General features: G+C 42.3%; 8 protein-coding genes and 1 pseudogene across 10 annotated transcripts; 7 read left to right on the top strand and 2 right to left on the bottom strand.

The window, feature by feature from the left end:
- Window positions 1–16,221: 16,221 nt before the first annotated feature.
- LOC133893381 (probable glycosyltransferase At5g03795) lies at window positions 16,222–20,068 on the top strand. The gene is made up of 4 exons (XM_062334386.1): window positions 16,222–16,749; window positions 18,493–18,692; window positions 18,821–19,169; window positions 19,326–20,068. The coding sequence occupies exons 1-4, from the start codon at window positions 16,294–16,296 to the stop codon at window positions 19,998–20,000; spliced, it is 1,680 nt and encodes a 559-aa protein (XP_062190370.1). The 5' UTR covers window positions 16,222–16,293; the 3' UTR covers window positions 20,001–20,068.
- Window positions 20,069–32,041: 11,973 nt separating this feature from the next.
- On the top strand, window positions 32,042–33,717 carry LOC133892246 (uncharacterized; annotated as a pseudogene).
- Window positions 33,718–34,131: 414 nt separating this feature from the next.
- LOC133892625 (methylmalonate-semialdehyde dehydrogenase [acylating], mitochondrial-like) lies at window positions 34,132–47,674 on the top strand. 2 transcript variants are annotated; one of them, XM_062333512.1, is made up of 19 exons: window positions 34,137–34,411; window positions 34,504–34,598; window positions 34,712–34,786; window positions 34,890–35,051; window positions 35,124–35,202; window positions 35,684–35,838; window positions 36,073–36,136; window positions 37,104–37,183; window positions 37,441–37,506; window positions 37,926–37,976; window positions 38,081–38,232; window positions 38,329–38,419; window positions 39,536–39,616; window positions 39,707–39,784; window positions 40,378–40,413; window positions 40,497–40,540; window positions 40,620–40,698; window positions 45,889–45,979; window positions 46,102–46,509. In XM_062333512.1, exons 1-19 carry the CDS (start codon window positions 34,384–34,386, stop codon window positions 46,206–46,208), a joined length of 1,614 nt encoding a protein of 537 aa, XP_062189496.1. In that variant the 5' UTR covers window positions 34,137–34,383; the 3' UTR covers window positions 46,209–46,509. The 2 variants fall into 2 exon arrangements, with proteins under 2 accessions (XP_062189497.1, XP_062189496.1); XM_062333513.1 differs by lacking the exons at window positions 45,889–45,979; window positions 46,102–46,509 and adding an exon at window positions 47,364–47,674 and having other exon boundaries at window positions 34,132–34,411.
- A 3,068-nt stretch (window positions 47,675–50,742) lies between these two features.
- Window positions 50,743–55,019, bottom strand: LOC133892717 (uncharacterized). Of its 2 annotated transcripts, none has more exons than XM_062333653.1 (6): window positions 54,816–55,019; window positions 53,697–53,968; window positions 52,873–53,524; window positions 52,582–52,781; window positions 52,263–52,519; window positions 50,743–52,083 (listed from the first exon to the last, which is right to left on the bottom strand). In XM_062333653.1, the coding sequence occupies exons 2-6, from the start codon at window positions 53,966–53,968 to the stop codon at window positions 51,044–51,046; spliced, it is 2,421 nt and encodes an 806-aa protein (XP_062189637.1). In that variant the 5' UTR covers window positions 54,816–55,019; the 3' UTR covers window positions 50,743–51,043. The 2 variants fall into 2 exon arrangements, with proteins under 2 accessions (XP_062189637.1, XP_062189638.1); XM_062333654.1 differs by having other exon boundaries at window positions 52,263–52,507.
- Window positions 55,020–58,782: 3,763 nt separating this feature from the next.
- Window positions 58,783–67,920, top strand: LOC133892245 (uncharacterized protein At4g14100-like). The gene is made up of 5 exons (XM_062332938.1): window positions 58,783–58,800; window positions 60,161–60,343; window positions 66,121–66,706; window positions 67,288–67,541; window positions 67,630–67,920. Exons 1-4 carry the CDS (start codon window positions 58,783–58,785, stop codon window positions 67,500–67,502), a joined length of 1,002 nt encoding a protein of 333 aa, XP_062188922.1. The 3' UTR covers window positions 67,503–67,541; window positions 67,630–67,920.
- Window positions 67,921–86,400: 18,480 nt separating this feature from the next.
- Window positions 86,401–88,490, top strand: LOC133892244 (serine/threonine-protein phosphatase 7 long form homolog). Its single transcript, XM_062332937.1, has 3 exons — window positions 86,401–86,624; window positions 86,701–87,156; window positions 88,445–88,490. The coding sequence occupies exons 1-3, from the start codon at window positions 86,401–86,403 to the stop codon at window positions 88,488–88,490; spliced, it is 726 nt and encodes a 241-aa protein (XP_062188921.1).
- Window positions 88,491–90,127: 1,637 nt separating this feature from the next.
- On the bottom strand, window positions 90,128–92,234 carry LOC133892243 (uncharacterized). The gene is made up of 3 exons (XM_062332936.1): window positions 90,954–92,234; window positions 90,766–90,871; window positions 90,128–90,202 (listed from the first exon to the last, which is right to left on the bottom strand). The coding sequence occupies exons 1-3, from the start codon at window positions 91,823–91,825 to the stop codon at window positions 90,128–90,130; spliced, it is 1,053 nt and encodes a 350-aa protein (XP_062188920.1). The 5' UTR covers window positions 91,826–92,234.
- A 2,021-nt stretch (window positions 92,235–94,255) lies between these two features.
- LOC133893362 (uncharacterized protein At4g14100-like) lies at window positions 94,256–95,782 on the top strand. The gene is made up of 2 exons (XM_062334365.1): window positions 94,256–94,843; window positions 95,361–95,782. Exons 1-2 carry the CDS (start codon window positions 94,315–94,317, stop codon window positions 95,573–95,575), a joined length of 744 nt encoding a protein of 247 aa, XP_062190349.1. The 5' UTR covers window positions 94,256–94,314; the 3' UTR covers window positions 95,576–95,782.
- Window positions 95,783–111,656: 15,874 nt separating this feature from the next.
- On the top strand, window positions 111,657–113,702 carry LOC133893361 (eisosome protein SEG2-like). Its single transcript, XM_062334364.1, has 2 exons — window positions 111,657–111,759; window positions 113,114–113,702. Exons 1-2 carry the CDS (start codon window positions 111,658–111,660, stop codon window positions 113,321–113,323), a joined length of 312 nt encoding a protein of 103 aa, XP_062190348.1. The 5' UTR covers window position 111,657; the 3' UTR covers window positions 113,324–113,702.
- The last annotated feature ends 30,477 nt before the right edge of the window (window positions 113,703–144,179 follow it).

Raw genomic sequence — 144,179 nt, 5'->3', positions numbered from 1 at the left:
AGCACGTTGTAGGTTCGAGTTTTGAGCCCCTTCAGTATCTCCACATTGGCGCGCTAGACCTGCTCATTTCTCCGAGGATGAGTGACAGAGGTGAAGCAGAGCTTGATGCTGAGGTCCTCGCAGTAGTCCTCGAACAGGGCACTTGTGAACTGAGTGCCGTTGTCAGTGATGATCCGGTTCGGGATGCCGAAGCGACTGGTGATACTGCAGATGAACTAAAGCACCGTGTTCTTGGTCACCTTAACATCTGGAACCACCTCCGGCCACTTGGTAAACTTGTCGATGGCGACATAGAGGTACTCGTAGCCCTCGATTGCTCGGGGGAATGGACCCAGAATGTCCAGCCCCCAGACCACGAAGGGCCATGACAGGGGGATGGTTTGAAGAGCCTGAGCTGGCTCGTGAATCTGCTTTGTGTGGAACTGGCACGCCCTGCAGCACCGAACCAACTCGGAAGCATCCTGGAGAGCTGTAGGCCAGTAGAAACCTTACCGGAAGGCCTTCCCGACCAACGTGCGGAACAATGCATGGCCACCGCACTCGCCCTCATGGATCTCAGCGAGAAGTTCGCCGCCTTCTGCCCGGGTGATGCATTTCAGGCGGCGCCGGTAGAGATCCCCATCTACTATGGCATAGCATTTGGACTGTCGAGCAATTCTTTCAGCAGGGGCATCATCCCCGGGGAGGAATTTTTCTTTCAAGTACCCTCAGATCTCGTCCATCCACGAGGCATCTTGAGGACAGCTAGCAAGCGCAGCGCACTCGCCGGGCGGTGGCACCCTGTCTGGGCTCCCCACTGAGGGCACCGTCGGGTCCCCTGAACTGGGCTGGAGATTTCCCCTTCGTCCTTTTCGGCAGGCAGGACGGAAGGCCGTGTAAGCCTTTCTTCAAAGACTCCGGCAGGGATGCACGCACGGGAAGAGGCCTGGCGAGAAAGGTCATCGGCCAGAGCGTTGTTGCGGCGAGAGATGTACCGCAGCTCTAGGCCGTCGAAGTGCCTCTCCAGCTTCCTGACTTCCGCCACGTATGCCGCCATTTGAGGATCCGCGCACTGGTATTCTTTTGACACCTGCTTGACCACCAGCTGGGAGTCTCCCTTGACCAGGAGGCGACGAATCCCGAGGCCTACCATGGCCTGGAGGCCAGCGATGAGGCCTTCATATTCCGCCATGTTGTTGGTTGCTCGGAACTGCAGCTGCATGACATACCGGAGTTCTTCACCCGTTGGGGAGGTGAGAACCACTCCAGCCCCCGTGCCTTTCAGCGTGAGGGAACCGTCGAAGTGCATAATCCAGTACCCAGGCGCATCGTGCCCGGGATATGCGGAAATCTCTTCTTGGTCGATCTCGGGAACGAGCGTCCACTCTGCCACGAAGTCAGAGAGCGGCTGGCTTTTGATCACCTGGCGGCTGACAAAGTGCAGGTCAAACTCCGCCAGCTCCACCGCCCACTTGACGATGCGCCCGGTGCCTTCTCGGTTCCGGAGGATGGGCCCCAGTGGGTACGTGATAACCACCTAGACCTTGTGCGCTTGGAAGTAGTGGCGCAGCTTCCGGGAAGCAACGAGCACGGTGTAGAGCAGCTTCTGGGCTTGGGGATATCTTGTCTTGGCATCCCGGAGGACTTCACTGACGAAGTACACCAGTCGCTGTATACGGCGGGCCCGGACTGCGGCTTCACCCGAGGGCCTGTCACAACCCCCGAGCTCGGTGGCGTGGTCGGGGCTGGCCGGGTGCTCGGGCTCGACTCCCTGGTCGGGAGGAGCCAAGTGCTCCGGCTCGACTCCCTGGTCGGGAGGAGCCAAGTGCTCAGACTCGACTCCCTGGTCGGGAGGAGCCGCAAAGACTGGGGAGTCCCCAGGGGTGGCCGGGAGCTGGGACCCAGCACCTTGCCCTGAGCACTCATCATGCTCCACCACCAGTACCATGCTCACGACCTGAGGAGTGGCCGAGACGTAGAGTAGTAGTGGTTCGCCCTTGGAGGGAGCCACCAGTACGGGCGGCGAGGTGAGATATTTCTTCAAATTGTGGAAGGCCTGCTCGGCCTCCGGCGTCCAGTCGAAGTGACCGGTCTTCTTTAGCAGCTTGAAGAGGGGGAGTCCTCGCTCCTCGAGTTTGGAGATGAAGCGTCCGAGGGCCGCCATGCAGTCGGCGAGACGCTAAACTTCCTTGAGTCGAGCCGGGGGTCGCATCTGCTCAATGGCCTGGATCTTCTCTGGGTTGGCCTCGATCCCTCGGCTGGAGACCAAGAAACCGAGGAGCTTGCCTGCAGGTACCCCGAAGACGCACTTCTCGGGATTGAGCTTCAAGCGGGTGGTGCGGAGACTGTTGAAAGTCTCGGCAAGATCTTCAAATAGGGTGGCACGGTCTCAGGATTTGACCATGAGATCGTTGATGTAAGCCTCAACGTTACGGCCAACCTACGAGTCAAGGGTAATGCGCACAGCGTGCTGGAAAGATGACCCAGCGTTGCGCAAACCAAATGGCATCGATACATAGCAATAAGTCCCCACCGGAGTGGTAAAAGAAGTTTTTTCTTCATCCTCTATGGCCATGCAAATTTGGTGATAACCAGAGTTTGCATCTAGAAAACATAAAAGATCACATCCCGCGGTTGCATCTACAATTTGGTCTATGCAGGGTAAAGGAAAATGATCTTTTGGGCAAGCCTTGTTTAGGTCGGTGTAGTCCACGCACATGCGCAGCTTGCCGTTGGCCTTCGGGACGATGACTGGGTTCGCCAGCCACTCGGGGTGGAGGACTTCTCAGATGAATCCGGCATCAAGGAGCTTACTGACTTGCTCTCGGATGAACTCCTGGCGCTCGGGCGCCTGCCGCCGGACTTTCTGCTTCACTGGCTGTGTTTCCGGGCGCACAGCCAGGTGGTGCTCAATCACCTCCATAAGGATCCCGGGTATATCGGATGGTTGCCATGCAAACACGTCGACGTTAGCCCGAAGGAAGGCAACGAGCGCGCTTTCCTATTTGCTGTCCAGGTCACCGCCGATTCGGACAACTTGGGAAGCGTCTTCGCCCACCACGACCTCCTTCGTAGGGACGGAGGCGTCGACAGTGAGTCGGGGTTTGGATGAAGAGGGTCTCGGGCCCCCTGGATGATCTTCGACCTCGGCCCGAGCTGAGACCCAGGCCGAGTATAACTGCTCGGCGCAGGAGACGGCGCTGCTAGTCTCGGCGGACACGGAGATGGGGCCCGCAGTGCCCGGCATCTTAACCGTGAGGTACGCGTAGTGAGTGGCCACCATGAACCGAGTGAGCGCCGAGCGCCCGAGGATGGCGTTGTAGGGGAGGGGAAGCTCCACGACGTCGAAGATGACGTTCTCTGTCCGGAAGTTATCCTGGCTCCCGAATGTGACGGATAGCTCGACCTGCCCGAGGGGCAGGGAGTGCCTGGGTGTCACCCCGTAAAAGGGGAGCGACGGCTTTAGGTGCCTGGAGGGCACCTGCAGCTTCTCAAAAGCCTCCCTGGAGAGGAGGTTCAGGCCTGCGCCCCCGTCGATCAGCACACTGCTGACCTTCACATTGCAGATGGTGGGGGACACTACCAGGGGTAGTCGCCCCACGCCTGCAGTACTGGCGGGATGGTCGGCCAGGCTGAACGTGATTGGGGCGTCCGACCACTTCAGGGGCCTTGCGACCACTGTTCTCCTCCCCGGGCACTCTCTCCCGAAAATGCCCTCTCTTGGTCCTCGGGGAACCGAGTGCTCGGGGGTCACTGTTCACCTCCCCGAGCACTCTCTCCCGGATTTGACTGTTCGGGTCCTCGAGGAACTGAGTGCTCGGGGGCCACTGTTTACCTCCCCGAGCACTCTCTTCCCGGTACTCGGCTTTCCTGGTCGTCGAGGGACTCAGGTGCTCGGGGGTCACTGTTCACCTCCCCGAGCACCCGCTTCCTGGTTACTTGGTCCTCGCAGATTCATCGGGGAACCTGGGTACTCGGGGACCACTGTTTGTGGCCTCGAGCGCCCTCTCTCAGAACTTAGTCCTTTTTACCTTGCGGAGATGACCCCCGCGGGAGGGCGCCACGTGGCGGATTGCTGGCCTGGCCTCGGGATTCGGGGACCCCTGGCTCCTGATTCACCGATAGTTGCATATCGTGCTTTCACTGCTACAATTGAAGGCAAGCAATGGGTGGTTTGATACAAGCTTCATAGATTTTTTATTGTTCTTGAAAAAATTGCTTCCAAAGGGAAATGTGCTAACATAAAACACGTACCAGGCCAAACAGGTTGTGTGCCCATTGGGGTTGGAAGCACAAAAAATATATGCATGTCCAAACGATTGCATGTTGTATCGTAAAGAGCATGCAAACTTGGAAGTGTGTCTGGTTTGTGGTGCAGCATGGTACAAGCGTGATAGTGATGATACGATGGTGAAGGAAACAAGAAAATGCCCCCTGTCAAGGTGATGTGGTATTTTCCTATAGCCCCCCATTTGAAGCATTTATTCATCAACAAAAGGCATGTCGAATTGATGCGATGGCATGCTGAAGAGCGCAAGGATGATAAAATGCTGAGACACCCTGTTGATTCTATGCAATGGAGAAACATATATAGGAAATATAAGAAGCCCTTTACAGAAGATGTGATAAATATAATATTTGGGTTGAGTACAGATGGGATGAATCCATTCGGCAATATGAGCAGTAGTCATAGCACTTGGTCTGTGACTCTATGCATCTACAACCTTTCTCCTTGGTTGTGTATGAAGCAGAAGTACGTTATGATGCCGATGCTGATATAAGTGCCAAGGCAACCTGACAATGATATCGATGTCTACCTTAAACCATTAATGAAAGATCTTGTAACATTGTGGAACTATGGAGCGTGGGTATGAGATGAATACAAATGAGAGACTTAACCCTACGCACAATACTATTCATAACAATCCAAGATTGGTCAGCCCTTGGTAACCCATCGAGCCAGACTGTCAAAGGCTACTATGCATGCATGCATTGCTTAGATAAAATAGAGAGCTTATGGCTGAAGAACTGCCGAAAAATGGTGTACCTAGGTCATCATAAATTTCTTCGCAAGGATCACCTGTACTGCAACAACATGAGAGCTTTTGATGGGAAAGTTGAAACTTGATCACCTCCCAAGCATCACATTGGGAGAAAGATGTATGAGATGGCAAAGGGACTGAGGGTTATCCTTGGAAAGGGACGCGGGAGTACACCGGTTCCAAAATCTAATCTTAAAGCTCCTATGTTCGAAAAAAAAATTATTTTTTATGACTTAGCTTATTGGTCGTATTTTGTGGTTCCACATGCATTCGATGTCATGCACATTGAAAAGAAAGTGTGTGATAGCTTGATTGGTATGTTACTAGACATACCTAGCCAAACAAAGGATACACTCCAAGCACGAGAGGACTTTAAATGTTTGAAACTCAAACAAGATCTACATCCCGAAGATATGGAAGAAGACAACAAATATCTTGCTCTCGCTAGCTACAGTTTGAGCAAGACAGAGAAAATTGCAATGTGCACGTGCTTGTATAGAATTAAAGTTCCATCCGGTTACTCCGCTAATATAAAGAGACTAGTAAACATGAAAGATTTGAAATTAACTGGTAGGAAATCTCATGATTCTGATTTGATGATGACATAAATGCTTCCAATTGCAATTAGAGGTATTCTGCCGTCGAAGGTCCAAAACCCAATTATAAAGTTGTGTTCATTCTTCAACAAGATATCACAGAAGGCCATCGATCCAATCAAGCTAGATAAGCTACATGAAGACATGGTCGATACTATCCCAGATTAAGGTGTGTTTCCCTCTATTATTTTTTGATATCATGGTGCATCTCATTGTTCATATTGTGAAAGAGATACGGATTTTTAGCCACGTATTTCTACATCAAATGTACCCTTTCGAGAGGTTCATGGGAGTTCTGAAGAAATATGTTTATAACCAAAATCGGCCAGAAGGCTCCATGGCCGAGGGCTAGCGAACCGTGGAGGTCATTGATTTCTGTGTCGACTACATGAATCTCAAATTGATTGGTGTGCATGTATCTCGCCATGAGGGGAGACTACAGGGGACAGGGGAAAGGGACGATAGGTGCAAACTCATTCCACACTAACGACCTCGTTTCATTCACGTAAGCACATTTCGCAGTTCTGCAACAATCAGGTGTAGTGGCCCCGTATGTCGATGAACACCATAAGATGATATGCACCAAAAACCCAGGGAAGTCTAATGTTTGGATCACGCGAGAGCACCGAGATCATTTTGGTGCCTAGTTACGTAAACATGTGATGGATAAGTAGATAGAGTGTGATCAGTTGAATGTGTTGGCTCACGGACCGTCAACTACAATCCTCACATTTCAAGGATATGACATCAATAGCTTTATATTTTATACGAGAGAACAAGATAACAAGAGTGTCAACCAAAATAGCGGTGTTCGTATAGATACCTACGACTATAATGGCAATAGGAAGACCTACTATGGATTTATAGAGGAGATATGGGAGCTCGACTATGGAGTGTTAAATGTTCCTCTTTTTTAGTGCCAATGAGTCAGACTCCTCGGGAGCGTGAAGATCGACAAGTACGGTATGACTACAATGGACCAAAAACTTGTCAGATACAGAGAAGAATCATTCGTACTTGCGAAAGATGCTATGTAAGTCTTCTATGTAAAGGACCCGGACCCGGCTAATAAGGAGGAGTACCATGTGGTTCTTCAAGCAAAAACAAGGATCGTTGAAGTGGAGAATGTCATCGACGAGGAAAACTACAACCAATTCAATGTGCTGCCTCCTTTCAGAGGGGAAATCAACCTATGTCTCATGGAAGACACCGATGAACCTCCCTATGTACGTCGCGATCATATTGAAGAGCGTATCGTTAAACTAGATTAAGTAGCTTTATTTGTATTTTAATGAAGGACATGGATTACTGTGTATTAATGAAGGACTAATTCAATTTGTTTCCCTAATGAAATGAATTAATATGTATGAATTTGTTTTCCATTTTTGGTATGAGCATATTTATTTTCCATTTTTAATGAATTAAAAAATTTATCCATGAAATTTAGGTATATAGCAAACTTTAGGAATGGTATTTTGGTATATAGCAAAAAATTGGTTAAGATACTTCATAGCGCAGTGAAGATCCCCTTCACTATCGGCCTAAGTCACAAACTAGCAATAAAAGGGGTTTCACTACCGGCATAAGTCATGAGCCGACAGTGAAGATCCCCTTTCACTATCGATGCATAACTTAGGCCGACAGTGAAAGGAGGTCTTCACTACTGGCTCATTACTTAAGCCGGCAGTGAAACACCTTTCATTGTCGGCCCTAGAGATATACCAACAGTGAAGGACCTCCCCTATAAAAACAAATGCCGCCCATTACTTAGAGGTACACTTGGAATTTTTCCCCTCCCCTGCATGTGCCCTTCTCCGAATCGCCTCCCGCTTGCGCCAACATCACCGTTGGCCCCGGGGAGGAGGAAGAGGAGGACCAGGAGCTTGTCGCGCATGTTTCCGCCTTCCCCGAGGAAGAGGAGGAGGTGACCCGAGCCGCTATCGCCCCCACCAATGAGGAGGAGGACCAGGAGCACCCTGCCGCTGCCACCGAGAAGGAGGACGAGGAGGCCACCCACACAGCTGTCAACCCCACCGACGAGGTCCAAGAGCCCGCTGCCCGTGCCACCGCCACCACCAAGGAGGAGGAGGAGGTCGCCTGTGCCACCGTTGACCCCACGGAGGAGGACCAGCAGGTGGGCGAGTGCTAAAATCGTTCGTTGTTAGTTCTTCAAATTATTTTGTTTAGGTTGGAGCTAATTTGAGTCTAAGCCAATGCTGGTCTAGGGTACATAGGAGCAATTCAAGCTCTATGTTTCCTCAAGAACTAACAACAAACTATAAAACATGTTCTTGCTTTCCAAATGATGTTTTTTTTTTATTTTTACTGCAATAATTTCATAAATACATATGTTATATATAATTAGTGCTTGAATATGGAATTCTTTGAATTGTTAATGCCATGACTGGGTGTTGTTGTATCTGTGTTGTTGGCTGGCTGGTGGTGCTTCCTGCTGCCCTATAGTCAAGTGGGGATGATGGTTCTTGGTTATCTTTTGATGATAGTGGTAGGGAGATGTATTCGTCTAACTAATTCCATATTCAACCACTTGGAAAACTTCCTCGATGATAAGAAATGCGGGTTATGGGACATCAAGACCACTATTACCAGAAATTTTTATATCACAATTAATTCAGATTTTTTAGTTGTACATCTTGTTTTAACAGTTAGATGTCCCATAACCAGCTAACACATGCATGTATAACATGCAATAGGACACAAATGCATGGAGAAAAGCAAAAGTACTAAAAGGTCAATTTCTTATATTTGAAACTAACTGCTCTATGTTAACTGATAATACTTGACTTCTAACCACACTCGTAACAAATTTAAGGATACAGCAAGTAGTGATTCAAATCAAAATAATCTTGGTATGCAATTCAAGGATGATGCATATTCAAGGAAGAAAGATCTAGAAGATCTTACAATATCAGTTGTATGCAATATCTGTAGGTTTCATTGAAGTATCAGAAGGCTAAAATGGTTAAATGATGTTGAGACTAGGGTTACCAATTTTTCCCTAAGTTTTAATATATTGATTGATTCCCCGCCTTTGTCCAAAGGCAAGAGAACTATTTTATGATCCTGTTGAGACTAGGGTTAAATGAAGTGCACCGATCCTGTTGTATTTTAGGATGATCACATGTATCTTTGATGTAAATGGGGATATTATTAAACTTGTGTGTTAACTGGAGTGACATGAGACACTTTTCATGGTCGCAATGAAAATCAATTTGGTCATGTATGTGATTCCTTCCCCTTAGAAGTTAGATGAGTAAATAATGAAACGAGATAAATATTTACCATATATATAATTGTAAAGTTCATCTGGGATGGTTATTACACATGCACCTTGCACGTCTTTTCACTATCCTAGTTGAGCTTGCAGTTCTATATAATTATATCCATAATCTGATACAGTATAGTCTTAGTGAATATCTTATTCAAGTCAGAATATCTTATTCAAGTCATTCAAGTATTGTATTTTGGCATTCTGAGGTATAGTCTTAGTGAAAATCTTATTTTATCTCAACATGAACTGTCCATTTTATTTCTCAAGTATTGTATTTTGGCATTTTGAGGTATTGCTTATATTTGCAATATAAGCTTAGCTTGGTCTAATTTATAGGTTAGCTGTGCTGGTGCCCATTTTTATCTTGCTACATGATAGTAGAAGGTCCTCTCTCTATTGTGGTCAATGATTACTACTTTTAAATTATTTTTGCATATTTTCTGAAATTTAGGACTCCTATGACATTGTATGTTGTCTATCGTGGTTGGTAAAGTGGAGTATTCTTCAATTGGGAGGCATGCCACTCACAAGCTAATGGATTCAAAAGAGTATGTTACAAAGGATACAAGTCCAAATATGAAGCTATTGCGGCATACAGTAGTCAAGTCATCCAAGTCGAGCTAAAATTGGCTAACTTTGAAAATAAGGAAAAGAAGTGTGATTTCATGTGTAAAGATGTTGTAATCCTAGTTCTGGTTGTAATCAACATTATTTTGCTATGTAAGATGATGTGACTTGTAAGATCAATGTGTCACTTGTCAGTAGCTTTGTGCCTATTTGTGCCTCTCTCTTTTTTTGCTATGTAAGATGTGATTTTTTTGTTAAATGTGATCATAAAATGTACTCAATTACAATATTGTATATGTATGCGTTCTATCTTTCAACAGCCCCCCTCCCTCCCTTGTCGACTTTCCCTCTATCTCCCTCCTTCCTCAGCTCCCTATTTGTAGAATACTCAACCGCACATCATCATTGTATGCAGAACTCTCAGAAAGGGATGGCACCATCAACCGCCAATTTAGCCCAGGTGCTAGAATGAGATGTATCGCCGTCAAACATCGAAGAAGGTAGCCTGAGCAACTACCTCAATCTGGACCAAACAGATGCGTATGGAGGCAATGAGGTAATTCAAAAGTACATAAATGCATATGTTGTACATATTATCATATAGATCTTCAAAACTTTTTTCACTTATGTGTATATGTCTGATGCTTCGGAGGGCCACCACAATGAGCAATCTCAGGTGCAGCATCATGTCTGACGTCCCTCGAAGATGCCTACATGATGATTTGTCATCACGGAGGTCTCACTAGCAGGGGAGCCAACTGCACCAGAGAAAGTTCTAGGGTTGTACAAGTCAGATTGTAGAATAGCTATTAAGGATCACGTGCCCATCAGCTACAGATTGTGGACTGACGAACGAGGTGATACGCACATACTTCCTGATTCAATCAAGAATGATATCTTGTGGCCTATCATATTACAGAAGTTCAAGTTCCCTGAAGAGACATATATGGAAGTAATTAATTGTAAGGCGCTAATGATCATAGTCCTTTCATTTAAGAATTGGAAGGGCACACTGAATAGAACCTATGTGTAGAAAGGTACAATGCTAGATTTCAGGAAATGGTCACAACTGAAAGATCATTAGCAAGCTTTTGCAGAGTACAAGTTATCAGAAGAAGCACAGAAGTTGAGTGAGGTGAACAAAGCTAACTCAAAGAAGAACCTTTACCCCCGCAAAGTCGGCAATCGTGGGTACATGAAGAAAGAATAGCAGTGGCAACAGCAGCTAGATGAACTGTGAGAGAGAGAGGTGTCATGCCTGAGATAGAGGGCTGGAGAGAACGATCGACGTGCTTCCTTCGTGGGAGGGGTGCTTCTTACTTGGCTGATGGAAACTTATGCTTTACAACCTTCAAAGACTAGGAAGTGACACAAACTTTTGTAAAAAGGTTTGCGGATGCCCATGCATAGTATACACAAGGCTTTTTCAAGCCAGATAGGGACGAGCACTCCTTGGCCCTAGGAAACAAGGAGTATGGTGGTCGTGTGTGAGATGTTGGTGTGATAGGTTGGAAATATGGATTTACAGGCGTCATCGATAGCTACAAGAGTTGAAAGAGATCCTAAGCAGAGCAAGATGTAGAACGAGAGGTAGAACAAGCTACGATGATGAACATGCTTGAACTTGCATTACTACGTGAGCGGGAACAGACAGACGAAAAAATAAGACAAACAGTACAGGAAGCCATCAAGCGTGAACTGGACGCCATTGAGAGCGAACAGGAACAGCCGACAACGTCTTCTAATGTTATGCGCTCCAGTCTCGATGGCGTCAGAGTAACTGTGCTTCCACGGGTGTTCTGGGTGCTGACTCCATCACTTATCCCATGAACCATATCACAACATGGACATCGTGTGAACTACACATTGGAGCTAAGAACATTATCATCAAGGTGGCTTCCAGCATAGCTTATCCCCGTGATGCCTATAAACTTTTGCCTGGATGTCCGATACCGGAGGGCTACGTCGTGGTCGAAGTAGATGAGGCAGTTGACCATTATCGTCATGTTTAGGTGGACTACCCCCACAGAAAAGGGACGAACACTATAGGAGAGAACGATCACACATTCATTGTGTGAGAGAAGACCTACATAGTGTTTACACCAGCGACAGCTCCCGAGAACCTCTACTCTCGACTATACCTCGGGCCATTGTCGTCTCGTAGATCACCCTCTCCTCAGCCATCTTCTAGAAGAAGTCCACCTCCTCAGCCATCGCCTCAAAGAAGTCCACCGCTCAAGAAGCCAACCAGCACCATCAAGAAGCCAACCATCATCTCGGAAAACATGATCAGGTTCCGCAGCATCCAAGAATACTACGTCATCTAAGAAGTCAGTACCATCTAAGAAGTTGGCGAAACCCAAATATGTATAATCACTTAATCTTAAGGAAATCAACAAAATTGTGGACGCCAGTGTAACAGCTGATTTCCATCCTCCAGCACCTCCACCGAAGCCTATTGTGCCTGAAGATAGCAAGAATTTTTTCATGAATATAACCAAAGTTAAATAGATGGGTGGGTTTAAGTAAGCCACCCACTGACTACAAAAATATCAGCACGAAGTAGGCCAAGAGCAAATCAGATCCAATCATTAAGGATGCACCGAGCATTGGGGACTTCCTAGCTACTTCTAGATTAACAGCAGAGGAACTAGCACAGCTTGATGCAAGAGCGGAAATCCCAAAGTTGGATGTTACATGGCCATTTGAGTTGGTCAAACCAGATACAGAAAGAAACATCACAACTCAAATGCGTCGATTACATCTGTCGTACTTGGAGCAGTCTAGGCATGGTTTTGAGGCGTTCCCTGTAAGATACAGAGATGAATATTTTCTCAACAGGGACGATTACTTCTAGGTGAAATTTGAGTGCTTGTATGAAATATACAAGGAAGATGCCCTTGACGTGGTCATAGTCAGAGCATGGACTCTGTAAGTGACTTATGTATATAATTCATATTATATGATCTTATACCTTCAAATCGACTGACTAACTTCTCTCTTTCGTAAAATGGAGATCCACACATGCATAAAAGAATTAGATAATAAAATAGGATTAATCGATCCTGGGCTTGTCAACGAGAAATTTGTAAGGGAGAGTCTAGACTTCACTAAGTGTCTGCTTCACCACCAACACAAGACATTCGTACTCTTACCCTACAACTTTGAGTACATATTTGTGTGCTAGGGCGTTCTCCTTTTATGGGCAACTTGATTCTAGTACTAATTTACTATGGTGACATATTCCTATAGTTTGTATTGGATCCTCCATGTTATCTACCCAGACTTGAGCAAGATCATTATTTTGGACTGACAAAAGAGATATAAGAATACTTACCAAGACCTCATAAACATGATAAATAGGTAAATTTGATCATTTAATCTTCTCATCGATTGCATCTAAGTTTAATTAGTATTCATATTAACGTATAGGGCGTATACAAGATACTGCAAAAAGAATGTTGCCTACCATCTATACAAGAAGTAGTATGATGTAAAAACTGACTTTCTGGAATTCAGTGAATATTTATGTCTTGTATTTCCTACTAAATAAAAAGCTTCAATTCATTCCACTAATGAATCATTTTCTCTTGAAGTGTATGAGGCAGTCACCCGACAACAATCTCTGCCTGTTCTATGTTCTTACTTTCATACATTCAATGGAGATAGAGATGGTATCATGTTTAATGATGTTGAGGTATGAAATTACATATCGATGCCTTCTTTTTAATTTCTATTCATGTTCGAGGACTAATTCTTTCGATTATTTAAACGCGGTGCTTCAAATAATGCACAAGTGTGATACTCCCTGCGAAAATACATGACATTCAAAAACAGATCATCGGGTTTTTCATCGAACATATTATCAACCCAAATGGCGAGTTTTATGCACCGATTGTGCCATCGACACGCAATAGACCTTCATATGACATCATAACTTCTAGTACAAAGTATGCGACAAGAGGAAAGTCTACCAATAGGCTTGACATCGTATATATCGTTAAGCTAGATTAAGTAGCTTTATTTACAAATTAATGAAGGATATTAATTACTATGTATTAATGAAGGACATGAATTACTATGTATTTATGAATGTATCTTTATTATTAATTTATATTAAATATGTCTCATTGTATGTATGTATTGAGAGGGAGAGAGACGGAGAGAGGAGATGACATAGGCGAGAGAGAGGAGAGGACAAAGAGGAGAGAGATATAAGAGAGTGGAGATGCAAAATACTGCCGACTCAAGGATTCAACGGGTAGTGAATTCACGACTATCACTATCGGTTAAAACCACCAGTCGGTAGTGATACCAGAGCATCACTATCTATAGCCTCTTTTACCATTTTTTTTTAATATCGGGTATGCAGCTCATGTGGCCAAATTTTATTTATGTTAGAGCTGACTTACTCCAGCTACCTATAAACAAACATTACTAGCTGCCGAACATGATGAAAAATGATTTTTTTCAATAGCTTGCTAGTACAGATTGAGGATCAAATGGTATATAAGTACAGCTATGAGGATATAATAAAGGATTTGCTATCAGTCTAAGATCATGGCTAGTTATAATTTTGATGTATATATATAGTACTATTTTTTTAAGGGATAAATGCAAAAACCCCCCCAAAAGTCACTTGGATTTTGACTTCCCCCCCCCCAAAAGTTGTTTTGTTGCAAAAAACCCCTCAAAGGTTTGATTTTGTTGCAAAAACACCCCCAAAAATTCAAAAAAATTTAAAACAAATCACAAAAAATTCTAAAAAAAAACTAGAGACAATTATAAGACCTTTTGTGAAATTTGTTTTCAAAAATAATATCCTTTGCATCATATTTCATTGAGAGTAAGTTTGAAAAAAAAGAAAAACGTGCAACTCATTTATTAATTCGAGTTAAATGCATAGTTAATTATTTACTAATCCAAAAATCATGAAACAAAATTTTTTAGTCTTCTTACATGATCCTCTATCTTGTAAAAATACATGAAATCTTGAAATAGTTATCGTAACGTGCAGGATTCAGTAAATGGGTTGCAGATAGATTAATTCATAACTAATCCATAACACCCCCAAAATTAGTGAAACCACTTTTATTAGTTTACTTAAACAATTATTTGTGTAGGAAAAATAATGGTAGACATAAAAAAGTTAAAATAACATGAGTTAATAAATGAGCTGCACATTTTTCTTTTTTTTCCAAACTTCCTCTCCATGAAATATGATGCAAAGGATATTATTTTTTAAAACAAATTTCACAGAAGGTCTTAGAATTGTCTCTAGTTTGTTTAGAATTTTTTTAATGATTTTTTTATTTTTTTGAATTTTTAGGGGGTTTTTTGCAACAAAGTCAAACTTTTGGGGGGCTTTTTGCAACAAAACAACTTTTGGGGGGGAAAGTCAAAATCCAAGTGACTTTTGGGGGGGGGGGGTTTGCAGTTTTCCCTTTTTTTAAAGTTGTTTCTATGTATTATAATCTATTAATATCACTCGAATATATATTTTGAACCAATTATGAAAAATGATGGCTATAAATTGTGCCATATATTAGTTTAATGATTTATCACTCAAATATTTTCGAATTTGTTTTGTCTTTTAGCACCTTGAAATTTTAGTGAAGCTCCGTCTGACTCAAATAGCGAAAGATTGGCATATTACTTTGCGTTTGATGCATAAAACAGCTATTGCGCAGCTATTTAGAACCTTGGCTCTGTCACAAGCAAAAATGCAAAAGCGCAGATGGAAACAATCGTCGACTTCCTGGACGCGCGCCACGCCAGCTTCGTCAGTTTCTCAGCATCGCCGCGTGTTCGTCTCTGCGGCGGCGAAGCATGCATGCATGTCGTGCATTGAACTCGTATACTCGGAGCCGAGTTGGGCACGCATGGAGGACGAGCGCGGGCCGCGCATGTGTCAACCCCGCCGCGCGCCGCCGCTCCACGTGTCTCCTCCCCCGCCTGTCGCCGCCGGACACCGCGGCGCCCTTCGCCGAGGCCATATCGCCTCGCGCGCGCCCCGGTGCTCTCTTTCCACGGGGGCAGGGGAGCACGAGCCCAAGATCTCGCCTCAGGATTGATGCATCATGGCGACCCGGCACCTTTCACCCCCCCCCCCCCCCGACATCGAAAATATTAATAATATATCCTTATGAGATTGCTTCCCCTTCCGGTGGGAGTTGGAGCAAACAAAATAAATAAATAAAAGACAATCAGCATTTCATCATTTTGTTTGCACGAATTATTGTACTAAGCATTGAACACCAATTCCGTCGGAAAATAAGAAGTAAAGAAAATTGAGCGTTTATTAGTTTTAGTTAAAGAAAATTCTTTATTTCAACGTGTCCTCTCTTGATAGTCCAAAAAATTATTTATTTCGTCGAATTACCTAAAATCAACACCCTCCTCGCTGCCACGGTGGAAAATACCCAATCTCTCTCGAGTCTTGATGCTCCAAGGACTAGCACGTAAATTTGAGAAGCCTAGGGACCTAACTGAAATACCCTCATTGACCGAACTGGCCCCATAATATTGTGTTCATAGATCCTGTGGGTCCCACCCCTCTTCTAGTATTTCCACTCCTCCTTCCTTTTCCTCCATCACCATCAGCAAATGCAACTCACGCACACATGCTTTTCTTCCCCGCCATGGCAAGCACCACAGCGTCACCCCCACAAAGAGCGTAGCTCGCATCCAGATACGAACATGTCCTAAGCTTGCTGCTGTTGCATGCAACCGCACCTCACGCGGCAAAGCTCTGGTCCAGCTAGCGTGTGATGGGTGTGCATCCTTTGCCTTGACACCGTACCTACGGCCACCAGCCATGAGAGCCACCGGCGCCACCTCCGCCTCTGCGGCTCCTTGCTCAACCATGCCGTGCTTGCACGGACAAGGCCATGCTGGCAGGGCTGCCGCCTACGCGGTGGCGGCGTGTCTTGCGCTTGTGACCTTTTTGATGGTGGTGTCCTTGGACCCCGGAACGCAAGCAGCTTCCTGGTTCCTGTCTTCTTCTTCCTCCTCTCCGTCCTCCTCCTCTTTGCAGCCAAGTGGAGGTGGCGGTGGCGGTGGGCACCTCCTAGCCACCTCCAGCTCTTACTCCGACGGCGGCGACGGCGGTAGGAACAGCACGGGCAAGGAAGTGAACGAGGAGGTGCTGTTTCAGCAGCAAGGTGGTGATGACTTGCTGTCGTTGATCAACTCTAGCTCCGGCCATGGCACGCCTGACCTCTCCGTCACACCGCCGCCCGCCGCACCGGCACCGGCTCCAGAACCGGCTAAGGTATATGTGCAGAATAAGCCCGACTAAAAACTAATGGTGTTTCTTAATTATTTGCTTTTGTTTCTTTTTTTGCTTTCTGATTAGTTCATTGGAGATTATCTCTTTGATTAACGTTGGCATCCACATCATTGGATTCTAGTGTTTGTCAAACAAAAAAATGATTTGATTGCCCAATTTGGGACACGTCCTGTTTCCATGGACATTAGCCAGTTTGTTTAGTTGACTAATTGCACAACTAATGGGGAACTGTAGCAATACAAGTAGCTACAATATTTGTCGGCTATAGATCAGCTGTAACATGTTTTCCTACTTTAATGTGGTGGACATGTAAGGTAATAAATTCTACGAGCAGTCTTGTTTATAGACTGACTACCCGTTACTAACTATCTCTTATCATAAATATAAGCCCATTTAGAATTGTCTAAATCAAATATTTTTATTTTTAACAATCAATTTAAAGAACATATAGATTGACAATATAAGATTTATGTTACTAGATTTGTTATATTAAATAATTTAATAATATATAATTATTTATATTTAAAATAATATTTCTCTATAGATATTGCTAGTCAAAGTGTCGATATTGTAGATGTCTCGATATTGAGATCAGAGGATAGCTAGCTTTTCTTTTATCTTTATTCATTCTCAACTCTACATAGAAAAAAAAAAAGTGAGGACACACTTATAGCTAGTTGATATGGATTATGGGAGACAACCTTAGTGTGAATTTTCTGTTTGTGCCCATTTTTCGCTGCATCTGCGTGTATGCTACTGCTCCCTAACATGCTGTTCATCGATCCACTGGTAATTTACACGTGAAATTTTGGACATATCTAGTGCCATCTCATCATGCCACCTTTTGTACAGAGCATCAGATGACCGTTAGATTGACGCACGAGATTTTCTGACACCAATGCTACGATGTTACAACTGTGGGTGTCTAGCAACCGTTCATCTTTGACCCAATGGAGGAGATCACGCTCCAACAAGAGATCTACACTGATGATCAAATCCATGTATCAGATGTGCCAAAGTCAAAAAATAAAACAACTCTCCCTTAATCCGTGATACTGATACGCAGTTCTGATGCGTGTCCTAGAAAGAAATATTATCTCTTTTATGGAGAAGGTAGATGTCCTTGGCTTGTTGGCGAGAAGTTTAAGGAGCACGGAAAGACACATTATATATCCCCTTCGTTGAATTGACGCGTGTGTAGAAAGTCTTGGATCTTCCTGCATTTTCAAAATCAAATTTGTACTACCTGTTACTTGTGCACTTGAAATTGTTCATGAATTGGGCTGAGCAGCCTCCGGGGGGCTGCATCCGGTCATTCTAATGCCATAATTGGCATCAGGATTTGCAAAATGACTTTATTGCCAGTTCCTGGAAAAGGAAGTTGGCTTTTCATGTTTTTGTCAAAAGTTGCCACAAATGCTGCATACGTGCACCTGAAATTGCATTTTGTGACGCCGGTAGAAAACATTCTGTATTGCTGAATGCTGATTGAATCAGGTGCATCATGTAACCTCTGCAAAATTTACAGAATGTGGACAAAATGTTTCCTGTTTATGCGTAAAAAGATTTCTATCTTCAGAAACATTTCACATTTTGTTTTTTTAAATATGGATACATATCGAATATTTGTTGCGCAGAATAGACTAGTCTATCAACGTTATGTTGGAGTTTTGGATTGAGCATCCCTGTAAGGATGAGTCACTTAGACCTAATTTTTTGTTACAGGAAAGCTCAAACGATGCAACTCATGTCATGCCACAAGTGCGAAGGAGGGACGTGAAATTGGAGCGACTCGAACTCGGTCTCGCGAAAGCTCGGTCAGCTATAATGGAAGCTATCCGAAACAAGGACAACCGGCCTCCCTTGATCGACAAGGATTACGTGCCAGTCGGGCCAGTGTACCGGAATGCCTATGCATTTCACAGGTAGATAATAACCCCTGCTGAAACATATTTGCATTGACAAGATACAACATCTACTCTTTTCTTCACGGAGGTAACATTTGCAGTGCCACTGATTCTGAATTTCTGAAGTTCCTTTGCTTATCGCGCAGGAGCTACCGGGAAATGGAGAACCTGTTCAAGATCTACGTCTACGAGGAAGGCGAGCCGCCGGTGTTCCACGACGGGCCGTGCCGCAGCATATACTCAACGGAGGGCAGGTTCATATACTCCATGGAGATGGAGAGCCGGATGTGTACCAGAGACCCGGGCCTTGCCCATGTCTTCTTCCTGCCGTTCAGCGTTGTCAAGATGGTCAAGATGATCTACGAGCCGAGCTCGCACGACATGGGCCCGCTCCGGCGAACCATCTCGGACTACGTCGGCGTGCTGTCGACCAAGTACCCCTACTGGAACCGGAGCCTCGGCGCGGATCACTTCATGCTGTCCTGCCATGACTGGGTGAGCAGCTAGCACCAGCTCTTCTCTAAGTTTGTAACTCTTCAGAGGATATTGAAATGGTTTCTGTTTTGTAAATTGCACGTCATTGAATTATCATTTGAAGAATATTACCATGTACAAATTTGAGCTGACACGAGTGGCTTAATTTTGTGTCAGGGGCCGTACGTGTCGTCGGCGAACGGGCACCTCTTCGCCAACTCCATCCGCGTGCTGTGCAACGCCAACACGTCGGAGGGCTTCAACCCTTCCAAGGACGTGTCGCTGCCGGAGATCAACCTCCGGAGCGACGTCGTGGACAAACAGGTCGGCGGCCCCTCGGCGTCGCACCGGCCGATCCTGGCATTCTTCGCCGGCGGCAACCACGGGCCGGTCCGTCCGCTGCTGCTGGAGCACTGGAAGGGCAAGGACCCCGACGTGCAGGTGAGCGAGTACCTGCCCCGCGGCGTGTCGTACACGGACATGATGCGGCGCAGCCGGTTCTGCCTGTGCCCCGGCGGGTACGAGGTGGCGAGCCCGCGGCTGGCGGAGGCCATCTACCTGGAGTGCGTGCCCGTGGTGGTCGACGACGGCGACTACGCGCTGCCGTTCGGGGACGTGCTCAACTGGGCCGCGTTCTCGGTGCGGGTCCGCGTGGCCGACATCCCGCGGCTGAAGGAGATTCTCGCCGCCGTGTCGCCGCGGCAGTACATCCGGATGCAGCGGCGGGTACGGACGGTGCGCCGGCACTTCTTGGTGCACGGCGGCGCGCCGCGGCGGTACGACGTGTTCCACATGATCCTGCACTCGGTCTGGCTCCGGAGGCTCAACGTCAGGGTCATCGCGCAGGGCTGAAGGATTCTTGGAGCAGAGCAGGTTGGTTCGTTGCGTCTTTTGTAGATTTTGACAGGGGTTGGAGAGATCTCGAAACTGCAGTTTGGAAAGGACATGGGTGGTTGTGCTGTTTGTTCCAGTGCATGCAGCCTGTATACATACAACCAGGAGATGGTGCACTGTATTATATACAACCATGCGTCATAATCCGATGTATAATTGTTTGTTTCGGTGCACCGGTTCATACAATCTGGGGATTACTGGGTGTGAATCTAATACCTTTTTCTAACATGTTTCTGAGTCCATCATGTGGTTGCTCCTCAAGTGTTCGCTTTTCTCTTTTTGGCGAAGGATGCTCCTGGCTCCAGCGACCTTGGTCTGCACAAATCACTTGAAAGCCGCTGTCGTTCCGTTCATACGGCTCTGCAAAACCTGCGCCAACTTTGGCGAAATCCGCTCCTGTTGTACTTGATTATTGGCACTCTAGGAGAGATATAGCCGCAAAATTTTCGATGAAATTCAAATGCAAATGCAAAGTTTCTGGTGACATTCACCCCTCCACTGCTACGTTTTATGGTGAAACTTCCGCACTATTTTGTACATACATCTTTTTGTTGCAGTTCATAGATGTATGATCTTCAAGTTCTTATGTGATTTCATGCTCCATGGATTTGTGCCAAAAAAAAAAACCAACTAAATTGAACATTGATCCGATGCTTGGAACACACTCATAACCTACATCTAACACAAACAGTACATTACATCATTCAAATAATTTTATACAGGGGTACCATGGTTTGCTCTTTGTGAACCAAAATGAGTTTTGCAAATTTTCGATGCTTTGTATTGTAGTTCCATAGTCCACGTCAGCTGAACTGTTTGCACAAGGTAATCTACATATACTGATATACTGAATCTTTAGTCTTTCCTTTTTTTTATGCGAAGTGGTTTATGCAATAGGTGATTGGGGGTGAATAAGAGCTCATTAAATTCTTGGATGACATATCTAATCTTTTCATCCAACGCACATCAAGTCAACACGTAAAAGTAACAAGATCGAAAGAAATAAAATACAATAAAAATCTATAAAAAAAAGCATGGCTTTCATAGATGAATATGAACTCTAGGTTTCATAAAAATCAATTCTAAGAGTGATAGCCATAAAAAGCTTACTACTTGATTCATTTAATCACCTAACACAAAGGCTAAGCTCTCATATTCCTCTCCTCTAAAACTCTAACACACAATCTCAAATGGCTGACTCAAGAGGCTAACACAACCCCTCCCTCTGTTTATAGGCCTTAGGGGCTTCCTTAACCTCTAAGTTTCTTTATTCCTTTCTTGCCTCCTTCTTCCAATATACTCCTACTTATCACTGAGGACATTTTTGTTCAACTCTTTCTTTGTTCATCAAACCATGTGACTCCTCCATGACTTAGCTTTGTATCGATGCAAGCTTCGTGATGATGCCACGCACACTCCTCCTTCCCACGGTTTTGAGGCTAAACCACGAAACCACCTCGCACGTTTCTCAAAGCGTGACTCATCACCACTTCCTTACACTTTAAGCAAACCTCACGATGTTGACACATGTACTTCATCTTGCGATCTCGACCGTCGGCAAGTCTCTCCCGCTCCTGATCCCTCGGACCGCCTTGTCACTTGCATCGGCATCCCTTTCACTTGACTTTGTCAACACGCCATCTTCATCCACCTTTTCACGCTTTGCTTAATCTCCATGAGCATAGCTAAGATCACCCTTGACTTCGTCCAGCCTCCTTGATCGTCTGGCACCAAACACCATGTTTAGTCCCGATCATCCTGATTCGACTGTCAAGTTGCATCCATCACCTGCGCATCAAAAGACAAGCACACATGTTCCTCCAATTCCATCTCCAATTAGTCAAACTCACAAATCTCTGTTGAAATGCTCATCACACAGAAATTATGAACACCGGATGATTCAATGTATTCAACCTCTGATCACCGGACCATCCGATGTGTACAAGTCATGTCTTCTCTGCAATCCTTCAGGAAAAAGCTCCGGTGAAGCCTCTGGTGTTCACACCATCAATCATCAGACCATCCGATATGTACAACTACACCAGACAAGGCATTTTTGAACCTCTCTTTGAAAACACTCTGACGATGCCTCCGGTGTGCACATTATCAAGCACCAGACCATTCGGTGTGCATACATCTCCACCCTTCTGAAAACTTTCTAGAAAACAGTTCGGCGAACCCTTCGGTGTTCATCACAGACCATCCGGTGAGTTCAAACTCATTTTTCTGAAGATTGCACTTCTCCTGAAAAATAGTTCGGTGTACACTCATTTGAACACTGGACCATCCGGTGAATACATCAATTTTTGCCTTTGAATTGAAATACTCCGACGTGAACTCCATTTGAACATCGGACCATCTGGTGAGATCAACTTTTCTCACACCGGACCATCCGGTGAGTGCATTTTTCCTATCATAGAGATAGAAAACTCTAATTCCATTTTTCTCTCAAAATTTGGTTAGTCTTAAACATAGACAGGCACAACCAAGCTTATGCAATACCAAAAATTATCAAACCAAAACAACAATCTTGTCAATCACTCATCACATATAAACCAAGACTCATTTCAACTTGGTCTCTCAATCTCCCCCTTGATGAGTGTATTGACGATTCTCAAAGTACAAAGATTTTGTATTGAAGAAATTACAACAAAAAACTCATCCAAGTGACAAAAACTAAGTAAAGAACAACAAGATATCACTTGGCATAAGAAAGATTGCGAGCTCAACCCCCCCCCCCCCCCTTGACGAATGCATCGACAGAAATTGTCTCCTCTTTTCATTATGCAATATTGCTCTTTGAGGTTTACTGAATTTTCTCCTCCTTTGGCAATACAAACATCAAGGACAAAACACCATTAAATACATAACTGTGCAATCCTAACGAGCTTTCACAAGTATACTACAAAGCATTTGTAACTGTTAGAAACATCAAAGGGGTATAGAAAGTAGAAGGTGGAGCTCACAATCACCCAAAGTCTCAAAAAGAGACAGTGACACAAGAACATGAAGGTACACAAGCTAAACCTAATGAATTGATGGCGCATTTAAGTTCACATAGCCGAATGATGGTAAAGGTGATCACCACATAAGTGTATCTACTCGTGCTGAGACAATACAAGCATTAAGAACTATCAAACTTTGATCTCGAACTAGAAAAAAAAGCATTCATTACAGTAGGCTTTGCAAACGCTCACATATGAAACCAATACTTAGTTAGATCAAGTGATTAAAAGAAAAATTGAACATTTAGAGGCATTTCTTTGTAATTTATTTTATTCCCAAGTTGTCTCTTATCCAAGTGAAGTATTGCACGACTGGATACGGTAAATATTTCGATGCATCAAGACAACCGTATTGGATCACATCTTAGCATAAGAAACTTGATTGCTCAAAATTATTCAAATTTCACAAATTATCAAGTTTTCACCAGATCAAGTCAAGTAGTGCCTTTGCGACACAAGGAATACAAGTTCCCTAGTAGTAAAATGTTCCCTAATTCACTATCTTGAACCAAGTAGCATAGAGCAAGATATTCATCAAACTAGCTTTAACACAAATATTGACTAAGCCAAAGCAATTATGAATGTGGCGATCAAGAATGTAGCATTGCATAGTCTACATGATTCATAAAATTGTCAAATATCATCTTTAGGAAAGCTAGCTTGTTTTAAATAGTTCATGTTAAAGCATCAAGAGGAGCCTAAGTTTAAAAGATTGCTCCATACAACTACTCAACTCAGTCCAAATTCAAAACTAGCAATTGAAAATGCTAAAGACATACAAGTCAAAATTCGACTAATATGATTATCTTACAGAATGCTATGCAATACAAATGCAACAAAAATAAGATAGAGTATGTACAATGACAACTCACTCTCACACAATGCCATAAGGATGACACATTCCAAGCTCTCCTCTAAAAAAGCAAATTTGGTTGTATCTAGAGGTTTTGTAAATATATCGAAAAACTGATGTTGGGTATATATATATACACACATATACATACACACACACACACACACACACACACACACACACACACACACACACACACACACACACACACACACACACATATATATATATATATATATATATATATATATATATATATATCGCAAGTTAATGTCTCCCTTCTCATTGTGGTCTCGTAAGAAGTGGAATCTCACGTCTATGTGTTTGGTTCTAGAGTGCTGGACTGGGTTATTGGCTAAGCTTACATCACTGGTGTTGTCACATAAAAGTGGTGCACTCTTGAAGTCTAATCCAAAATCTCTCAAAGTAGCAACTATCCACAAAATCTGAGAACAACAGCTAGCAGCAGCAACATATTTAGCTTCAACAGTTGACTATATAACACTAGACTACTTGCGAGAAGACCAACAAACAAGAGAAGTAAACAAGAAATGATAAGATCATAAGGTACTCTTTCTCTCAATCCTACAGCCAGCAAAGTTGGCATCTGAAAAACCTTGAAGAGAAAACAAAGAGGATGAAGAAAACCAAAGATCGTACTTAAGGGTGTATTTGAGATACCTCAAGATACGCTTCACCGCTTGGCGGTAAGATGTTCTTTGCTTGGAAGTGGACACACAAGCAAATGACGAAGTGGATGTCAGGTCTTTTCATCGTCAGGTACAGTAGGGAGCCAATCATGCTTTTGTACTCCCGCTGGTCTACCGACTCACCATCTTTATCTGAATCAAGCACGATCGAGGTAGCTTATGTCAAACTTCTTCAGCAAATTCATGGTGTACCTCATCTAGTGGACGAATGTACCTTGCTTGCATTGCTTGATTTGAAACACAAGGAAGAAGTTGAGCTCGTCTATCATCGACATCTTGAATTCTTTGCTTATAGTTTCTCCAAAGTTGGCCACAAGAGCATGAGAAGAGTCATAAAAAATGATATTATCCACGTATATCTGAACAAGTAGGAAATCATTTTCATGATTTAAGGTAAACAAAGTTTTATCTACCGACCCCATCTCATATCGATGCTCTAACAAGAAGGACTTAAGCCTATCATACTAAGCTCCGGGCGCCTATTTAAATCCATACAAGCCTTTTGAAACTTGTATACTCTATGTGAGTATTTGTGGTGCTCAAAACCAAGGGGTTGCTTGATATAGATCTCTTCCTCTATAAACCCATTTAGGAAAGTACTTTTGACATCCATTTGATATAACTTGAAACCCTTGGATGTCGAACATGCAAGGAGAATCCTAATGGCTTCTAATCTAGCGATCGGTGCAAAGGTCTTTTCAAAATCTATCCCCTCTATTTGAGTAAAACATTGGGCCACAAATCTAGCTTAGTTTCTAACTACAAATCCATTCTCCTCCTGCTTGTTCTTGAAAACCATTTGGTGCCTATGGTATGAATATTTGGGGTGGTTCTACAAGGACTCAAACTTGTTTTCTCTTAAAGTTATCAACCTCTTCATGCATGGTATTGACCCAATTTAAATCAGAAAGCGCATGTCCAAGATTATGGGGCTCAAAAGAAGCAATAAAATGCAGAATCTGTAAAATGAGCATGTTGAGCAGATTTAGATCTTGTTACCCTTTCACTAATATCACCGATAATCTGTTGTGGGGGATGTATCCACTAAATGTGTTGAGGAGCTTCGCGCGGTGAGATGATCTTTCCCTCAAATACGGTTGAAGTAGACTCGAAAGCAACTGAAATGGATGTAGAGGTTGTAGGACCCTCTATCGGTGTTGAAGAGGCAGGAGCCAGATCAAAAGCAGGCATGATGGCAGGAAGTAATGAATCGTCCTCATCATCACCGAGGGATGGAAGCTCACCATCTCCAAAGATGCACTTGCTCATCTTTTGATCACCTGTCCACTTAAGAATAAGGCTAGCACAAGGGGTTGATTCATCAATCCCTTGATGATGTTAGTGTCAAGATTATAAACTCTGGAAGAATGGCCATAAAACGAATAACCTAAGAGAATCCCATAAGAAGAACGTGACTTGAACTTATCAAGATTATCACGCTTTTAGGATGAAGCAACGACAACAAAAAAACTCTCAAGTAAGAAAATTTTGGCTTCCTCCCAAAGTGTAACTCATAAGAAGTCACATTTAAAATCGAGCGCAAGAAAATCCGATTTGAGATAGAACAAATGTGCTAATAGCCTCTTCCCAAAACTTTTTAGGAGTCTTATGCTCATCAAGCATCATCCTAGCCATCTCAACCAAGGTTCTATTCTTCCTTTCAACCACATCATTCTGCTGAGGAATATGTGAGGTAGAATATTGATGCGTAATGCTATGTTCAAGATAGAAAGTATCAAAGAGATAGTTCTTGAATTACTGTTAATGCACTAGAGAGTTCCTTGAACAGTTTCAAAGCTAAGCTCTGAAAGTATGAGAACACTTTATCCTTACTTACAAAAAAGAATACCTAAGAATAGCGAGAGTAGTCATCAATAATGATAAGTACATACTACTTTCCACCCGTCGGACGAACTCAAGAAGGACTAACATTATCCATATAGAGAAGTTCTTTGGTCATTCAGTTATCACCAGATTAACTGGTGGGTGAGAGGTGGCAACTATCTTACCATACCGACAAAGGGCACAAACAAGGTTCTTCTCAAACTTGAGCTTGGGCAAACCTCAAATCAAGCCAATGGCACTCAAACGTGAGAGAAAATTGAAACTCATGTGCCGCAGATTCCTATACTACATCCAAAGCTTAGAGGAAAGTTGTGCAATTAAACACCGAGAAGAACTATAAAACTCAGAAAAAATCGGCTCTAAAAACTCTCCCAACTCGCAAAATCAGACAAACCAAAGCACCTGAGGAATCAAGAACTTGAGAAGCATCACGCTTGAAGCACAATTCTAAGTCCTCATCCAACAACTGAGATACATAAAAGCAAATTGTATCTCGGATGCTCCACCAAAGCTATATCTTTGAGAGTAAAACTCTTATTTATCTTTACCATACATTTGGCCTTCACTCTTCCTTTTCTGTCATCCTCGAATGTGATGTACTCATGCCGCTTCGTCAGAGTGAGGTTGGAGAACCATGATGCATCTCCGATCATATGGCGTGAACAACCAGAGTCAATGAGCCAATTGTTCTTCAGGCCTCCGCCTGCCACCTACACAAAGTAAGAAGAGCTCGAGTACTCAGTGTTGGGGTAAATAAGAAACTTCTTAGGAATCCAACACCGAGTCGCTCGATGAGAAAAGGTAAAAGTAGGTGTGTGTAAATTAGCCCTAGCACGCTGGGGTGAGGACCACGAAGAGGACAATGTGGGCCGCCAAAGTGCTGGGACTCAATGCCTCTGACACATGAACCAAAACCATAAGTCATGGTATGATTTATGCTGGGCACCGCTTCTAGAAGAGAACTGAAAAGTGTCAAAAACTCATAAGCGAGAGTGAGAAAAATGATCATATACACCAAAAGAGGGGTGGTAAATGTACCGAGTGCTCCACTCCCACTCACGTTGCTCATCTCTGCTACAGCGAGAACAGAACTCAACTATATGACCCTCTCTCTGACAGTAGATGCACATATAGCGTCTCTCAGGAACTGACATGTTGATCACTCTAGGTTCTGTCATAGGAGTTTTCATCCTGCAGCAACGTCATGCCCTCACCCTTCCTTCTCCACCTACCGTGGTGCTCAGCTTCATCGGCACAACGTATGAGTCAGGGTACGTACATGCTGCATGTTCATGCCTGCTAATGCTCAATTCCCAGTACGTACCAATATAGGAGAGCCTCATTGATGGCTCGAATGCACCTAGATGGTTGATTTGTGTTACTAATGCAATCACGTTGCCTACATGTAGATCCATCTGCTCAGCTGTGGATTCTCATTTGATTTTCGTAGTCATGCTAGGAGCAATAGACCTATTTGATAGAATACTTCTTAGGAAATATTACGGGTATATTTAGGTTTTGTTTTGCCTTCTCCATTCATTAAAGTCACACACCAACCTGCTTCGCTCTTCTGTTGATGGTTTAGACTCCCTTCTTGCATTTGCCTTAGTGCTTTCCTCCGATCCGGCTGCAGGCGAATGCGAGCGTGCGATAGCAGGCCAGCATCTCTGCGCCTGTGCGACTCGGCGGTGCCAGGCAGGTAGGCCTTATAGCTCAAGAATGCGCCAGAGTATACATGCTATTGTCCTCTCTGATTATGATGTATTGTTATGCAAGTTGCTTGATTTTTCACATTCTTGAAGAATTTCCATTACATGATGTCCCTTCTATGCCGTCATTTTGGATGCTGTGAACTTATAGCTCTATTGACTGCTCCCTTTCTTCTTCATATGATTCCTGACCCTCAAATACTTTTGGGAATCCAATTTGCAGGTGATCAATGAAGTTACTCCAAGCTCCAGCACAACCAATTTCAAGGCTTTGCCACTGTGTTAGGAATAATTGTTTTCTTTATAGCATTCGGAGATAAGGTGCTGTGGGCATTGTGGGAGCCAGCAATTATTAAACAAGCAATGCTCATTGCTGCATCAATCGACAAGGTTCTAATTTTTTTTAATGCAAGATCCAACATCAGCTAATGCACATGAGTTGTTTAAACCCCTGAATAATTTTAATGCAAAACCAGTTGTGATGATACGAGGAGGATATCTGACTATTTTAATCATATGAAGTTGCTGCCATGCTTTCTTACACGTGGACTCTGCCAAATGCTCAAAAGAATGCCTTAATGCAAGGTAAATATTTTGAGTCTTGAGATTTTCAGAATTACAACACAATATTGTTTGCAATCTACAAATGTTTGTGCAGGAATTTTCGGTACTGATTGCACTTATTATTGTACCACACATTGATTATTACCCAGAAAAAGTAAAGCCCCCCTTCTGCTATGATCATAACTGATTCCTCATTTCTTAGAGTATACATCCTTTTCCAGTAGAGGCAAGCATGACTTCTTTGGCCCCCTCTTTCCAATCGTGCCAAAAAAATTTAGGGAATAGGCATGAGTGTGTGCCATTGCATTCGAGTTGTCATGGTTCAAGTTACAGGTCTAAGCCATTGTGGTCACATTGCAAAATAATTTTACTTATCTATGCTCAAATATATATCCAAGTTAACTGCAAACAAAATGAAAAGATTTGGCATCTCTAATAGTTTTTATGTGTCTGTCCTTGCAGGATTGCATGGATCGAAACACTAAGACAATGTGTGGATAACTACCCAGTGGTAATGAATTCATTTTATATACGTACTAATTATAATTGTACATGCTTCTTCTTTTCTGGAGTAACAATATCAGATTGTACTAGGCACATACTATGGCAATTTGAAATTCGTTTAAGATGTTGCAATTCAAAGCTGTACAGTGGCCTGCTGCTTAAGAACATTTGATTACATTGATATGACATATGTTGTCATCATTGCAGTTTCTATAAGTATATATTCAAACCTCAACTGTTTATATTGTGTATCCTTCTCTTTTCCCTTTTCCTTATTATGAAGCTATGTGTACATAGCATCCGAACATGCATCACGCAGCAAAGCGCGGGGCATCAGCTAGTGTGTGTATATATACACATGATCATATATGTTTATAGTAACTGGCCTATCTTGTGAATCGTAACTATACTGTTTTTTTATCGAGACTGTAAGGTGATGTAACAGTGAACTACAGTACGTCTAGGCACATAATAGATATATACAATACGTCTAGGTACATAATAGATATACAGTATACGTATATAGTGCAGCTTGGTACTGTTCATCATGTACGGTAGCGGAAGTACGGCAGATCGACCATGTAGAGCGCTGTAGATGTGTACCATAGCATGAACAGTGGGACAGTAGATGACATACAGAAACTATAGATATAGTAGATTCCGAAACTATAGATATAGTTCTTTTTATGGATCACAATTTAAATCAGGTCAAAAATATGAAGCTATTGTTATGCGCTTTTGAGCAGCTTTCAGGCTTAAAAATAAATTTCTGTAAAAGTGAACTTTTTTGTTTTGGCAGAGACAAGGATTGTGAGGTCGAATATTCACAAATTTTTGGTTGTAGATCAGGATCCTACCCTTTCAAATATTTAGGCATTCCGATGAGCTATTAAAAAACTTTTGAATATGGACTGGAAAGAAATTGAAGAGAGGTTTCAGAGAAAATTAAATTGTTGGAAAGGAAAGCTTCTATCTTATAGGGGTCATCTTGTTCTTATAAATTCTGTTTTAAGTAGCTTGCCTATGTTTATGTTTTCTTTCTTTCAAGTGCCTAAAGAGATTCTAAAGAAACTTGATTACTTTCATTCTCGTTTCTTTTGGCAATGTGATGGGCATAAGAAAAAATATAGACTTGCGAAATGGAGTATTCTTTGCACACCTAAGGATCAAAGAGGATTGTGTATCCTCAACTTAGAGCTGCAAAATAAATGTTTGCTCAGTAAATGGCTCTTTAAACTGATAAATGAAGAAGGGGTGTGGCAAGACCTATTGCGTAAAAAGTATCTAAGAACCAAGACAATTGCTCAAGTGAACCATAGGCCTGGTGATTCTCAGTTTTGGACTGGCCTTATGGCAGTCAAATATGAGTTTCTCAGGTTGGGCTCTTTTAAGTTGAACAATGGTTCTCAGATAAGTTTTTGGAAGGATGTGTGGCTTGGACAAACACCTCTGAAGCAACAATACCCTTCCTTATTTCAAATTGCATATAGGAAGCATGCCATGGTTGCAGATGTGTTTCGGACACGACCCCTAAATATTGCTTTTAGAAGAACACTGATTCGAAATAACTTGGCTGCTTGGAATGATTTGATTCTTAAGTTGGCATCTGTACAGCTTAATGTTAGTCATGACACATTTCATTGGTCTCTACATCAATATGGAAGATTTACGGTCCGATCGATGTATAGATCCTTGATTAGTCAGTTTGTCATTCCAAAAAACCATCATCTTTGGAAGCTTAAACTTCCGCTCAAGATTAAAGTGTTCTTATGGTTTCTTTTTAATAGAAAGACTCTAACTAAAGATAATTTAGCAAAACGGTGTTGGGAAGGTAGTATCACTTGTTATTATTGTCACCATGAGGAAACAATACAACATCTATTTTTTGAATGTCGGTCTGCTAAATTTATTTGGCATGTGGTTGAAGTTACGTTTGGCTTAAGCCCACCAACAAGTGTCTCTAATTTGTTTGGAAGCTGGTTTAATGGGATGAGTCAAAATCTTAAAAACCTCGTTTTGGTTGGGGCTAGTGCACTTTGTTGGGCTGTTTGGTTAAGTCGTAATGATGTTGTTTTTGACAGGGCAAAAGTTCATTCTTTCATGCAGGTTCTTTTTCGGGGCACGCATTGGATTCGGCACTGGTCTTTGTTGCATAAGACAAACGATCAGCCTCTTATAAAGGATGCATGTCGAAGATTGGAAACAACCGTGATGGAGATTTTTGCTCGTTTTGGTTGACGGTTTAGTAATAGACTACAAACAGGAATTGGACCGACCAATGTTCAGAATGCTTTTGTTTTTCCATAACTTATCTGGTTTACCAGGTGTTATATCAAACTTTGTAATAATGAGCGGCTATGTATATTTTACTATGCAGAGACCGGAATAATGTTATTCCTTCGTCTAAACAAAAGTAGATTCCGAAAGAACATGCTAAGAACTGGCAAAATGCGTCTTGCCTATTTCCATTACTCCAGAGGTTTATATACCCACCTCAGGAAAGATGTTTAGTTTACTAATCATCCATTACAGCATAGCTTAAGTAATTGCGTGAGCGGTAACAGCTAACCCGCCAAATTAACGAAAACAACGTGATTATCAACAGTATTAGCCAAGCGGTAAAAGAGGTTTAACGGGAGCGTTGCGGTCCTCCTCTGCGTTAGCTCAGATTAAGTTGAAATGTCGATGCCCGGCTTCGCTCCGTTCTTCAGACTCTGAACTTTACTGAATGTTCTTCATACTCTGAACTTCTGAACTTGTCCGGCTTGACATCCGTCTCCAGCAGCGGCGCCATACAAAGTCGCGCGCGATGGAGGTTGACGACGTCGGCGCAGACGAATCGGCGGCGGTCCCTGTCACCGTCCGCGGCAATAAGAGGCTGCCTTCCCCGAAAACTCCTCCGACCGACGACGGGGAGGGAACGACGAGGAACAAGACGAGGAGGAGATCAAGGTACAGCTCCCGACTCGTTCGTAACTTTCTTTTTGATCGGATAGTTAGGCTTACTGAAATGAATGTACTTCTCTCTTTGCTTTGCTTTGATTTGTTCACGCTTGTTTTGGGCTGGCTTGATCCATACTGAAACGCAGACAAAAAATGTTCTCATCTATTTAGTTAATCCTTTAATTAGTACGCGATTTTACAAATTGGTGAACCTAAGATACCCACCGGGACCCGTTTTAGTTCAATCAATAACACCACTTTTCTCAAATTGAATGAATTTTCAGAAAACTAGTGTAATTAATTAAACTAAAAAGGGTCTGTAGACTGTAGGTACTTTAAGTTCACTAATTTGCATCCCTAATTTTAGGACTAGCTGAAGAAACCCGTCGGTGCTCCTTGATTGGGTGACACTGCTAGGAACAACACCAAGAACAAAATATTCTGGGAGTACTAAAGAACATCTTGCTGGAATTAGTTCTCACCTGATCATACATGTTATGAACCTCTGGTTTGCGTTCAGCATGTTGGTCGGTATGAATAATAGTTTTGTCGGAAAATAAAATAAAAAGCATGTGTAATCTTTCATGCATGTCCAGTATACCGCCTTGTTGAATGCTGACTTCCATTGGTTTCCATTGCTACATTTTTTTTTCTGTCACCATTTAAACATCTAATGTTAGCTTCTGTATTAATGAGAGAGAGAGAGTGCTGGAATTTAACTCCAGAGCCTGGAAAACTTTTCAGTTGATTCGATTATTTCGATGATTTTGGAAGTAGGGACGTGCTGCTCTTTTACAGTTGACGATTTTCCAAGGCTTTAGCAGTGACCATTTTGTGCAGACTGATACGATATATGAAATGCAAGATATTCATCGTCGAGGCCCTCTACCACTCAGTCTTTTCCGTGCATTCAATGATCCTGTGATCATCAAAAAAGGGCAGGCATTGGTTTGGTTCACAATATCGACTCTACGATGAATCTGAAAGTACGTGTGTTTTTTAGTTAATTCCTTCTGTGGTGCTGCCAGTTATCGCATCATCATCTATTACTTAATTGTAGTAAATCTCCATATATTTCTCATGCTTTATTGATTGCAATGCTGGGACCGTTGATTGCTCAAATAATTGTCGTTGCAATCCTATGGACATGCTGCAGTTCATTGATCTGAAAATCGCTGGCTATCGCCATGCCCAGTAGACGTAGAGATTCTCCGCGGCCTTGATCTGAAGCTGTGTGCCAAGACCAGTGGCTTCAGCGACGTGATCCGCCACTTCCGAGGCGTCGCGGACGCCGGTCGCCGGAGGTTGAGAGCTGGGTTGTCGCGGTGGTGAGGCGTAGCCACCTTGATCTTTGTGTAGAAGGGTCGTCGGCAGTGGATGATGGTCTCTCAGAAGCTGCTGCCCTGTGAGAAGCGAGGGTGCAGGTTCGATGCCTGTTATCATGGAACGGTGGATCAAGTGGTGAAGCTTGGTGATTTCGCCATGGTTTCAGTGAAGGTCGCCTGGAAAGCTGTGGACAGGCGACGACACTCGAAAGGCTAGTGGAACTTCTACTTACTGTAAAGTTTTTCTTAAGAAACAACTGTGCAAGTCGCAAACGCATCACGGAGACGTAGAGCTTTAAGACGGAAATTTTGATTTGGTGGGGAAAAAAGCAAAACATAATATTTGATTCTTAATAGGTAGAAAATATAACCACATCAGCTAACCATCTAAGCCAGATTCTATATTTATTTTAAAGTTGTGAAAGCGGGAATATGTTATCTATGTGGTAGCTTATATAAGATTTATTATTTTTATTTTTTGAACAATGAGTTTTCTTGATTTTTCATTGCCCAAATGTCATGGGTAAACGATGCACTTGGAGGAAAATATGTACAGGAGCCTGTCGACCACGTCAGCTCGCCCTAGGACTGCCAGACTGATTCCGATAGGCACGACACGACACGACACGACACGACCGACGCATCACAGCAGCCGCCGTCACGCGCGCCCTGCGAACCCCGAGCCCCCGGCTTCTCTGCCCGGTGGGCCCTGCACCGCCGCCGCCGCCCGGTACAAAATTACACATACGACACCCATCAGCCACCCACCTACCGCGCCACACACCACACCACTCCACAGTCCACACCATCTCGCCCGCACCTCTTCCTCCGGCGCGCGGTCCAATCCGAAGCCCGACTGCCGGCGGCGCCGATCGACCCGCCAATGCTTCGCGCCGCCCTCTTCCGCGCAGGTACGCAGCCGCCACCCGCGGCCTCGCACCCTCCCTCCCACCCCCGTCGCGCGTTCCCTGACTGACCCCTCTCTGCCTCCCTGTGCACGCAGCCTCCGGCCTCCGCCGGTCGCCGATGGCCTCCGCGCGGTATTCCACCGCCGCCACCTCCGCCGCGTGGCTCTCCGACGGCGCCAGCTCCTCCCCGGTACGCACCCGCGGCTCCCCGTCCCAAGTCCCTTCCTATCCGTCTGTGATTGCGCGCGGTTGGTCTCTTCGCCTCGTCCGTACGGCTGACGGTGTCGCCTGCTCCGCCCGCAGCCTAGGGTTCGGCTCCTCATCGGCGGAGAGTTCGTCGAGTCGCGCGCCGACGAGCATGTCGACGTCACCAACCCCGTAAGCCCCTCCCTCTCTCGCTCTCAGCATCGATTTCGAATTGAGGTCGCTCGATTTGGAGTGGTGGACGTGACGCGCGCATTTGGGCGTCTGGGTGTCACAGGCGACGCAGGAGGTGGTGTCACGGATCCCGCTCACCACCGCCAACGAGTTCAGGTCCGCCGTGGACGCCGCCAGGACTGCCTTCCCCGGGTGGCGGAGCACGCCTGTCACCGCGCGGCAGCGCGTCATGTTCAAGTTCCAGGAGCTCATCCGGGCCAACATGGTGAATTCGAGGCTCAACATCATGCTGTCGTTGGTCTGTCATAGTAACTGTGTGGCTGCTTGCTGATTGTAGGACAAGCTTGCGGAGAACATTACGACCGAGCAGGGGAAGACACTAAAAGATGCTTGGGGCGATGTGTTTCGTGGTCTAGGTTAGTTCTCAGATCATTGGAAGGCACACACTTGGTTTTGTTATGCTTAGACAGTAATTATCTTAAAATTTCTGTTATGTCATAATCCAAAGGTCTTGTCCAAAAATATAAAGTAAAATAAAAATCTAAATGTCCCCTTAATCCACGACCTTCAGTTATGATTGTAATAGGTATATAACACAATAGAATACAGTAGAATACTTTTCAACCCAAATCAAAGCAAAATGTGTCCTGACTCCTGAAAATCTTGCTTATAGATGGTTGCCATTATTTGTGCAGTATGGAATGTGGTTTCATATTTCCTACATCCTTCAGATTGCATGACGAGTCAACATTCCTGCTGATTTGTTTATTATAGTCCAAATCACTCCTCTCCTATGCTTGGATTAGTGACTTTTCAGAAGAAAGAACTCTTCTTTTATGTTGACCATTTAATGCACTGGTTGTATGATGTCGATTTTTTGAACTCCTAATCTTGTAGAGGTGGTGGAACATGCTTGTGGAATGGGGACGCTGCAAATGGGCGAATATGTATCTAATGTTTCTCATGGGATTGACACCTTTAGCATTAGAGAGCCGCTTGGTGTTTGTGCTGGGATATGCCCATTTAATTTTCCTGCTATGATTCCCTTATGGGTATGTATAACTTCACCTTTTCCTCGGCATCTAATTTTGTTCTTATTAGAACACTGATACTAATACATGTTACATTCTTACTTTAATCTACAGAAAATGGACTTTACTGTTTTCATGACCATATTTTTTCAGCTACTTCGTCATTACTGTCAGATGTTGTTCTCCAATGATATAATTCAACTCAACAGAATAGATTTGGTCATTTCAAAGGTTTATTCTGTCTAATGGCTGCAGATGTTTCCGATAGCTGTTACTTGTGGCAACACTTTTGTTCTCAAGCCATCAGAAAAGGATCCAGGTGATTTACTTCTTCATATTATTTTTTTACCCAATTTATTGACCAAAATTTTTACTGTCATGATGTTTGTAAACTAAAACTAGAAAAACACAAGGTTGTCTGCTTGCTTAGCTACCACTGCAGATTAATAACTAAGCTGTGCACTCTCTTCGCAGGTATTAGGACAAATCTACTCATGATGCACATATTCTTTTCATGTTATGAGGGATATGAATATGAGCACTAACTATAACTGTCATGGGTCAAGATCCGGCCCATGGCCCAATAAGACCGGCCAACCCAAAAGCCCACTCGTGGGGTACTGTTCACCGACGTGAACAGTGCCAGGTCCATGTGGTTTCTTGGCCGTTAAGTAGATTAGGGTTTTTCAGAATTTTTCAAATTGTAATAGATTACTTAGGGGCTAAATTAGCCTCTCTATATAAAGAGAGACAAATCATCAATAAAGAGATAAGCACAAATTAGAAGGGAAACCCTTCTTCTTACCGTCCAGACGCTTGGCACCTGGCCGACCCTTGCCTTCTCTCTCACGCCGCCACCTCCTTGCGCCCAAACTCTAGCTGCCGGCGACCTCCATGGTCGCCATCCCCCTCCTCTCCTCCCTCCAATAAACAACCACCATTACAATAACACTTTGTGCAAATATGTTGCATCCAAATTCAAAATTTGCACTGGTGTTATAAGATACCACAATGATTTTTCGGAGGTGGTAGTAGAGAGCTGCTTACCACTCCACTACCATATAAAAGTGTTAAAATGTAGACGACAGGTTGCATTGAAATCTTTCTGTACAGTGAAAACTGGCATTAATGTTACTTCTAAAACATGAATATGATATGGTACAAAGTAACAAATACCATACAGAGTCCCCCGAAATGCTTTTAAATTTAGCCTACTTCCACAGAAAGAAGGCACTTGATCAATTTGGAAATCTGATGGTATACCTCATCATTACTTGTTACTACAGGGGCTGCTATGATGCTTGCAGAGCTAGCAATGGAGGCTGGTTTACCTAAGGGTGTTTTGAACATAGTTCACGGTACTCATGTATGGTATCGTTAGCTACCGTTTCTCTTTCAAATTACAATTTTTTAGCACTAGGTTCGATAATTTGTTTGTCACTTGCCATGTATTGCTGGTGTTGCTGGAGCACATATGACAACTGATATTTTTTTTGGGCAGTGCCACCTAATTAGTCTGTATGATTGTTTGATATTATGTTACTTTTTTTAATGACAAGAACATTAGTAAATCTATTTTTGGCTTCCATGCCTGTTAGTTATGATTTTACTTTGCCGTTGCAGGATGTTGTCAACAATATTTGTGATGATGAAGATATTAAGGCAGTATCTTTTGTTGGTTCAAATACAGTAAGTGGATCCAATGACCTACCTGTTTCTCTATCTGTGTCACACTTTTGCATTAATAATGTGTTGGTTATTCTGGTATGCATAATACTTACCAATGTGTTCTGCGACCTATTTCTTTTCATTTTTTGGTTTACCAACTTACTAACCCTTGTCCAGAAAACTAGGGGTGCTTACAGACACATCTACATGTGCCAGATCTTTTGAATCACATGGTATCGTAATGCTTTAAAATCCAATTATTTTTTATTGTAACATAACTTATTAATTCTAAATTTATGAAGATGTCAATACGAGGTATGCGTGCACATAGGTGGTCTTGCTCTTGTATTCATGTTAACAACACAACAATGTGTTGTCATGATATCATAGACAGTCCTTCTTTTCCAATGTAATATTATGTTGTGACTTCTCTCTCTCAGGCTGGTATGCATATATATTCTAGAGCATCTGCAGCAGGCAAGCGTGTTCAGGTGAGCTTGCATCTCTTATGGACTTTCAACAGAACTTAGTTTATCTTCTGTCTTTTGTGTTGTAAGCAGCATTATCCATAGCACATGTTTTTGTTTCTTTATAGTGCAATATGGGAGCAAAGAATCATGCAATTATCCTTCCTGATGCTGACAAAGATGCCACACTGAATGCCCTTATTGCTGCTGGGTTTGGTGCAGCAGGGCAAAGGTGCATGGCTTTAAGCACTGCTGTTTTTGTTGGAGGTTCAGAACCATGGTATAGTTTATCCTATTTTTATGTTGAAAGTTTCTTCATGGTTAGCCTTTTTGTCAGCTATTGGGGTAGCGTAGGTAATCATGCATTTTGTTCTAGGGAGGATGAACTAGTCAAACGTGCAAAGGGTCTTGTTGTTAATTCAGGAACGGCTAGTGATGCAGACCTTGGCCCAGTGATCAGCAGACAGGTTTTCTCGTGGACACATGCTTCTCTACTTATGATATTCATATTATGCCACTCGTGGATATATACTGAAAATAACTATGGGAATTGTTGTTCAAATGGAATAAAATATATTCCTTGAAAGAAAATAACTCTCTTCCCACCTTCATGTCTGACTGGTGAACAGGGGAATACTCTGCATACTAAAAAAAAATTGATAGATCTTGTGGAACATTAGACCTTGAAGAGTTAACTGATGTTAAAAGGATATCTGCATAAGTTAGATCTTCGAATAGGTAGTTGATTGATCTTTTTGAACTTGGATGAGATGCTGAATACCTGCGTTTGCCCAGGAAAAGTTTAGGCCATGATTTTTATGCAGAAATATGTCTGTAACTAAAGGTCTTGACAACCTCCTTCACTTTATGTGACCTAAATATGGAATAGAATCCTACTGGTAACCAGCGCTAACACTGAAGTGGACCTATAATTTTGGGGCCTATAACATTGGAGTCAGCTGGTTCAGGAATTAGTGTAGAACCTATTGTTTATCCTAATGTGGACTTCCCTGGGTATTTGTAGTATAAAATGAATGCATTTAGCCTTTAATGGTCATGACTAAGTTGAATCAAAACATGTCCATATCATGCCTATGTTTTAATAGGCGTACACATCTGAACATTTAACCGAGTAATTAGAAAGTACCTGTTGGGGTTGGTATAAATTTCATTCACTTCAATAGTGAACACCTTGTGTTGAGGTTGATTTCTGTCCTTGGCTGAATGGCTTTTTTGGTTCAAATCCATTTAGATCTGGACCATGGAATGATTTTTAGAATATAATCATATGTGAAACTAGTGAAACTTTTTCTTCCATCTTTTCAGTAACGATGAACTATTGAACCATAGTAAAGCCTATATGGAAATTGACTGGTTTTTGGGGTTTGGCTGTAAGTATAATTAGTTTGGGATTCACAATCATCGTTGCGATTACTAGTTCGCACAATATGTTCCTTTTTGGAGGCTCTTTTCTCTTACTGTCTTACCTCAAGAGTCAAGGTTCACAAAAAGTTGCTAGTTTGGTAATTAGGGTCCTTTTCCTTTTCACAGTCTCTGCTCTCCTAACAGTTTACTATCAACAGGCAAAGGACCTTATCTGCAAGTTAGTCCAAAGTGGTGTTGATAGTGGAGCTCGTATTTTGCTTGATGGGAGAGATATTGTGGTAAATTTAACAATTCAGTTGTTCATTCGCCTGCCTACAGTTTTACTATGTCTTGATACAGCAGAACCTTAAATGCTTCGAAATGTGCAGGTTCCTAACTTTGAGGATGGCAATTTTGTTGGTCCAACCATTCTGGCTGATGTTAAAAGTGACATGGAGTGTTACAAGGTAATCTTCAGAATGCATTTGTTATATTTAAGTTTGCATCTCATTTTTCTTACCTTAAAAATGTTTCAAAACATGGTGGCATTCTTGGGATCATGCAGAAGAAGAGCAATCCATGTGGTACTGTTCACATGTGCTATGCAGTATCAAGTATCCATTATCCATATGCACACTTTGATTTCTTGAGAGGCATAATGCTGATACATTTCAACAAAATCTCTATTATTCTGTCTAGAGACTGATGTTGCTTGCCACCCGACAAAGGGGCAAAGGCAAAGCATGTACTTTGCATACAGTGTTTCCTTATAAATGCATGATACTCAGATGTCAGTCGTGGCAGTTTCCACTTTTAAGCCACTGTTCCCCAAAACCCATATAGGTAGATCATCCTGTTTGTTGTGGCTGAAGCACATCTGCCCATATTAGCTTATGTTTTATCATAACATCTGTTCATATTTCTCAGTGACAGCTGCTGCATACTTCGTAAATTATGTGAGGAGTGTTACTGGACCTCGAGTTTTTTCTCTAATGACATTGCAAAAGATTACTAATGTGCATTATTACATCTGACTGAACCTTGCTAAGTTTTGAAACAGGAGGAAATTTTTGGTCCAGTTCTTCTCTTGATGAAGGTATGCCAAATTTGTTTCCTGGACTCATCAGCACCTAAGTCTACGCTGCTGAGCGCTGAGTGCAACTTTTTCTTCAATTGCAGGCAGAGAGCTTAGATGATGCCATCCAAATTGTAAACAGAAACAAGTACACTTTTTATCCTCTGTGCTCATAGACCTGAGCATTTGTTGCAACGTATTAATCCTCTTCCATGCCTCTGTTTCAGGTATGGCAACGGGGCTTCTATATTTACAACATCTGGTGTTAATGCAAGGAAATTTCAAACGGACATTGAAGCTGGCCAGGTAGTGCATAGTCTCTCTCCCATTTTCCAAGCATTTATTACCAGATCGTGCATGCTACTTGAAAAATCCAGGACAAGGCTGGTACTATTTTTGGCTAGAAACTTGAAAGTTCTCAGGTGGTTGGTAACTTGACTTACACAAGTGTGATATGTGTTACCTTGACTGGAATAGTGGGCGGAAAGAGAGATATCTGTCCAATAGACGTGATGTTAATATATTAACACCCCTCCTTAAACTCAAGGTGGTATAGGAGGTTCAGAAACATTGAGTTTGAGCAAATAAAATCGATGATGCGCTTGAGTTTGTGCTTTGGTGAAGAAGCCTACAACTTGCAACTCTGATGGCACATACTGAAGAGCAATTGTTTTCTGATGACGATGGAACCGAGTGATTGAAGCATCAACACCAAGATGCTTCACAAGATCATTAGCAATTTGTATAGCGCCAATATTATCGCATAGAAAAGGTGTGAATACTTATCTTACATGGAAGTGCAAGAAACAATCTCTGAAGTAGTAGTGCCACGCGCTCAAAGTTTTGTCTTTGTACTTGATCGTGATACAACAGCCTGTTTCTTGCACTTCCATGTAAGAGAAGTACCAAGAAGAATACAATAACTAGTGACAGAACGATGATCCACTGGATCACTCGTCCAAGTGGAGTCCGAGTAAGCATAAGTTAAAGTGAACTAGAATGGGCATAAAAAAGCGTTGAGATGATGTCCTCCTCAAGTAACGTAATAATCGAAGCAAATGACAAAAATGCACAGACGTTGGAGCACTCACAAAATGACTCAAAATATGAACTGCATGAGCAATATCGGGTCTAGTAACAGTGAGATAAACAAGACTACTCACTATACGACAATATTGAGAGGGATCCTCAAGAGGTGTGCCATCAGTTGGATGTAGCTGCAAATGAAGCTCCATAGGTGTAGTAATTGTCCGAGTATCAGTAATGTCAGAGCTAATAAGGAGATCTTGAATGTATTTAGATTGAGAAAGATAGAAACCCTTCTTAGTTGTCATAGCTTCAATCCCCAAGAAGTAACTAATATGGTCTAAATCAGACATCTAAAACTGCTTGCTGTGTTGCTTCTTCACATGAGCAACATGCTCAATATCATCTCCAGTATTTAACATATAGGAGAAGCAAAGTACGCCCTTTTTGGAGATAGGTGAATAAATAAAGCGTGATCATGATCACCAAGTGAAAAACCAGCAGCCTGTATAATAGAAACAAACCGTTCAAATCAAGTACGAGGAGCTTGTTTGAGGCCATATAAAGCACAACGAAGACGACAAGCATATCCTGGAGCATCAACACCTGGTGTAGGCTGCATATAAACTTCATGCAAATCACCATGAAGAAAAGCGTTCTTAACATCTATTTGAGATCCAGTAACGAGTAGTAGCCACTGCAATCAAAGTATGAACTATGATCATATGAGCAATAAGAGCAAATGTCTGATCATAATCTCGACCCATAATCTGCTGAAAACCTCTGGCAACAAGGTGAGCTTTGTATATCTCAATAGAACCATATGACTTTGTTTTAGTTTTAAACACCCACTTACATGAGATGGTAAGGGAACAAGATCCCAAGTTCCTGTACGATCAAGTGCAGTAAGCTCCTCAAACATAGCAGATTGCCACTCAGTTATACCAGATGCTTCCTGATAAGTAGATGGCTCCTTAGCTACAACAACACTCGCTCGGAGAAAACCGCACCTGTCAGGAGCCTCAATAGTAGCACAATCATGTAGATTATAATGGGGGACTGATACGCAACTCATCGACAACATCAGAATCAGTAAAGATAGGAGCATCAAGATTGACTGAAGAGGTGGGAATGGACGGATGATCAGAAGGAATTGTGGTCCGATAAGTATAGACATGGCTGATAGATGGAATATGTGGTGGAGGAGCTGAATCCGAAGTAGGGGTGGGTGCAGGAGCTGGAACCGAATCTGAGGTGGGTGGAGTAGGTGTAGGAGAAGGAGATGGAACAAGGGCATGATCATCAGATGAAGGAGGAGGAAGACATAGAAAGGAAGTGAATTATGTGGGAGAGGATTATGGCTGAGTGAGGGATTATAGAAGAAGGTATGGTCCTCAACAAAAGTCACATCACGAGAAATACACATGTGACGAGAGGAAGGACCATAGCAACGATAGCCCTTATGCTTATGACTATATCCAAGAAAAACACACTCAACCGACTAGGCAAACAATTTAGTTCATTCACGAGGTACAAGCATAACATAGCAAGTACATCCAAAGACTCGAAGTTGATCATAGCTAGGAGGGGTACCAAAAAGAACTTCTCCAGGGTATTTTTCGGCTAGCTTTGAAGATGATTGCCAGTTAATAAGATAAACAATTGTAAAAATAGCTTCTCCCTAGAAATAAGAAGGGACAAAAGATGCTATGAGGAGTGTGCGAGCATTCTTTATAAGATGGCGATGTTTGCGTTCAGCAACGCCATTTTGAGCATGAGCCCCAGGGCATGAGAGCTGAGCAAGAGTGCCTTCAGATGTGAGGAATTGATGAAAAATGGAAGACAAATATTCTCCTTCAGAGTTAGAGCGAAAGACTCTAATGGCAGTAGAAAACTGAGTATGAATCATACGAGCAAAAGATTGATATATGGGATACAACTTGGAGCGATGTTTCATGAAATAAATCCAAGGGTATCGAGAATGATCATCAATAAAAATGACATAATAACTATGATCACCTTTTGAAGCAAAAGGTGAAGGACCCTATACATCGAAATGATTAAGATCAAAAGGTTTAGTAGAATGGGAAATACTACTGGAATATGGGAGTTGAAACTGTTTACCAAGCTTGCAACCCTTACAACGAAAAGTGGACTCAATGGACGTATGACCTAAACGACCCTGATGAACCAAAGTAGACAGACGCAATCCACATAAGTGACCAAGACGATGATGCTTCTTGGCAAAAGATGAAGCGGATGATGATTCAACAGATGACACGAGCAGTGGAGCTGGTGGAAGGAGGAAGGTGCAAAGTGTCCAGAACGTAAGACCCACTACAATGATGGTCAGTCCCAATCACACTCCCACTTCAGAGATCCTAAATAAAACAAGATGAGGCATCAAATCCAACAAAACAATTTTGGTCAGTTACTTGACTTACAGAGAGGAGATTCATGGATAACTGAGGTACAAAAGAAACATCAGGTACATAAAAATAAGAAGTGTAAAATGCATCTTGATGAGTGATATGATAAGATGTACCATTAGCTATCTGAATAGAACCTCTAGTAGTGATCGGCTTGCAAGCAACCAACTGGAACTTGTCAGATATCACATGGAAAGAAGCTCCTGAATCCAGAACCTAAGATTGAGAATCACCGTCATGAGTAGCAGCAACAGATACAGAGCCTCGAGAAGGATTTGTATTACGAGCATGAGCAACACAACGTGCATGGAATTCAGCCAACTTCTCTGGATGACGAGAGAAACCATTTTCTAAATGATGGCTAGTCTTCTTGCAATGCTCACAAGGAATACCCTTTGAGGAACTTCCTCTAGCTGTGTTGATCATCTGAGAAGCTACAAGTACAGTATGAGGTACTAGCACTGGAGCAGATGTGAGCGATCGAAGACGAGTCTCTTTAGCAATCAAAGAAGACAATACATTAGCAATGGATGGAGTAGTGGGGTTGTTGAGCAGCTACATACAAATAGACTCAAATTCTAATCGTAGTCCGTGCCAAAACTGGTACATAAGAAACTTCTCAATGAACTTATTGTTTTGATCACAACATCCTGAACACCGGTCGGTACACTAAGGTACCATTGAGAGCAACGATCCCATTAAATGATCAAAAGCAGTGTAGTACTCATCTATGGACATATCATTCTGTTGAAGGCTATAAAGACATGTCATCAGAGTATGCAAGAGAGCACTACTATTATGAATATATCGATGCTGCAAATAATCCCACATCGTCTTAACTGTCTTGTGATGCTCAAGACTCATGATCAAAGATTCCTTCATACTAGTGACTAGCACTCATAACACTTTCATCATCATTCTACCAATTCTTGACTTTAGTTGCACCAGAACCATTCTTGGACTTATCAATAGGTGGAACATCAATCTGATGAGATGCCAGAGCATAACCCCTTAACATAGTTTTCACAAAGAAAGCCCACTCTCGATAATTGTGACCATCAAGTTTGATAGGAATAGCGATTGCAGTGAGTTGCGACATGACTAAAGAGTCAAAGCACTAACAAACTTGTGTAGAAAAAGAGGTTTACCACCAATAGCAATAACAACAACAATAGAGGACCACAACAAACCACCAGTAGCAACCCCACCAGAGAGTTCATGACAGCAGCAGAGCACCACCAAGTGCTCGAAGAGCGGCGACAGTGAACAGCAAATGGCGGCGCTAATGGACCGCAGATCCAATGACAAACGACGACAAACCCGACAGCCGGATGGGTGTGATCCAGTGACAGGTGACTGGAGGAGACAGGGCGGGACAACGGCTTTATCCGCGACGGGCGACAACTCGTCACGATTGAGGGCGGAGCAGCGACAGGACGGGACAACGGGATCCGTGACAATCGCTACGGGATCTGCGACAGGGGCAACCATGACATGACGGATGCGACGGTGAAGACCGCGACGTTAACGGTCACGGACAGGTAGGCGACCGAATCAAAGATGGCAGGCGACGCGACTGGCGAGCAGCGGTCAGATCGAAGACGGCAGAGGGCGCGACGGTGGAAGACGAACGGCACGACGAAGGACGGCGCAACGAAGGGGCAGCCGCGACGGCAGCCTGATGTGCGGCGATGCTAGAGAGGGAGGTGACAGTCTTGTGACGGTGAGAGACGGATGGCGTAAAACAAGTTGGATTTTGGGATCGTGAGTAACCCTAACCTTAAACCTTGCTCTGATTCTATGTTACCTTGATTGGAATTGTGGGTAGAAAGAGAGATATCCGTCCAATAGACTTGATATCAATATATAGATAGTCGGTCCTCATAGACCAATATGGGTTAGAATAATATGTGGGTCTATATATATACTTAATAATATGACCATCCGGTTATAACTGGGTGCCCGAACTTTGAATTTCTAAGATATGAATCGACCCGTGCAGCATGTATTATTCATAATGTATTTATGGTTTCATTTGCAGGTGGGCATCAACGTGCCGATTCCAGTACCCCTGCCGTTCTTCTCATTCACGGGCAGCAAAGCTTCCTTCGCGGGAGATTTGAATTTCTATGGTACGGCATTCTTAACCTAATGCCAAATGATCCTTTCATTTCCCAATAGTCGTAATATGGACTGGATGCTAGCTCAACCAATCGTATCTGAGTGTAACTAACACGATGGCATGGGATGGCAGGCAAGGCTGGCGTGCAATTCTTCACCCAGATCAAGACGATCACGCAGCAGTGGAAGGAGACGCCGGCGCAGCGCGTCTCCCTCTCCATGCCCACCTCGCAGAAGTGAGACGGCAAGAACTGGAAACAAATCCATGCATCAGTGTGAATTGTGAACCGAGAAGGTTTGTTGGTAAGCACCGCACATCATGCATGGTGATGATAGTCTGCTCGTCTCTTCGATCGGACGCCATGCATGCCTCATTTACCAGACCAGGGTATCCAGATTTAGATTGAGCAGTACCCATTCTCTGCTGTGTGGAGCATTCTGTAAAAGCTCCGGGTGTTGCCTCCGGAGTCTGTAGATAGAGTGTCGTGTAAACTCTCGAGAATGGAGCCTAATAAAATGATCACCGTGCCGGTCTGTGAAACGTGCTCGTGCAGCTTGAGCCGGAGCAAATGATACACGCGGGCATTCAGTCCATACTTTGTTGCAAGAGAGCCGGCCGTGGGTAGGGCGGCTGGCGGTGGGCAAGGTCAGGGTGGGGCCGTTGGGCTCAAAGAGGTTAGGGGGCGGCACTCACCCTGAGCAGCATCTCGACCTCCGACGCGAACCGGTCGGGCCGTGGCAGCACGACCGGCACGGCGACGCTGTTCCTGATGGCGACGAGGAAGCTCACCTCGAACGCCGCGCCGGCACCGGCTCCCCCCGCCCGAAGTCCACGCGGCGAAACCCAGCGCTCCGGGGGTCCGATAAGATGAACAGGTTCGCTAGCGCCAGGAACGGCCGCCCGTGCAGCACCAGCAGGTCGGCCGTGGACCGCACGCACGTACACTCGGCCCTCGCCGCCTCCTTTTTGGCCTCCCGCACCAGCTCCACCGCGTCGCGCAGCGACGTGACGGCGGTGGCGGGTGCACTGACGTGTTACCGTAGTAGCCCTCGGGCAGCCCCAGATCGCGCACGCCCTTACGCTGGCGGTGACCACCAGGCGCGCGTCCTCGCCCGGCGGGATATCCAGCGGCGCCGTGAGAACATAGCAAGTGTCGTTGATATCAAATGGTTTCACTTCAGAAAATGATTTCCTTGTCACATGGTTGAGCCTCTTGTTTATGTTTACATATTTTGTATCCTGTTTTTGTCCTAGGAATGATAATACATTTATGTGTATGAACTTGATTGTGCTTTTTTTTTTGTAGGTTAGTTTTAAATTGACTTATATCTCCATCCTTTCTTTTGAAAAATCGATGACAAACTGTTGCATTGTTCTTTGGATTATTTTTGTAGGTTATAACCTCCTGTTTCAGTGTGGCAAGCATTTCTCTCTGCTTTCACCTTTTTTTTTTAAGTTTAGATGTGCAAGGATAGACACTTGGACATGTATAGCAGATTTCCTGAGCTGTGATGCCTGTTCAAGCAAGCATTGAGCATGCTATGTCACAGAAGTCAGGACTGAAACAATGGAATTGGAACATTATTTGCAGATTGATATTTACTCGTGTAGCTTCTTGATTGTATTTGGTCACAAATATTGAAAATTGAACTATGTATTTGAAAGATTATATGTTTGGATGTTCCGGGTGTGATTTTTGTTGTTTGCTTCTAAAATCGTATTGCGATTTTAATATTGCTAGCTAAACTCTGCTTGGGTGCCACAGTTTTATGAACAAACACCTTCTCGACTTCAGATGCATAGCTATGAACTCTATGTGTCGTAGTGCCATGCCAGAAAATCTTCTATACCGCTTCTCACCGGGATTGCCAGCATCTATCTGTTTTGCATCTTCTTCCCAGAAAATGTCGTGAACCAATGTTGAGAACACTCTTAATCTGCTACTGACGCAGTAGCATCTATCCACAAGCATATGCGTGTATCTAAATGTATCCATGAACAATCTACCAGCAGATAGGAGGAGGAATAGCTAGGAATCAAGCAACAAATGAACCAACAATGCACACGACATGAGAGGAAGGAGACTTCATCAGTGTGTGCATTATGATACTTCAACGATCGAGATCAAGGTTTTTACAAATCCTTATCTTATATAGAATCAAGCAGGTTTTTTGACAACTGTCGGAAACTCCTGGCCTCACCTGATTTTCAAACAGTTTACCCCAAAATGCAAATTCGAAAAACATGCATACACAAACATGATACCTAATGTTACATCCAACCTGATTGGAGTAGTTAGTATCTTTAGATAGAGAGGTATTAAAGGTTACATGTTGGCCAAGAGTACTGGAAAGGCAGTCATTGCTCAAACAAAGAATCCCCTTCTATTCTTTTAGAGCGTTGATCCTGTCCGATAGTAGTAGTTACGGTGAATGTCACCCGATTTTTTTCGAAACTTGGACTCATTCTCACAGATACTGTGTGTCCTCTAATTTTCTCGGAACTTGGCTAATTTTCACAGATATGTTCTGTTGAAACATTTGATAAACTCCTCCTGGTGGAGCCAACATTTGGAAGGATCCACGCCATTTTCTCGCACGCACTGCAAAAACAAGGACGAGCAAATGTGGCACCGAGTGCATGTTTATTTCGCCATGTTACGTACGTTACGTGCGTACGTCGTCAAGGGTGGTAGGACAAGAGGAAGGGGTTCCTTACTTTCTTGAATTCCATGGCGAACTCGTCGCACTCCGACGACAAAGAAGAGGGAACGACAGTCGCCGTCGTCGGCTCGTCGCCGCGGCAGGAGCGGCAGCGCTCGTGACGGAGGCACCGGCGGCGGCGCCTGCAACAAAAATAAGGCAACATAATGTGCAATAGTATTTGAAGGGAATTGGTTTACTATGGTATTATTTTTCCAATATAGATAATAACTGTTTCAGAACACCATATTTCCTATCTAAATTTCTTACTCGTGCTTTGCTCAAGTATATATCTGTAGGCTTATTGAGGTTCTTCTTATGAGAGGCTGAGCGATAGCTTGGTTGGAAGAGCCTCTAGTTGAGAGGTCGCCGACACGGGTTTGAATCCGGGTGCTCGTAGGTTTTATGAGTACTTTCTTAAGACAAAGCCAATGAGATGTCTTCTCCTCGTGGTCGTTTTTTTAGATTTTTCTGAAGCTAATTGATGCATTAGCCTTAATCTTCCTTTTTGTAAAAAAATTTAATGTACCTTGGTACCTTATTAAACTATGGTATTACTTCAACTGCATTTTAGTTGTAAGCATAATATGTGTGTGCACTGGTATAGTTGTATTATTTGGTTAAGGACATGAATTTAATAGGGGAGAGCATGTGTGCGTGCCATGGGGTATAGTGAACTCAGAGTAGAGGCCCAAAGCAGGTGAGTATATAATTGTCTCGTAATTGAGATTTTGGCCAAAGAGATCTGCTGAGTCATTAATCTGCAGAACTAGTCTGAAGTACTTATGTTGCATTTTATAACAGTCGTTCCTTGTGGAAAATCACTTATTTTAGAAAGTTGTTTCATTTCTCATTTGCTACCAGGATTTGATGGAAGTCATAACCTTGCTCCCCGACATCGAGATGTTTCACCTGTGCGTATCAATAAGTGGACATGCCTTTGGACCTTGTATATTCCATTTGCTTAGGATTTCTTCAGGTATAAGAAAGCTGAAGCTGACGATACATGAAGATATTAAGGTAATTACATATTTTGCTTCACTTTATCAGCTATCTAATACTTGATTGCTTAGAAAGTGACGGAAGCATTTCCGTTTAGCGCACCAAGGCTTGACCAATGGTAATAACTTCAGGAGTTGGTTCGGTACTCATAGTTTTTCTTCATAGTTTATTTCTAGAAGATACTGTATGCTTATCCGCTAGCAGCTGTGATTTGCTCCAAAAGTACAATGGAAAGCTGCAGCTCTACTTTGGTTCCTAATCAAGTGCCAGTGCGGAAGTTGTTTGCTGCTGGGTATCAGGTGATGAACTGACGATATGCTTTACGTGTAGAGTCTAGTACTCAAGCTGATGCAGCTTCTCAGGGAGCCATGCTTAAGGCTCTGTTATAACGCAAAGAATGAAGTTCATCGATTATATGCTTTTTGCAATTGGCATTTTTTTTGTAGTTTTATCTCATTCTCTTTGTTTACACGGCAGAAATTCATTGGTGCAGTTGGCTAACACCAAACAATTTCTCGTTCCTAAGAAAATTTGCCATATGTTCTTCAGAAGGCCTGACTGTCTAATAATTCTCAGGCTCTTCGGGCAGCAATGGTGGGCAGAAGCTACTCTTCCCTAAGGAGTGGCTAGATCGCATGAAGAAGTGCGATGACGAGGGAGGATCAATAGCAGCAGCAATGACGTCTCCCAACGTCGTCATGGCAAGAACCACTAGTGCAGTCGTAGCAACGGGTCGCATGATGGCAACACCAACACGTTCGGCCCAAGAGGTGACCAGGACCAATATCAAAATTACAGCAAATTCAGCCATCAGGTCAAAGATTGCCGTAGCAAACCAAAGCAGGCTAAGTCCCACCTAACACAGGGCAACGAGGATGAATCCATACTTTTGATAACCAAAGCTTGTGTCACTCCGCCTGCCATGTCCACTCCACCGCAACCCACCATATCAGCATCTCCTCCGCTGCGATGTAGCTACGATGCAACTGTGCTGCTGCTGTTGGCTGAAACGTGATTGTGTAATAGGTACCTTTCAAAAATATAAGTTCAACCGGTTCAACCATTTGACTAAGCTTTAGGATCCAAATTCTATTTTCACACAGTCATTAGCTTTTCAATGTTGTATCAACAGTTAGACTGTAACTTGTCATTGTTGTGCTCTCCAGAATTTACACAATGACCTTATTCATTAGGATAACACTGGTTTATGCTGCCTTCCATGCATGATTAACAAATGCAGCAGCTAGCTAATTAAACAATTGAATCATGCTAATCTGATCAATTTTTCACTAGCTCGAAATTTACAAGCCGCCCGATATTCTAGGCGCTTTCAGGGGGAAAAAATAACCTAGCCTAATGTTTGTGAAGGGTCATGTCCCGCCCGGCCCCTCAGCTAATCTAACCTTGGGACAAGAATCATTCAGTCCATCAGTTGCTTGGGTCGCCGAAGTTCCTTCATTATCAGAAGCTTCTCCTGACTCTGTTTTCTCACGTGCTGGACTGGCCTGATCTGTAGAAACCTCTTCATCGTCACTAGAAGCTTCCCCGGCCTCTCTTCTCTTGTGAGCCGGACTGTCCTCATCTGTGGAAACCTCTTCGTCGTCACCAGAAGCTTCTCCTGACTTTCTTTTCTTGCAAGACGGACTGTCCTGATCTATGGGTACCTCTTCATCGTCACCAGAAGCAGCCTGGGATTGACTTGCACACACGCCATTCTCGGTGTTGGCTTCCACAATTTCACATTCTCTTGGCGTAGTGGCTGATTGGGGATCACTGAAAGCTGGTCTATTTGAAGAGTTACCATTAGTGGTGCAAAACAATGCATCTAACTGTGTTCTAACAGAAACTGCCACAGCCATTGCATGATCACTAATCACAGTATCACTGGGCGGGCAATGAACAAGATTTGCCAATGCCTGGTAATAGCGAAACAGTGCCATAGATGGTGGTGCCAATCCCCTGTCCCTGTAGACCTTGGTCGACTTTATTGAATGTTTGCAAAGGTTCCCCTTCCTTGACCAGCTACAATCGCACAACGCAAACTCAGAACCTGGATTCAGTACGACATGGGACTTCTCCTTATTTTTCTGGCAGATCACTCTGGCACAGTTGCCTTCAACAGTAACATCAGAATCTGGAATTTGTAATCCCTGGCGCCATGGATTTGGGCCACTTCTCCATTCACTCCTCCAGTAACGTGAAAAGCTGTCCTTTCCTGCGTATGCATCCAACCAGTAGTAAGAATGGACCTTTGTACCCAACTTATGAACCAACCAATCTGCACGCCAGTAGACACTTTCATCCGCCTCATTCAATAGCCGGAGTTTTAGCAAGTGATGGTAACTCTCGATTGCTGAAGCCACCTCTGCGGTGGCCAATGGGGTGGCCTTTAAGACAGTTGTCAATGCCCCTGGAAGACACTAAGCAGTCAGCAGTAGCAGATCAAACAGCAATCAAGAAAACTCATCAAATAACTGAACACCCATATTCTTAAAAGAAGAAAAAGAATAACTGAAGACTCTTGATAAGCACAGTAAAATTCAGAGATGGAAAAGTAAAATATGATACAGGAAATGGGCAGGAACCTACCAAGTCTTGGAGACCATAGAGCTTTGAAGTAGTCTAGAAAACCAGAGCAATCAACAAAATCTTGCAGAAAGGCTTCAAATAATTCAACATGACCATTTCCTCTGCATATACTGGATATTACATCTCCAAGACGTTTGGCCATCGCTGAACGCTTCTCAATGTCTGAACACTTAGTGACTAAATTTTTGTGCCAAGCATGCCGGATACGCCATAAACTAATCAGCACCGGGCACTGGAACACCTCCCTGCTCAGCATACTATATATTCAGGCAATGGAACACTAGGAAAGAGTAAACCAAAGCAGAAAAGGATTGGTTACCTTATTGTGCGAACATCCACTAAGGGATCATCAATAATAAAGCCGCCCAACTGCCATGTCGGATCTTTTGTATGAGCTCGATCATAAAGAGCACCCATCCATCTATATATTTCACCATGTGCAAAATCAGGAGTAATGATCCAAGCAACAGGAATTGCATTTTTCTGCTGGTCGAAAACAAGGATGCTGTGTACAGGATACTGCAAAATGGTGAATGACAATGCTGCGATGAAATCAAGAAAAGTTCAAACCACTTTTAGAACAAAATTAGTAAAAATGTCATCGACAAACCTTTAACTTGTTTGTTCCGAACCTCGAATCAGAAGCCAGTAAACTACGGTTGCCATACTGAATCATCTGCTGGAGCTGCCAATCTGTCTGAATACCCAGGACAAAGGTGTCCGTATCTGAAAAGTCTTCATAGAAAAATATATACTCCTGGTGAGTTTCAACCCATAAGTCAATACTAACAGCGTCATCATCAGCAAGCTCATAAACAGAACGCCGTATTTTCCTTTCCAGTATCCTAACATATCTGTGAGTAAGAAGATCATCTCGATTTGATGGCCCTCCTTGCTTTTCAACCATTTCAGTATGCCTCTGCATTATGGTCTCCACTGGAATACCAACATATAGCAAAGACATAACTTGTAGACGTAGCTCATCGGATATGTATGGTGCAAACATTGCCTTCGTCCCTATAGCCATCTTGTCCATAGGACCATGGCAGGGCATGCCTTTCTTATCTACATGCTTATTGTGGTTATATATCACAAGAGCCACTGATGGTTCCGCAATCAAACGCTTCACAATAAAATGGCAAACACAGCCCCTCTTTGTATTTGGGCGACCAGCAGGTGTTTTCCTCTTTTCTGAAAAGGGCCTACTAGGCCGGACATTACCACCCTTTCTATAATCGTCTGGACCAAAAGAACACCAATACCTGCATTAAATGGTATCGTCGGGTTAAAAATTGTACTCTGAAATTCTGAATATTAACATCTACAACAGAAAATTGCACCAATAAATACATTTTTGATGGCGAGATGAATAAACAGTCTACAACCCAGGAACAAGTTTGACTACAAACATTAGTAATGCTTCCATTTACTTACAGAATGTACTCAAGTATCCCATCAACTTTTGGTTTGCAGTTCATTGTTGGAGGACGCCTTCTCCGCGCTTCGACATGAAATCTTGTAGGGCAATCTTTATTGTTCGATTCTCCTCTGACAAAGTCATTCACCCGAGAATATGGAATAAGCGCAAGTCTGTCCATAGAATCCCTCCAGCCCTCAACCATGGACCACATGATATCTGCCGCTGAGAACTCCATCGTGTGTGGGTTCTGAACTGGAAGAGTCAAAATTTCGTCCCACCTAGTCATCTGCAAGCACAGTAGTCAACTCATCACAACAAGGAGCAGAAAAAACAAAATGGCCAATCAATTACAATGTCACATATTCTCTTTTTTTTAGACACGTGCACAATCAATTACAATGGCCAATCAATTACAATGTAATGGGCCTTCTGGCCTTGCAAGATCAGCATAGACTTATGAACCAAAGAGTCATGTGCATTTCCTTGTTCAGTGCTCAAAAATTAACTTTGATCGCATGACAAGATATAGATGAGAATTAGCTCAATAGATTGTCAATTTTCACCTCCCCGATGGATTCAAGAGTTCTTCTTTCCCCTAAAGATGGCAATCAAGAACCAGTTTCCCAACCCAAGTTTATAAAGCTGTATTCCTGTGTCCAAAATGACTCAATGCGATACCATTTCGGCAGGAACTTCCTACCAATAAGAGCAGGAGCATGTAAATGAACGCTGCAGCTTCGTCGCGAAATCACACAGCCTCACAAACAGCCCCTTGTACACAGTAATCCCCATGGAACCTGCAGCTTGATTAAACCCTAACCCCTCCCAAACTCACCAGGAACTTTGCCACCACTCTTCTCTAATTCCCAATCAAGTGCTATACTAGGATTAGGCTTCTAAACTGCGGAAATACGCCCCTGTGATACCAAACGCCAAAATTAACCATATTTTTATTTTATCGAGACTAAAACAGCAACAGGTAAACAAATCCGCAAACAAGCAATATGGACCGATTGGCGAACCCGTCCCAGAAAGAATGAACAATCCGAATTCGGCTGCTCGCGGCAAAGGGAGCTTGCAGAACAAAACTGGAATTCGGAACAATCCATCCGAGCAAGCGAGGGCTGCGTTACCGTGAACAGAAGAAACCAATCCACTCCACGCCGGTCCAGTAGAGGGGATGAGGAAGGCGACTACGAGAGGAGAACGCCTTCGAGGTGGCCGGCGAGCTGCGCCCCGGCGGGGGGAGGCATGGAGGCGCACGTGCTCGGCGGCGGCGGTCAGGGGAACGGGGAAGGGAGAAGATCGACCAGTTAGGGCTGGGGGTACGAACGAAGGGGGGTATTTTACTATTTTTGGGGGTACGAACGGGGAATGCTGTCATGCTGATTCTTTCTCTTCTTTCCAAAAACTGTTACCACTTTTGACCGTTGGATTAGCATCCAATGGCTCGTTCCTGATCTAAGACCCTCTGTGATATCGCTACTAGTGGCCACAACAAGAGAACGAAAACAACATGCATTGGTTGCCATGAGATTTGTTATGCAGAAGGAAAAAGAAAGGAGGTTCAGGTTTCAGCGATCTCTACATGTTCAATTTTGGCTATGCTCCGTCGTCAAGGCTCATGGCCGTGTGTTCAAGTTCCACAAGCTAAGTATTTCCCAAATGACCGGCTGCAAGAGGCAAGAGAAGGACAAGCATCTAGTGCTTGATTTTTTAACATTGGGTCTTCTTTTCCGAAGTCTTTATTAAAGGCCTTTTAATAGGACGTGGGAGATCGAATGTTCGAATCCTTGATCGACTCCCTCTACCTTTAGGTTTGTCATCGGGCTACAAGCCTATTCACAATGCAAAAAAGGGACAAATGGAGAAACATCTTACAGGAATAAATGCACAAAAAGGACTCATTTGGAAGGTTCACTACGTGAAAAACGGATAAAGGAGACACAATTTAGTGATGGGTTAATACACTATCCGTCACTTATGTCATCTCTGATCGGGACCGGATATATACCCGTCACCTATAACCTGGTCATAAGTGACGGGTCTTCCGGCACCAGTCATAAATGACAGGTCTTCCGACACCAGTCATAAATGACGGGTCATTGTACAACCCGTCACTTATGACTTGGTATATGTGACAGGTCTCTCTGGTCCAGTAATAAGTGACGGGTCGTAATATGACATGTCACTTATGAGGGTGATAATATCACCCGTCACTTATTACTTACATTTGTTATATAAAGCTAGCAGGCAGTCACTGTGCAAGCCGAACAGTAGTCAACAGTACCACGCGATAGTTCTGGCGATTTTCTTCGATTCCACTAGAGACTCTCTAATATTTTGTTAATTTGAAGTTTGAATTGGTGTTAGGTCTTTGAAGGTTTGTATCTTCCCTTTCTTTCTCCTTTAATCCCTATTTGGTATATTTGTTGTGCTTTGAGTTGTAATGGTTATTTTGCATCTTTATCTAAAATCTTAGTACAAGTGAGTTGTATTTATGTTAGATTTGGTACTAGGTTTGGCCGATCTACCGCGAGAAGCCACAGATCTAGTGTATTTGTTGGAGATTTTAATCGCGTGCTTAACTACAAAATTAAGGTCATTATTAATAAAGAATGAATATTTTTACATTAATTGTAGATGACGGATAGAAGTTGGATGTACCTCGAGACCCGGACTTGTACGAAGTACCTGAGCGGGGTGAAGCATTTCATGAGTGCGGCCTTGGCGGATATGAAAGATCGTGGTATAACAGCAATGTATTGTTCATGTCGCGACTGCAGGAATGAAAAGAAGTTCCCGAAACCAGACAATATCCATGCACACTTAGTCATGCGTGGATTTAAAGAGAATTATACATGTTGGAACAAACATGGCGAAGAAGGCCTTAACGAGGGAGAGATGGATTGAACCCTCCATGCCGACAGTATGGATCAAGGATTTACACCCGATGAAATGAATCATGATCTCAGGGATGAGGACATATTAGGTTTGAATGATAATGATCTCAAGGATTTTGTGGAGAATGTGGACCAGATGGTGTGGGATGTTGAGCGGCACGACGAGTATAATAATGGTGAATTTGCTAAATTCCAGGAATTTGTACGGGATTCCAAAACGGTCCTTTATCCCAACTGTAAGGAGAAGTACACGCGGATCTTTGGGAACCTAAAGTTTCTACAGTTGAAGGCAACCCATGGTTGGACTGACAAGAGTTTCGAAGTATTGCTGGATCTGCTAAGGGACATGCTACGGGAGGGGAACTTGATGCCCGAGGGCGTCTATGACACGAAGAAGATAATTTGTCCTTTAGAACTGGAAATAGAAAAAATACATGCATGTAAGCAGGATTGTATGTTGTTTCGTGGAGAGTATGCAGAGTTGGATCAATGCCCCGTGTGTGGAACCCATCGATATAAGCGTAGAAATGACGGTGGTGACGGGGATGAAGACAAGAAAAGTAAAGGTGGTCCTAGGAAGGTGGTATGATATTTTCCTGTAATTTCCCATCTGAAGCGTCTGTTTGCCAATAGAAAGGAGGTCCAATTGGTGCGTTTGCATAAGGAGGGTCGTAAGAACGACACAATGATACGGCACCCGGCAGATTTCACTCAGTGGCGAATCGTTGATTCCATATTTGGTTGGTTCGCTGAAGAATTGAGAAATATTAGGTTTGCTATGAGCACGGATGGTATGAATCCATTCGGTAACATGAGTACCTCACATAACACTTGTCCTGTTGTATTGTCAATCTACAACCTTCCACCCTGGCTTTGTAACAAGCGGAAGTACATTATGTTGTCGATCTTGATATCAGGACCGAAACAACCTGGTAACGATATAGATGTGTACCTCAGGCTTTTAGTCGATGATCTTAAGAAACTCTGGTCGGAAGGCGTCAAGGTTTGGGATCAGTACAAGTAAGAGTACTTTACCTTGCATGCCATGTTGTTCATCACCATCAATGATATGTCAGCACTTCGTAACTTGTCAGGTTAGAGTAAAAGAAAAGGTGAAGCATGCCCCCATTGCTTAGATGACACATGCAGTTTGATGTTGAACAACTCAAAGAAAATAGTATACATACGACATCGACGTTTCCTTCACAGGAAACACTCGTACCGAAACATGGACAAGCAGTTCGATGGCACAAGGGAGAAAGCATTACCTCCGAGGTATTTCAGCGGGGAAGATGTCCACAATCAGGTTAAGAATATCAATGTTGTCCTTGGTAAGCGAAATCAATCCTCTAAGGATGATGAACAGTTAGGAATGTGGAACAAGAAATCAATACTATTCGAGCTAGAGTATTGAGAAAAATTAGATGTTCGTCACTCTATCGACAACATGCATGTAAAGAAGAATATCTACGAGAGTCTGATCGGTACATTGCTCCAAATGAAGGGAAAAGGAAAGGATCATGAGAATGCACGAGCTGACCTTGAAGAAATGGGCTTAAGACCGGAGCTCTATGCACAAGATACGGATAAAGGAAAAGACCTACCCCAGTAGCTATCACTCTCTCTAGGAAGGAGAAAAAAGAATTCTACGAGTTCTTGCACAGTGTGAAAATTCCCTCCGATTACTCGTCCAACATTGCAAGACTTGTCTCGGTGAAAGAGCTAAAAATGAATTTCGCCATGATGAAGTCCCATGATTGCTATGTGATGATGATGTCACTACTTGCGGTAGCAATTCGGAACATCCTCCCAATAAAGGTTCGCGAGGCTATCCTGAGCCTGTGCTTTTTCTTCAATGCAATTGAACAGAAGGTGCTTGATCCAAACTCGCTGAAAGAGCTAGAAAGAAGACACTTTGAGACTCTATGTATTCTTGAGGTGTATTTACCACCATCATTTTTCGATATCATGGTACATCTCACTGCTTACCTCGTGAAGGAGAAACACTACCTTGGCCCCGTGTTTCTGCATCACATGTTTCCATACGAGAGATATATGGGCATTCTCAAGTCGTACGTAAGGAATCGAGCCTTTCCAGAGGGATGCATCATGCAGGGTTACGCGACAGAGGAGGCATTGGAGTGGTCTATTAATTACACCGACCCAAATAACCCAATTGGCGTGCCTAAGTCTCGCCATGAGGGGAGGCTCACAGGTGTGAAAGTTCTGGGGAAGATGGCAATAACTCATAATCCGAAGGCTTATGACCAAGCTCATTTCCTCGTGCTGCAACAAATGAGCGAAGTGTGCCGATATGTCGATGAGCACAAGCAGATGCTGCTTGAAGAGAATCCAGGGCAGACTGAAGCTTGGGTTGCGAGGCAACATATGCGAAGGTTTATAACTTGGTTCCGAGATCGAATTAGACAATCGAGTACTCCTACAAGTGCTCTGATAAAAAAACTGGCATCGGGTCCTATATACACAATTATGACATATCAAGGGTACGATATAAACGGATACACATTTTACATAGTTGCCCAAGATGAGAAGAGCATATACCAGAACAGTGGTGTCCGTATAGAAGCTTATGACAACGACATGCAGAGGGGCACATACTACGGTCAAATAGAGGAGATCTGGGAGCTGAACTACTTGGGATTCAAGGTAGCCCTGTTTCGGTGCCATTGGGTACGTGGGGCAAAGGGCGTCACTAATGACAAGTATGGGTTCACTAGCATTGATTTCAAACATGTCGGATACAAGTTTGAACCATTTGTACTCGCTAAAGATGTTCACCAAGTCTTTTATGTGACTGACACAACAAAGAAGAAACGCCATGTGGTTTGATGAGGAGGAGTTCAATCAATTCGATGAAATCCCCCCTTTTGCTACTGCAGTCGTGCCACGCCTTTCGCCGATCGAGGAAACTCCTTACATCCGCCCCGACCATAACGAAGGGATTCATGTCAAGAAAGCACAAAAATGATGAATTTGAATTTCAGTGTGAAATTTGTAATATTAATGTCAAATTTGTAATAAAATGGCAAATTTGACTTTTAAGTTATTTGAATTGTTAATGTTAATGTCAAAATTGAATTTTAAGTTTCAAAGTTATTTGAATTTGTAATATTAATGTCAAATTTGAATTTTTAATATCAATGTAACATTTGAATTTTTACTTCCAATAGGTGACGGGTTATAATAACCCGTCATCTTTTACAGGAAATAAGTGACGGGTGATATTTATAAACCGTCACCTATCACTTGTATGTACAGGCCGAGTCGAAGTAAAAGGTGACGGGTGATATTAAAAACCCATCACCTTTTATTTACAATAAGTGACAGGTGACATTTATAACCCGTCACCTATCACTTACATGTACAGACCGAGTCGAAGTAAAAGGTGACGGGTAATATTATAACCTGTCACATTTTACTTACAAGACGGGTGATAATTATAGGTGACAGGTAATATTATCACCCGTCACCTATAACTTTTTTTATATAACCCTAGCTAGTCCCCACGCCTACAGTCTCGTTTTGCCTAAGTCTTTTTGCCTGTGCAAAGTTAGGGTTCGCCGTCGCTGTCGCCCTCCACCCGCCGCCACGAGCCGTCGCCGTCCACCCGTCGCCATCGACCCGTCGCCGTCGCCCTGTCGCCATCGACCCGTCGTCGTCGCCCTATCGCCATCGACCCGTCACCGTCGCCCCGTCGCCACGCGTCGTCGCCCCCCGACCCCGTCGCCGTCGTCAAGGTTTGCGCCCTCTCCTCGCTGCATGCAGTTCAGTTCTAGGAGATAGAGAGGAGTCACAAGGTGTGATGCACAAGGAGAAGGAGATGGTGCTCTAGTTCTTGCGGTTCTGATGGTGCACAAGGAGGAGATGGTCCATAGGATTTCATTATCCTTGAGAAAACAATATTGAATAGTACCGGTTATATATTTACATATATATTATTATTTTTAGACATGTGATAGGAATGTATTCATAGATATATGAATATGGTGTACATACTTAGCGGTATTGTACGTATGTTACCTTGTAATCGGGAAAAAAAAACATGGGTAGAGGCCGATAATCTTGGTATGTTGTCGTTGTACTTCACGCATCAATTCCCCCTTCTCCTTCTCCCATAGAGAATCATATTGTTATTTCATGAGATAATTAAGGGTTAAAGCATTTCTTGCATGAATGGTATTGTCCAATAGAGAAAACCCAACTGGCATGTTATAACTGACCGTTTTTACAAATTACAGCTAGTGTATGTAAATATATATACATATATATATATATATATATATATATATATATATGACTAGTATAGTAATCAAAAAGACATTCACCACATACATATAGCTAAAAAACGTATCAAGTAGCAGCTGTGTGTTAGTCCATGTGCATGCATCTTTGAACTTTTTGACCAACGTACATACTTAACTAGCATAGCCGGCTACCTCAAGTATGTTTGAAGTGTTTCCAGGACATTGTATGTACACGCATGTCATCACCACAAGCCCTAGATCCAATTATATGCATATAGTCATGATTATTTTTCTTTCACAAATATGCATGTACTCTGGACGCCCTCATGCTAGGTTTAATCTTGAAATAAAGTCAAACTGAATTAGTAAAGATGAAAAAGTATGTGGTAGTATACTACTAGAAGGACAACTATATATGCCATCAGTACGTCCAGAAAAGAATCTTGGACAACTATATTTGCCTGGACTTTACATTCCTCTGCTATTGGTGTTACTTTTCAGTTACTTATATATGTTAGTTGGGTGATAAGGTTCGTTATGTATTAGTTGGAGCCAATGGTGAAATTTGGGGATCATAATCGTCAACCTTGATTCCTTTTCTTTCCTCTAAGAAATCATGGGGAAGAAGAGGACTGTCACCCCTAAGAAACCAAAAGCACAGAGTATGCTAGCACTAGAGGCCGCCCCGGCACAAGATGGGGTGGATAGGAGCCCAAGCCCGCACCCGACGTCCTCCTCCAGCAGCAGCAAAAGCCAGTATCACATCCCAAGCCCTGACCCGTCACCGAATCGGGAGAGCCGACATCGGGTAAGTGACGAAGAATACAATCACGCCGAAGAGGTATTTATATGAGCGAGTCAATATATTTTATACTTGTTGAATGGAGGAATATTCTTTGTTTATGTCAACTCCCCTTTTTTCTCCCTAGATGGCGGTAGCACAGTCTCCAAGCCAGACAGCTGGTAGTGTTGCACGCGCCCAAAAGCCAAGGACACAAACACAGTGGCCGACGGACAAGGTTACCGTCATAGGAATCGATGCTGACGGGCTGCCTACGAATGAAAATGCCCTGAAAAGATTTCAGAGGGTCGTAGGGCTTATTGCTCGGGAGAGGGTGCCGATAACGACTAAGTTCAATGACCTCAGTGACGAAGCAAAGAGGGACTTGTTCAATAATGTCGTCATGGAGTATCTGGAGTACCATGGAAACATGAGCGAGCGTCAAAAGAACGCCGCGGTCAATGCAGCAATGAAAGCGATCACGAAACTTCACCGAAGCTTTAAGAGCAAGCTTGTGAATCGGTACTTAGAAAAAGGGGTGGCACCCTACGAGAGCTACAAACACCTGAAACCGGAAGATTGGGATGCCTTTGTGCAGATGAAGAACTCAGAGCAATTCAAGACAGAGAGTGAGAAGAAGAAGCAGCTTCGGGCTAAGAACAAGCATGACAACAGGACCAACGCAGCAGGTTATGCTGGGAAAAGGGCGAAATGGCAGGCCGAGGACGAGAAATTAGCCAGAGAAGGCCGCGAGAATCCTTGGAATCAATTCCCGGGACGATCACGGTCATATTTGCGTGCAAGGGGTGAGCTGTCTTATAGCGGGGAAATCACATTCAGAAACAGCGAAACCCAGGCAGTCGCAGAAAAAGTCAAAGAAAAGGCAGCCGAAGTCAGCTAAGGTTTTTTCACCGGGGTCAGGGAAAGTGATGTTCTCACGATGGCGCTGGGAAACCCGGAGCACCCAGGTCGAGTGCGAGGTGTATCAAGTTCCCAGGGCTGGAAATACGGCTTTCCCGAAGACATCGGGATGTACAAGAAGAGGAAGAGATCGGATGCAGAGGATGTGGATGCATTGACATGAGACATCACCCAGAAAGTTTACTCAAGCATCATGGGGCAGCTTGCAGCAAAGGGAATAGAGATTTTCATGCCATAGGATTTTAGCCCTGGAGCTGTAGGGAAGAGTAGCTGTGCCTACAGGGAGGTCGAGCAACAAGTAGTTGCTACCCAGACTGAGTCGGATACAATCGACCTGCTAGAAGGGCCCACGTCCTGCAGCCTTGTAATCAAGCCTGTCGGATATCACATTGAGGTTGCATGGGGCCAGGTGCTTCTAGGCGTCCGTATCTTACATACGGTCCCGATACGTGCAGGCTATGCCGTGGTTATGGTGGATATGGTACATAGCAATGCCACTGATCACGTGTTGGAGGTCCCCCCAATGAGGAAGTCATAACTCTCGGTGAAGCTCTTCATCAAAGGATCCAGTGGAAGAGAGGCGACAACGTGGTCTCCAGTGCATCCCAGTCTGGACGAGCTCCAATTGCACCGTCGCCGCGCTGGTCACCTCCTGAGAAGGCAGCTTCACTACCTTCTCCTTCTCTAGAGAAGCCAGCTTCACCGCATTCTCCTCCGCATCCGAGAGTCTCGCTTCCAGACCCAATACCGTCTTGACTAGAGAGCCCAAAAAAGAAGAAGGAAAAGGAGGTCGAGAAGAAAGACTCTAAGAAGCCCCTGCCGGAGATGTCGAAGGCTATTGTATCGGCGAAGTCAAAATCCATTGTACCGATGAAGAAGTCCACGGACATTGCACCAGTGTGGACTCAGGCCAACATGAAATTCAAATATGGGGAGCCCTTGATGACGGTAGATGAGTTAGTCAGGGCGGGACATGCATGTATCGACCTGCATAATTATTATGTACAGGCTTGTAGAGACAACAATGATCAGTCCATAGTCGTACAGTACAAACGACGACACTTCTTAAGTGATCAAGACGATTACTTCATTGTGGGTTTCAATGACTTATACGACCTCTTCAACCTTGATGGCCTGGATGTATCGTTATTACGGGTCTTCACATTGTAAGTCTCATGATACTGGATATTTATTAATTAATACCATTAAGACTTGAATCTAACTGTGTCCTTATCTGTAGACACTTGATGAAAGAAACAAGGAAGAACAAGGATCCTGTCACATTTCTTGACCCTGAGGCCATTACAATTATCGGTCATCCAACTTCACCCCGACTACGCTGTGAATTATATGGCCAGGATAATGCAACAATACTCAAAAGTGAAGTACCTGATGGGCGCCCACAACACCGTGGCCATTGAATCTTACTTAACATTTTCCTCGAGTGGGACTTGGTGTTCTACGTCGACTCATCAAGACCAACATCTGCAAAAGGCAAACTTAGATCACGTGATTACAACGTTATAAAACAACTCCTTGTCATATAAGTTAAAGCCGGTCGTAGGCTGACACACAAGACTGGGTACGCGGTAAGTGCTACCAAAAAAATACCAAATATTCTCTGTTGCTGTTTTTTTTTCTCTTTTCATCTAACAGTAAAGTTTCTTTTTAGCAGTGCCACCAACAACCACCGGGCAACACCTGTGGATTCTATGTTGCGTAGAACACGCTCCGAGCAAAGAATATCAAATCCCCCGATGTAAATTCAGTACAAGATTATTCATAACTAATTTCAGTAATTAGTTTAATTCCATGGTAACATGACATTGGTTATGCATTAAATTATGCAGCAATACAAGTGTATGTTTCTCGATGCCGGTGTACTCGCGGATATTCGACGATGAATCGCTGAGTTCATGGTGTCTGACGTTATCAGCCTATAGGGTGAGTTCCACTACATAAGCCTTAAGTTGTGAAGTCTTAAGTAATTATGAGTTGATCGGAACTTTGTAACATTTATGATTCTATAATGAATACATTTAAACTTTGTAATATTTACAGTTCTGTGATGAAGTGAGTACTCCTACAAGTATGTTTATCGATATGTATTTGGATGTGTTGCTATTATTTGCAGGGAGAAGACGACTGCTAAATCCTAGCTACGTTCTAGGATGCAGCCAGGAAACAACTCATTCCTACCGAGCAAAAGGAACATAAGTGACGGGTAAAATGTCTACCCGTCACTTATGTTCTTTATAAGTGACGGGTAACTAGGTTATCAAGCACTTATGTCCTTCTCCCAGTACAGAGGTGAAAACTATAAGTGACGGGTAACATAGCTACCGGTCTTTTATAAAAAACATAAGTGACGAGTGTAAAAGTCACCTGTCACTATAACTAATCTATAATCATTTATTATACATATAAGTGACGGGTGAAGAGCTCACCTGTCACCTATAATTTTCTTCTTAACATATGGAAGATGGTTATAGATGACGGGTAACAGTTAATATCTGTCACCTTTGTTCATTATTGGTGACGGATACGGAACCATCAGACGTGTTTGAGGTGACAAGTACAATACCTATTATCCATATCTATTTTTTACGTAGTGGTTGGCAATGGAGAACACGTAAACATATGGCTGGATCCTTGGGTCCCTAACTGGGTTACAAGAAGACCCATTACTCCACGAGGTCAGTGGATACTCTCTAGGGTGTCTAAGCTAATTGATCCAGCTACTGTGGAGTGGGACAAACTGCTGGTACAGGACATAATTTGGGAGGAAGATGTCAAACATATTCTGGCAATCCCAATCAAACAGAAGATGGAGGATATATTGGCTTGGCACTTCGATGCCAGGGAATTTTTCTCGGTTAAATCGGCATAAGAGACGCTGGAAGATAAGAGAGAGCGAGACGTTGTTAGACAGAGAGGTGAAGTTGCAACACCAAACACATTCTCATGAGGTCAATTATTTTTTTTTTTTTGAAATGAACGCACATGAGCTCTATATTAAAAAGAAGTTTACATGACCGACCCCGGCCAAAAAGCATAAAAGATAATCGACTAGAAAAAGAGCCAAAGAGCTATTCACCTAGAAGGGGTCGTATCTCTTCAAATGATAATGGTGCATACCGCGGGGTGCGAATTTATCTGAGAGGACATGCAGCGCAAGTGATGTGCCGGCTTCACGCTCCATGATGGAGAAGAGGATGATTGCAGCAACCCGACTGTGGAAGCTATGCTATTTATGTTGTTGAGCAATCACTTTGGTCCGTTCAGAATACATGAATTTCACGTGAGAAATTTAAATCTAACGAGAATTTAACGAAATCATACCTCCAAATGCATGATCCTCAAAATAACTGAAGTTTTGAAGTAACCAAAAACAAAAGGACAAAAAACTAGCAAATCTAATGAATCCGAGAAACAAGAAACAAATTTTATATAATCTTGTACTATGAAAAATCCTCTCCGCGATATGGATAAGATCTCGTAGGATCTTTCTGGACAGCGTTGCTTCTCGGAAACGTGGCGAATCCTTTTCTACAATTTTTCCATTTAGGCGGGAACTAGTGGGACCCACCCCGACAGGCTGCTTTTCCTACACTTTTCCTGTGGGCTGGAGGCCTGTAGGGCTGGTCGGTACAGAGCCACAGACCGAGAGATAGACCCCGATAAGCCGCAAGAGACGCCGATGCCGTCGCTGCTCCTGCTGCTTCCGCTCCTCCTCGCCGCCACCACGACCAATGCCAAGGTCACTCCCCCGGTGCCGACGCCGTGGCCGGAGCAGTTCCACGCGGTGGTCTTCACGAACCACACCGAGAGCGGCGGGCGGCTGCAGCTGATCGACCTCTACTACGACTGGCCGCGGGGGCGCGACCTGAACGTCTTGCGGGACCAGCTCTCGGTCGAACCGCTCTACAACGTCGAGTGGACCAACGGCACCTCCTACCTGTTCGACTCCGCGTCCTGCCGCACCATGCGCTTCCCCGTGGGCCTCCTGCCGCCGGACTGGCTCGCCAACGGCGCCGTCTACCTCGGCCGCGAGGCCGCCGACGGGTTCGACTGCCATGTCTGGACCAACTTCGTCTTCGTCCGGTACTACGCGGACGTCGCCACCGGCCGCCCCGTCCGCTGGAACTTCAATGGTACTCCATCTCATCGTGCAATTCACTCTCCTCCATCCAGGATTGCAGATGTCGAATGGTTGACATCGTCGTCTAGGTCCCGTTCAATACATGGGAATTCCCCCCTATCCCGTGAAATTCTTTCCTTCCTAAGGGGTTAGCTGCTAGTTCTGGCCGGCTATCTAGAACTCAAAATTTCTTGAGTTCTTCAGCTGTTCAGTATCTGCTTGATGCAGCGGAATGATGATCCGTGTGTTGGACGTCAGCTGGTTCGCTCGCGCTCAGCTTAATCGCAATTGGATTCAGAACTCGCCCGCTCTCCCTCTCTGACGTAAATCTGAAGTTTTTTAGACAAACTACCGTAGTCTGACGAACTGAATTTTTCAGAGACGGGATTTTGCGCTGCGAACTCCAGCAGCCTTTTCGGGTTTTCTTCTCTATTTATTTCGATTGGGAAGCGATGACGCGCACGATCCGCACATGCCGCGGTCAGTGCTCAACGTGGAGATAACAACTCTGACGAAAACAAACTAACTGAACTATCTAACCAGAATCTAAACGGCAATAAGATTACTTCAACACCGTGCGCTCTTGTTTCCCAGGGATGGAGCGGCATGTGATGAGCTTTGAGGAAGGGGGAGTGCTGGAGGACTCCTCCAAGTGGCAGGCGCCGGCTTATTGCTTCAATGGCGGCAATGCCGACACCGCCAATGTCGCTGCAGATGGAGTTGACGGCGAGGGCAGCAGGGCCGATGCAATGAACAGCCTGATCATGTTCGCGGGGGCTCCGGCTGCAGCTGCATCATTTGACCAGTGAGCTTTCTTGATGATTGACTGATGAGAGGCATTCCTAACGGTGATCTACTGACCACGGCTCTGTTAATCACACTCTGCTTCTTGAACCCTGTTGGCATTTGCAGTAACAGTCATTCTGCACTTTGCAGTAACAGTAACAGTCGCCACTGCCTCGCTGAATTGCCATTGCCTACCATTCAGACAAATCTGGGGTTAGAGCCAGGTGAAAGTTAGAGATGCACGGTATACAAATCTGGAGGCATAATTATCTCAAGGAGAATGTCATGCATCGTATATAGTGTTTTAGACTTCTGCATGCCCAAAATAATATAGATTCATGTAAAGGGAAAATATGACTATTTGTATTTGTTGAATAGTGAACTGTAACTCTTTTGTACCACCCCTCTTTCAACTGACCAATGAACCTAATGTTTGAGCTATGGTAAACATTTGCAATACATTAAACGAGGTAGAAAAGAACCGAGGGAGAATTTTTCTTGTACCAATCAAAGTTATATTTCACCTTTCTATAGAACATTATAACCATGTCAAGTTGGTGTAAGAAAAAACATTTAGCCAGGATCGTTTTAGGCAGGATCGTTAAGCGCAGACTTATTTAATACTTTAATACTTTGATAGACATACCTTGTTACGCCTTGATCTTCATGGAAAACACACCATAGCGTACCAATAGCAGAGTGTTTTCGCTCTTCTCTACTTTCATTTCTTTTAAGTATCCTCTTGATGATTAGAGAACAAAACACTTAACGAAGTATTATCTGCTGGTATCATGATTTATCGATCTTATTTTCTCTCGGTCTTGTTTACCATGCATATGCTTAATTCTTCATCTAGTTCGCAACTAGATGATTAACTAGTAGATGTAATCGAGGTGATTAGGGATGCATCCAAAATACTCATCATATTACATAGTGATTTCAGGAATATTTCTAATAATTATTGCTCGTCTAATCATTGATTAATTGCAATTTGTATGAGATAAGTTTCATTTTGTTAAACCCATAGAAAAAGAGAAGATTGTGCAAATCTATGCAGATAGGCGCGAAGATCTCGTGAAAAGAAAGCCAACTATACTAACAACACCTCATATAAGTTTCAAGAAGGTTTGATAGTGATCGTACCATGCTCCCCTGGGTCCAGCTCGTCAAATCAAATAACTTTTTATGAAAGCGGCGTTGTCAAATGACTTCGAGATAGCAAATTCCTATTTATGTGGTTAGTTAAGGGTGGCACCAATTTGAATCAAGGAGCGGCCACCAAGAGAATGAGAGACACCGGAAGAAAGATCCAACCACCAGCCTATTTTTCACCATAGTTCATCCTTCCACACCCATTAGATCCATTGCACTAGGCCTCCACCGTAATCTCTTGATGTAAACATTCATCGCATCAAGGAAGCTACTCATCTTTGCTTTCAATTGTGTTCTTCGTTTTTTTATGATGATCTTCCTTGCTTTTATTTTGAGTTGCATTTCTATTGCAATGAGTGAGTAGTTCCCTTAGGGACAGGAGGTGCTTAGGCGCCATGTAGCACAACATTAGTGCAGATTGGGAGTAGTATTAACATAGTCTTTTCATATGCAAATCCTTTTATTTGTCTTTTGCTTTTTCCAAGTTTGTGTGGCCACATGTTATTAGCATATTCATGATGAAACATCTTAAAACTATTGAGTTTCACTTGAATGACATATAGCCTTTCCTCACAAACATTCTTGGATCCCTTATAAATTTCTTCACGAGTTACCCAAATCTTATGAGCACAAGTAATGCTACAGACTCTAAACACCTCCTTTCTAATCCCATCAAAGTTGGTGTTTCTAAACTTGGCATTCCACTTGGTTTGATCTCGATTGCATGGCATGGGATAGCCCTCTACGACAACATTCCATACTCCGGGGTTAATGGCCTCTAGATGACTAGCAATTCTAATATTCCAATATGCAAATCATTGTCATCGAAGTATGGAACAATATCGACCCCGTTATGCATCTTGCTCTACGCGGTGAAGCCTAGTTTATGAGCATGAGGCACTGGTACCAATTGAAGGATCAAGATACCCAAGAAGGGTTGTGTGAATTGGATTCTAAAACCTTTTTCAAGTATAGAAACTATTGCAAAGAAAATTAAGCAACCTTAACCTAAATGTTCGCTAGTTTCTAGGTGAACTATCTTGTGCTCAAAGAAACACAACCTAGTTCCATCCCTAGTGTAGGACTGAGAATGACGACTAGAGGAGGGGGGATGAATAGACGCCTCAACAAATTTCTTCCGAAACAGATGGTCTTTTCGTATTTTATCACCAAACACACCTAAAAAAAAGAGCGGAAGCAACATAAAGGAGAGAAACAAGTCACAATGAAAATCTCCAAGGAAAGTATGGCTCTCATGGATGGAATTGAACACTAGGTTTCATTGAAAACCAATACATGTGTCATCGCACACAAATGCTTGAAATGAGAAAGAAACACTTCAATCCAAGGAGATAGTCACCGGGTGAAGAAAATCTTCAAGTTGATGATTTAGAGGCATGGGAATTTAAGACCAATTATGAATGTGAATTTTATGCCTCTAGCAACAAGAAGAACAACTTCAATATGGTGGAAAATTTCAGCTTTCAGACAAAAACAGAAATTGCAACCAAAACCGAGAAACTTGGAACCAAGCAAGGGAGCCAATAGAGGAAAAGTAGAAGGAGATAAATACAAGTACAAGAGGAAATATAAACTTCATTTCTTGCAGAGTAATGCCCTATTTTTGATGGATTATAAAATATTTTTGCATACAAAAACTCTCACCTAATACATAGGCTAAACACTCCTCTCTCCATCTCCAAAAATCCTAGCACACAACTCTCAAATAGATGGCTCAAAGGGCTCAACTAGCACTCCCTTTCTATTTATAGTCTAGGTTCCTTAACCCCTAAGTTTCCTAAATTATTCTCAATATATTCCTCTCTTCCAATACACTTCTACATACCACTGAGGGTAATTTTGTCCATCTTTTTCCTCATCAATCGGACGGCCGTGATGCCTTTATGACTTAGCTTCGTCTTGACGCAAGCTTCGTGATGATGCTACGTGCACTTCTCTTTCCCACGGTTTTGAGGCCAAATTGAGCAACCACCTTGCACGCTTCTTAAAGTGCGACTCATCGCCACTTTCTTACACCTTAAGCAAGCGATTCAATATCGATACGTGTACTCCATCTTGCGATCTCGACCATCGGTAAGTCTCTCCCGCTCCTGATCCCTCGGGCCGCCTTGTCACTTGCACCGGTATCCCTTTTGCTTGAACTTATCAACACGCCGTCTTCATTCATCTTCTCACGCTTTGCTTGATCTCCACGTGTACATCTAGGATCACCCTTGACTCCACTTGGCCTCCTTGATCGTTCGACACCAAGCACCCTACTTAGCCCCGATCATCCCACCGTCGACCGCCAAGTTGCATCCATCACCGACATATCATAAGACAAGGAAGCACGTATCTCCAACTCCATTATAGATTAGTCAAAATCAAAATCCTTAGTTGAAAGCATATCACAGAAAAATTGTGAACACCAAATTGTCAGGCATGTATTGCCCTCTGATCACCGGATCATCTGCTATGTGCAATAGGTACTACACTGACACACTCCTGGAAAACCCTCTGGTGTGCGCATCTTCAATCGCTGGACCATCCAACATGTACATCCTCACCAGACAAGCTTTGTATCCTCTATGAAAAATTAGTTCAGCGTGCACATCCTCCATCGCCGGACCATCCGGCATATAAAATCACATCAGACACGCTTTGCAACCTCTTTGAAAAAATTAGTATGACATGCTGTGCTGCCCATCGCCGGACCATCTGGTGTTTCAATAAATTTTCTCTACTGAGTCAAAACCCTCCAGTGTGAAATCTTCCAGAGCGTCAGACTATCTAGCGTGTTTATTTTACTGGACGCTAGATCATCCGGTGAGGATAATTTTTCTGGACTTAGAGACAAAAATACCAACTCTATTTTCTTTGCACATTTAGTTAGTCATGACCATAATTGCAATACATAGACATGCTCATGCAATCCCAAAAATCATCAAACCAAATCAACAATATTGTCAATCACTCATCACATATAAACTAAGACACATTTCAACTTTGTTTCTTAATCTCCTCCTGGACGAGTGCATTGACAATTCTCCAATCACAACGGTTTTTGGTTTGAAGAAATTCAACAGGAGAAACTCATCCAAGTGACCAAAAACTAAAGAGCAACAAGGATCACTTAGCATAAAAAAGATTGTAAAAGCCCAAAGAGGTGCAAAGGCAAGAAAAAAAAACTACAAAAGCTCAATAAAGGCTCAAATGCACAAGAACAAATGCTCCCCCTTGATGCATGCACAAATTTTCTTTTCATTATGCAAAATTGTTCTTTGTGGCTTGGTGCATATTTTCTCCTCAAAAACTTAGTGTATATTTTCTCTCCCTTTGGCAATACAAACATCAAGGACAAAAACATCATGCAATGCATGAACATGCAATCCTAATGAGCTTTCACAAGTATACCATAAATCATTTGCAAAAGCTAGAAATGTCAAAGGACTATGGAGAGTAGAATATGGAGCTCACACTTGCACAAAGGTTAAAAAAGATACATTGTCACAATAGCATGAGCTTTACAAGCTAAACCTGAAGAATTGTTGCGTATTTAAGTTCACATAGCTGAATCATGATAAAAGTAACCACCACATAAGCATCCACTCGTGCCGAGGTAATACAAGCATTAAGAACTAGCAAACTGCAATATCTAACTAGGCAAACAAGTATTCATCACAGTGGGCTTTGCAAACGCTCATATATGAAATCAAGACTTAGTTAGATCAAGTGATTAAAAATAGAACATTTAGGCACATTTCTTTGTAATTCATTTTATCTTCAAGTTGTCTCTTATCCAAGCGAAGTGTCATACGACTGGGTACGACAAACACCTTAAGGCTTCAAGACAACCGTATTTGATCACATCTTAGCATAAGAAACTTAATTGCTCAAGATTATTAAATTGGTACAAATTATCTAGATTTCACGAGATCAAGTCAAGTAGTATCTTTGCGACACAAGGAACACATGTTCCCCTATAGTTCTATCATTAGCTAAACATTTAACAAAGATAGAAAATATATTGCAATGTTCCTCAGTCCACTGTTTTGATCCAAGAAGTTTAGAGAAAGATTTTCATAAAATTAGCCTTAACACAAGTATTAACTAAGCCAAAGTAATTACAAACATGGTGATCAAGAATGTAGCATTTTATAGTCTAATTGATTTATAAAATTGCCAAATGTCATCTTTAGAAAAGCTAGCTTGCTTGAAATGTTTTATGTCAAAGCATCAAGATGAGCCTAAGATTAAAAGATTTCTCCACATAACTATTCAATTTAGTCTAAATTCAAGGCTAGTAATTGAAAATTCTAAATACATACAAATCAAAGCTCAACTACCATGCTTATCTTACAGGATGTTATGTAATGCAAATGCAACAAAAGTAAGATAGATTATATACAACTGCAACTCCTCCTCACACAATGCCATAAGAATAACATACTCCTAGCTCTCCCCACAGAAAATCAAACCTTGTTGCATCTAGAGGCTTGGTAAAGATATCGGTAAGCTGATGTTGGGTATCTATGTATCTCAAGTCAATGTCCCCTTCTCATTGTGGTCTTGCAAGAAGTGGAATCTCACATCTATATATTTAGTTTTGGAGTATTGAACTAGGTTATTGGCTAAGCTTATGGCACTGGTGTTATCACACAAAAGTGGCACACTCTTGAAGTCTAACCCAAAATCTCTCAAAGTAGCAACCATCCATAAAATCTGAGAACAACAGCTAGCGACAGCAACATATTCAGCTTCAACAGTAGATTGTGCAATACTAGACTGCTTGTGAGACGACCAACAAACAAAAGAGGCACTCAAGAAATAACAAGTACCGAAGGTACTCTTCTTGTCAATTCTACAACCAGTAAAGTTGGCATCCGAAAAATCTCAAAGGGAAGGCAAAGAAGATGCAAAAAACCAAAGACTGTACTCAAGGGTGTGTTTGAGATACCTCAAGATGTGCTTCACTGCTTGGCAGTGAGAGATCCTTGGTGATGCTTGGAAGCGAGCACACAAGCAAACGACAAAGTAGATGTCGGGTCTTATCATCGTCAGATACAGGAGGGAGCCAATCATGCTCTTTTACTCCCGCTGGTCTACCGTCTCACCATCTTCATCCGGATCAAGTATGGTCGAGGTAGCCATCAGTGTCACCAAGGGCTTCACATCGCTCATGTCAAACTTCTTCAGCAGATCCTTGGTGTACTTCGTATGGTGGACGAATGTACCTTGCTTGTATCGACATCTCAAATTCCTTGCTCATAGTTTTCTATAAACTTGGCCACAAGTGCATGAGAAAAGCCACAAAAAATAATATCATCTATGTATACCTGAACAAGTAGAAAATCATTACCATACCTAACGGTGAATAATGTTTTATCGACCGACCCCATCACATACCCATGCTCTAACAAGAAGGACTTAAGCCGGTCATACCAAGTCATAGGCGCTTGCTTAAGCCCATACAAAGCATTATGAAGCTTGTATACTCGGTGTGGGTATTTAAGGTGCTCAAAACCAAGGGTTGCTAGACATAGACCTCTTCCTCTATGAACATATTTAGAAAAGCACTATTGACATCCATTTGGTACAACTTTAAACCCTGGAAAGCCGTAAATACAAGGAGGATCCTAATGGCTTCTATTCTAGCTACATGTGCAAAGGTCGCTCTAAAGTCTGTCCTATCTATTTGAGTGAAACTCTGGGCCACAAGTTTAGCTTTGTTCCTAACTACAGATCCATCCTCCCTCTGTTTGTTCTTAAAGAGCCATTTTGTGCCTATGATATGAATATTTGGGGGTGGTTCTATAAGGACCCAAATATAGTTTCTCTTAAAATTTTCTAGTTCTTCATGCGTGGCATTGACCCAATTTGAATCAGAAATAGCGTGTCTAACATTATGGAGCTTAAAAGAAGCAACAAATGCAGAATCAGTGAAATGAGCACGTTGAGCTAATTTGGACCTCGTTACACTTTCGCCAATATTGCCAATCATCAACTGTGGGGATGTCTCAGCTGAATGTATTGAGGAGCCTCACGTTATGAGATGATCTTCCCCTCAAATACTGCTGGTTCTGGCCCGAAAGCAGCTGAAGTGGAAGTAAAGGTTGCAAGACCTTGTACCGGTATAGACGAAGCAGGATCCATCTCTGAAGCAGGTGTGATAGCAGAAAGTAGTGGATCATCCTCATCATCATCGAGAGCTGGAAGGTCGTTATCTACAAAGATGCATTCACTCATCTTTTGATCACCTATACACTCAAGAGCAGGGCTAGTACAAGGGGTTGATTCATCAAAGGTCACATCATAGGACTTAATGATGGTGTTAGTGTCAAGATTATAAACCCTGTAAAAATAACCATGAAGAGAACAACCCAAAAAATCCCATCGGAAGAGCGTGACTTGAATTTGTCAAGGTTACCATCCTTTAGGATGAAGCAATGCCATCCAAAAACTCTTAAATAAGAAACCTTCAGTTTCCTCCCAAAACACAGCTCATAAGAAGTCACATTCAAAATCAAGCGCAAGAAAATCCGATTGGAGATATAGCAAGATGTGCTAATAGCATCTACCTAAAACTTCCTAGGAGTCCTATACTCATCAAACATCGTCTTAGCCATCTCAACCAAAGTTCAATTCTTTCTTTCAATCATGCCATTCTGCTAAGGAATGCATGGGGTAGAAAATTAGTGCTCAATGCCATGTTCAAGACAGAAAGCATGAAAGAGATAGTTCTTGAACTTTGTGCCATTATTACTGTGAATTACTTTCAATGTACCAGGAAGTTCCTTGAACAATCTCAAAGCTAAGCTCTGAAAGTGTGAGAACATTTCATTCTTCCTCACAAGAAAGAAAACCCAAGAGTAGCGAGAGTAGTCATCAACAATATCAAATGCATACCACTTTCCACCTGCCAAACGAACTCAGGAAGAACCAATCGTGTCTATATGGAGAAGTTCTCCCGGTTGTTCAGTCATCACCAGATTAACTATTGGGTGAGAGGAAGCAACTATCTTTCCATACTGATGAGGAGCGCAGCAAGGTTTTTCTCAAATTTGAGCTTGGACAATCCTCAGATCAAGCCTAGGGAACTCAACCGTGAGAGAAAATTAGAACTCATGTGCCCTAGCCTCCTATGCTACATCCAAAGCTTAGAAGAATGTTGAGCAATTAAACATCGAGAAGAACCATAAAACTCAGAAAATCGGCTCCAAAGACTCTCCCAACTCAAGAAATCCAACAAACCAAAGCGCCTGAGGAATCAAGAACTCGAGAAGCATCGCGTTTGAAACACACTTCAAAGTCCTCATGTAACAACTGAGATACAGAAAGCAAATTGTATCCCAAATACTCCACCGAAGCCACATCTTTGAGAGTGAAACTCTCATTTACCTTTACCATATCTTTGGCCTTCACTCTTCCTTTTCTATCATCCCCGAATGTGTACTCATATCGCTTCGTCAGGGTGAGGTTGAAGAACCATGATACATCTCCAGTCATATGGCAAGAACGACTGGAATCGATGGGCCACTTGTTCTTTAAGCCTCCACCTGCCACCTACATCATGTAATAAGAGCTCGAGTACTCAGTGCTGGGTAAGTAAGAAACTTCTTGGGAATCTAGCACCGAGTCGCTCAAGGAGAGGGGTGAAAACAGGTGTATGTATATCAATCCTAGCACACTAGGGAGAACACCACGATGAGGAAAATGTGATCTGCCAAAGTTCTATGACTCAAAGCTCTTGACACATGAACTAAAATCATATGAATCATGGTAAGATCCACGCCGGACATCACCTCTAGAGGAAAATGAAGAGCGCTGGAAACTCGTGAGTAAGAGCGAGGAAAAGGCTCATGTACACCAAAAGAGGGGTGGTACATATCCCGAGTACTCCACTCTCACTCACGTCGCTCATCTCTCTTACGCGAAAGCAAAACCCAACTAGATGACCCTCTCTCTGGCAGTATGTGCAATGGTAGCATCTCTCAGGAACTTGATTGCCGGTCACTCTAGACTTTTTCACTGGAGCTCTCATGTTAGGCTATGGAGCTTCCTTGGGTTGTGGTGTGGGTTTCTTCTCGGTGAGTTGTGGTGTGAGTTTCTTCTTGATGGGTTATGATGTAGCCTTGATCTTGGACTTTTTAGCTTCTAAGGTAGTAGTTGTGGTGAAAACAGTATTACCAACCTCATTGTAAGCCACCCTCTCATAACCCAACCCGAGAGTCAAACCTGCCTTATCGGCACACATCTTGGTCTTGACCAAGATCAAATCTATTTTGCTCTTACTTTCTGAGCACTTCTCCACAAGAGAAAGGAGGTACTCATTCTCGTCCATGAGCTTCTGAACTTGCCCTCTTACCCAGCTGAGTTTGTCCTTAAAGACTATATAGGTGGAACAGTTCGGCTGCATATCCTTAGAACACTCAACACTCTTCAATCTAGACTCTAGCTCTTTAATGCACTTGGCTTTCACTTCAACATCCTTTGTGAGTAAAGGTAAATTTTTGCAAACGCGTAAAAGATTAGGTCTAGACTCCTCCTCAAGGAGATTCTTCTTAGTAGTCTCAAGCCGATTGGTAACTTGAGCATGTAGAGTCTAAAGCTCGACAAGTTTAGTCATGACAACTAAACAACCCTCACACTCCTCATCTTTTACCCTACACCTAAGCAAAGCAACCTTAGTCAGCACAGACTCATAACTAGGCATAAGCTCCTTCAACTCCATAATCGCTTTCTTAAGTAACCTATTTTGACTAACAAGAGCATCATTCAAGGTATCAATCTGAGCAGAAAGCTGGTCGTAGGAAGACAATACCTCAGAGGGATCAAGATTAGGGTCGTTGTTGTCCGCTATGAAGCAAAGGCCGATGAAGTCCTTGTCCTTCTTCTTGTTCTTCATGTGCTGCTCCTCCTCCTCCAGGCTCTCATACTCACAGGAAGTGTTGATGTCACTGAGAGCCACCAGAAAAGTCCATGACGCCGCCTTGGCTGCCTTCTTGGCTATCTTGCCAAGGTTCTTGAAGAAGGGCTTCTTGTTCTTCTTGTGCTTGTCATGGTCGTGGTTGCGGTCTTCCTTCTTCTTGAGTTTGGGGCAGTCTGCCTTGAAGTCAGTGGTGTCACCACGCTAAAATTAAGCACGAGAATCACCTCTCCTCTAATCTCATCGGTTGTTGTAGAAACGAGTAAACTTCTTGACGATCAAGGCAAGATCCTCATAATCAAGCACATCTATCTGCTCCTCTGTAATATAAACCAAGGAAGATAAAGCAAATCCACTAGTTGAGGGGTTAGCACAAGAAAGATCAACTCTAGCCTGACAACCACCGCTAGGTCCTGAAACCAATACCATGCTTTGAGACATGGGGTTTTCTAGACCTATTCTAGCCGTCTTGGCTATTTCTATGGATTTTATCTTACTGAAGAGTTCATCATAAGTCAATGTGTCATAACTGATGACTCCTCAATGCTAGAGATCTTTACTTCCCATATGCTATGGTCAAGAGTATAGAGAAACTTGATCACCCTCTTATGATGAGAGTAAGGCAAAACCTCAGTGGATCTTAGATTGCTAACAATCCCATCAAATCGAGCAAACATGGTATACAAAGACTCTCCAGGGCTTTGCATGGACATATGATATTCTAGATTGTACATGCTTTGGCGACAAGCCTTGATCTGGTTGGTATCCTCATGAAAGACATTAAGAGTAGACTAGATTTCTCAAGCAGTATGAAGGTACCGAACTCTATCAAACTCATTACGACTCAGACTGGTGAATAATATATTTTTAACCTTGTTGTTAGCTTCATATTGTTTAATCTAGGCCCGAGAAGTGCGAGCAATAGAAACCTCATTGTTGGAGTCTACAACCTCCCATATAGTACTTCCTTGGCTTAAGAGATAAGCCTCCATACGTATCTTCCAGTACGAAAAATCATGACGTTAAAGAAATGGATCTTCCCATGTCTCTCCATTGTCTCATACAGATCACAAAGCCGGTTATGGGCAACAGGTGATCAAACCGGCCGATACCAATTGTAGGATTGAGAATGACGACTAGAGGGGGAGGGGTGAATAGGCATCTCAACCAATTTCTTCTAAAATGGATGTCCTTTTCCTATTTTCTCACCCAACGCACATAAAAAACCAAGAACGGAAGCAACATAAAGGAGAGAAACAAGTCACAATAAAAATCTCGAAGGAAAGCATGGCTCTCATGGATGGAATTGAACACTAGGTTCCATTGAAAATCAATCCATGTGTCATCGCACATAAATTCTTGCAATTTGAGAAAGAAACACTTAAATCTAAGGAGATAGTCACCAGGTGAAGAAACTCTTCAAGTTAATGATTTAGAAGCAAGGGAATTCAAGATCAATTTTGAATGTGAATTTTATGCCTCTAGCAATAAGAAGAACAACTTCAACAAGGTGGAAAATTTCAGCTTTCAAACAAAAACGAAAATTGTAATGAAAACCAAGAAACTTACAACCAAACAAGGGAGCCAATAGAGGAAACCTAGAAGGATATAAACACAAGCACAAGAGGAAATATAAACTCCATTTCTTGGAGAGGAATGCCCTATTTTTGACATATTACAAAGTATTTTTGCATACAAAAGCTCTTACCTAATACATAGGCTAAGCACTCCTCTCTCCATCTCCTAAAACCCTAGCACACAACTCTCAAATGGATAGCTCAAAGGACTCAACCAGCCCTCCCCCTCTATTTATAGCCTAGATTTCTTAACCCCTAAGTTTTCTCGATTATTCCCAAAATGCTCATCTCTTCCAATACACTCCTACCTAGTTCACGACTAGATGATTAACTAGTAGATGTAATCGAGGTGATTAGTGATGCATCCAAAATACGCATCATATTTCATAGTGATTTCATGAATATTTCTGATAATTATTGCTCGTATAATCCTTGATTAATTGCAATTTGTACGAGATATGTTTCATTTTTTTAAACCTATAGAAAAAGGGAAGATTTTGTAAATCCATACAAATAAACGTAAAGATCTCGTGAAAAGGAAGCTAACTATACTAACCACACCTTGATATGAGTTTCAAGAAGGTTTGAAGATGTCTGGTACTATCAATGGTGATCGTACCACTCTCCCCTAGGTCCAGCTCGTCAAACCAAATAACTTTTCTGAAAGCGGGCGCGTGGCGGCATGGCCTGTCCCAGCGGGCACGGCTGGGCCGAGAGTAGCCATTGCGGGCACGGTCGGCACGCGGGGGCACATGGGTTAACGGGTTAAATAGTCCGGGAATGGCCCGTTTAACCCTATATTTTTGAATTTTATAGCCGTTTTGTGATCGTTTGAGCTCCAAAAAATTTGAATTTTTTTTTGCAAAAATCACCATTTTCACCTACAAATAGAGGACCACCCTGCCTTTCCATTCCACACCAGCAACACCATTTTCTCTCTTATTTGCTCCTCTCATTCTTGTCTCAAAGTTCTTAAGAATTAGCGATAATTTGGCAAAATTAGTTTGAATTGTTGCAAAAAATCCGAGCAATTCCAAAACCGTTATCCTGCTGACTTGCTGTCTTGAAGTTGAAGAAATCTTGATGATTTTTTTGCATCGTTATTCAGTCTTATTTTATTATTAGTTTTATTACTTGATTATTTCTAACTCTGAATATTTGCATTTTTTTTAGTGGCATTCGACATTGATCATGGATGCCGGTGATCATGACACATCCATCGATCATGATTTTTTTCTCCAAGGACTCACAGGGGACTACGGCCCCTTTGGTACCAGTGCTGTAGGTGATGAAAAAAGACCCGACGGTTAACCTCCGGTTGGTTCACATGCAGGTGATGCAGCAGCACCTCCATCGTCAGGCTCTACAAGTGCGCACACATTAACAAGCACCGGCTCTACAAGATCAAGAGCAGATACTTCCGAAGTTTGGCAAGACTTTGAAAGGTTCTACAAAGAGGAAGATGGGGTAAGTGTCAGGTATGCTAGGTGTTATATTTGTAAACATGAATTATCTGCAAAGCCCTCGGGTGGAGCGTGGCACTTGAAGAGGCACGCCACGAGCAGCCATGAAGCAGATGGTGTTGCAGTACAACCCCGACGGCTCTGTTCGTCATTGGGAGTACGACTCCACCAATGCTCAAAAAGAGCTATGTCGCTTCATTGCAAGAGCGGATCTACCACTCAATATCAATGAGTCTGCTGCATTTGAAGGTTACATTAAGCAAGCTCATAATCCCAGGTTCACGCATGTTTCTAGACAGATAACTAGTATGGATATGGTAAAATACTACAATACATGTCGTAGAAAGCTTAAAGAAATGTTGCAAACATGTACATTTTCAGTTGCTTTGACCTCAGACATATGGGTAGGTAGGGCTAGAGAAGATTATCTTAGTGTGGTTGCTCATTTTATTAATAATGATTGGGAATTAGAAAAGAGAATAATAGGTTTTCGGTTGATTGACAATGCGCATACCGTGAAAATATTGCTGAAAGAATATCTCAAGTAGTTGCAGACTTTGGTTTCACAAATAAAATATTTTCTATCACTTTAGATAATGCTGGTGCAAATTCTAGAGCAATGGATATTCTTACTCCATTGTTTAGTACCTATGCTGAATCTTTCTTGTTACATCAATGTTGTGCTTATCATATTATCAATCTTATAGTAAAATCCGGTTTGAAGAGGTTGTCACAATACCTAGATGATTTTCATACTACAATATCTTTTGTGAAGTACTCTAACCAACGAATTACAGCATATAAACAATATTGTGTTGCAATGAGTGTGCATCTATGTAAGTTTGCTGTGGATATGCCGGTAAGATGGAACTCTACTTTCTTGATGCTCAAAAATATTATACCATATAAGAGCACATTTGGTGTGTTTATTCATACACATTATCATTAGCATGGGGTCAAACTTTACTTACGGAAGTGTATTGGTATGTTGCCGAAAGGATACTGGAGTTTCTTGAATTCTTTTATGATTCAACTGTGAGTTTATCAGGAGTTTATTATCCAACATTTTGTTTATTAGTGCATAATATTGTTGAAATTGCTACTCATTTAAACAACTATGAAAATGACAATCTTCTAAGAGATTGTGTAGTTCCTATGAAATCTAAATTCTTAAAGTATTGGAAAGAAATTCCTTTGTTGTACGTCTTTGCCTTTATTTTAGATCCTAGAGCTAAAATTGCAGCTTTCTGTAGAGTTCTCGTAATTCTAGGTGATGCTCTTGGCCACGATTATTATAATTATTATACTAATATCCGTTCTAAGTTATTCGAAGTTTATAGTAAATATGAAACAAAGTATGATGGAGTTCGCCTGCAACGACCTCCACTAGCACCCACAACAAGTAAGAAGATGACAACGCGGGGGCAAATATTTAGTGCAGGTTCTTCATTAAGAAGTTCAGACTCTTCGTCACGATTGTCTACGAGCGCCGGAATTCCAACATCCGGAGGGGAGCTAATTACCTTCATCGACAGTGACATTATCAGCCATGAACAAGAAAACTTCAACATACTACAATGGTGGCATGAGCACAAGATGAATTATCCAGTGCTTTCACTGTTAGCGCGAGATTTGTTAACGGTTCCTGTATCTACAGTTTCTTCTGAGGCTACCTTCAGTCTTACTGGAAGGATAATCGAAGAGAGAAGAATAAATCTATCAAGTGAGATGGTTGAAATACTAACATAGTAAAAGATTGAGAACAAGCTGAAGCACGAATGCAACACACTGCAGAGAACACTGAGCTTGAAGAATCATTCTAAAATTTGTATCTAGATGTTGATGAGAACGTGTAATTTCTAATTTTCTGAGCTAGGTTGTACTCTTTTTTCCTTCACTAGAAAGTTTTTTAATGAGGCAACCTATCAATAAAGCTCATTGTTAGAATTAATTATATGTCTCTATTATTTCTAAGTTTTTTTATTTAATTAATGAGTTTTCTTCATATTTTTCGAAAACGACCCCCACGGTCCCACCCACCTCTCGTCTTGGCCTATAAATACCATCTCAAACTCACTATGATCCCATCGGCCACCCATCTCTCTTTTCTTAGTTGCTAGCTAGTAGCCACTTCACATCAAGAAATCAATTCCATATTTCAATTCATGGATCAAGACGCCGAGAACTCGTGTGCATGGTAATGAGTGTGGCAACATTTTGAAAAGGTCTTTAGAGAAATTAACGGGGAACAGGTAAGATTTGCTAAGTGTAATATATACAGCAATAAATTAGGTGTCAGATCTCCAAATGGAACGGGACACTTGACGAAGCATATTAAATATTGCAAGCAAAATTCTAAGTTTCTAATGAAACCATGTAATTTTCGGAGCATAGTCATAGGTTGTACTCTTTTTTATTTCTAGTAGAAAGGTTTTTAACTAGGTAACCAATCAATAAAACTCTTTTTATTTATTTTCTATAATTTTTTTGATTTTTTGGAATTTTGTAGTTATTATTTTTGATTTTTTTCTTTTTTCGGAGTGTTGCTAGGCCGAGCGTGCCTCCACCGTGTCGGTTGGGCTCGTCGTGTCGACCGTACCGTGGGTTGGCTCGTCACGACACGGTAGAAGATGGGCCGTGCCGTGGGCCGAGGACGCGGCACGCGGACCAGCACGGCATGGCCTGTTATAGTAAGCGGGCCTATCGGGCCGTGCCGAGCTGGGCCCGTGTCAGGTCGGTCCAAGTGGTCCATTTAGTCATCTCTGGCTTTTAACGTATAACAAATCAACGTATTAGGAGGTAATTAAGGGTATAATAACTAACATGTACTGTCGAAGTGTATAAACAAAAATAAAAGTAAGAGGATAATACTAAGCCCAACAACATGTTTAAGATATATGGATAATTCCCTTTGAATAGACATCTTCACTGCTCAAATGTTTTATTTATAATAATTCTATTAGTTTAGTGGTCCATAAATCATAAGTAACTAGAAGTTTACGTACTTTAATTTGCTCTTTTATATTTGTGGAATTACAATGTCAAGATGAATAAGTAGAACTAGATTTAACCTTAGTTCTGTAATCCCAAAGTAGTCAAGACGAGAAAATAGAACTAGAATTGTTCTTATTTCATAACACAAAAAATAAATAAAAACAAGTGATAATAGAAAGCTCAGCACGTGTGACATTTTCCTTGATCCAAACTGTACACGCTTGGACATTTTCAAGGCCACGATTCTGTAAAAAAGGATAACATTAGGCGTGGGTTTCTGTAAAAAAAATATTGCTCTCCGGCGAGGAATCAAAATTCAAAAGACACTAATATCCAATGACTTCCTTTCGGGCTTAGATTCTTGTGGCAAAGAGATTTTTATTCTATTCAGTGTTTAAATAATATCTCTTTACGGTTCTCGTTACGAAAGGATTTATAAGATCATTTTTTTCAGAATAAGATTATCTTTTTTTTTTAATTTTTCTTGAAATAAAACTGTTAAAGATAGGAAAAAATAAAAGAATATGAACTCAGAAAGGGTATAGGAAAGAGAACGAATTGAATAGAATATGTTTGAAGGTAGTATACGGATTGGTTGTTCTAAAGGGGGGAAATTTGGAAATTTAGACAACATACGCAACCGTATTTGCGAAATTAGACAACATGTCGACGTATTTGCAAATCTAGCACTCGTATTCGGTATCTCAAATACCGAAATTTGAATTTCGGAAACTGAAAATCCGAAAACACCGCGGGCCCACCGTATTCGGCAACTGAGGTGCCGAATACGGCACTGTGGGCTGTATTCGGCACCTCAGTTGCCGAATACACCCTGTACTCTGCTGTATTCGGCAACTGAGGTGCCGAATACGGCCCACAGTGCCGTATTCGGCACCTCAGTTGCCGAATACAGCCGGCCGGCGTCCCATCCTCTTTTTCCCGCGTCACATCAATCTTTGTCACGTCACGTCGTTCGTTTTTTTGCATCCCGTGAGTTCGTGAGTTCGGCCGGCCGGTCAATAATTGGTGCAGGATGCATGCATGTTGGTCTGGGGAGAGCTAAATAAATTGAGGCCGCGAAGAAGAGAGCAGCACCAGAGCAGAGAAGGGAGCAAGGAATGCGAGGAGCGGCAGAGGAGCAGCATCTCGAGTAGAGAAAGCAGCAGAAGAGGAGCAACGCGAGCAGCAGAAGAGGAGCAACGCGAGCAGCAGCAGCGGCAGTTTAATACTTCGAGATCAGCCACTTTCGTACCGGTTAGTTATTAGATTACCTATTTAATACTTAGGTTAGTAATAATATTTAGAGTAATTAGCTTATTTGGTTAGTCAGTTTCGAAATAGATTAGTTCTTTCGGTAGTAGATTGTTTAATCCGTTCAATTACATTTATTTAATTATATTAGTTTATTTAATTAGAGTACTTAGATTATACAAATTAGATTATTTAATTATGTTATTATATTACTTAGATTATTTAATTAGAGTACTTAGTTTATTTAATTAGAGAACTTAGATTATACAAATTAGATTATTTAATTATGTTATTAGAGTACTTAGTTTATTTAATTAGAGTACTTAGTTTATTTAATTAGAGTACTCAGATTATTCTAATTAGATTATTTAATTACGTTATTATATTACTTAGATTATTTAATTAGGGTACTTAGTTTATTTAATTAGAGTATTTAGGTTATAGAAATTAGATAATTTAATTATGTTATTATATTACTTAGATTATTTAATTAGAGTACTTAGTTTATTTAATTAGAGTAGTCAGATTATTCTAATTAGATAATTTAATTACGTTATTATATATTACTTAGAATATTTAATTAGGGTACTTAGTTTATTTAATTAGAGTACTCATATTATTCTAATTAGATTATTTAATTACGTTATTATATTACTTAGATTATTTAATTAGGTACTTAGTTTATTTAATTAGAGTATTTAGATTATACAAATTAGATAATTTAATTACGTTATTATATTACTTAGATTATTTAATTAGAGTACTTAGTTTATTTAATTAGAGTAGTCAGATTATTCTAATTAGATAATTTAATTACGTTATTATATTACTTAAATATTTAATTAGGGTACTTAGTATATTTAATTAGAGTACTCATATTATTCTAATTAGATTATTTAATTACGTTACTTAGATTATTTAATTAGGGTACTTAGTTTATTTAATTAGAGTACTTAGATTATACAAATTAGAATATTTAATTACGTTATTATATTACTTAGATTATTTAATTAGGGTACTTAGTTTATTTAATTAGAGTACTTAGATTATACAAATTAGAATATTTAATTATGTTATTATATTACTTATATTATTTTATTAGAGTACTAAGTTTATTTAATTAGAGTTTTGAGATTATACAAATTAGATTATTTAATTACTTTATTATATTACTTAGATTATTTAATTAGAGTACTTAGTTTATTTAATTAGAGTACTTAGATTATTCTAATATGTTGTTCACCTATTTGTTGAACCAAGAAGCCTTAAATCATTATCATAGCTCATGGTGGTCTTCCCGAGCTTCTTCAGCAGCGGTACGACGAGAACCATAGGGGAAGGATGATATTCACAGGACAGCAGGTACCACGTTTATATGTGTTATTTTATTGCCACGATAATTTCGAACTAACTCTGTACATGTATTGGATAACTCATGCAGTTGGGTCCGTTATGAGCCCGGAGTGTGCACAAGATTAAGGAGTTGGACCCTCGATTCCACGAGCCACTCGCACGGGCGGGACTACTACCTTTCGCTCTCATGATGGCCGGAGCTCCCATGGAGGTGGGCGGTAGGACACCTCTGCCGGCGATTGATGAGGCACTGCTCACAGGTCTCGTCGACCGGTGGCGTCCTGAGACGCACACGTTCCACTTTCCTTTTGGCGAGATGGCTGTAACATTGAGGGACATGGCCATGCTGACCGGGCTACCAATCAGGGGCGCCCCGTTAATAGTTTCGCGACCCGCAAGGGAGGAGTGGAAGGGTTATGTTGCGGATAGGTAATTATTTGTTATGTAATGCACTTCAAATATTATAGTGCTATTAAAGCTTCATCTGACCATCTGCATGTTATAGGTTTGGTGTGCAATACGACGGGAAGGATGCTGGCTTCTCCATGTCCTGGGTTCATGGGCTCCCACAGTTCGGTCCTTGCCCACTGGATGCGGACGAGGCTACACTTATGCAGCACTATGAGGTGTACTTGTACATCCTGCTCGGAGGCATCATGTTCTGCAATACAGCAGGCGATTATGTCGTCCCCCATATTGTATGGTTAGCAGCCCACCTCGCGTCACATCCTTTTGAGCCTACATCTTACAGTTGGGGGTCTGCAGTGTTGGCTGCAACCTACAGAGGTTTGTGTGATGCAACCCAGCGAACAAAGAGGAAGGCAACTATTACAGGGTGCTTACACCTCTTACAGCTATGGAGTTGGGAATACCTCCCGGTTTCCAGACCTTGGGTGCTCAAGTGCTACTACCCAGTCCACATCTCCGATGGCATTGCCGATGATATAAGGCCAACGATGGGGTATCGGTGGATTCATGCCAGGCTAAGATGGAGTCAGCAGCAAGATCATGGTAACTACTCCAGGGTGATCAGTGACCTGGACGTCCTCAGCGCTGATCTAGTGGAGTGGGATCCATGGCGTATGGCACGAGTAGAAGAAATTGCAGATGATGGACTCATCGCATCCTCTTGTAGCCGTGACGCAGACTTATGGTTGACCACATGCTTCTTGTTGTACATGAACTGCGTAGAAGTATATTCTCCAGAACGTGTACAGAGGCAGTTCGGGTATCGACAGGTGGTGCCAGTACCACCACCACGAGACGCCGGACGAGCGCACGAGTAAGTGTGTTATTGTATGTTGCCTTAGTACATTGGTTATCCATATTAACAAATTATTACTGTTTATGTAACGTATAGGAGGAGCTCACAGGGGGGTGGAGGCATGCAGAACTGGGCATCCAAGAATGCCGACTACATACGGAGGTGGACAGAGTCAGCTGCGGTCGATGTCATCATTACTGCTGGACAATACGACGAGGCCACGTACTGGGACTACCTTGCTTGGTACCGTCGGCGCACGCGTGCCACCTTACTCAGCGGACCTGTACAGCCGGGCCCCAGACCCTTCCCCGAGGATCGTGCCCGCCTACTTCATGTTGTGGTAAGTGATGCGTTACTTATAATGGTTTTCTTTAGAAAATCAATGTATTACTGACATGTCCCTCATCTTATACAGACTGAAGAGGCGTATGAGATGCATACGCAAGCGGATCAAGCTTATGGGGAACCAAGTAGGTCATCATCGCAGAGGGATCGTAACCCTCTCCAGGAGTACATGAGGACAAGAGGATCCCGCTTCCTAAACGCTATACGTGGTCTAGGTGGGTGTGCCCCGCAATGGAGGGGGTACGACCAACATGCCATGGACCCGTCTCGTGCCTCCCACAGCAGGCGGTCATCCAGTGCTCGTGAGGAACCCGTCCGGTCAGAATCACGACATACATCTTCCGCTTCGGCGCGTCATGTCTCATGTTCCGGTGCTGAGGCCGAGGAGTGCACGCAGCCTCCTGCGCCCGAGCAGGTTACGCTGGGTTCACTAGCACCTCCGGCTACGATGACACCTCCGGCTGCAGCATCTACTCATCAGGAGGACGTCGTTGACTACACGCAGCAGACCCCTTGCTGGAGCGACCCTAATGCGTTTGACTGGGGTGCTGCAATGCATGCGACCGCCACCTTCACTGATCTACTTGGCGGATAGTCCTCCCATGATCTCAATGAACCTGGAAGTTCACATTGGTACCAGCATGGCGAGCCTTCGGTACCCTGGACTCCATCGGAGCACGTTCTAGGGCCGTCCACACTTCCGCACGAGGATCCTTCGGCATGGTACATGCAGAGCCGAGTAAGCGGGGCGGGATACACGTTCGGTGGGGTTCCCACAGGGCAGGCAGATGATGATGAAGACGACCAAGGGCACGCAAGGCAGGGGCCTGCGCAGGCTGCTGGGATGAGAGCCACACACCCGCCAGACGCTTACACGCTTGGAGATTGTGTGAGGCATCGTCGCCGTTGAGTAGCCAGGACAATTTGTCATGACACATGTATTATTGATTTTAATGTCGAGGTCATCCCTATTATGTCTTATTCACTGTATTGTTAATTTAAGAAATTCTCAGTATAGAGGAAACAATAGTAGTTGTAAAGCATAAGTAGCATAGAACCCGGTACAGAGGTTACACATAAAGAACGGACAACAACAAACATTATCATGTACGATACGCCTAAAGAACATGCCTTAAGGGAATAAAATCTATAGGGTTACAATAGATGCTTAGGGCGAAGGAAAGTGGCGACGCAAATTAGCGTATGAATTCCAGGTGCGATGGTCAAAGCTATCCGGGTAAGATGGTTGTCGTCTTCGAGGTGGTTCTGGGAAGTTGTAAAAATGAGTACGACCAAATCCATCATCATTTTCAGGGTCATCGGTGTCCTCCGGAGATGGAAGCCTCGGAGGGCGGGGTCGTTGTGGCATGAAATCGTCGTCGTCGTCATCATCTTGAGGTTTCTCCGAGGTGGTACCACATCATATTTCCCTATCAGTTGTATGGCATCTCGATATTGTGCGTGAACGTCCTCTTGCAGTGTTCCTAGAACTTTCTCCTGTATTTCTGTTCGAACGTCTAGGCATGGGGGGCATGAAATCGTCATTGTCTTCGTCCTCGTCATTATCTGGATGATTCGTAGAGGTCGCCTCTGTACCCCTTCGATTCGCTGACTGTCGTCGTCTTCTACGCGAACCAGGCATCACACCCCCGCCGAAGAGCATATACATCGTCAAGAAGTGTGAGATTTCTTTGTTGATCAACTGTTCGTCTTCCGGGAAAGCCTGATGCACAAGAGGACCATTCGAATCAATGGAAATAAGATAAGTAGGGTGACCAAATGTTTATATGACATACCTGAATATGGGATGCATACTGGTCCGGCGACATTACTATCGTTCTTTGCCTCCTAGAGAAACCTATCACAGAAGGATGGTCGGCCAGTTCGCGGACCCTCAGATACATTTGACGCCGGTGATACAAGAGGGCCCTAAGGTCCTCGGTGGTTACCCATTGGAGCGGCGCGGTTAACCTAGAACATATGGGTCTTGCATGCAATTTCGCCACGGCTTGGATTATGTTGTTCTCCTGTAACGGATCATCGTTTCCTTCGCGCACAACCTGTAAGGAGGCATTAAGTGCTATAGCGATCGTTGCAGGTGTCCATGGAAAGCCTGTACTAGAGGATCCCGCCATAGATTTCTTGCTCACTGACTACCTACGCTCTGTCTCTGCATCAAAACACGGATCCATGAATATTTAGGAAACACGAAATAAATAAATAAAATTACATTTACAATACAATGGTCACTTCTTGTCTAAAGGGGTACAATGCAAACCACATAATGCACAATAAGTAGTACAACTAACAGGTGAATAACATTTTACAATACAAAGTCTCTAAGACAGTTCAGTTTGACATTGGGCTGATAGTTTACCGACGGGTCGGGCAAGTCCTCCTGTCATGTCCAGGTTGTTTGCAAAGTTTGCACCTGCGAAGGCCATCAACAGCATCTGCTTCATCCATGTCACCTTGCAGCCTCGTAGATCTAGGCCTTCCAGGATCTGTGCGTCGTGCTCGTGGATAAGGTGCCCACTTAGGGCCCTCGATCGATTTGTAGTTGGTTCCGATGTTAAAGGACCGCATCTTTGGAAGCCATGTGCTCCTCAATGCATCGATCGTGAAGTACGGTGATACGTACTGTGATCCGTCATTACCACCTATGTCCCTGCAAGCGGCTAAGACATGCGAGCACGGGATATGGTGCAGTTTTGGCTTATTGCATGTGCACTTCACCTCGTTAGGTCCAAGTTGACATTGCTGCACGGTGTCCCCGGCGCTATACCCTGAAGCATACCTACGGCGGCACATGACCTCAAAGTCATTGTTGGCCAAGTCGTAGATCCTCGACCGATGAAAGTGTGCCTTGCTCCTCCTTCTTGATATGATTTGCTCCACCTTAGGTGCAAACCGTGTGGTGCACTTCATAGCAGCATTACCACGGTCTTGAAAGTAGTCCGCCGTTCTGTAGAATGTGAGCTCAATAATGGCACACAACGGGAGGCCCCGTACTCCCTTCAGGACATTGTTGAACGCCTCTGCTATGTTCGTTGTCATGATGGAGTACCTAACATGGGATACAATAATTTTAGAATGGCTATTTGCATAAGAATCGGTACAATATGATCATTACAATTCTATGTGCTAACCTGGCACCATGAGTGTCATGGATAAGGGCCCAACGCTCCGCCGGCTTCCCCGCTATCCACTGGCTAAATGTACCACGTGAACGACTAACGATAGTTTGGCCCCCAACCATTTGCGCCCGCAGTTGATCCTCCCCTGCTTGCTGGTCTGCCATCATCTTGCGAGTGGTCTCATTTAACTCTCTCCATATCTCGTTGAACTTCGCCTGCTGGTTCTGAAGACATAGCCCTTTGAATCTCTTTACAAGCGACTTGCTGCGGTACCTTGTGTACAGGTTCGCGCCCAAGTGTCGCATGCACCATCTTCTCTCCACATCAGGCCATGCAATGGAGCAGTTTGTGCTATCATGCAGCACGTCCAACGCATGCAGAAGACCCTTGTTGCGGTCTGAGATGACGCAAACTCGTTCCCTATTTCCCACGACACGTGTCCTTACCAAGGTGAGGAACCACAGCCAACTATCATTGTTTTCACTCTCAACCATTGCAAAGGCGAGAGGAATGATCTGATTATTTGCATCTGCCGCCATTGCTGTCATAAGGGTACCATGGAACTTGCCGCTTAGAAATGTGGCATCCACGCATACAACCGGCCTACAATGCCTGAATGCTTCGATGCATTGTCCAAAGGACCAGAATAACCTAATGAGGTATCGGTCAGTGGTGCTATATGACCCATCATCTAGCCTGATCGGCTCATCCGCCATGGCCCACTGAGTCCCTGGATTCGTCATGGCAATCTTCTGCAGCAGTCTCGGAGCATTGTTGTATGACTCTTCGAAGCTTCCAAACAGCATCTTCAACGCCTTCTGCTTCGCTCGCCACGCGGTGTGGTAATTGATAAGCATGCCAGTCTTAGTGTGCACCTCCCCCATAATCGATTTTGGCGACAAACAAATTTCTGTGCCAATAAGCGTGATGAGGAGTTGGGCTACGAACCTCGCATCAACGGCGTGGCTCACATTCCTAATAGCCTCTTCGCTGCATGTATGTGGGGTGTGTCTACTGATCACAAAATAGTTCTCATATTTCGGCTGATGTGCTCGTACGAAGTAAGGGCAATTCGGGTGCTTGGTACACCTTACCTCATACTCCGTAGGGTTAGACCGGGCGCACTTGTGGTCCCTTCTTGTTATTACAGCATAGTTGCTAATAAAGTGGATGACCTCCCCTCTGTTACGAAACTGTTGCCCAACCTGAATGTCGCTATTCTGGTATCCCCAGTTAGATAAGGTGTTATACTCAACGACGACACACTCCAGGAGCCCAGTACCACGAAAGTACTGGATCGTCGGGACCGGATCATCATTGTCAGCAGCTTCTTCATCCCCGCTACCACCATCTTCATTATCCATGCATCCTGCATCGACCTCACCAGGGTCCACTCTACCTCCCTCTCTACTGGAACTGCCCTCCCCGACATGCCCTCCATCCTCTTCATGCATCACCTCTTGGCTTGAGCCTTCCACAGTGGTCACTGCATCACCTTGCACCAGTCGTGACACTATGTTTACGTACACCGCCATATCAAAGTTCTCCTCCAATACCTTGCGTGAGTACAAAGCCCATGCGTTGTTCCTACTCATCTCGAACAACGTATGGACAATGACCGAGCTATTTGGAACAAGCCGCGGCCGTACACCCTCTAAGACAACAGTATGGGACTGCTGGTTCACACGCAAAAGGTGCATAATATGTGATTTCAGGCCATCTAGATCAATAGGTACCTCAACTGAACTCTCTATGTGCTGGCAGTTCTGAATTGTTACAAGTCTCCCGTGCAAAACTGTGGGTCGTTCTCCATAATAAATATGGAAAATCATACCGTATCTCCTAAATAAATATACATGTAATAAATAATAAGTACAAAAATAATACTAATTAAATAGTGCAATATACAACTAATATGCATCTTTGTTGCTACTGGACACTATCTTCTACGGTTCTACCAAACCTAAGTGATTAAACTAATTAATCAAGTTAATTGATTAATTATATTACTTTAATAAAACTAATTACCTAGATTAAATCACGTAAATTCATGTTACTATATTAAGTAAAGAATCTAATCACACTTACTAATAAAAATTATATAACCCAACTAAATCATTAATTTAAATACTCTAATTTACCAAAATAATATAATTAATCAAATGTACTTGAATGAATTTAACAATATACTGACGAAATGACTAATATACTTCTGAAAGAACTAAGAAAAATCTAATTATAATTACTAATTAACTACGTAATTATATTACTTTAATAAAACTAATTACCTAGATTAAATCCCGTAAATTCATGTTACTATATTAAGTAAAGAATCTAATCACACTTACTAATAAAAATTATATAACCCAACTAAATCATTAATTTAAATACTCTAATTTACCAAAATAATATAATTAATCAAATGTACTTGAATGAATTTAACAATATACTGACGAAATGACTAATATACTTCTGAACGAACTAAGAAAAATCTAATTATAATTACTAATTAACTACGTAATCTAAAAACTTACCTTAAGGAAATTGAGCACGGCTGCTGCTCGCGTTGATCCTCTCCGGCTGCCCCCTCTGCTCGAGCTGCTTCTCCTAGCGTTGCTCCGCTGCTGCTCTCTTCTCTCCACTGCTGCCCTCTTTTCTTCTCCCTTCTCTCCTTTGCTGCTCTCTTCCCTTCTCCCTTCTCTCCTTTGCTGCTCTCTTCTCTTCTCCCTTCTCTCTTCTGCGAGCCAGGGCTTTTATTAAGCGCAAAAGCAGCATCCCGCTGGCACGCACACACCGAAAGCATCGACAGGACGTGAAAGTGACATGATGCACTGAATTCGGCAACTGAGGTGCCGAATACGGCACTGTGGGCCGTATTCGGCACCTCAGTTGCCGAATACAGCAGAGTACAGGGTGTATTCGGCAACTGAGGTGCCGAATACAGCCAACAGTGCCGTATTCGGCATCTCAGTTGCCGAATACGGTGGGCCCGCGGTGTTTTCGGATTTTCAGTTTCCGAAATTCAAATTTCGGTATTTGAGATACCGAATACGAGTGCTAGATTTGCAAATACGTCGACATGTTGTCTAATTTCGCAAATACGGTCGCGTATGTTGTCTAAATTTCCAAATTTGCCTCTAAAGGGCGAGTCAATAAAAGCATGAGGGAGAGAAATCTCCATCTGATGTCTGGACCAGTGGGCCCCGTTTTACAGACCTCACTCTGGCTGCGGCTTGTCGGTTCGGTTATATAAAAGATTTTCATTCTGCGATAATATATATCTATTTTTTTAATGAGTGATATGGATAAAATGTTTTTCTGGGCAGTATCGTGTAGAATTTGATAAGCCCGGATAAGCCGCAAAGAGACGCCGATGCCGCCGCCGCCGCCGCCGCCGCCGCCGCCGCTCCTGCTGCTCCCGCTCCTCCTCGCCGCCGCCGTCGCCTCAACCAATGCCAAGATCACATCGCCGTCCGTCACCGCGACGGTAGGTGTCGGCGCCGGCGGCCCTCCACCGGTGCCGACGCCGTGGCCGGAGCAGTTCCACGCGGTGGTCTTCACCAACCTCACCGAGAGCGGCGGCCGGCTGCAGCTGATCGACCTCTATTACGACTGGCCCGGAGGCCGCAACCTGAACCTCATCCGCGACCAGCTCTCCGGCGACCCGCTCTACGACGTGGAGTGGACCAACGGTACCTCCTACTACTTCGACTCCGCGTCCTGCCGCACCGTGCGGTTCCCCGTGGGACTCCTGCCGCCCGACTGGCTCGCCGCCGGCGCCGTATACCTCGGACGGGAGGCCATCGATGGGTTCGACTGCCACGTGTGGACGAAGGTCGACTTCGTCTGGTACTACGAGGAAGTTGCCACCGGCCGCCCAGTCCGCTGGAACTTCTTCAATGGTAAGTACCACCTGCAAATTCCATCTACGAATTCTCTTGCTCTTTGATGCGGCATTGCAGATTTGCAATGTGATTATTGGTCTAATTTTGCTTTGCACTTTGCGGGGATGCAGTCTAAAAATTCTAACCTTTTCAGCTACTTTCTTGATGCAGCTGTAGTACGGCAATTCTGTGTTTTTGCTGTGCAGGGATGCATTCTGAAATTCTCGAATTGTTTAGTTTCTTGATTTTACACTTGGCACTCTGCTTTTCGTATTGCAGCCTAACATTTCTGCATTTCTTCAGTACCTACTTGATGCAGCAGTATACAATTATGCGATTTTGTCGTGCACGGATGCAGTCTGGATTCCTCCAATTTTTTAGTTTCTTGATTTTGACACTTGGCATTGTGCTTGTCTTACTGCAGTCCCTGTTTTTCTGAAACGCAATTTATTATTGCAGTCTCAATTTGTTTACTTCTTCAGTACCTGCCTGCTTGACGCAGCAGTCTGGTCATGTGTGTGCTCTTGTTTCTCAGGGATGCAGCAGCATGTGATGAGCTTTGAGGTGGGGGGAGTGCTAGAGGACTCCAAGTGGCAGGCTCCGGCTTACTGCTTCAATGGTGGCAATGCCGACACCGCAAATGTTGCAGATGGTGCAAATAGCAAGGGCGCCAGAGCTGATGTGATGAACAGCCTGGTCAGGTTCGCCGGGGCTCCAGCTGCAGGTGCAGCCGCATTACTTGATCAGTGAGCTATCTTGATGAGTGAATGGTGACTGATGAGAGACTTTCCCAGCGGTGATCTACTGATCTGTTCTGCTCTGTTAACCACACTGTGCTTCTTGAACTCTGTTCTGAAATGTGATGTATAGTAACAGTCATTCTGCACTTCGTGGTAATTAGTTAAGTACTATTATTTTCATCGCAATGCAAGATCCATGGTCAGCAATTGATTTGAATCTGAAAATTGGAACGATGGTGCTCCTGCTGAACTGAGCTACTGAATTCGACTATTCGAGTTGCAGCAATGAATTGTACAATGAATCAATCACACATGAGCTCATGACTGCAATGAGCTGCTTGCCTATCTGTAGACAGAGCAGTCATGCCTGAAACCAATTGCAAACAGAAGTAGAGCTCACAGGTGCAAAAAGAGAGGGCAACCAGACCACCGTGCTGGAACATGTGCTCAATTATGTTCTGAATGTTGCCTGAACATTGGTATAGTGCACCTCACAAAGGTACACTGGTCTCAAGTAGACTATAGACTATGTAAAACTTGCTTTTCTCCTACATTGCAGCTACAACAATGTATTGATGATTATATAAGTTAGCTAGCTTAACAGTATCACATATTTTCCAGAAATGCCGAACCATGGTACTAAAGTGATAAATTTTGAAAAAAATCCTTATATGCTACTGAAACTTACACTTTTCTCTTACGCGCCATCCCAAAAAAAAAAAAAAAAAAAAATTGAGCTCTCTTACATGCCACTGATTAATTTTCTCCATCTCTCATTGCCACTTCCGTCAACTTTGTGCTGTTTGCCCTAAGAATCTTGTCTGTTTTTTGGGCATATGACTAAACTATCCCTCCTCACAGCAGCACCAAGTCCAAGCCTCCTCTCATAGTCTCATTTTTCTTCACGAAGCAGCACAACTAGTGCCGCCAATCTCTTCTCTCTCCTAGCAATATCCTTGACGGACGAAGCCCCAAACCCGAGCAGCCCGGCGCAGACCAAATATCGACGCCGCCAACTCCTCGCTGCTCCTCTCTCTCTCTCACCCAGCAACAGATCCGCCGCCACCACACGCGCCACCCGCATCTTCCTCTCTCCCCCTCTCGGCTGCCGCCACGCCAGACCAGCGTCGCCGGTCACGAGCTCGAGGAGGAGGCGTCTGATGAGGTTAGGAGGGGACTGGAGCACCGGCTGGGCGAGCAGCACTGCGAGGAATGAAGAAGATAGAAGATTGGGTGCCGACAGCAGCTTCATCTTGCCCTCTTTTCCGTGCTAGGATGGCTTCCTCTCTGAGAATCGCCACCGGCAGCAGCTTCCTCTTGTAGGTAGCATTCCATTTTGCCGCTTTTGCATGCTAGGAGGCACCCCATCGCCATATTGCCAGCACCCCATGACCCCATCTCCATGGTTGAACTGTTGAAGCTTTCAAGTTTTTGCTATGTATAGAGTATAGACATACCAAAGAAAGAAGAACTAAGGGGCGAAAATGTCTTTTCCACCGCAACTTGACGGTGTCCTAACGGTCGAGTGACGGAAATGGCAACGAGGGGATGAAAAAATTGAACTAGGAAAAGTTATTTTTTCCATGACATAAGGAAAAAGTACAAGAATTTCCTTATAAATTTTAGATTCAATTTTAAGATAAGCATTAAGAATTTTGTTCACTGAATTATTAATCCGATCACAAAGTCCTCTTAAGATGAACAGCATTGATCTCCCAGACAGATGACATTTTGCTCCTTGTAAAGCTGATGTCTTTATATTTAGATCATCTCCAGCAGATGCTTTAAAAATTTCTCTCCTATAACGCTATTATAATATCTTTTACACTATTATATAGCATTATTTATTTTTTACATCTCTAATAGTTACCCTATTTTTTACCTTCTATTACTCTCTTTTCTCAAATTCACAAACATACTATGTGAACAGAATAGAGTTGAGAGAGAATCGATAAGTTTATCGTTCCTATCCCGTATATTTGTCACGCCCGTATTATTGTTGCAGCTAAAAAAAGACTCTCCTATAGTGCTTTCCAGCACACGGAAGCCTCCCGCATCACTGTATGTCTAATGGAGCTCTCGAATGACAACTCCGTTGGAGTCGGCCTTAGGAGGCCCAGTTTAGGAGCAGCCCCTAAAAGGCCTAGATGCCATAAGGATCAATCGGAAACAAGAAAAAGGAACTGAAAAAAACGCAAGTGTTCAGTTCAAATTGTCAAAAATAGAAATGTTTTGCTAAAAGTTAGAAATGCTTGAATGCAATCTTCACCATTTTCGAATGATCCAGCCGTTCGTATATTCGGAACGGACACATTTGATTGAGTAGAGGCAAAAGTTTGCACCAGTTGAGCTGATTAGTTTGTCTTAATTTCACAATTCGCAATTTACATTGTAGACAATTACTTAATTAGCGAATTACAGAAAACATGACTATTTGTAATTATCGATTTAGTGATCTGTAGCTATTTGAAATTTCTACTTAGCATAACGAACCTATACTTCACCTTTCTACGTAACCTAGCCGAGTCAAGTTGGAGCCCAAATGTCCTTGTTTGACTTTGATTAGAGTGTGTCGTCACTTAAAAAAGTCGGTATCACATTGCAATAGAACTAAAAACACATTCAAATAACGCGATGCATGCCCATCGAATTCCAAGGCTCAGAACACGCACTTGGCAACAAAACAAGGTACGAATTTTCACGACGGATAGTTCGCGCCCTTGTTTCTGAAAAATATTGACATTGGTTTGTTGCACTAAAAGCATTGAGAAACGAAGGCAGTAAATTTTTACGCAAATATCACTTAAACGTCTGCATTGATGCTGATAGTTAAAATTTCTCTCCAGAAAAAAAAAGACGAAAGAAAATAAAGGACAAAGGTCTCAACGCTAGTGCATAATTTCCTGGTAAATTGGCTGCCTGCGTATGATTATAGTCAGCTGAACATACATCGTGGAAATGACGTGGCAAATTCAACATTCCATGCACTTGGATCGACATAATCGTTGACTTCCCTGCAATGATAGTCACTACGTGAAAAATAAATAAAAGAGATATAATTTAATGACGGATTCTTCTACGATCCGTCAATTATATAATATCAGGTTATAATCGAATCTTGACCTGTCACTGATAACAGATTATCAGTGACGGATAATAATATTACCTATCACTTATCATATTGATGACAAATCATAACTACATCTGTCATTTATGATCTGATCATAAGTGATAGGTCTCCGTGCAGCAGTCATAAGTGACAGATCGTGTTACGACCCGTCACTTATGACCTAACATAGGTGAGAGTCTCCCTATGCTAGTCATAAGTGACAGGTTATATTGCGACCCATCACTGATGACTTAGTTCTTTTATAAGAGCTGGCTAGCTATTGTGCGCTCACAACAGTTACATGACTTAACAGTACTACGCGCACAGTAGATCTGACAATTTTCTTTGGTTCCACTAGAGACTCTCTAAAATCCTGTTGATTTAAAGTTTGAATTGTTGCTAGGTTTTGAAAGTTTGAATCTCTCCCTTTTCTCCTCCTCTAACCTTTATTTGGTTCAAGCACTTGAAAGAGGAAGATTGAGATGTTTTTGTGCAGATGAAGAACTCAGAGTAGTTCAAAAGGGAGAGTGAGGAGAAGAAGCAGCTTCAGGCTCGGAACAATCACAACTATAGGACCGGTGCAACCGGGTATGTGGAGGAAATAATGAAATGGCAGGTAGAGGATAAAAAGTTAGCCAAAGAATACCGCGAGAATTCTTGGATTCGATTCCCAGGACGATCGTGATCATATTTGTGTGCAAGGGGTGAGCTATATGAAAGTAGAGAAATCATATTTAGAAATAGTGAAACCTAGTCAATTGCAAACAAAGAAAAGAAAAGGCAGCCAAAACTAGCCAAGGTTCTTTCACCGAGGTCAGGGAACATGATGTTCTTTCAGTGGTGCTGAAAAATCCGGAGCATCCAAGTCGAGTGCGAGGTGTATCCAGTTCCCAAGGTTAGAAATACGGCTTTATCGAAGACCTCAGAATGTACAAGAAGAGGAAGGGGTCGGGTGCAGTGGATGTGGATGCATTAACACATGACACCACCTGAAAAGTTTATGCAAACATCATGCAAACACTTGCAGCACAGGGAATAGAGACTTCCATCCCAGAGGAAGCTAGCCCAGAAACTGTACAGAAGAGTAGCTGCGCCTCAAAGGAGGTCGATCAACCAATAGCCGCCATGACTGAGCTGGATATGATTGACATGCTAGAAGAGACCATGCCCTGCAACCTTGTAATCAGGTATGGTGGGTATTGCATCGAGGTTGCAAGGGGTCAGGTGCTTCCAAACATCCATATCTTACACATGGTCCCGATATGTGCAGACTATGCTGTGGTTACAGTGGACATGGTACATAGAAATGCTACTGATCACGTATTGGAGCTCCCGCCAATGATGAAGTCACAACTCTGGTGAACCTCTTCATCAAAGGATCCAATGAAATAGGAGCGACATCGTGGTCTCCAGTGCATCCCAGTTTGGACGAGCTTCAAGTGCACCGTCGCCGTGCCTCTCACTTCCGAGAAGGCATGTTCACTACCTTCTCCTCTAGAGAATCCGGCTTCACTGCCTTCTCCTCTGCATCTGGCTGCCTTGCTTCCAGTCCCAATTATGTCTCCCCCAAAGAGCCCAAACAAGAAGGAAAGGGGAGCCGGGAAGAAATGCTCTAAGAAGCACATACCGAAGAAGTCGAAGACCATTGTACCAGCAAAGAAGTCCATGGATATTGGAGCAGCGTGGACTAGTACGAACACAAAATTCTAATATAAGAAGGCCTTGATGACGGTAGATGACCTAACAAGGGTGGGACAAGCATATGTCGACTTGCATAATTACTACATATAGACTTCTAGAGACACCAAGGCTCAATCTGATGTGCGTTTGCCCGATCTTCCAAAGGTAATATGATAAGTCGATTGATGGAGTTTCGACGTTGATGATCCTAAGACTCCGACCAGAACAGATCGAGAACCCTCGCAACCACTACACTACTCCGTGGTTATCAGCCGTGTCAATATGTGGTTGACCTCACCAAGAAGGTTTTTCTTGCAAGAGAATCGAGAACATAAACAAGAACAAGTAGATGCAATCTGAATATTGCTAGTTACCAATTAAGTACTCGAGTTGAGGTTCAACAAACCGATAAACGGTGAAATTATCTAAAACAGAATAATCTAAACTAAATCCGAGCCTAAACTATGATGACTACTGTATATTTATAGGAGGACATGAGGAGGTCGACCTAGGGTTGTGCAGTTGTGGAAAGAGGTATACACAACCTGGACTCCGACCCCGACACGATTACAAGACCCAACTAGGTTTAAAACGGTGGTGCAACATCTTATTTATTTGAATTTGACTAAACTATAAGGAATATTTGGTCGAGCTCATAAATTCATTAGAAATGGCTCGTCGTCGTCTTTCCAGAATGTCGAAGATCGCCTAAAACAGACTTCGTGTGAGAGAGTTATGCTCGTTTTACTGAGGTGCTGTCCTGAGACTCGACCACCACCACGACTTCTACCACGATCATGACTAGAGCTCAGCCTCGAGTCCAAGTAGACTTGGCCTTCGAGGGGTGACATTTGGGTAAGGTTGTGGTGCTTATCTCATGTTCTTAAGCAATAAAACATCATAAGAATGTTGCCAAGTTTCAAGCACGCAAACTAAAGCATACAATTCTTTATCATAGATAGAATAATTTAGACTTGACCCACTTAATTTCTCGCTGAAATAAGCAACATGTTTACCTTATTGAATTAACACACATACAATTCCAATTCTGCTGGCATCACACTCTAGCTCCAAGGTCTTACCAAAATCAGGGAGTTGGAGTGAAGGAGCATATGTAAGTTTCTCTTTCAACAACTTGAATGCTTTTTCTTGTACAGGTCCCCATTTGAACACCACTTCTTTCTTCGTTAATTCATTCAATGGGGCAGCAATGGTGCTGAAATCCCGCATAAAGCGCCGATAGAAACCCGCAAGAATATGAAAGCTTCTCACTTGAGTAACAGTCTCAGGGGTTGGCCAGCTCTTTATGGCTTTAATTTTTGCTTCATCCACTTCTATTCCCTATGGAGTAATAATATAGCCAAGAAAAAAGACTTGATTCGTGCAAAAGATACACTTTTCGAGGTTACCAAACAAACGTGAATATCTCAAAGCATTAAAAACAACATGTAGATGATCAAAGTGTGACTCATGTGAATTGCTATAAATCAAGATATCATTAAAGTGTACCACCACAAATCTTCCAATGAAAGCACGTAAAACTTCGTTCATTAATAGTATGGAAGTACTAGGTGTATTAGTTAACCAAAATGGCATTACTAACCACTCATACAAGCCAACTTAGTTTTAAAAGTAGTTTTCCATTCATCTCCAAGTTTCATCCTAATTTGGAGGTCTACTTCGCAAGTCAACTTTAGTGAAAATTATAGAACCACTCTACTCATCAAGCATATTATCTAACCTAGGGATAGGGTGATGATATCTTATAATAATATTATTAATGGCTCTACAATCTACACACATACACCAACTACCGTCTTTCTTAGGAACCAAAAGAACAGGAACAACAAAATGACTAAGGTTTTCTCGTACGTACCCGCGATCCAATAGATCTTGGACTTGTCGCCGAATTTCCTTAGTCTCTTCTAGGTTGGTCCTATATGCAGCACGATTTGGTAAAATTGCTTCCGGAATCAAATCAATTTGATGCTCAATCCCTTGAATAGGTGGTAATCTCGGGGGTATCTCATCTGGAAATACATCCACAAACTCATGCAAAAAGCTAGCAACAGCAGGAGGCAAAGAGCTATATATATTCTCTAGTGAAACTAATGCCTCTTTGCATATTAAAGCATAGATGGCAGCCCATTGGCATAAATTTCAGCAAAGTTAGATTTAGTAGAAAGCATAACACACCCTTTCAGTCCAATTCCATCGGACTTAGAAGTTGTTATTGCTTTCTCCTTGTTGGGTGGAAATTTTTTTTTCGCTACTTGCTGATTTTCAGATTCATTCTCAAACTCTTTTATCTTATTTTCAGCTATCTCTTGTTCACATTTCACAATTTCAGCAGGGGTTAAAGGTAGAAAAATTATTTTCTTTCCTTTATACATAAGGGTGTACTTATTACTTCTACCATGATCTGTTGCATCAGTAGCAAACTCCCATGGTCATGCTAGCAAAAGAGAGCATGCTTGCATGAGAACTACATCGAAATCAACACAGTCATGGTATGAACCAATAAAAAATGCACCATAGCTATTTGCATTACATTCACCTTACCACTGTTGTTGAACCATTGAATATGATAAGGGTGCGGATCGTTTCTTGTCGGCAAGGCAAGCTTCTTGATAATATCTGAACTTACCATGTTGTTGCAGCTTCCTCCATTAATAATAACTCGAACACGATAATCCTTGACTATGAGGAACATTTGAAACAAATTGTGGTGTTGTAGTTGTTCCACTTGCTCTATTTGAGTGCTTAACACTCGCTGCACAATGAGGGTCCGATAATCCTCTGTGGCAGTGGCATCGAACACTTCCTCATGGTCGATATCCGTCTCACGTCCATCCTCGTCACCTGCATGGTTAGCTGCAAGAGCATATTTATCCTCAACATCACTAGCATTTACATATCCACCATCTTCTGTTACAATGTACGCTCGCTGATTTGGGCAATTCTTCATGACGTGACCCATTCCCTTGCATCGGTGGCATACAATCTTGCTCGATCGGCGTGTAAAAGCAACCGAAGAAGAGCTCTTGGCTGGACCCTGCATACTTACGAATTTGCTTACCTCGGGAGCGTGTGATGGTGTTGTAGGTACTGCTGAATATGACCTACTTGAGAAGGGGGCAGCAGACCGTGTAGTTGAACGTGGGGTTATTTTGACTTATCCTGGTGTTGATTTTGAAATAGTCGTTCCAAAATTGCTCCTTGGCCTATATTGTCATCCCTGCAATTCTTTTTCTACCAAAACACGCAAGTTGGAACAATCTAGAAACACTATCGTATTCTTTCTAATCAACTATATCCTGAATTTCACACCTTAACTCTCCATAAAAGCATGCCACTGCAACCTCTTCATCCTCAATAATATCACAACACAACATACTAATTTGTAGCTCCTGATAATATTTTTCTACGGATCTATCACCTTGGTTGAAGCGCTGCAATTTCTTACGCAAATCATGTTTAAAAGAATGTGGAATAAATCTGTTACGCATAGCAAACTTTAAAGCATTCCATGTAGTATGTGCTAACCCATCAATGCAAACTCTATTCCACCAGATGATTGCAAAATCTTTAAATTTACTAGTGGCTTGCCTAACTCTATACACTTCAGGAACCAAATGAGCATTAAACTTCTGTTCGACTGTCATCTCCCAATCTAAATACTTTTTAACATCATAAGCACTCGCAAAAGATGGTATAGTAAACTTAACCTTAGCAAATGGATCATCATTAACATGTGGGTTATATTGCTGAAAATTATTACCTCTCATACACTACTACAAAAACTATTTTTCGAGACACCTAAGTAACCTTTTTACATACTGTTAATTTGAAAATACGCCTGATTAGTTGGCGAGAGCCTCCTGCGGTTATGGACCGCCTGTGAAAATAAATTTTCACAAGCGGTTTCTTATGTGAACCACCTGTGATAATGAATGATTATCATATGCGGTTCACATAAGGAACCGCCTCTAGAAATGATCATCCATTAAAAAATTCATAACTTTTTCATATCAAGTCGGATGAGGAAAAACTCTATATAAAAATTGTAGCACTCGACGAGATCTACAACCTTGTAGTTGACATTTTTTATTTGAAGTCATTTAGAGGTCCAAATAATTGTTTTAAGTTTAAATGATTATTTGGATATTTAAATGACTTCAAATGAAAAATAATTCAACTACAAAGTTGCAGATATCGTCGAGAGCTACAATTTTCATATAGAGTTTGTCATCATCTGACTTTGTATGAAAAAGTTATGAATTTTTAAGATAAATTGCCATCCATTTCTACAGGCGGTTCCTTGTGAACCGCCTGTAATAATTGATGGTAATTTCTACATGCGGTTAATTAGGTGAACCGTATGTGAAAATAGGTAATAGTTTATCTTAAAAATTCATAATTTTATTTGAAAATTGTAGCCCTCGACGAGATCTACAACTTTGTAGTTGAAAAGTTTTTCATTTGAAGTCATTTAGATACCCAAATAATCATTTGAAGTTTTGGATAGAAAATATCAAAAGAATTACATATGCTAATATGATCAGTAGTAGTTCTTTGGTGGGATGGTGAGGAGGGTTCGCACGAGCTGAGATATTTCGAGTTCGGGTGCCAAAAATCGCGTAGCGCGCGTATTTCGCACGAAAAAACGCAAGACTTGTGACTTGTGACTTTGCGACCGCGGGGGGTGTCTAGTCTGTCAATTTTTTTTTGTTTTTTTTCACGTAAAAAAATATCGATTCGGCGACCAATTATCAGAGGCGGTTCGCTTAAGGAACCGCCTGTGGAAATAAATTTTCCACAGGCGGTCCGCTTAAGGAACCGCCTGTGGAAACCTATTTTCACATGCGGTTTCTTAAGTGAACCGTCTGTGGTAATAGATTTTCACAAGCGGTCTCTTTTGCGCCTGTCGAAATCGTTCATTTCTACAGGCATTCGATTACAGGAGGGTGCACTAAACACCTATGAAAACGAGTTACCACCCGCCTCTAGAAATAGTTTTTGTAGTAGTGATACCTTGACGGTTGAAGTTCAATCGATTTTGTTATCGTGCATTAAAGACGTCTTGTTCTTGCATCAAAAGTTCATTATCTGCGACGGACTCCTCTTACTCATAGGCTGCACCATGAGGATCCACACACTCATGGTTTGGTGGCTGATTAACCACTCGATCAAAGCGTGTATTGAGCATGGCAATACTATCATTAAGTTGTTGCAATGTAGTGTTTGTCTCCGCAAGCTTCTTATCGATGTCATCATTAATAGCTTGTCAATGATCATTCAACACCATCGTGAGTTCTTCCCTCAAAACACACTCCTGTGCATCCGATGTTTCTCCTGTCATGGTTAGTCGAAGATAGAAAACAATAAAAGATAATTTATCATATTGACTACTAGGTGGTGGAGGTGGAGTCACACACTCTTAAGCATCTTACCACACTCTTGCAAGTGTTCTTACCAATCACCGCAGTTGGTACAATCAGTGGCTGGTTCGTGATACCTTATTGAGGTTGAGTGAGGTAGTTGCAAGGGAAGATATTATTCTTATCGAGAGAAGGTGTAGCTTGGACATGCAATATTTAGTAGCAAGGAATAGCAATTGATGAAATCAGATTAGCAAAACTGAATAAAAGTCCATAGTACTCATCACAGTTGCTGACCCAAACACGTTCCTAGAACTAGCTCAAGCAAGCCGAAAACTATATCAGACACAAGCACAATGGAATAAAATTCGCAATACAAACTGATTCTCTCTCTTTCTTTCTTCGATTTTTTTGTACTCCTCTTTTTTTTGCACTCTTTGCTTCTTGTTTACTTTTCTTTTCTCTCTTTTTCCTTTTTTTTTGCGAATGTGACAGAAACTCAAAACTCTTCTACTATCTTTTCTAAGACCAATGAGGTGCGTGGGTCACAAACTTTTTTCCGACGAGTAGAGGTATAAAGGTAATAAAAAAAGGTGGTTGACTCCGACTATGTGGTCGCAGCGACTAGATGGTCAGACCCCGAGTGGGTGGTCAGAACCTGAGTGACTAGTCGGAACCCGAGTGGGTGGTCAGAACCCGAGTGACTAGTCGGAACCCGAGTGGGTGGTCGGATTGATTGATCGGACCCCAATTGGGTAGTTAGATCCTGAGTGGGTGGTCGGAGTGACTGGTCGGAACCTGAGTGGGTGGTCGGATCCCGAGTGGGGACACAAAGTTGGCTTTAGCAGACTAGAGCAAGCTGAGTTACTCGACGACTAAATTAGAAAAGACTCGACACTAGAAACTAGAACACAATGACTCGACCAAGAACAAAGACATCAACGATGGACTCAAACTCAACAACGCGAAAACAAAATTGTGAAAGGCTCAACGTGGTTTGGACAGCGGAAGAACTAAAATATAAATCTTTTTCTGGAGCAATTTTCTGGACGTAATGGAACTCGACGAAACAAAAGGGGTGGCTAAGATTATCTATCGGGCAACTGAGGCTCTGATACCACTTGATATGCATTTGCCCAATCTATCGAATGTAATATGATAAGTCGATTGATGGAGTTTCGACGTTGATGATCCTAAGGCTCAGACTAGAATAGATCGAGAACCCTCACAACCACTACACCACTACTCCGTGGTTATCAACCATGCCAAGACGTGGTTGACACAAGCAAAAATAGGTAGATGCAATCTAAATATTGCTAATTACCAATGAAGTACTCGAGTTGGGGTTCAACAAACTGATAAACGGCAAAACTATCTTAAACAGAATAATCTAAGCTAAACCCAAGCCTAAACTATGACGGCTACTGTATATTTATAAGGGGATATGAGGAGGTCAACTTAGGGTTGTGCAGCTATGGAAAGAGGCGTGCAGAACCTAGACTCTGACCCCGATACGATTACAAGACCCAACTAGGTCTAAAACGGTGATACAACATCTTATTTCTTTCACTTTGACTAAAATATAAGGAATATTTGGTCGAGCTCATATCCATTGGAAAGGGCTCATCGTAGGCTTTCCAGAATATCCAAAATCGCCTATAACGGACTTCGTATGAGAGAGTTATGCCCGTTTTACTGACGTGCTGTCCTGAGACTGGACCACAACCACGACCACGACCACGACTAGAGCTCAGCCTCGAGTCCGAGTAGACTTAGCCTTCGAGGGGTGACATCCGGGTAAGGTTGTGGTGCTTCTCCCTTGTTTCTAAGTAATAAAATATCACAAGAATTTAGTAGTAATCCATCCAAGGAAGCATGAACAGCGAAAAACGAGTTCACCTAGTGGTCTAATTATTGTGCATGTGCTCTTATAATTAGACCTTATATGATTTGAGGAATATTAATAGTATTGATCGTATCTGAAGGAGCCATAGGCTCATCACAATCCATAGTCGTACAATACAAGCAATGACACTTCTTAACTGAAAATAGCTATTTCCTTGTGGGATTCAATGACTTATATGATCTCTTCAAAGAAACAAAGAAGAACAAGGAGCCCATTGGATTTCTCTACCCTATGGCTATTACAATCTCAGTCATCTAATTTCATAGTGACTACATTGTGGACTATGTGGCCAGGGTAACGCAACAATATTCCAAAATGGATTACATGTTGGGCACCCACAACGCCGGTGGCTATTGAATCTTTTTGGTCATTTGTCTCAAGTGAAACTTGGTGTGGTACCTCGACTCATCAAGACCAGTAGGACCAAAAGGCAAACTTAGAGAGTGTGATTACAACGCTGTAAAAGAACTCCTTAACGCGCAAGTTCTGCCTGGCTTAGTTTACATATTTAACTTTTCTAACCTTAAAGCTGATCCTAACTACAACACGAAAGAAGACCACAGACTGACACACAAGATAGGTTTGTGGTAAATTCGACCAAATAGGTTACCAAATACTCTTTGTTGCTACTTTTTCCCTTTTAATCTAATAGTAATTTTTTTTCAGCAGTGCCACCAATAACCACCGAACAACGCCTGCAAATTATATGTTGCTTGGAACATACTCCTCATGATCCGAGCAATGTATATGAAATCCCCTGATGTAAGTTCAATACAAGATTATTCGTAACTAATTTCAGTAATTAGTTTAATTTTATGATAACATGACATTGGTTACGCATCAAATTATGCAAGATTTTTTAGCTTATTTTTTGACGACAGTATCTTGAAGATTCGATAAGGGATCATCGAGTTCATGATGTATGAATTTATCAACCCACACAGCAAGTTGCACTATAGAAACCCTAGGTTGTGAGGTCTTATGTAATATGAATTGATTGGAACTTTGTAACCTTTGCGATTCTGTGATGAGTGAGTTCTTATATAAGTGTGTTTATCGATATGGATTTGCATACATTGCTGTTGTTTGCAGGGAGAAGACGACTGCCAAATCCTAACTATGATCTAGGATGCAGCCAAAAAATAGGACAATCCTGTAGGGTAACCTACACATAAGTGACGGGTAACCTCTTTACCTTTCACTTATGTTAAGTAATAAGTGACATGATGAGTAACTTGTTGCCCGTCACTTGTGTCTTAATATAAGTGACAGGTAGCCTATTAACCTGTTACTTATGTCTTAACATAAGTGATGGGTAACTTACCCATCACTTATGTATTTTTTCCCAGCACATGAGAGACGGGCGTCAGTGACGGGACATAGTTACGACCCATCACCTAGACCTCATTAGTGATGGATCCTTACCTATCACTTATGACTAGTTATCAGTGAAGTGTTCAAGTTGATGGATACGGGACCCGTCACCCATGACGATTATCATATGTCACCAATGGTCTTTTTTCACGTAGTGTGCTGTCAGAAGCATTGGTCTCGCCGGTGATGACAGGGACTGTGTCGAAGGAATCCCCAGGTATACTAGTTTATTGAAACTTGGCTTGTGATTTCAATGAGTTCGTTTACGGGGTTTATTCATCACTACTGTGGAGTAAAAAAAGAGGTCCATGTATACCTTTATTTCTTAATTATGGGATTGCCGAATTTCTGATTTTTGGATTGAGCATAAACATAATGCAAAACTGCATATTGGTGGTAAAATAGGAAAATATATGTGGAATTATTTTTCAAATGACTTAATTTTGTCGAGGACTTGACAACCATCCCATTATGAGATCAAGTGCTAATCCATATTTACGCAAAATACATCAACTCCTCTACAGGAGTATTTGACTTCTTATTACGGCTACAACACATGTCAGCGCGCTTGGCTATCTCTTCCGCGTTCAAATTCGATCCACTACCATAAATATCCACTACTACAAAATGGAAATTTCATGAGGGGGATCAATTTTTGTGAGAGGCATAGAGAACCTACAGGAAAATAGCCTCTTTATCGTGAGGGTACTCCTGCATCGCCACAATAATAATATTTTGTGGCGGGTATCTATGAACCCCACAAAAATATACATTAATGGTGAGAGTTGCATAGAACCTCCATAAAAATTAATGTTTTTCCTGGATTTACTTTAAACCTACAAGAAATTAGCTTCTGCTCATGCTACTTCTTTTTTCCTCCCCCGTATTGTTTCACTCCCACGCACTAGCTGGTTGTTTCGCTTCTATGCACTGCAAGCAAAAAAGAGAAAACATGGGCCGCTCGGTGCCTCCAACCAGGCCACCCCTAATCTCTCTCGAGTCTCTCTGACACATTATTTTTCTTGATACGCCATCTCTCTTAGTCTCTCCAACGTGACACCACCAACCAAACTCCCAAATCGGCATCCCCTCCATCCTCCTCAATCCCAAATCACCCACAAATCCGGTAGCCAAACACACTGTCTCCTCCATCCACAGTCGATGCACCCAATCTCATCGGCAGGCGGATGTGCTTGTGAGAGGGCTTCGGCATTAGCTCTGACATGGATGTAGGGGAGGGTGACTGGTGGGCGGGGCATGGTGGAGGCGCGGTGGCAATGGTACAACGTGGCATCTATCTAGCTTGTGGTACAGTGCGGCTTCTCACGATGGAACTGCCTGACTGCCGCCGGTGAAGCTCCATTGGGGGCCTCCAGCTCTGGCATCTCGCTGTTTCCATCCTCTCCGTTCAAATCTAGACCAAGTACTCGTCTTCCGCCCCTACATCAGCGTGACTGCAGTGGTCAAATAATGCTGGATGCGCAAGGAAGCTAACTTCTTCTTCTTATGGCCTCTTGTCCATGAAAATCTGACAGTCACAAAACTAAGGAGCGGACATCTTAACCTCGCACAGAAATGCAAAGTGCATAGTCAGTCCTTCAATGCCTTTTACTAACCATATGTTTTTTTTAAGGGGAATTTTAGTAACCATATGCTCTTTTGTCTCTTCTCAAGTTCTTTTTTAACCAAGTTTTAATTAGTATCTTTGGCATATCTCTAAGTGTGATCTGCTTCATGTTTTGTCTTCTGAAAGTAGCGCCCAGCCCTATCTATACTGTTTGTTTGTTTAACCTGTTTGGAGTTGCACAGAATTCTAAATGAGCAATTTAGACATGTACATTTAGAATGAGATCAAGTATGGATCATAGATGAATATGCTGTCCATATGTAACAATTAGAGAATGAATCTGGACTGGTTGCAATTGCTTTAAGATCACTGGTCTTTATTTGGAATATCACTGATTTGAACACCTCCTTTTTTTTTAAAAGAAATTTTTCATTGGGAGGTTTTAGGATTTAGTTCAAAATTGAAATAATTCCCAAACCATCGCAAGGAAAGTACTAATTCCCGAATCCTTCCATGAGATGACCTCTCATCTTCCTTTCAAAGAAAAAGAGACTTCCTTTCAGTAGATTCTTTTATTAATGATTTTATCGCTTTGTCGCAATGTGTGTTTTGTACTAATTCTCGAATGGATTATTGACTACTAGTAATGTTACAATATTCTTCATGGTAGTGTTTGATCTAGTGCCTATTAGGTAGTAGTGCAAATTGGTTATTGATAGCTATGTCAACTTATTGTGAAACTGAAAATGTTGTTTTGCTTATCTTTTTAAAACAGAACAAATTAATGGCAGACCGTGAGTGGATGTAAACCGGTAAGTCTTTATGCTTAGCATCCTTTGAGATGAACTTGTTTTGTTCTTTATAATTGTGAATGTTGTTTTAGGATGATTACAGAGCGGGAGCAAAACCAGATGAGAATTCACAAGAAGTGGATGGAAATGTGTTGTACTCTATGGGAGGCGGCATGCCCTATGGCCGTGTACCAATAGCCAATGGTGCAGTGGATAAGGCGGAGATTCTAGCAACAGCGAAATCCAAGAATATTCAGCCAACCAACACTGCTGCTTATAGAACTATGGTTGAAGAAAATGGACAATTGATGGAAACAAATGAGAAGCTAAAGGAGACGAATGAGATCCTTGGTGAAGAAAATAGTGTTAACGGTGATCTGATCCTGGTAATAACTTTTTTTTGCTTGTAGCAATCTTTTGGTCATGTACATCTATATTCATTTGTACTTTTCAATTGCAGAGGCTTTATGATGAATTCGGAAAACCACCACCTGCTGATCTGCTAAACTATCTAGTGAATATTGATGCCTGTCGTTATTTGGTTAGAAAGTAAGTCCCTACACCCCTGGAATCACGAGCCATCCCTTGATATGTTGCATACACACACATGTTGCACACAGACCAGTGTACATGTTACCTTCTGATCATATCAGAGTCTTTGCATGCACATGCCTTGTTCTATCACATGCAAATAGGTAGAATCCAAGGGTTCTTTTTTCCATCATTTACAAAATGTGTGGATCCCGTCATTCTCAAATAGCATGTGCTGAATGTTGCGGTAGAGAGCCTGTAAATGATGGGATCATTACCATTAAATTAACTTGATCAATTGTCAAAGGTCAGAAATCATGATTAGCTCGATTGGTTAAGTTCTCTCTATATAGCAAGCCTATTCGACATAAAGTTGGAACTTGGAAGTGTGCATGTGTTTTAAAAAAGTTATCTTTTTTTATAGTGGTTTCCTTCACTATATTTCATTCACTTAGAAACCACACTTTAGTAGTGATGTGATGTTTTGCGTACCAGCATGCATATTGGTTTGCTTTAAGAAAATTTCTTATATAAATTATTTTTTTCCATATTTTTGCTAGCAGACTCATGCCAAAGGTGGGTTTGTATTGTAGTGAGAGATATACATACACCAACACAAATGGATCAGGATGAACACATATTTTAGTTTTAAAGTAGAAGATGAACACATACTTCTACAACTTTTTAGTGTGTATTCAACAAAATTATAGGTTCTTACTGATTGATTTTCCTCTTTACCATATATATAATGACTGCACACAACAATATTTCAGTTACAGTACCACAGATATGCTACTTCAGTTGAGAAATTTTAGTTATTGAAAGTTGCAAGACAATGTCAAACTAAAGGCCTGTTTACAATTGTTACATTGTAATGTGTAATCTGATTAATTACATAAATCTTTGCAATTTCAATTACAGTATCACAGATATGCTACTTCAGTTGCTTTCTTCCTTTTGTTGCTTGCTTGTACAAATTTGAAGAATCAAAGCTTAGTTGTTCCTCTTGTGTACTTGTATCAATTGAATCAGTACCAATCTACATATAATAGCTAGTTGGTTTTTCTTGCTTGTTTGTACTTATCATGCATTACACTAAAAAAAAGACACTTGTGTATTTTGGACTGGATGCATGTTGTATTTTTGCTAGTTTTTTCTTTTACAATGACAATGCACCAGGATTCTAAGCACAACAATTGTCTTTTTTAGGGGTCTGGTTCATCGCACGCACCCTCACACCCAGATGATATGCGCAGAAATAGCAATGACACGGATGGTGAAGAGGGTTGTGATGTCATGGATAGTGACGAGGGCTGTGACATAGATGGTGAAGAGGGCTGCGATGACATGGATAGTGACGAGGGCTGCGACATGGATGGTGAAGAGGGCTGGGATGACATGGATAGTGAATGGTGGTAGTGATGAGGTTGGCATGGCTGAAAATGAATATGGCAAGTATTGCACCCGATCATAAGATCAATTGATGTCATGGAGGGGTTGGAACCAGCCTCTGGTACTTTTTGTTCAAACTAAGTTGATGTAAGACTGAGTTTGCTAGGTGGAACCAGACTCTGGTACTTTTGGTTCAAACCTGTGTTGATCCAAGATCGAGTGTGCTAACTTTTTGGTATTTTGGTAGGATTTGTATTGCGTATGCTGCAATTTAATTAATGTAGGACTGATAATACTTGAGCAACCATGACTTGCAATGATCGACATTGTCGCCTTTCTAAGTTATTGTAATTATTGTTCCTCACTAATGGTTGTATGTGCTGTAATGAGATTATTATGATGAGTACATGTATGTGTGCCTTAAAATGAGATTTGAGTGAATTGATTGCTAATAATGAGCTGATTTACATGGTGGTTACAATGATTTTTGTGAGGGTTCCACCATCACAAAATAAATATTGTCTTGCTATCCACGGCCATTTTTGTGAGGGTTTGATTGTCATGAAATACAATGATCTTGTAGGTTATTCCAGTTTTCGTGAGTGTTGGACTGTCATGAAATATCAATTATCATGTAGGTCACATATATTTTCGTGAGGGTATGGCCATCACAAATTATATATTATCCTGTTATAGCGAAAATGGCCCTATTAGGCCATGACTGTGATTTTGGTGATTAATGACAGCATAGTCAATGAGACTAACATGTTTGTCAAAAATATATTTTGTAGGTCTCATGGATGCAATGCAATACAAAGTTTGGTAGAATTAAAGAAGTCCCAGGAAGATTTGCCTCACCGGATGGTCCGGTGCTCTAATTGTTGAACTCACCAGAGCATATTTGATAAAGAGAGAGAGGCCTGAAGACCTCACCGGAAGGTCCGATGATTAGCAAGTGTGCTCACCGGAACACTTCTTCCAGAGAAGGGTGTCGGGCTAAAGAATGAAGGCTAAGCCACACCGAATAATCCGGTGATCAAAGCATGACAACATCATAGTGTTTCTGTTGAGAAGGCAGAATGGAACAACCCACCGAATAGTCCAGTGATCAGAGGAAGATACATACTGGAGCATTTCCACCAGAGAAGGTTGTAGCCGTGGAAGACCGAAGATCAACACGCCAGAAGGTCCAATGATAAAGCAAGGCTACACCGGACAATACACTAGACAATAAATAGTACAAAGGGGGTAGAACGAAGTTCAAAGCATCGGATAGTCCGGTGATGAAGTGATGTGCACTGGATGCTTTCACCGGAGCAATTTACATAGGGAAGAGGGAAATGCTCGGATGGCTCAGGATAACTCACTGGATAGTCTAGTGATAGATATGAAGTATAGACTAGAGTGTCTGGTATTCACAGAGGCTGGAGTGGGGTTTCAACGGCTAGTTTGTGAGAGTATACTCACCGGATAATTCGGTATTAGTACTATTGTTCTCATCGAATCATTCGGTGTTAACAACTTTTCTGAGCCGTTAGGTTAACGGCTAGTGCACGGGTTTGAGGCTATAAATACCCCTCTACTCAGTCATTTGAAGGAGTGGCATGCTGCTGGAGTCTAGAGGAAGCTTATACACACTTGAGAAGACATCCAAGCCACCAGAATACTTAAAGTGATTATCGAAGGTGATTAAGTACAAGATTAGTGAGTGATTAGTGCTTATAGGCCTAGAGAGAGTGTTGCTAGGTGATTGCTGCCTAGAGAGTGGATCAAGGAGCGATCCAACCTTGTCTCAAGTGGTACACCAGCACCTTGAAGTCTTGGTGACTCGCCGGCATCTTGGGCCTTGGTGGCTCAAGCTTGTTGACCCTTCAACTTGGTGTGGAGCGGTGGCAAGATACGTGTACGAGGACGCAGACACCCTTGCATTGGTGGCTCAACCTCCGAAGTGATCATGGTGGCAAGGAACTAGAGGAGAGGCTAGTGGTGAGACCTTGCCTTGGTGGCTTGATGGCTCATCCGGGTGGAGGCCTTGTCTTTGTGACTTGGTGGCTCAAGAGCTATGACCGGGTGTCGACCAGGAGCATATCCTTTGTGAAGCTCCAATGTGGACTAGGGGTGGTATTCATGCCATCGATACCATGGGACAAACATCCTTGTGCCGAGTTTGCTCTCTCTATCTTATTTACGTTTCCGCATTTACATTTTTGCAATTTACTTTCTTAGATAGGTTGCAAATGCTTTGATCAGTAGAGTAGACACACTAGATAAACCTAAAGCACATGTAGATAGAAATTGATATAGATTTATCTTGTGTAGGTTTTGGAGCCCAATAGACTCTAAGTGTCTTAATTCACCCCCCTCTTAGAACGTCACCAATCCCCTCAATTGGTATCAGAAATAGGGCTCACATCAGCTCTACAATTTGTGTTAGAGCTTCACACCTATCACAAGGTTTCGCCAATTTAAGTGGTATTTGAGCCTTAGTCTCATTATGATCGGTTAGGCTTCACCGCCTAGTGAGTTGTGACATTCGAGGTTGGGATGGATTCCTATAGTGCTCTATTTTTCGATGGCATAAACTTCTCCCGGTGAAAAATTCTAATGTCTTGTTATTTGCAAGCCCGAGGGTTAGATGTTTGGAGAGTCACCAAGGAAGGGATGAGACAACTCATCACCAACAAGGAGAGGCGATTAGATGCATTGGTAAAGAGTATCCTTTTGTCATCTATATGTGTTGATGCATTTAATCATGTTTATTCTCTTACTAATACACATGATATTTTGACTAGTCTCATTAAAATACATAAAGGCACAAAGGATGTGCACAATAAAAAATATCATGTGCTTGTTACTAAGCTCAATGGCATCAAGCAACTACCCCATGAAAGTGCTAATGACATATACTCACGTTTGAATATTTTTGTCAATGAGATCAATAGGTTTTGTTTGACACCAATTGAAGTTTATCAAGTGGTGAGAAGAATATTTCAAGCTATTCTTCAAAAGTACAAGTTGATAGTCTCCATCATCTACGATAACAATGACATCAAGAAGATGTCACTAAGTCAGGCGCTCGACAAGATCACCGTCCATGAGATGATAATGAATATGGCATTGGAAGCTTCTTCCTCGTCTGATACCAAGAACCTTGCTCTCACAAGCAAGCAAGTTCAATTCCAACACATGAAGGTATAGATGAGGAGACAAGAGTAAGAGTCAAGCTCAAGCGAAGATGATGATGATCAAGATAAAGAGAACGATGAAGAGGGTGATCAAAGCACATCAAGTGATGATGAAATTGATCCAAAGATGGCCAAACTCTTCCCAAAAATAGAGAATAATATGAAGATGATCAATGCCAAGATTGATCATCTTATCTGCATTGAAGATTTGGTCAACATAATTAATCATATCAAGAAGGGGAAGAAGACCAAGAACAAGAGGGAGAAAAGAGAAAGAGCTATGGCATTCGCAAGCTCAGGAAGATGGGTGAGCGATGATGAAGAGTCAAGCTCAAGTGATGAAAGCTTCACCATCCTCCCCTCCAAGAAGAGCTCTTCCTCAAGGTCGTCATCACACAAGTTGTCATCACATAAGTCATCTCATAAGTGCCTTATGGCCAAAGATATGAATAGCGATGTAAGTGATGATGAATCCAATGAGGATTCTCCTTCATATGATGAACTCCTTCATTTGATCAATGAGCAACAAAGGACCCTGAAGAAACAATCTAAAGAGCTTAAGAAATTCAATACACTTAATGACATTCATACTACCTTTGTTTCTAATTATGAACAATTATTGAGCAAATTCATTTTGCTAAACAAGGAGTATGATGAGCTTAAGGTTAAATTTGAGTGTATTGAATCTCAAACTAAGGTCCCTTTGAAGCAATCTACCTTTCTATTTAATTTCAATCCTAAGGTAGATGCTTCTACGTCTTGTGATGATTTAATTACTTTATCTAGCTCTCCCTTTTGCAATGAGATTTGTGTTGAGAATGTTGTTGTAGAATCATCTAACAACCTCATTGCACAAGAGAATTATGAGATTAAGTAAGAAGTGGAGAAGATCAAGAAGGACTTGAAAGTTTAAAGGGCAAAAAACATGTCAAACCTTCTCAAGATAACCGTGCTTTCATGTTGAAGAAGTTTACAGAGGGGGTTAACCGTGACATGCTTCAAATGCCATCAAGAAAGCCACAAGTCCTTCCAATGCAACCAAGTGAAGAAGGTGACCAAGGAGAAGAAGAAGATGGTGAACCTTTCCAACAAGACCTCCAATCTCTACACCAAGCCCAACTACAAGATCAAGATCAAGAGTAACCATTACAAGCTCAAGAAGAAGGACAATGGTAAGGTGGTTGCACACGTGGTTAGGAGAAAGGATTCGAGGTGTAACAAACTCATTTGGCTGCCCAAGGAGGTAATCACCACCATGAAGGGGCCCCAATCGATTTGGGTTCCAGAGAATACTTGAAGCCTGAAACAGCTACGGGGATTTGGAGACTTGGATCATAAGATAAAGTGAAGATTCAAGCAAAAAAAACCAAGTGTACAAGATGGGCATATTGATGAAGATTATGATCATCACATACCAAAATCCACATCTAAAGGTAAAAGAGGTAAATGGTAGTTAGACTTATCTTTATGCATTTTGTCTTTTGCTTCTAGCTTATTTGCCTCGTCTAGGATTGCATATGCTAATTTCAATTTATTGCAATGTTTAGTGTAGGTTTTCATATGGTAGGTTGCTTGTGTTTATCTCTAACCCATGAGAAACCTATATGGTTTATTAGTTTTAGATTTATTTCATGACACTAGTTCTTACAATTGATATCTTTCATGTGCCATGATCCAATCTATAGGATAAATCTTCATTGTTATCAATTACAAGTGCATATATCTCACAAATATTCGACACTTATATGCACACTTTTAGGGAGAGTATATCCTATAGGTTGTGATTTTGAGACTAACATGTGTTGCAAGTTGTATCTCTTGTAGTCTCATGGAGAATTCAACATGTCCTCGGAGGTATGCAATGCTTAAATACTTCAATTAGTATCATTGTAAAATATTTTATTCATTTAAGCTATCTCCATCCATAATTTAGCTTAAACATCCTATCTTGACATATTATCTAGTTGTGCATATATTTCTTTCTCATCATATGTATGCACACGTATATAGAGTTTAAATTATATCATGTGAGTTTCATAAATTATGATCATTATGCTTTCATAGCCTACAATTGGTATGATTCATTTGTAGTGATATCCATACAATTTGTATCCTTTTAATTGGATCATGATTTGTGAAGCTCTCTCCCATGTGCTATAATGTTTTTCTCTTTGAGTTCAACATGTGTATATATCCTGTTTGGGAGATTGTTGATAAAGGGGGAGAATTTTGATGACCCAAGCAAGATGCAAGTTGCAAGATGAATATTGTGGAGAAGAGAAGAAGAAGAAGAAGAAGAAGCAGAAGCTCTTGCATGGGTCGATCAAGGGAGATAGTGGCGATGAAGAAAGGGGGAGCCACAACAAAAGATGATTAAGTGGTAAGAACATGCATCCAAGCAATGTGGTAAGATTTTGTGCTCGTTTATGATCTTTACATTTGGTATCATTTATTATTTGCGACTAGCTTTGGTTGTGTTTTCATCAATCACCAAAAATAGGGAGATTATAATGAAAATGGCCCTATTAGGCTATGATTGTGATTTTATGATTAATGACAATATAGTCCATGGGACTAACATATTTTTCAAGAATATATGTTAGTAGGTCTCATAGATGCAATACATAAGGAAGCCACCGCAGCTAGGATAAAGTTTAGTCGAATTGAAGAAGTCCCAGGAAGATTTGCCTCACCAGATGGTCCGGTGCTCTGGGTGTTGAACTCACTGGATCATGTTTGGCAAAGGGGGAGAGAGGCCTAAAGACCTCACCGGAAGGTCCAGTGATTATTAAGTATGCTCATCAGAGCAATTCTCCCAAAGAAGGATGTCGTGCTGAAGAATGAAGGCTAAGCCTCACCGGATAGTCCGGTGATCAAAGTATGGTAACACCAGAGCGTTTCTGTCCAGAAGGCAGAATGGAACAACCCATCGGATAGTTTGGTGATTAGAGGAAGATACACACCGGAGCATTTCCACCAGAGAAGGTTGTAGCCGTGGAAGATCGAAGATCAACACGCCGAACGGTCTGGTGATGAGGCAAGGCTACACTGGACAATGAACAATGCAAAGAGGAAAAACAAAGTTCAAGACATCGGATAGTATGATGATGAAGTGATGTGCACCAGATACTTTCACCAGAGTAATTTACACAGAGAAAAAAGAAAGACTCGAATGGCTCAAGATAACTCACCAGTTAGTCTGGTGATGGAGATGAAGTATACACCGGGGTGTCTGGTATTCACAGAAGCTTGAGTGGGGTTCCAATGGCTAGTTTGTGAGAGTGTACTCACTGGATGATCCAGTGTTAGTACTATTATTCTCACCGGATCATCCGGTGTTAACAACTTTTCTGAGTCATTGGGTTAACAGCTAGTGCGCGGGTTTGAGGCTATAAATACCCGTCCACTTAGTCATTTGAAGGAGTGGCATACTGCTGGAGTCTAGAGGAAGCTCATACATACTTGAGAAGACATCCAAGCCACCAAAATGCTTAAAGTGATTATCCAAGGCGATTAAGCACAAGATTAGTAAGTGATTAGTGCTTATAGGTCTAGAGAGAGTGCTGCTAGGTGATTGCTACCTACAGAGTAGATCAAGGAGTGATCCAACCTTGTACCAAGTGGTACGCTAACATCTTAGAGTCTTGATGACTTGTCAGCATCTTAGGCCTTGGTGGTTCAAGCTTGTTAACCTTCCGATTTGGTGTGTAGCGACGGCAAGATACGTGTACGGGGACGCGGACACCCTTGCCTTGGTGGCTCAAGCTCCAAAGTGATCACGGTGGAAAGGAACAGGAAGAGAGGCTAGTGGTGAGACCTTGTCTTGGTGGCTTGGTGGCTCATTCGGATGGAGGCCTTGTCTTTGTGACTTGGTGGCTCAAGAGCCGTGATCGGGTGCCGACCAGGATCATATTCTTTGTGGAGCTCCAACATGGACTAGGGGTGATATTCATGCTATCGATACCATAGAATAAACATCATTGTGCCGAGTTTGCTCTCTCTACCTTATTTACGTTTCCACATTTACATTCTTGCAATTTACTTTCTTAGATAAGTTGCAAGCGTTTTGATTGGTAGAGTAGACACACTAGATAAATGTAGAGTGCATGTAGATAGAAATTGATATAGATTTATCTTGTGTAGTTTTTGGAGCTCAATAGACTCTATGTGTCATAATTCACCTCTCCCTTTTAGGACGTCACTAATCCCTTCATTTGTTGGACACATACGTTTTTGTGAGGGTTTGAAACCATCACGAATTTGTTTTCATGACATCTGACCGTCACAAAAAACCTCTATGAAAACCTGACGATATCCTCTCTTTCGTGACGTTGGCCATCACGAACTCCCGCCACGAAAATCATTCCTAGTGGTCAACTCTCATAAAAATATGGTTTCTAACCCTCACGAAATTTCCGTTTTGCGGTAGTGATTGTAAGGGAGACTTATCTCACCGGAGTTTTGATTCAAAGCGCATGCATAGGAAAACGTGTTTTAGTGTGTCCATGCAAGCTCAAGAGTCAAAACCTTGTGCATGGAAAATCAATCGCACGTGCATGCATGATCTTTCCTTGAAGCGGGAGTGCGATTTATTCTCTCTATTTAAGCATATGTATAAGAGCCTTATACATTGTATATGCACTGAACCTTCGACGCCAGCATAAGTGTATAAAAGTATAACTTGCACATTGTTGATAAATACCATCACGTTTTTTGTTCCATTTCTATTCTACTCACATGATTGACATTCGATCGACGTTTGCAAGGATTAACACGCATCCAATTGCATGCACGGCAGACTTGTGCCCTATGGATCAACCGTCGTCGTCTCAGCCGCCATGCATGCATGCATGCATGCCATTTGAAGATCACAAACTGCAGATTGCATTTCATCCTTTAATTAATAATATTTTAGTAATTTTGAGCATCATAATTCATTACAATTGACATGGATCAATCGTTCGTCATTACTCATTACTACCAGCTCAACTGTTAGATAGCGCACAGTGATGTTAGAAAAAGACCGTACATTTTCAAAGCTAGTCAATGGTCAACATGCATGCACGACTGGCTACAATTCTCTGTGTAACTTTTCGGTGTCTATGCAGAGAAGAATTCTCGAAGTCAAAACATGCGTTCACGAAACATCTGGTCGTCCATGATACACCTACATGATATATGTGTACGAACCATTCAAGAACGTGGAAGATCTTTGACTAATTTTGATCACACATTTATAATATCTGATATACATTTGACAAAATACAATTTATAGCTGAAATGCGAGATGAAATTATTGGATGTTACAATGACATCATGTCGTATTATCGTGCAGCATGTGATTTTGATTGAAAGGACCATGAGGACCCCATAGGACTAATAATTTATTAATTATATACACACACGTCATCATCGCCAAATATGTGAAGATACTCTCCTTTTTTCATGCAAGATAAGTGCTGAAAGTAGCTACAGTTAATAGCACGATTAGGTTTGCACAGCTTGTGGATCAGATTATGTCATTTTGCAATCATATGGAAATCTCACATGTTTATGACTGAGAACAGTCTACAACATGTATCGAGAAAATGTGATCGAAAGTAAGGTGATATATTACCTCAAAATAAGTTATTATGGACAGATTTTAAATCCTATCATAGATAAGTAATACGAAATAGCTACTCTCCCCGATCATAAAATACTTGTCACTTTTGATTTTTTACGGTCTTCGTGTGCAATTTTGGCTATTATTTTCTATTAGAATATAGTAGTAATATCTAATAAAAATATAATAGTATGAAAGTATTTTTGAAGATTGTGAGAATATGAGTATTGGTGAAATGTTGTGTGTCTTTTATTGAGTCTCGAGAGCGGAATATATAGAGTATAAATGGCTTGGATATCAAGGAACTTGAGAAATAAGATGAAATTTAATTATGTCCTACCATAACAACCGGATCCTTATCTATCCTGTTCCATATACTCTAACATCCTTCCGAAGTCGCAGCGAGAGCATCGCAAACGATGAGACTGAAGAGAAAAATGAATGACATCCCCTACAGTCGAAACAACACGATGTAGATGTTGTGACTTGAGAAACTGACGAGTTGCTCATGCAGATGGTAGCATTTTGTGCCGAATGTCAAGGTAGCTGAGAGCGAGACGAGTAGCCATGGTCGAGGATGTCGTGCGTGAGGTAGCCATGGTCGACGAAGCCGTAGTCGAGGTTGCTATGGTCGAGGGAGCCGCACATGAAGCCACAGGCGCCATGGTGACGGGCGCAGGAAGGCTTGAGGGAAGAAGACAATGACGCGGATGAGGCAATCGCTAAAGAAGAGGTCAATGCTGAAGTTGACGCAGTCGAGGCCATCAAGGACGAGGCTTGCATCTAGTTTCCTAGGCTTGAGAACACATCGGGGATGAAGACACGTACCAGTGTTGCCAGTACCGAATGTGCGAAGGTAGTGAGCCCAACCATACACCTGTGTTTGAGGGACCAAGAGAGAAAGCCTCAACGGTCATGATATGCTAAGTGGCGAGGAGGAGATGGTGCCGATGCAGAGGGAGGAGACTACGATGTTGGCAATGAGGTTGTGCTAGACGAAGGCAGTAAAGAGAGGCGGAACCAGGGGCCTGAAGCGGCAACACCAGTGTCTGAGAGCGTGGTGGCAATGCTCAAAGAAGCCGGCAAAGAACACCAGAACAACGTGACTAAGACCAAGGGCACTGACGACTAACGCGATGACTTAGGAAGAGGGGGGCATCGGTCGGCCGAAGCGTTGTGGCGCGTGGGACATCGATGTAGGGCGACAGCGGGATCCTCCATTCGGTCGATAGTGCCGAGGAGGGCATGATGGCGTTGTGGAGGCACATACCACGAGTGGTAGCATGACGGCCCAAAGGCGATGCAGTGGTAGCCTCGGTGCTTAGGAAAAAGGTTCACATGTACTCGAGGAGGACAGGAGCCGCTGCCGATCGGTCGAGAGCCGCACGTAATCGGTTGATCTGATCGAGGGCATATGAGGCAGTTGAGATAGAGGGTCCTGAGCAGAGGTGACGACGACGGTGAACCGATAGTGATAATATACTAGCGACGGTGCGTGGAGACAGACGATGCGAGCAGTGGCACGTGGAGTCGACGTGGTCGAGGGCGAGCAGTCATGCGACGGTGTGGTCTGGGACGAGCAGTCATGGTCGGCGGACGATGTGGTCAAGGGCGTGCAGTGCCATGGTCGATGGATGACGTGGTCGAGGATGTGCAGTGTCGAGGTTGACGGACGACGCGCATGATGACGTGGTCGGGAACGGAGGCAGGCATCCATCCAGCATGTGGTCGGGGTGGTGCATCGACGGACGGAAAGACGTGCGGGAGATAGGCCCAGGCGCGTGGCGCACAGATCCAGCCACGTCGACGCGAGGATAGGCGGAACCAGATCCAGGCCGTGCGCATGCGGGTGCACGTGGCCGAGGTGCGGTCGGGGTGGTGCGGGACGCGTGGAGACGGAGCTACGGCGGGAGGCGTGGCGCACGGATGGAGACGGACGGATGGCGTGCGCGAGCACGCCCAGCTCCTGAGCCACGTGGTCGAGACAGAGACGGGTGTCGGCGAGTATGGCCAAAGCCGAATCACTGAAGAGTAATAAGTGATATATCCTGTTACGACTTATTATTTATATAACTTTACGTCGGATTGGATCCTGACTTATCAACGATACTAGTGATAAGTGAAGTTATGATTCATTATTAATAATTAATTTATTGTGATTAGTTATTTTAGGCTAGTTCATCAGTGATAAGGTTATATTAGGATTCATTACTTATGCTTTGTCATCAGTGATAGGTTTATCTGAGTTAGTCATAAGTGATAGGTGATATTACAATCTGTCATTGATGACAATTCATAAGTGACAGGTCATGTTATGATCCGTCACTTATTACTCAGCTCTGTTATTAGTAAGGTACTATTTTTTCTTACTTAATTTGTCCATCTAAAAATTAAACGTATTGTGCAAATCTAAAAAGATATTGTGCAGAACAGTTACAACAATACTATAGCTGAACATTTACATATAAAAGCATAAATATAAATACTAAACTTATAAGCATGCTATAGCTAAGATTCAAACCAAAGAGGTATGCGACTATAAATATTTACAGAAAAATACAGCAACATGTTACAACTTAAGTTTAGCCCATGTCATGAATTTCCGTTCACACAATGAATAAACTAGTGTAGTGTATGATGGCGTACTAGGCACAATTATGTTTTATTTATTTTTTTCTATTATTTTTTCTCATCTCAGCAACATTAGAACATGAATTATTATACATTTTTGCTTAAGTTTAATGTAAAGGATGATGGCTATGAACACAAACGTAGGTTCCGAAAATAGTGCAAAAACTTTAGGAGGGTGAAATCTCAGTCTTCCAAATCTAATTTGGCCTCAAAAAATTTACCTAACCCGACGAAGTGGGGGAGAAACGGATATAATTTTTTCTGTTGCTGTTCATAGGGTAAAAAAATGTCAAAATCGAAGTTCGTATGTAAAAGTTATACTCGTTTTACCGAAAGCACTCCAAATCACATTTGGCAAGAACAATCGTTAGTGACAGGTGAAGATTATGACCCGTTACTATTGTGTAGTCATTAGTAACAGGTCACGATTATGATCTATCACTAATGATCTTTAGCAAAAAATGTTTAAAGGATAAAATATCTGACTTCATCACAATGCACTTGAGGGTATGGCAATAAGGGGTCTACGCGCGTGGGGAGGTCGCGAGTTCGATACTCACGAAACACAGACTATAAAAACAGTACGTAAAATAGCAAGTAACTCGTGACGAGTGGTGATGGCCTCTACATTGGTATGGCTCGGGTGATTTTTTTTTTACTTTTTTCATATAAAAAAAACATTCATCAATCATTAGTGACGAGTTAAGATTACGACCCATCACTTATGACTGTCATAAGTCATAAGTGAAGGATCACAGTTATAACCCGTCATTGATGACCTTCATAAGTGACAGGTCACTAATGTAGTCATCAGTGACAGGTCATAATCCGTCACACATAACTAGTCATCAGTGACGTGTTCGGGATGACGGATGTGGAACCCGTTATTTATGACGGTCATCACTCATCACTAAAGATATTTTTCCACGTAGTGACAGGTGACGCGGCGTGGATGGAGACTGACAGGAGACATGGAGATGTCTAGTGCGCGTTGAGACGACAAATCAACACGTGGAGACGGAGAGCCAGACATCGCAAGCCTAGCCATGCCACACGGATGTGGAGGAATTGGTATTGTCATGCCAAGGATAGAGTAGAGGCGCGTGAAGACGACATATGGTGGCGGGAGACGCAAACTAATCTTGGATCGGTAAATTAAAAAGAAACACCGATCAACGACCGATGAGAAAGAAAAATCCAATTAACGGATATGTAAAAGACTCTCTAGGACGATCGCAATACGATCAACAACACGAATCCTAGATATGGATTGCGCTGCACCGATAAAGATCATGAAGATCGATCTCCTAATGGCGCATGGAATGGAAGCATAAGGTGACTAGAATTTATGGTCTAAGATTAGGATCTAAAATTCGTGATACCGTATGAGAATGTGAGGATTGGTAGAATGTTTCGTGTCTTGCATGCTGGTGGGATTAAAATACTACAGCGGACGTGGTGCTGGTGGAAGGCATGCACAGGAGTCGGATGATGTCTGGGACGAGAAACGTGTGCAGGCAGATGGATCACGTGGTCTGGTCGGGTGCTCGGCCACGACGAGCTCACGGGTCCACGGTGGCAGCTGCACGCGTGATGTTCGGTCAGCCGGGGATCACGTGGGTGCGCAGGGATGGTGCCCTGGGGCCGTGTCGTCGTGGCGCTGTACCTCTGGGGGTGAGGTCGGATTGGTTGGTCGGTGGGCGCGGGAGCTGACGTGGGTTGCTCGGCCAGGAGACTTCAGGTCACGTGTGCTGTGGTGCGGCAAGAAATTCGGCCTGGGCTAGCGTGCGTGGGTAGGAGACCGATTCGTTGTCAGGTGTTGGTCGGGCACAACGGGTCGTGTTTGGAGTCCAGGTGTGCTCGGTTTGGCAGACAGAAACCGAGACGGGTTTGGAGTCAGGCGATCCATCCGAGCTGAGTATATAAGGACAGAACAGGGCCGTGCAACATATCGTAGCGTAGATAGTGATGGAGAGATAATAAAATAGTAATCAAAAGGTTTGTATTTATTGATCATAGTATTTACATATTTATATATGGTAAAAAAATATAATAAGAGGATATATCTATTGGGAAGATATATTTTCTCAATAGACATAACTTTTATTAATTGATCACATGATTATATCTAAAAGTGTCAATTCATAACTGTCGGAGGGTGAACTCCTAAAGCAGGGATCCGGAGGGACCCATTTGAGATTCAGTCGGGGGATGATTCTGAATCTGCTTGCGGGTGAAATAAATGGACGTAAATGCGATGGCAGGTGGGATGGAATGGTCGAATGCAGTAAATGCACTGGGGGTTTTAGACAGGTTCAGGCCGCACTGAGCGTAACACCCTACTCCTGTGGGGATGCTATAAATGCACTGAGAATGTCTCTTAGGGATGTTGCTGGTTAGAAGAATGTCTGTCTATCCTAGAGCTTCGGGCTCCTTGTTCTTCGGTGGTCTCAGCTTCTGTGCTTGTACTGAGTGCTCCTCTGTCTTCGATCTTCGTTCAGGTCGGAGAGAGAGTGTGTGTGTAAGAGTCTCGATCCAACCTCTTCTCTCTGTGCCCACCGGCTCCTCTTAAATACCCGCCGGCGGTAGCGTGCCCCAAAAGGGAGGGCACGAGCTCCAAGGCGCCCATAAATGGAAAAGCAAATGTCATGGGCTGCTGCGCGAAGTGACGGCGGGGTTGAAAACGCGCCCCCTGCCCGGTCTCAGTCGTCATGATGGCGTTTTGCAACGGGCGTCGTGAAGAGGGCCCACCGGGCAGCCACCGAGCGGCCCGGCGTGCCCGTTCGGTCTTGTACATCTGCCACAGCAGGGCGGCAGGCGGAGCGCCTCAGGCTTCACGATGTTATCCCGAGGCGCGCCGGATGACGCGGGATGGGACCCGTGCATTAAATGTCCCCACGCCTCTCTGCCAAGCCGTAGCTGGGGCTGACACCGAGCGTGGCAGGAGCAGTTGGAAGTGACAGGCCACGCGCCCTCTTAAATACGGCATCGGGCCTGCACTGATTGACACCTCACCGCTGGGCCGCTGTGGGGGCCACCGGCGAAGGACTTCCGAGGTCCCTGGGGAACCGAGTGCTTGGGGGCCACTGTTCACCGCCCCGAGCACTCTCTTCCGGATATGCCCCTTCTTGGTCCTCGGGGAACCGAGTGCTCGAGGGCCACAGCTTGCGACCCCGAGCACTCTCTCCCAAAACTTAGCTTCCTTTGGGTCTTCGGGGTACTCGGGCGCTCAGGGGCCGCTGCTCGCGGCCCCGAGCACCCCTTCCCGGAACTCAGCTTTCCTTGGTCGTCGGGGGACTCGAGTGCTCGGGGGCCACTGCTCGCAGCCCTGAGCACTCTCTTCCCGGCACTTGGTCTTCTCGGGTCATCGGGGAACTCGGGTACCCGGGAGCCACTGTTCATGGCCCCGAGCACCCTCTCTCGGGACTTAGTCTTTTCGCGCTTTGGGGAGATGATCCCCACGGGAGGTCACCATGTGGCAACCTGCTGATCTGGCCTCGAGACTCGGGGACCCCTGGTTCATGTGTCACCGACAATAACACTTCCTTTTCATCAATTATCTTGAATATAAATTTCTTGTTAGAACTAAAAATCTTGTTAGAAAAATATAAGGAGAAAATAATATATTAATATGCCATTAAAACTCCTTCAAAACCCAATAGAAAAAAGTAAGAGAAAAAGATATGGCAAATATTGGTTATTGCCTCACTGTAAGCTCATAGAAGTAACCTAAATAGGACAAACTCATTTTGGTGACCTTAGAGAATAATAGTTATGATCTATAGATCATATTAAAACCTTCGTAAAACTTCTTGCGAAAATAGAAGGAATAATAGTGATATGCTGTAAATGATTTTGACTTTACTTTTTTTATTCTGTTAAAACTCCTTTAAAACCCAGTAAGAAAATAAGGAGAAAATGAACAACATATATTGATTATTGTCTCTTTGTAAACTCATATGAGAAAAACTTTAAAAGAAAAATACATAAGTGAGTTTAGAGAAAAATAGAGATGTCTTCGATACCTCCTTTAAAAACCCCGGTAGGAAAAATAAGAGATCTGACATATAATCTTGTGTAGATATTGCCTCATTAAAAACCTTTTATAAGAAACTTTGTAAGTAAAACTCATAAAGGAAAAGAGTGTAATATGATGTATGAATATAAGTTAAATTCAGGAGTAGACTCCTCCTGATCCTTGCAAATCTCGAAGTCATTGCATACTAATTTCGTGAACACATTTTTGGAATGTAGAAGCTGATAAGGACTTAGTGAATAAATCAATGAGATTATCACATGATTTAGTTTGCAAGATATCTATCTCTCTATTATGAGGATAGAATAATTTAGGAGCAATATGTTTGGTTATATTACTCTTTATGTAACCTGTTTGTATTTTAGCAATGCATACAGAATTATCTTCATAGATAATTATTGGTGATTCAATAAAACCTATACCACATGATAGGTGTATGTGTTTTATCATTTTGCGAAACCATACACGTATATGTGATGTTTCAGAATGATAGGTGGAAGTAGCCTCTGGAATATGTTTTGATGACTCCTATAAGAAGGCTATATCACCATAAAATAAGTCTATGACCTGGTGCTATAGGGATCAGTTATATAGCCAAATTCTGAATATCCAACTATGGTCATAACTTGATTTTTTTGATAGAAAAACCTAGATCTTTGGTACCATAAAGATATCTGTAGATATCCTATTTGACTCCCGCCTAATAACGTTGTTATAGCTGCGCTATTTAAGCTAGCAAGTAATCTGCAAATAAAATATCAGGCCTGTTGTGGTTTGTAAGATACTTGAGTGCTTTGATGGCACGAAGATATAGAACTTTATGTTCAATATCTTTTCATTGTCAACTCGAGGTATGAATAAATCTTGATTCATGTTTAGGGATTGAATGACCATGAGTGTTTTGATGGATATGATCTTCCAATATCATTTGGATATTGGTGAACTGTTGGATAAATATTCCTGAAGGAATATGCTTAAGTTGTGGACTTAAGTGAAATTTGGTTTTATCCAAATCTTTCATCTCAAATTCCATCTTAGGATGATTACATACTTTGTCATGTGTAGTTTAGAGATGATACAAAATCCAATTGGGATTTCATTATGAACACACATATGTAATCGTTGGAGTAACCCTTATGTGGAAGGAACTCATTTAGTCAGTTGTACCATAATCAACTTAACTGCTTGAAGTCATGGAGGGACTTTAAGCTATACACAATATATATTGTGATTTGTATTAAGATTTAGAATACGAAGCCCATTAGGGACTTATATGTTCGAATCTATCCAATTCATTTGATCTGCCAATGATATTGAATATGAGAACATAATTTCCACACATACCATGGGGTATGTAGCATCGTAATTGATGCCAGGTCTCTGCGTGAACCCTTGTGCTAGTAGTCTCGCTATTTCACTACCTTATGGAGTAAAAATCCATTTTACTTCCGTAGGGAAGATATTGGAGGTGTAGGTATTACTTTTTTAATACCTCTCCTTTTGTGAGCGAGTGCAATTCTACCTTAATTGCTTCCTTCTATTTGGTTCAGTCCGAGTGCTTGAGGCACCCTGTCGTGGCCATGAACTTTGGCCTGGATCCAATTGAAGATCTTCTGCAATTTTTGAGGAGAAATATTTGTCGATAATTTGTAATCTTTGGTATTGATTTATTCTATGGAATCAATATAGTTTGTGGATATATTATCCCATTTAAATCCGTGTATTTTCCAAAATAATAGAGTTAAGGTGTTCCCATGACCCATCTCCTGAAATTTGTGTACACATTTGTGCTGGGCATTTTGGATGCTAAACATCCATAGGCGTTTAGATAGTGAATATCTATAAGGTTTCTATCAACTTAATTTTGATTTGCATTTACTATCTTGGATGAGAGATTCCTCTATTTTCGCGGTAGCTTGTAAAGAAGCTCTATCCTTTATGACTGTACTTCTCCCCCTCTTATTTTAATTTGGGAGTTGAGTGGTTTTTGTTTGGTACCTCCACTCTTTTTGGCACGTTCTTAGTAGAAATATAGGATTTTGTGACACCATTTCTTATCAGTAAATACATATTGGCAAGTTATTTGCAATATGTTGCAAATACAAGGTATTTCTAAATAATGATTCAGATCTCAAGTACATGGATATGAGGACTGAATATGAATGTGTGTGACATTCTCTTATGATTCCTGACATTCTTAGTGGTATTAATCTCCCCCAAATATCTAGAATTGTCCTCAAAATATTATGAGCATACATGCAATGAATAAGTCCCATGAGAGGAACTCGAGGTATTATATAGTTGATGGATAGTTATACCTCATATAGATCCCCAATGCCCTATGATGTATGTTGTACAGTGGTTATATCGGTACATGCAGAACGTAACCGATTCACATATGGGAAATACTTGGTCGGGGCCAAATTTTCATGCACTAACTGCAGCAAAGGGAGCCGTATGATTGCAGTTGGATGAATATGGATTAATGATACGGTATCTAAAGCCGCATGTCACCAATAAGATGTTGACAAATTGCAATTCTACGGTCGATAATGAAAATTATTTGATTCTCTTGATGAGAAATTTAGCTAGACCATTATAAATGTGCACATATGGTACTTAATACAGTAATACCCGAAGCCAAACAATAATTGAATGCACATTAAGGAATGGCATTATCCATGTAAATGAATTTGATCCTGCACCTAGGATAATTTGCTCTAAATTTGAGCAATGAATTTGGCATAAGTGTGGTGCCTTATGTATAAGGGACACATACATGACTAATTTGTAGATGCATCAATCAACATTGTAGAGTACTAAGTTGGTGCATAAAATTGCTGAATAGAGCAACATGTATGTTCTTTAATGTGTTCAAGAAATTGGATGGCACATTATGAATTTTAAGGTAAGAGAACCTTAATATTTAATTCATTGTGACACATATGGTGCACACAAATCCAAAGATTTTGGGAATACTGTGACCAATAGAATTGTTAATAATTTTTCTTATCATCTCTAAGATAGAGTGACCAAGGCAATTATACCAAATCTTGATTTGATCAAGATAGAAAAATTATTTTGTACGTAATATGTTGTACGAGATTTAATGTTTGTATAGTACAATCTAGATGGTATATAAAGAAGCTTGCCATATCCGTTGATTAAGAGGAGAAATTTCTCTTTTGTTGTCATCATGGGTTTCAATATGGAAACCATTATGACGGATATCTCTATAACTCAGTAAGGTATGGGTTGAATCATGATACTATAGAGCATCATCGATTATAACTTGACTACCCATAAAGAGAGAAACTATGGCACGACCAGAGCCAAAAATAATTGCATCGCATCCAGTGATTGTCAAAACATTTCCTTATCTCTTAGTAAGAGTTTGGAAATATTTTGGTTTCCCTAAGTATAGAATTTGTGGTGCACATATCCATAATGCATATATCTTCCATCATTAGATTGATTCCCGTAGTAATCTATATATAGAATTGAAGATTTGATATAAAATTCTTTATCAGATATATAGAATACATACATATTTTATTGTAGTATCATAGATGCTGATACAATATTGTATTACAACATTTAATGGGATGTAGATAACATGTTATGTAAGGAATTAGGAGACTAGATAAGGTCTCCAAACATGTCGTGCGAAGTAAATTTGACAATCATATTTTTCATGATTATAGGATCTTTTGACTGCAGAAGAGTCTGGTTGTTACTTGGTTCCTGTAGAACATATTGTGAACAACTAGTCTCCTATGTGGTGCCAGTTTGAAGATTGAAGTGTGCTTTAAATCTTTGTCCTTGAGTAGGTTGGTTACGTCCTAGGGTTCGTAAATACATATCAATTAAATGTTTTGGGGTGCGACATTTCTTAGTGATGTGCTTGTAGCATCCATAATTGTGACAAATTTTAGATTTGTCGAGTTTGAAAATGCCATGACCCTGATCCGGTGCATAGGGTTTGTGCTTCTTGTTGTGTTTATGTTTACCATTGAAGTTCTTTGGATGGCATCGAAAAGAGCCATCGAACTTGCTATTATTCTGGATATTAGCATGCACTTCAGGTAATTGAGCAGGACCGAGTGGACGCAGAAGATGATTCCTTAGAAAGTGTTCATCATGCTTTTCGGCCTGAAGTAATACATGGATTAAGTCAAAATAAACTTGGTATTCTTGCACGGTATTGTTGCTGTAAGATCCTATCTGCGGGAAACATAGTAGATAAAGTGTTATCTATCTTTTCCATATTTATAGGTTCTTTTTCGCAAAAAAATGCAATTCTGAGCAGATTTTATAAACAACATGATTATATTCTCCAATGGAGTTAAAGTCCTGGTGTCAGAGATGTGTCAATTCTGCATGAAGAAGGTTGGTTTTATCAAGCGATGTCAGATAAGAAGACCTTGAAGGTGATGTAGGATGGTAAGACTATGATGATAGGTGAAAAGACAGGAGCTCATCAGTACAAGCTGAATGGTGAAGTCATGAAGGTGGGAACTACAAATTTTGCGGAATTCGTTCATGGTAACGAGGCATACTCGTCAAATTGTCTGAGGTGAGCAACGAAGATGGATGACTCAAGTCTGGGTACACGGAGGTTCACACATGACAACTTCAAGGTTGGAGTGTATATTCGCCCAAGTTGGAGTTTATTAGGATATATGTACAATAGTAGGTTATATTTGTTGGGATATGTGTCGAATATGTGTACAAGAGTTGGTTACATTTGTTTGAATATGTGCGCAAGAGTCGGTTACAGATATACTTAAGTTGTAATTAGGTGGGACTAGGAATATAATTGTAATTTTTGGGCCTATAAATATTGGGTGCCACCATTCACTACTACAAAACCAGGCTTATATGCCGGCCCATCACTGTCGGTTCCTAATGGGCCGATAGTGATGTGGCATCATTGCCGGTTCGTAAGCCGCACGGGAAGAATCAACCATCATGGCTTATGAACCGATAGTGATAAGTGTCATCACCGGCGGTCGATGGATTGAGCCGGCAGTGATGCCCTGCTCAGTGATAGCATAACATCACTGTTGGCTGGTTAAATAAGCTGGAAGTGATGCCCCCTTCCTCACCTTCTCCAAGCTCGAGCTAACAGACAGTTCGATCAGAACTTTCTCTCCCCCTCACAAACTCACATGGCAGCACCCACTTCATTCCTTCTCCCCCTTTGATTCCCACACCACTCAAGCTCATTTTTGGTCGAGAAGAAGGTCTAGATGAGCTCTCTCTAGCTATCCAAACAAAATCCCTTTTTTCCTCTCTATTTGCTCATTTGCCTTTTCTTCATTTTTTGGGCAAGTGATCCCTAGATTTTTTCCAAACAGCAAGCAAGCTTCTAGGAGCCTCTTGAGCTCAAGTAAGTTGAAATCCCCAAGTTAAATCCTATATTTAGCATTTTAACTCAAAATGGTACCTTAAAAACCAAAGTTGATCTTATCCTTATTTTGATTTTTAATGAATTAGAAAATTTTGCCATGATATTTAGGTATGTAGCAAGATCCAATTGTATTTTTGATATTTTATTTAGTTAGCAAGCTCCAATATACAAACTTCATGCATGGGCGTATTTATTTTTCATATTTACTTAATGAGTCATAGATAAAGGGTTGAATAAAAAAATTCTAGGGATGACACCAACAAATACTCATCAGAAGCGGACACGAAAGCATGCAAAAGGCGGCTCCTCCAACCTAGGTCAATTGCTTGTAGGAGATGACGAAGTAATTTATTTGTGGTGATCACAAAATCTTCTAGATGTTATGAATTTGGATTTATAATAGTGATATAATTGTAGATGGATAGAAGATGGAAGTACGATGTGAGCTGTGTGAATGCAGAGTACAAGAATGGTGTGGATTGTTTCCTCGTATAAGCCGCGGCGCACAAGTCAAATGCACAGTCTCAATACATGTGTTTTCCATGTGTCGATTATGAGGATAAGAAGTAGTTTTCCATCACCCAGTAGATACATTCCCGCTTGATGCTAAGGGACTTATACTTGGCTATACTCCTTGGACCAAGCATGGTGAAGCTGAGATCGTACAAGAAGGGTAATACATTGGCAGAGAAGATGAAGACTTGTGCACCGATATACCGATCAATGAATACACTGATATGCCGCCTGCTAGAGGTACATTGGTCGATGATGATCTAGAGGAGATGTTGGCCGATGCCGACTCCGACGCCGACGTCGATGATCTGGAGCACATGTTGTGCGATGGGGAGGGAAACTTCACCAATGAAAGAGATTTCAAAAGTTCCAGCGTATGGTAGAGGACTCTAAAACACTGTTGTTCCCGGGCTGTGAGAAGGAGCATACAAAGTTGCGTACCGTACTTCACAATTGAAGGCAAGCAATGGGTGGTCTGATACAAGCTTCACGGAGTTGTTACTGTTCTTGTAGAAATTACTTCTAAAGGGAAATGTGCTGCCAGAAAATATATACCAGGCCAAGCAGGTTGTGTGCCCATTAGGGTTGGAAGTGTAGAAAATACATGCATGTCCAAATGATTTTATGTTGTATCAAGGAGAGCATGCAGACTTGCAAGCGTGTCTCATCTGTGGTGCATCACAGTACAAGAGTGATCGTGATGATATCGATAGTAAAGGAAAGAATAGAAGACCTCCTATCAAGGTGATGTGGTATTTTCCTATTGTCCTCCGTTTGGAGCGTTTATTCATGAACAAAAGGCATGTTGAACTGATATGGTGGCATGCAGAGGAGCGCAATGATGATGGAATACTGAGACACCTCGCTGATTCTACGCAGTGGAGAAACATCGATAAGAAATACAAGGAGCCCTTTGCAAAAGATGTGAGGAATATAAGATTTGAGTTGAGTAAGGATGTGATGAATCCATTCGGCAACATGAGTAGTCGTCATAGTACTTGGCCTGTGACTCTATGTATCTACAAAATTCCTCCTTGGTTGTGTATGAAGCGGAAGTACATTATGATGCCGGTGTTGATACCAGGACCGATGCAACTTGGCAATGATACCGATGTCTACGTAAAACCATTAATGGAAGATCTTGTAATACTGTGGAACGATGGTGTGCATGTATGGGATGCATACAAATGAGAGAACTTCACCCTATGCAGAATGCTGTTCGTAACAATTCATGATTGGCTAGCTCTTGGCAACCTATTAGGCCAGACTGTCAAAGGCTACTATGCATGCGTGCATTGTTTGGATGAAACGAAGAGCTTGTGGATGAAGAATAGCTGAATAATGGAGTACCTAGGCCATCGTAAATTTCTTCATAAGGATCACCCGTATCACAGCGACAGTAGAGCTTTTGATGGGAAAGTTGAGACTCGATCACCTCATAAGCATCGCACTGGGAGATAGGTATATGAGATGGTAATGGGACTTAGGGTTATCCTTGGAAAGGGACACGAGAGTACACCGGTTCTGAAATCTAATCTTAGAGCTCTTATGTTCAAAAAGAAATATATTTTTTATGACTTAGCTTATTGGCTGTATTGATGATTCAACACGCAATCGATGTCATGCACATTGAGAAGAACATGTGTGATAGCTTGATTGGTACGTTAGTAGACATAACAGGTAAACAAAGGATATAATCCAAGCATAGAAGGACATTAAATGTTTGAAACTCAGACATGATCTACATCTCGAAGATATGGAAGAAGGCGATAAATACCTTGGTCCCGCTAGTTACAGTCTGAGCAAGGCAAAGATAATAGCAATGTGCAAGTGCTTGCATGGAATTAAAGTTCCATCCAGTTACTCCGCCAACATAAAGAGACTAGTAAACATGAAAGATTTGAAATTAACTGGTATGAAGTCTCATGATTGTCACGTGATGATGACACATATGCTTCCAATTGTAATTAGAGGTATTCTACCACCGAAGGTCGAAAACCCAATCATAAAGCTATGTTCATTCTTCAACGTGATATCATAGAAGGCCATCGATCCGACCAAGCTAGATAAGCTACAGGAAGACGTGGTCGAGACTCTATCCCAGCTTGTGGCGTTGTTCCCTTGATCATTTTTTGATATCATGGTGCATCTTATTGTTAACATTGTGAAAGAGATACAGATTCTTGGCCCCGTGTTTCTGCATCAGATGTACTCTTTCAAGAGGTTCATGGGAGTTCTGAAGAAATATGTTCGTAACCGAAATCAACAGGAAGGCTGCATGGCCGAGGGCTAGGGAGCCAATGAGGTCATTGATTTCTGCGTTAACTATATGAATCTCATATCGATTGGTGTGCCTATATCTCACCATGAGGGGAGGCTACAGGGGAAAGGGGTGATAGGTGCAAACTCATTCTGCACTAACGACCCTGTTTCATTCACGCAAGCATATTTCACAGTCCTACAACAATCAGTTGTAGTTGACCCATATGTCGAAGAACACCAAAAGATGCTACGCACTAGAAACTCAGGGAAGTCCGATGTTTGGATTGTGCGAGAACACCGAGATCATTTTGGGGCCTGGTTACATAAACAAGTGATGTATAAGCAGATAAAGTTTGCTCAGTTGACTATGTTGGCTTAGGGACTGTCAACTACAATTCCCACATTCGAAGGATATGATATAAATGGCTAAATATTTATATGAGAGCTCAGGATAATAAGAGTGCCAACAAAAATAGCGGTTTTCGTATAAATATCTATGATTACAATGGAAATAGGGAGACCTACTATAAATTTGTAGAGGAGATCTGGGAGCTCGACTATGGAGTGTTAAAGGTTCCTCTTTTCTGGTGCCAATGGGTCAGACTCCTAAGGGGTGTGAAGATCAACAAGTACGGTATGACTACAGTGACCCAAAAATTCGTTGGATACAGAGAAGAACCATTCGTACTTGTGAATGATGTTATGCAAGTATTCTATGTAAAGGACCCATATCCGGCTAATAATGAGGAGCACCACATGGTTTTTCAAGGAAAAAGAAGGATTGTCGGAGTGGAGAATATTGTTAACGAGGAAAGCTACAATCAATTCGACATGCTACCTCCTTTCGGAGAGGATGTCAACCTACGTTCCATGGAAGACACCAATGAACCTCCCTATGTACGCCGTGATCATAATGAAGGGTGAATAGTTAAGACAATGTAGCTAAATTGTATTAATTACTATGTATGAATTTGTTTTAGATGCAATTATACCTCACTTTTGTTATGGAAGCTTCAATTTGTAGTTCATGGTGGAAGATGTCTCTATTATTGAGCATATTGATTTTTGATTTTTAATAATGAATTAGAAATAGCACAAGCTAGCACTATTGCTATGTATTACTGTTTTTTATTTTTAATGAATTACCTATAGTTATGAGCATATTTATTTTCAATTTTTAATGATTTAAAATATTTATCAATGAAATTAAGATATATATGAAGCTCCAATTATATTTTTAATTAATTAGCAAGCACCAATATAGAAACTTATGTATGAACATATTTATTTTAATTTTTTTCAATTAGGAAATTGAACCAGGTAATTTAGGTATATACAAAACTTAATTTTGGTATATAGCAAGTTCAAATTTAAATAAATATGTATTAGGATTTTAGGTCAACATAATGTTAATAAATATAGATAGTACAAACTCAATCGAAATCACTTGAGTAGCGCAGCGGTTTGTTCGGTCCTACTTGGTGCAGGTCGTGGGTTTGAGTCTCTGTGTGCACGCGAAAATAAAACAATTTTTTTGCAGCCGTGGCACCAGCAGTGAAAAGGGTTTCACTGTCGGTGGACATATTGGGCCGGCAGTGAAACTACTTTCACTGTCGGTGGACTTATTGGGCTGATAGTGAAAGTAGTTTCTCTGCCAGTAGTCCTTTTGAGCTTGCAGTGAAGGTACCATTGAGCCGGCAGTGAAAGTCCTCCCCTATAAAATGGCTCGACACCTTGTGCCTTTTGATACTTAGAATTTTTTTCTCCTTCCATATGCCCTGCACTGAACTGCCTCCCGATGCTGAAGAGCCCACGCTGCCAGAGGATCACGAGCCCGCACCAATGATCCCATGCATGCTGTCCCTATCCTCCTCGACACCATCGCCCTCCTCCCCGGTGCCATTGCCATCCTCCTCTTTGGCGCCATTCCCATCCTCGTCAACGCCAAGCCTGCGCACCCCGTCGCCCAGACCCTTGTTGTCTTGCAGGTACCGGCCGTTCTGAGCTTTAATGTGTGTTGCATTTGACCGATTTGAGCTCCAAGGGGGTTCTAGTGGTAATTGTTGGGGTAACTGGTCGATCATGAGGACCACATTAGCTTGGAATGTTGGATTAGAGGAGGAGAGGAGAAGGGGTTCCAATGGTGACTGTTGGGGTAACTGAATCATCTTTCTTATTTTTAAGTTTGTTGATGTGCTATGAAATGGTATAGTATTGGTACATCATTGACATATCCGAAGAGAGAAATAATGTGTGGATATTGCCAGCTGGACATAGATATTGGTTTATTTAGTTGTAAAGAGAGTTAATGTGTTTAATAGAATCAATCATATGGCAATGTAAATCGATATTGCAATGTAATTACACATGCATATCACCAATGCAATATATTGGTTGATTTAGTCCTAAAGAGAGTTCAACATGTATGGATATAGCCAACTTAAAATAATGTGTTTTTAATATAGACTCCTGGTTGTCTACATTGTTTCTTGTTTTTCTATGTGTGGAACATACGCACGACTTGTTAGTTTCATGTTTTTTAGTAGCAAATGGTTTTACCTATGCTGACACTCTGTTTGATTAGGCTGTGGATAGGGTGCGGTTTTTTTAAGGTTGTTTTAGAATTAGAATTTTTGGCTCATGAATTCTTTATGCATGATCTTTGGTGTTAGTGTGGTTTGTAGTATATCATTTTTGCATATTCTCTAAAATTTAGGACTGCTATGACATGGTATGTTGTTCATCATGGTCGGCAAAGTGGAGTGTTCTCTAGTTGGGAGGAATGCCACACACAAGTTAATAGATTCAAAGGAGTATGTTACAAAGGATATAAGTCCAAACATGAAGCTGTTGTGGCATACAACAGTCAAGTCATCCAAGCCGAGTTAAAATTGGCTAACTTCGAAAATAAGAAGAAGTGTGATTTCACGTGTAAAGATATCATAATCCTAGTTTTGGTTGTAATCATCATTATTTTGCTATGTAAGATGATGTGATTTGTAAAATCAATGTGTCAACTATCAGTACCTTTATGCCTATTTTGCAATGTAATATGTGACTTTTTTTGTTAAATATGGTCGTAACGTACTCATTTACAATATTATATGTGTATGCATTCTATCTATCGACTCTTTCATGGTAATCTCGCTCTTTCGACAACCTCCCTCCCTCATCGGCTTTATCTCTATCTCCCTCCTCCCTTTGCTCTTTATATGTAGAATACTCAACCGCTCATCGTCATCGTATGCAGAACTCACAGGAAGGGATGGCATCACAAACCGCTGATCCAGCTCAGGTGCTAGAAGGAGATGTAGTGCCACCGTCAAACATTGAAGAAGCTAGCCCAAGCCACTACCTCAACCTAGACCAAATAGAAGCCTATGGAGGCGATGAGATAATTCATAAGTAGATGAATGCATATGTTCTACATATTATCATATAGGTTCCTAATAGTTTTTTCACTTATGCGTAGATGCTTGATGCTCCAGAGGGTCACGACAATGAGCAATCCCAGGAGCGGCATTGTGTCGAGGTCCCTCGAAGATGCCTACGGGACGATTTGTGATCATGGAGGTCTCACCAGCAGGGGAGCCAACTGCACGAGAGAGAGTTTTGGGGCCACACAAGTTAGTCTGTGGGATTGGTGTTAAGGATCACGTGCCCATCAGTTACAGATTATGGACTGGTGAACGAGGTAATTCGCACGTGGTTCCTGATTCGATCAAAAACGACATCTTGTGTCCCAAGATATTAGAGAAGTTCAACTTCCCCGAAGAGACAGATATGGAAGTAGTTAAGCGTAAGGCGTTAATGATCATAGGCCTTTCATTTAAGAACTGGAAGGGGACACTGAACATAATGTATGTGCAGAAAGGTACATCAACAGATTTCCGTAAATGGCCGCAACTTGCTAGATTTCCGAAGATCATTGGTAAGTCTTTATGGAGTACAAGTTGTTGGAAGAAGCACAAAGGTTAAGTGAGGTGAACAAAGCAAACTCGAAGAAGAGCCTGTACCCCCACAAATTCGGCAGTCGTGGGTACGTGAGGAAAGAAAGGCAGTGGCAAAATCAGCTAGATGAACTGCGAGAGAGAGGTGTCTCGCCTGAGATGGAGGGTTGGAGTGAACGATCGACACACTTCCTTCTTGGGAGGGGTGCTTCTTACTCGTCTAATGGAAACTTATCCTTTGCGACCTCCAAAGACCCAGAAGTGACACAAAGCTTATGCTTTACGACCTCCAAAGACCCAGAAGTGACACAAGATCTTGCAAAAAATCTTGCGGAAGCCCATGAGCAGTCTGCATAAGGCTCTTTCTAGCTAGATAAGGATAGGGACGAGCTCATTTTCTCTTTGCAACCAAGGGGAGCTACTTGGCCCTGGGAAACAAGGAGCACGATGGTTGCATATGAGGCGTTGAGTGATGGGTTGGAAATAAGGATTCCCATGCGATGTCGACAGTTACAAGAGTTGAAAGAGATCCCAAGCAGAGTGAGAGGTAGAACGAGAGGCAGAATAAGCTAGGATGATGAAAATGCTTGAACAAGCACTAAAAAAGAAGAGGGAACATATAGAAGAAAAATAGCACAAGAAGTATGACAAGCCCACATGCGTGAACGAGGTGCCATTGTGAGCGAACAGGAATGGTCGACAACGTCTCCTAATGTCACGCACTCCAGTCCTGGTGGTCATCGGAGTAACTGTGTATCCATGGGAGTTCCAGGAGCTGACTCCATCACTTATGTTGTGAACCTCATCAGAGCATGGACACTGTGTGAACTATACATTGGTGCTAGGAACATTATCATCAAGGTGGCTTTTGACGTGGCTTATCCCTGCGACTCCCATGAATATTTGCATAGATGTCCAATACTAGAGGGCTACACCGTGGTCGAAGTAGACGAGGAAGTTGACTAGTACCGCCATGTTGAGGTGGACTACCCCGCAGAGGAGGGGGCGAACACTATAGTAGAGAATGAACACACATTCATTGCATGAGAGAAGGTCTACATAGTGTTTCCACCAGGGACAACTCCTGAGAATCTCTACTCTCCACTACACTCCAGGCCGTCGTCGCCTTGAAGATCTCCCTCTCCTCAACCATATCCCAAAATAAGTCCACCTCCTCAGTCATCGCCTCGAAGAGGTCCATCGCTCAAGAAACCAGCACCATCAAGAATCCAGCCATCAGCTCGGAAAACAAGATCAGGTTCTGCAATATCCAAGTAGATGACATCATCTTAAGAAGTTGGCGGAACCCAAGGATGTCTATTCACTCACTACTGAGGAAACTAAAAAGATTATGGATGCCAATGTCACGTCTCATTTCCATTCTCCACCACCTCCACCGAAGCCTATTATGCCTGAAGATGCCTTGAAATTTTTCATGAAAATGGCCAAAACTAAATAGACAGGGGTGGATTCAAGTAAGCCACCGACTGACTATGAACACATCAGCAAGAAGCAGGCCAAGAGCATACCAAGCCCAATCATTAAGGATGCTCCAAACATTGTGGATTTCCTGGTTGATTCAAGAATAATAGCAGAGGAACTAGCACAACTTACTGTGGGAGTGGAAATATCAATGTTGGATGTTACATGGCCGTTTGAGTTGAGTAAACCTTTGGTCAAACCAGAAATAGAAAGAAACCTTAAAACTCAAATGCACCGATTACATCAGAGGTACTTGGAGCAGTCCAGGCAGGGTTTTTAGGTGTTCCCCATAAGATACAGAGATGAATATTTCCTCAACGGGGACGGCTTCTTTTGGTTAGAATTCTTGCACTTGTGTGAACTATACAAGGAAGATGCCCTCGATGTGGCTATAGTCAGAGCGTGGACTCTGTAAGTGACTTATGCATATAATGCACGTTATATGATCTTGTACTTTAAACTTGCATAGCTAACTTCTCTCTTTCGTAGAATAGAGATCATAGCATAGGAACAAGACTTAGATAAGAAAGTAGGATTCATCGATCCTGGGCTTGTGAACCAGAAACTTGCAATGAATAATCCGGACTTCATCGAGGACTACTGATTGAAGTGTCTGCTTCACCACCAATACAAGAAATTCATACTCTTACCCTATAGCTATGAGTACATGTTTGCGCGCCAGGATGTCCTCATTTTATGGGCAACTCGATTCTATTACTAATTTGCTATGGTGACATATTCTGCAGTTTTCATTGGATCATCTTTGTCATCCACCCATACTTAAGCAAGATCAATATCTTGGACTCACAAAAGAGAGATAAGACGACTTACCAATACCCCATTGACATGCTAAATAGGTTAACTTGATCATTTAATTTTCTTGATGATTTCATCTAAGTTTAATTGGTATTCATATTCATGTACAGAGCAGAGCGTACACAAGATACTGCAAAAAGAGTGTTATCCACTTTCCATTCAAGAGGCAATACGATGTAAAAACTGACTTTTCGGTACACAATCCATATTCATGGCTTGCATTTCCTACTGAATAAAAAGGTTCAATTCATTCCATTGTCGAATCGTTTCCTCTTGAAGTGTATGATGCTGCCACCTAGCAACAATCTTTGCACGTTTTATGTTCTTACTTTCATGCATGCATTCAGCGCGAACAGAGACGCTATTAGGTTCAATGGTCTTGAGGTATGAAATAAAATATCGATGCCTTCTTTTCAATTCTACATGTGTTCAATGACTAATTCTTTTGTTTCTTCAAATACAGTGCTCAAAATTACGCACAAGTGTGTTATAACCTCCAAAAATACTTGCCCTTCAAGAACAGATGGTCGGGTTTTTCTTGGAACATGTTATCAACCCAAGCAGCAAGTTTCATGAACTGATCATGCCGTCCACACGTGAGAGACCTTCAGATGACACCGTACCTTCTAGTAGAGAGTATGCAACAAGGAGGAAGGCTACCAAGGGGCTTGACAATGTATTATATTTCGCCAATTGACATAATATTAATGAGTGACATTAAATATTATTTATTAATGAATGATATGAATTACTATGTATGATGCAAAGTTAGTATCATCGGACGACTCTTCGACAGAGTGGCCTTCCAACGATGATGCGAAGGAGGAGTAAGGAGCAATGGCTAGTAAGCTTGCCCAGGAGGAGGATGAGAGGCTGGCCCATCAGCTGTGCACTGTGGAGGAGAAAGAAGCAGTGTCCCTTTAGCGTGCCTAGGAGGAGGATGAGAGGCTAGCCCATCAGCTGTGCACTACAGAGGATCAAGAATAAGCA

This window comes from Phragmites australis, chromosome 15, assembly GCF_958298935.1.
Source record: "Phragmites australis chromosome 15, lpPhrAust1.1, whole genome shotgun sequence".
NCBI lineage: Eukaryota > Viridiplantae > Streptophyta > Magnoliopsida > Poales > Poaceae > Phragmites > Phragmites australis.
This window is presented reverse-complemented; position numbering and strand designations above follow the sequence as displayed.

Bases quoted from the DNA above. Each gene is read 5' to 3' on its own strand.
- LOC133892243 (XM_062332936.1), bottom strand. From the start codon at position 91,825: ATGGGGGAGGTGCACACTAAGACTGGCATGCTTATCAATTACCACACC. The intron at 90,872-90,953 runs GTTAGCACATAG...ATCCCATGTTAG, and splicing joins CATGACACTCATGGTGCCAG to GTACTCCATCATGACAACGA. The intron at 90,203-90,765 runs GCGGACTACTTT...TGGACATGACAG, and splicing joins AGCTCACATTCTACAGAACG to GAGGACTTGCCCGACCCGTC.
- LOC133892717 (XM_062333653.1), bottom strand. From the start codon at position 53,968: ATGACTAGGTGGGACGAAATTTTGACTCTTCCAGTTCAGAACCCACAC. The intron at 52,782-52,872 runs GTTTGTCGATGA...ACCATTTTGCAG, and splicing joins TCGGAACAAACAAGTTAAAG to TATCCTGTACACAGCATCCT. The intron at 52,520-52,581 runs GTAACCAATCCT...CTGAATATATAG, and splicing joins GTGGATGTTCGCACAATAAG to TATGCTGAGCAGGGAGGTGT.
- LOC133892625 (XM_062333512.1), top strand. From the start codon at position 34,384: ATGCTTCGCGCCGCCCTCTTCCGCGCAG. The intron at 34,787-34,889 runs GTAAGCCCCTCC...TGGGTGTCACAG, and splicing joins ATGTCGACGTCACCAACCCC to GCGACGCAGGAGGTGGTGTC. The intron at 40,699-45,888 runs GTAGTGCATAGT...TTTCATTTGCAG, and splicing joins CGGACATTGAAGCTGGCCAG to GTGGGCATCAACGTGCCGAT.
- LOC133892244 (XM_062332937.1), top strand. From the start codon at position 86,401: ATGGAGGTGGGCGGTAGGACACCTCTGCCGGCGATTGATGAGGCACTG. The intron at 86,625-86,700 runs GTAATTATTTGT...TGCATGTTATAG, and splicing joins AAGGGTTATGTTGCGGATAG to GTTTGGTGTGCAATACGACG. The intron at 87,157-88,444 runs GTATCGGTGGAT...CATTGGTACCAG, and splicing joins GATATAAGGCCAACGATGGG to CATGGCGAGCCTTCGGTACC.
- LOC133893381 (XM_062334386.1), top strand. From the start codon at position 16,294: ATGAGAGCCACCGGCGCCACCTCCGCCTCTGCGGCTCCTTGCTCAACC. The intron at 18,693-18,820 runs GTAGATAATAAC...CTTATCGCGCAG, and splicing joins AATGCCTATGCATTTCACAG to GAGCTACCGGGAAATGGAGA. The intron at 19,170-19,325 runs GTGAGCAGCTAG...ATTTTGTGTCAG, and splicing joins TGCTGTCCTGCCATGACTGG to GGGCCGTACGTGTCGTCGGC.
- LOC133892245 (XM_062332938.1), top strand. The intron at 60,344-66,120 runs GTTTGCGCCCTC...TTTTCCATTTAG, and splicing joins ACCCCGTCGCCGTCGTCAAG to GCGGGAACTAGTGGGACCCA. The intron at 66,707-67,287 runs GTACTCCATCTC...CTTGTTTCCCAG, and splicing joins CGTCCGCTGGAACTTCAATG to GGATGGAGCGGCATGTGATG.
- LOC133893361 (XM_062334364.1), top strand. From the start codon at position 111,658: ATGGTTGAAGAAAATGGACAATTGATGGAAACAAATGAGAAGCTAAAG. The intron at 111,760-113,113 runs GTAATAACTTTT...TGTCTTTTTTAG, and splicing joins TTAACGGTGATCTGATCCTG to GGGTCTGGTTCATCGCACGC.
- LOC133893362 (XM_062334365.1), top strand. From the start codon at position 94,315: ATGCCGCCGCCGCCGCCGCCGCCGCCGCCGCCGCTCCTGCTGCTCCCG. The intron at 94,844-95,360 runs GTAAGTACCACC...CTTGTTTCTCAG, and splicing joins CCGCTGGAACTTCTTCAATG to GGATGCAGCAGCATGTGATG.